This window comes from Neolamprologus brichardi, chromosome 22 (genome assembly GCF_056152115.1).
Source record: "Neolamprologus brichardi isolate AB-2024 chromosome 22, ASM5615211v1, whole genome shotgun sequence".
NCBI classification, from domain to species: Eukaryota; Metazoa; Chordata; class Actinopteri; order Cichliformes; family Cichlidae; genus Neolamprologus; species Neolamprologus brichardi.
In genome coordinates this window covers 9,652,096-9,778,910 of record NC_142124.1, presented here as the reverse complement: position 1 = coordinate 9,778,910, position 126,815 = coordinate 9,652,096, and the positions used below count along the sequence as shown (strand labels likewise).

The window sequence follows — 126,815 nt, the reverse complement described above, 5'->3', positions numbered from 1 at the left end:
AGGAAACCTACGCCTTCTTTGGGTAAACTGATGGGCAGCAGGGGGCGACTCTGCTGGGTGTGGAAGAGTCAGCAGGGAAAGCAGCCCTCTGGTTCAGTGACCTCATTGAAACTCTTTCCTGTGGGCTCAGTCAATAATTTCAGGTCATACTGAATAAAAAATTATGTTAATTTTGTAAATTATTGGTCACTGAGTGAGAAAAGAGGCTCATTAAGTGAGCAGTCCTCCATCAGGCCTTCACCAGCTAGTGAGTTACACTATGGTGGCTGCGTCTGTCTTTTATACTGTGTGTGGTTAGAAATTAAGTGGAAGGTTTTTAAAGTGTAGATTCAGCAGAAAGAAAAAATTAGTCTTTTGGATACTTTTGATGGAGATGAACAGTCAGGTCCAGAAGTATTTGAGTGGTGGCACTTTTTTTTTCCTTTTGAGCACCACCTCAGTGGATTTGAAATCAAGACTTTCAGCTTTAATTCAAGGGGTTTAACAAAAGTGAACCGTAGAAGAATTACAGTCATTTTTGTTCACAGTCTGACGTTTTCAGAAGTTCAAAAGTAACGGACAACAGGCAGTTTTGTGCCCAGGTGAGGCTGCCCATGAAACTAACCAGATAAAAGCTTTGGAGTTGATTCCAAGTGTTGTTCTAAGTGCATTCAGTATGAGGTCCAAGAGCGGGAGGCCATCATTCAGCTGAGAAGCCAAAATAAGCATATCAGCATATAAAGACCATATTATTGTCCAAATACTTAATGGACCTGACTTTATAGTCTTTTTAAAGGCTGTAAAATTTAGTGTTTAAGATCAGTAACAATGGTGACTGTCCCTTTTAATCTACCTAAAAGTGATAAAAGTTGTAGTTTTCTTTAACAGTTTTATTGGCTTTACTTAATTTAAATTGAAATTTGAGCAATATTTCCCCTTTTTACATATACGAGGATCAAAAATGACTCTTTAAATCTGACCAGCTCCCTGTTTTTATTCTTGGATTACTTCCATATGAGCAGCATGGACTAATAATCCTCATTTGTCTCAGAACTGGCCCTTGGTGCAGCCTCTCAGTTCATCCTTCGTCTGAAACAAACTGTTTCAGTTCAATTCAATTCAATTCAATTTTATTTATATAGCGCCAAATCACAACAAATGTCGCCTCAAGGCGTTTATTATTCGTTGTTGCCTTCGTTGTTGCCTTCTTTGTTACAGCAAAGCATTTCAGCTCCTTTTGAAGTTCAAAGTAATCTTTATTAAGGGTATCTGCTCTCGCTGACACCATGAAGAGCCAAGATCAGAAAAACTGTGTCAAGCTTTGCTCTTATAGGGATTATAGGGAGGAAAAATAAGCCAAACACAGCATTTTTCTAGTTTTGTTAACCACTAAAAGCACTTAACATATTAATGTGGTGCACTTTACTGAACAGTTATCGCACATGCTTGCACTGCAGCTTTGAGCCTCTGTTATGTATTTAAACTCTCATTATTTTTTACATTGTGTGACTTATGTGTTGTTGTGATTGTTGGCAGTAGGCCTGCCACATGTTTGCTGATTGCTCATATTCTGTGAAATCTGTCTTCTATGTTTACATGCAGGTAGATTTAGTTGGGCTAATTATTAGCTGTAAACGTAAAGATGTCTTCCTGTGCAATCACTGTTTTTTCTTTGTGAACGCCAATGTGTCTTTTGCCCGTCGCCTCCGCCCAGTGCTCGTCTCCCGGCGTTCCCTGGCTCTGCTGTACGTGCCCTCCCGCAGCAACCATTTTTAGAGAAGGTAAAGTCATGTTTTGTCTCCGCGCGGACTCGAGGAAGTTGGCTGTTTTCATTTGCTGGTATGATACCCAAAAAAAGCCTCCGGTACATGATGCCTCCTCATTGTAACGGTGGGGGCATCGCCTCCTGAAACATTTTGATTGTGGCTGTGACTCCAACACACAATTGCTCATTCTCATATCTGATTTGACATTTGGTTGCTGTTCCAGCCGTGTGATCTGCTTTCCTCTTTGGCTTGAACAAGGTTTTCTTTCCCTTTTTTGGGTTGCACATCCAGCCCACTGCGCACACACGTTGCTGCTGAGTGTAATGTATTTTTAATTCTGCAGGGGAGAGGAGGAGAGGAGGAGGAGGAGGAGGAGGAGGAGGGCTGTGAATAACTGTGATGGAATTTAGTCAGCATTCTTGTGGGCTCAAAGGGACAAAGGTCTCGAGTTGTTATCACCTTGTTTTTTGTTATTTTATTCTTTAATGGCTGAGAACAGAGCCTGTGACTGCGGCTTTGGTTTCCACTCATCAGCCGCAACGACCAATCGGAGAGAGAGGCTGAGGTGAGCTGATAAGAAGTCAGCGGCCGCTACGGAGGCAGGAAGTGTTTCATAAGAGGCCAGGGAATGTAGCTGTGGTATTTATGAGTGTTTGATGGATGTTTGGTAAACTCGGGAGCAGAAACAATGATGTTTATGCTTTTAACTGACCTTAAATCCACTGAAATTGATGGATCGATGTATTATTACAGGGCGTCACCCGGTACAGCACATAAATACAAGCTTTTAATAAATCGTTGCAAAAATATGTGACAGATTGGGATTTCTTTGGAAACTGTACAAAGATCATCCACCAGCAACGTATGGAAAATACCTCTGGCCTGTCAGTGCTTGGAATTTGCAAGACTTCTGTCCTCTCGTATCTGAGAGCAAGACATTAGCAACCGATCCTTTGAGTCCTGTTTGCTGTGACGAGTAAACCATGTGCAAGGATGTTCAGGTAGGTGACATCCACATGTATGGCAGGACCGAGAGTTTTCTTATATCTGTGCCTCTGTGTCTCCTCCTGCCAGCACAATCTCAATCACTCTCAGTGCATGTATTGAAGGATGTCTCAGTTCCTGCAGAGGACAGGGGAGGCTATGAATAAGGATGCACAGGTGAGACACAGCACACAGCTTGTCCTTTTTATCTTTAAGTTGTTTCATATCTTTAATGTCAGAAACTGAATGAACAAATCATCCTGCCTTTGACGTTTGTCCTTAACAGGGTTGTGGGAGGGGGGGAGAGGGGGGAGCTGGAGCCTATCCCATCTACCTTAGAGCGAGAGGAAGGGAACACGTGGACAGGTCATCAATCTGACAGCCTGAACAGAGAAGCCCAAACCTCCCTCTCCCCAGCCACTTCCTCCAACTTATCCAGGGGAACACCGAGGTTGAACAGCTCCTCCAAGAGAGACACCCAGGAAACATCCTAGTCAGGTGTCAAAACCACCCGAACTGTCCTCCTTTACTGTGGAGGAGTAGCATCAATACTCTGATCTGGGCTCGTCACCCTGCCTCTAAGACAGAGGTAGGATGAAGGCCAGAAGGTTAGCTCAGGCAGTTCACATGCACACTGTGGTTTGGGTTTCAGTGTGTTGCCCAACATGCAAGCACAGGGAGCCAGGGATTGAACCACCAACCTTCTGATATGTAGACAGCCTGCTTAAACTCCTGAGCCACAGTCGCTCGGGATGAGGTTACCTAGGCAACCAGAGCCTGGAACACACTATTGACTAACCATCAGCTACAAAGTGATGCTCAACGCCATTTGATCACTGATATAAATAAATTAATGACAGGATTCATTATTTTTTTTATATCGATTCCACAGGTCACACAATTTGAATGAACTGAACAAAGTCTGTAGCTCAAAGTGCCGAGCTCACAGCTTTCTTTTTGCATCAGCATTTCTTTATAGTGTCAACAAAAACTGAGTGATAATATTTTTCTTGAGGCAGTTCAGGCTGATTGATTCATAAATCAATAGTTCATTAAATGTGAATGCTTTCAGCAGCGTGTACTCAATTGATATATTCTAAAAGAAAAAGAGGTTTGGAGGTGCTGTTTTTAAAGGTTATTGGACAGTAGATTTACTGGTCCAGCCCTCATGAGACCAAACTGAGCTGTATGTAGCCTGAACCAAAAAAACAAAAAACCTTTGACACCCTGGTCTTAGATAAAAGCAACACTGACACAAAACACAACACAAAATAACGCTGTGGAGCCCAGTGGTGGGCCACGGTTCCAGCGACAGTCTGTGATGATCAGCCTGCTTTAGACTTTATAGACTTTTAAATCACTCCACACCATTGTCTGGAGTTACATACTAAACGAAACTAACAGCCTAAACACACAGCTTCTCTAATAATCCTATAAAATCTAATGTTTAAAAGTAGAATGGGAGACAGAGGCTTTAGATTTCAGATTCAGGAGACAGACACCATCTCTACTTTTAAGATTAGGCTGAAATTTTTAAGGCTGGAACATGTGACCCTGAATCCTTCATTAGTTGTGCTGCAATAGGCCTAGACTGCTGGGGACTTCCCATGATGCACTGTTTTTTCTTGACTCATTATGTTTATGCATGACTCTGCATTCAATAAACAGTTATTATTTTTCTCTAACTTTCTTCCACAGTGGGTTTTTTTTTTCTCTTCCTCACCCACTGGTCACAGCAGATGCTGCCCCTCCCTGAGCCTGGTTCTTCCTTCCTGTTAAAACGAAGTTTTTCTTCCCCACTGTTGCCAAATCAAAGCCAAAATGGGTTTGTTTGATTGCTGGGGTTTTCCCTGTATTACTGTAGTGTCTTAACCTTACAGTATAAAGTGCCTTGATGTGACTGTTGTTATTATTTGGCCCTATATAAATAAAACTGAATTGAAAAAAAGGGTTAATCTTTGTTAACATTAAAGCAATACTTTATAAATAACAACTGTTAAATAACATTTCCCTCCACTTGGCCTACAACATATAATTTCAAATGAAAACTTGTACGGTTATTCAATTTCTCCTTCAATGACTTGCAGCTGGAACCTTTAAAAATAACTCAGGAAGCCTGGGGACTGTTTTGGCCCAAACACCCTTGGGAGAAAACAGGAAGGTAAGAAACAATCTTGTAGTCAATATAGTCACTCATTAAGGAATAAATTGGTTTTGCTACCCCTTAGGATAAAAAATCAGGTAAAAATAAATAATATATTAATATGTTCAATTAACCGCAATTGCTATACTGTTTCACCAGTTCACCAGTACTGTTGAGACGCTGCCAGTAAGAAAACATCCAATAAAATTAAAGAAAATTAAATAAAAAAAGCATGTCAAACCTCTTTGTGTGAGCACATTTTATACAAATAGTGCTAGAAGTACCCATGTGTAAACATATACTGGATAAACTAGATGATACGGGGTGTACAGAGGCACACAGACTGTACGTAAAGATGGCTGCATGTTGTTTACACTTTGTCCAAACAAACCTTCTTTGCATCATCAAATTATTTCACAATGAAGCCAGATTCCTGAGAAATGCCCCCTTCGCGCTGACCACCGAGCCACTTGCTGCTATTGTCTTATTGTTTCCTCCACGGGAAATACTCAAGACTTGAGCGTGAGTGCAGACGAGGGGATTGCATGCTTGCTTTGAAAGAAACACCCTTCCAACAATGGCTGGCAGCGGGCCTAGTCTTTTGACCCTGCGGATCACTTCACATTATTGACCTTGCCTTTGTGCTGCCTGACTTGACTCCAGCTGCTCATAATGTACAGTATATAAAGCGCAGACACATACAAACAGTTTATGAGGCCAGTCTCCATCGGAGGCCCGGCCCGCTGTCAGAGCAGCGCCGGCCGTCTGGATGAAGCTGTGATCTCTGTCTGGGTTTACTTTAAGATAGATCCTCATGGACTCTAATATCCTAAACATGGAAGAAATTCTCCAGCAGGGACCACACAATGAAATCCGAGTCGGGATGTTTACAGTCTAAAAAAATGGCAGAAATCTATGTCACGCCTTTATAGTTTGGTTTTTGTGCTGTGATTTCAAAGAGGCCATTCGCCGTTTTCAGCTGTATAATGATCCTTTTGATGGATTTATCAAAGCAGAGCAGCGGCTGGTCGCAGCAGGTGATGGAGATAAACATATTCTCGTTTCTAAATTAATAACTGAACTATAAAAAGGAACAAATACTGACACAGCCGAGGATCACTGAAGTGGCAAACACTTACAATACAAACACTGAAGTTTAAACAGCGGTTTAAAAGGGGGGAAAATGGCAGGTTGAAATGCCACTTATGGTGGAAGTGCAGGCTGTAATTGAAAGAGGAGTGGAAGTTCAGAAAATGAAAGGTGAAGTGCTGAAAAGAAATCAGAGGCAGTTTATTTATTCACTAAATGAACAAAAGCATTGGCCCACACCTCTTAATCAAATTTGGGTAATTTCAGTCCCTTTGCCACAGGTGTCTATAAAAGAAAGCACCTGGCTATGCAATCTGATTTAAAAGCATCTCTGAAAGGTCGTTCTCAAGAGCTCACTGAACTTACACTCAAATAAGGTGTAATAAAATGCAGTCATTTTGAGAAAAGTCCTAGACAGTCCATTTGCAAAGTGGAAACGGTCACCGGTGTTCTGCTGCATAATAACTGCAGAGCTCCAAACCTCCTCTGACATTAACATCAGCACAAAAACTGTGTGCTGGGAGCTTCATTGTCAAGCAGCTCCTGTAGGTGTCATCTTCAGCATATTGTTCTCACGTTACTTAGAGTTGAATTCTATGTAGATAAAACATAATAATGCTTGGAATAACCCAAACCCAACCCAGAATTAATGACCAAAGGCCAAGGCAGTCAGTCCAAAAAGAGAGGGAGAGAGAGAAAAAGGAAAACGTGCAAGGTCGAGGTTGAACCCGAACACAGAGAACATCTGCAGCACAGCAGCAAGTATTAACAAACAGTGTGACGGGGACCCACTGGGCTGATGTGGGAATGACCAGCAGGGGGTTAACAAGACACAGTCACCAGCAATCAGGCAACTACGGGAAGACAGACAGGAAGCAAAAAAAGTTACTTCAAAGTAAGAGCCATAAATATGGACACCAAACAAGATGTACACGACAAATGGAACAAAAGGGATGGAAACACAAACACAGTGTGAGACAGAGAAAGGCATAGATGACACACTGTGGAGGCCACTCATACTAAATGACTGTAAACATAGAAACGAACCAAAAAGACAAGAAAACAAAACCTGATGACTACAGAAAACAGAAAATGAAACTGCAAGAGAAAACCAGAACAAAAGAAGACAAAAGAGGAATCCAGAAAATATAATAAACACAAAACCTTATATACGGGAACACCAGGAGAACCCAAACGGGAAGCAAAACTTTAGTTTGCTGATATTTCAAAACAGACAACAAGGACGGTGTTTTACCTCAGCGAACTTTTTTTAGTGTTTAATGGGACAGCAGCTTCTACTTTAAATCAAATTATTAGCATGTCAATTGTGATTTTAGGTGGTTGCCAGGCAACATGATAACATCGTATCATGCACAATTCCCATTTTATATACATAAATTGCAGGTTATTGTTGTTCAATTAAAATATGTGACATGATGCTTTTATGCTGCGTTACAGGTGCCAGATAGGTGATTTTAGCCTGTTGGTAGGTGGTTGCTAGGCAACAAGAGGATGTTAGAATATATGATCTAGATGTTTTGCGAGATCCCGAGTTAGTTTTGCGAGATCTCGCAAAAGTCTGTCTTAATCTTTTTTTCTCCCATGTCCCCTGCGGGGCTCCGTAGTTTATTGACTAAACCATAAAACCTAAAAAATATTAAAAGAATAGATTTGACTGCAGTTTTTAAAATAGTTTTATTATTTTGTTCTTTTTACTTTGGCCAAACACGCAGTGTTTATAAGATTTTAATGGATGAATTTGATTCGATTTGACCTGCTGAAAGTAAAACCGTATAAACAGTGGACGGTTTAAGAGTGAAGGTGGATGAAGGCTTCCTGGAATTTTTAACTGGGAGTGAGAAAGCTCGATGCGTCAGCAGTTAAAGGACAGAAAGCGTCAATTTTAGTGACAATAAGCAACAAATGTGGGGGAAGTTGTCAATTAAAAAAGGAGTAAAAGATGAAAGCAGATAAAGTGCAAACTGAAATAGAAATAATCAAAAGATGAAGCAGTAAAGACAGCTAAAATAAAAGCAGTGAAAGTGATCATTAGTCATCACTTTCTGACTTTCTGTTTGTTTATGTGGAAGAAGCAGCAGCCTGTGGGTTTCTAATTATAGGTAACACTTGAGCATTGTTTCTTATCATCATGCTTTGCAGACCGGGTAACCTTTAAAGCAGCTAAAAGTAATCAGCTACAGGAACGTTTAAAAGAAACCACCTCTTCCTGTCTTCGGGACAGTTTTTCACCCCCTGACTTTTTTATTTTATTTTAAATGATGATGACAATGTGGAAGAAAAGGTCTTTTTCTTCACCCCTATTGTTCCTCGGAGCGTCGGCTCGTCACTCCCATTGTTTCTCCTCTTTGAACAATGAGGAACAACCTCCCCCTGCCACGTCTCCCAACCGCCGGGTTTCTCTTTAGCGATGATTAGTTTCTGATGTGAGACCATTGTCCTGACCAACAGTGGTCGCGTGTGAGGGACAGTGTGACAAATATACAATAACACCCCTCGCTCTCTGGCTCTGTCTCCAGCAGCAGACAGGAAGGACTGCGAGCTTTCATGATTGACCAGAATCCAGGAAACTCTGAAAATCACAAATATGGGGATGTGTTATTTAGGAAAAATAGGACAGGAACTTTGTGTACCCAAATTTTTCAGTACACCTCTGATCTCTCACAACTAGCACATTCACATTTTCTAAAAACATCCCTGTTGCATCATCAAATATCCCAAACAAAGTAGTTGATAACATTCAGCCTGCCATTCCACCAACTATAATCTGAAAATAAACACAAACACTGGTCTTATTCTTTATTATTATCTCAAACAAACAGTGCATTAGTCCACCTGTCAGTGTTTTGGAGCTGTAAGCAGCAATTTGTAAGGATCAAGGGCCAAATAAGGAGCAAACTGAATCATTAAAGACCACAGGTCCTGATTCTGGAGGATAAAGGTGATTTAGTCAAAACAGACCTGAAAAAAATACTTAAGAATCTACAGAATGATCACTTTTAAATTAACTAGAAACTACTACTTATTTACAATGTAATTAAACATTACTTAATCTCAAATTAAGAGATTGATCTGCTTGAAAACTACAAAACTGAGAATTCAGAAGTGATTTTTTTCAGTAAACATTTTTTAAGTCTTGCACCACTGCAGACAACCAGAAATGGCTTTGGGTAGTCATGGTGGCAGTTATTTTAAAGCACTATCTTAATTATCTTTGACTTTGGAATTCCTTACCCCCTGACCTCAGAAATATTAGTTCATTCCCTCTTTTTAAGTCCACCCTCAAAACTCATCTGTTTAAAATTGCTTATGTTTAAACCTCTGTATGCTCTTAACTTTTATCTGTTATTCTTATTATTGTGTATATTTCCAGTTTTTGTGTTTTTATCTGTTGTACAGTGTCCTTGGGTGCTTTGAAAGGCGCTATTTTTAAATAAAATGTATTATTATTATTATCTTTAATTTCAGTGATCACCAGGCACATTTGGTAAAATAAAGATTAAAAAGTTTGCTAACATTATCTCAATATGTTAGCAAACTTCTCTCTGGAAGTTACAAAAATCCAACAGATTTCCATTGCAGGATTATGAAAAAACAGTTGTAGGAACCTTTAGAGTCCAAATGCAGAATTCATTTGTCGTTCTCCCTAAAATCCACAAGAGGGCAGCATAGCATGTCTTACAGAGCTGTGGTCTGCAGTCCAGCTCTGACTTTTCTCACCCGCTGGGACCCTCACAGTGACTCATCCTCTGTGCAGCTGGGACTGGCAGCTGAGTCACACAGCTCATCGCTCATTTAGCCAGTCAATATCGGATCCAGGCGGCGATGATCTCCTGTAAATCGAGGCATTATCCTTATAGTCACCTGTGGCACTGTGCTAACTGGAGTATAAACAGAGGGGGTGGGGCTGATGCAGTGGTTCTATGGTTTATTATTATGCTTCTTTTTTTATGCCACAAAGGTATATTTCCACTAAAGCCTAATGCTCATATTAACTAGATACCATCACCACATAGCACATTTGACTGACTGGGACTGAGGTGCCCGTCCTGTCATAATAAATGCTAACGAAAAAAAAAAGAAGAAAAAAAAAAGCCCCCCCAAAACCATTTGATTGACAGGTAATTATCCATACTGGCTTGTCCTGTGAGGCCTCCTGAGGGGCTGCAGTCTATTCCACCTGACAGGTGGCGTACCTGTCATCTGTCAAACAGAGAGAGGGAGCTGTTATTGTCTTAGAGTAGCTGCTTCATCTGTGCTGAAATCCACACAGAAGGGAGGGAAACATGCAAACTCCACAAAGAGATGCCAAAACCCATATTCAATATACATTTTCTTCCTGAATTTATTTGTTAAAGCTTCTTTTAGAGTTAAAGTGGGCCTGTTCTGCTTTTCCTTACTTTCTGTTATATGTATATGTTGTTATAATTGTCCACTCTCAGATTAAACATAAGTAAAGTTTCGATAAAGACGGCAAAGTGCATCTAATCCACTCGAGTTAGAGGTGGATGTATCAATCCAAATATCGATAATATTCACAGTCTGATCCTTATCACCTCCAAATTTAAAGAGCTGATTGGTGATTTTGGAGGGGAGGCAGGTCAGTGTCTTCACTTCTCATCCATAGCTAGGTTCTTTAGAGGATTTAGAATAGAATCGCCCCTTATTGTCATTTTACCTGTATAACAAAATTATAAGTGCTCTACGCCAACTTTGCAGGATTAAAATATAAATAGTATGACAGCAGGAATAAATAGCAAACAGGAGAGATATATACAGTCTAGAGGAATATATGCAAAACAAGAGAAAGGCACACATTGGACAGCAAAGTGTTTGGAAACAGTACAAAAAGACTTGGTCTGAGTATTGAGTCTGTATGTGAGTGGCCTGAGTGATGTGGGTTACTCAGACCATGGCTCATTGGTGAGGTGGGTGGTCAGGTGTGGGGTGTGTGGAGGGGGGTAGTGTTTGTTAACAGTCCGAATGACCCAGGGGAAGAAGCTGTTTTTGAGTCTGGAGGTGTGGGACTGGATTGACCTGAGGCACTGACCAGAGGGCAGCGGGTCAAACATGTGGTAGGCGGGGTGCAAGGGGTCACCTGTGATGGCCCTGGTTTTCCTAAGACAGGAGGATCTGATGATGGCCTCCACGAGTGACAGAGGGCAGCCAGTGATTTTTTGGGGGAGGTGTTCCTGTTCCTGTGCAACCTTCCTCTTCTCGGTTGTGGCCCGAGTACCAAACACCCAGGCAGGGGCGGTAGAAGGCCAGCAGCAGATTCTGGTAAAGGTTATTTTTCCTCAAGATGTGGAGGAAGTGCAACCGCTGCTGGGCCTTCTTTACCAGGGCGATGGTCTTGTTGGTCCAGGTGAGATCAGTGGAGATGTGGGTGCTAGAAGGAAGTATTTGGGCCAGAAACCGGTCTCTGTCATGGGTCTTGAACACTAGTCAACATCCTCTAGCAGCTAAGAAAATACGGGGCAACCTGTAGATCTGAGCTAGCTCTCTGTTCTGTGATGATGAGCTATAGCAGCCTATCTGAGCTGTAGCCGCCTCTTGTCCAACCACTGCTGCTGGCCAGTGTGACCAACCTGCTGCTCAGAGGGGCAGCCAATCAGAGTAAGTGCGCTTAAAAGAAGGGTGGTCTTCAAAGGACAAAATAAATAAGAATACAAACAATATGCTACAACAGCACATAAACGACCCAAAAGAGTCAGTTACAATCATAAAAAATAAATAAAATCACATCACATGAAGGAAACCCCTTAATTTTCCCACTTCAGACTTGCCCACCTCACCTGGATGACTATTACAGGGTAAATAAATTGAAGTAATTTTGCGGTAAAATCAAAACCCATACTGCTCAATGCCAAATTTTCCCACTTGATGACTTCAAGATGTATGCCGAAGTGGAAACTGACATTTGAACGTCTACTATTTAGCAACAGGTTTGTTCCCAAAGCCTCAAACTTGCAATCTGTGAGATTTAAATTCTGCACAGCATGAGACACCAATAGATACTTAGATCCTTCTTCCAGAGTGGACAAGCATTTGCTTCTTATCAGACTCAGACTCCCAGCTATTTTGGCCTTTCCCTTCTGATCATATCGTAAGGACAACACAGCAATTCTGTACTTAAACTCCACTGCACATCTTTTTAAGCCCATCAGCTTATGTAAGTTTTGGGAATTGAACCAGCCACCATGTTGTCTTACTCTGATATATTTCAACAAATCTCCGGAAATAGCTCCTATCTTTCCACCCATTTATTTTCATTGCTTTCTCAGACTGGCAGAAGCGATGTGGAGTTGTGATAAGAATCTCCATCAGATGCGGCGTGTGTCTTTGAAGATGACACGGTTATAAACACTGAGATGGTAAGACAGGGCATGTCTCAGCTGATAGCATCACGCTGCTCACTGAGCGACTGTGTCAGATGCTTCTCAGATACAACACCAAAGGATTTCCTCCTCCTTCCTCCTTGCTGCTCTGTTATGTAATGCGGAGCGCCTCGAGCCAAATCAATGTGCTCTAAACAAGCTTCATCCTCATCAATAATGGATTCACGCCGTAAAAGTGTCAGACGTCCCTGCTCTTCAGGACCACTCAGCCTAACGCGACGTCCCACAAGAACAGTTATGCAAGAGCAGAAAACCTTCTACGAGCTTTAAATGTTTGAGTGTGGACGCAGAGCTGCTGTGCGTCTGCAGCTGTGGACACATGACAACACAAAGCCTTCCACCTCTTCATCCGGACTCTCTGCGTCATTTTTGCCTTCTTGTATTTCCTTTTCTCGCTGTTCTGTTTACCTAAGCATGCCGGCACGATAGCGTGTTAGTAGACTGTAGGTGTGAAGCAAAGCTTTGCCGAGATGCGTACTCGCCACCAGAGGGCAGTGTTATAAACATGTGAAACGACCAGAGATGTGGACTGCACTTATTTCCGTATAAGCAGTTTTGCATCGTTTAGCTTATTATTCTGCAGTCTTTGTAAACACTGCATGGTATTTGCATTTGCTTCTGTTTGTTTGAGACGCATTTGGCCCTCTTTGTGCTCCTTTTATATCTCTTTACCTTCATTTTTTATCTTTTTGTGCCATTTAGTTTCTTATCGTAGTCAATTTGTCTATCTGTGGGATGGTTTTAATCTCTTTTTGGTCGTTTTGTGTTTCTTTCTGACACTTTTGTGTCTCTTTGTAGTCATTTTTCATCTTTTGTGGTCATTTTGTGTTCTGCTGTGGTCATTTTTCATTTCTCTGCATTCAATTTGTTTCTCTTTGTGTTCATTTTTTGTCTTTTTGTGTTATTTTGTTTTTCATTGTGGTCATTTTTCATTTCTCTGTAGTCAGTTTGTATCTCTTTGTGTTCATTTTTGTCTTTTTGTGTCATTTAATATTTCTTTGTGGTCATTGTGCGTCTCTTTGTCATCATTTTGTGTCTCTTTGTGGTCATTTTTCATCATTTTGTTTTCATTTTGTGTGCTCAGGCATGTCCCTTTGGCTCGACCTCTGTGTGGATAATTCAGTAAAATGCCACAGATGAACCAGTCTTGTCTCCAGAATAGTTTGCACAATGGTGGACCCCTATCAGCCCTCTGCAGACCTGCCTACTCGGACCCTCAGTCTTCCTGCCAGGCCCGGGCCCTGACATTTTGATTGAGCACACAAGGTCGATGGCGGTAACAAGCCACAGCTGAGATGTCGCTGCTGATTTGGGCTTCGTCTGGCACCCTGTGACTTTCAGCTGGGGCATTTGTATCCCCATCATTACTCTCAATCCGTTGGCTGGGACGCTTTCCTTTCAGGCAATGCTGTGCTGGAAGTAAATGCCGATTAGCTCTGTTGTAACGAGCAGGAATGTGACAGCGATGTTCTGGCAGGTGTAAGCTGAGCCTGCAGGTTGCTAAGCACAATGAGAGAGTTTCGGGCAGGTGTAGCATTATGTAATAAAACCTAATGCTGGATTCTTGCTGACTGCAGTCTCTTAAAATAGTGACTCTGCACCAAATCTGATCGGTTCTTGTCAGAGACAAAGAAGGGAGGGAGCGAAGTACACTTTACTGTGTGTTTGAACCACAATGAACACACTAAACAGGAAATAATCTGCAATGGTGGAGGAGATGGTACTCAGTTTGTCATTTTTAATGTATACACATATTTGTGCAAATTTAGATGATTTTAAACATCAAGACAGACTCGGTCATGCAGAAAATACGCCAGCATCACACCTCGACATGTGACACCGGAGCTGCCTGCTTTCAAGGGCTTTTTACAGTCCATTTTTATCTCAGTTTGGCCTTAAAACACATTTTTAATCTGTTCTAAACTGGTGGTTTAGACCAGCGGTCCCCAACCTTTTTTGCGCCACGGACCGGTTTATGCCCGACAATATTTTCACCGACCAGCCTTTAAAGTGTCACGGATAAATACAACAAAATAAAACTAGTACCGGTACCGAAAAACAGAATATTTATTCATAACACACTTGAAAAGACCCAGGAAAACCAAGTTAACAATAACAAAAAAACGCTAAAAACCCTGAAAACCATACATTTCACACCCGAGCCTCAACTCTCGTGGCCCGGAACCAAACGACTCCCGGGGGTTGGGGACCGCTGGTTTAGACCACCCACTGCTCTATAATCTAGATAAAAATCTGCAGATGTTTGTGATTGTGCAGATGTTGGCACTGGACAAGAGTTTTGGGTCAGGAAGCTCTCTGGGTTACATGTTTGAGCGGGCTTTGTTAGCTTATAGCTAGTGTGGAGAGCATGAAGAAATACACCCAACAAGCAACTGATAACATCTTAGTCCATTATTAGCTTGTTCTCAGTGTTTGTAAACAGAGGAATAAGATACGATACCTTAAACCAGACATCCATCATTCATTAACCAACAATCCTGGCTATCAGCCCTAATAATATGTCCTTTGTCCTTAGAGTGTATGTGTGTTTGTTGTTCTTTTTTTAGGGGGGGGGGAACTTAAAGTTTTGTTCAGAAAGTCAACTGACCACTTTGTTAGGTACTTATTAGGTAAGAAGAAGTATGCTTGTTGGTCTGAGTATTTTAGACACTGTTGGGATTTTCCCACACAGCCGTATTCATGGTTTACAAAGGATGCTGCGAAAAACAAAAGAAACTCGTTACATCCGAGGTGCAGAAGAGCATCTCTGAACGAACAGCATCTGAAACCTTGAATAAGAATAGCTACAGCGCGAGTATTTTGGCTGAGCAAGTCTGTTCCTTTACAATGATGCCAAAAAGCTCAAATAATCTCAAACTGGTGTCTTGAGCATGAAAATGATAACCTTTGGGATGCGATGGAAAGCAGCAAGGTGCATCTAATAAAGTGGCCTGTCATTTGGATCTCAGCTTCCAGAAAGACATTTAGATACAGATTTATAGTTTATAGAGAGGAATGAGTATTTTCATATGTTATAATTTACACCACAGTGTCATTTCTGTGACAGTCTGACTGATGAGATTACTCTGGAATGAAGAAGTCTCTGCTCTCACTCTGATGAGGCTGCAGTGATATTTTAACATCACTGAACAGATGGGAAATTCTGAGCTAATATACTTTTTTTTTTTTTTTTTTACAGCTCCCTCTTCTTCTAAGAAATAGGTGGTGGGTGGGTGGGCAGAATGTGGGGTAAAAATAAAGAGCAATGAGAATGAGTCATAGCTCCTTCAATCCCAGGCTGGATATAAATACATCCACATAGACACGCGTACGTGCATACGCTTCTCCACGCGTGGCTGACATTACATAAGCTGCAGCGTGGGAGGTGTGATGCGAGGCATGTACAATTCATCAATGTGGGACTGAATTCGGGGGTATCTCGTACATCCAAGTGAGCCCCCCGAACGCATCACCGTAGTTTTGGTTTGATGCACGCTCCTGCGCGGACGAACCTCGGTGTAAAATCAGCGAGTTTAAAGTGACGGCCGACCCCAAGGCTCCACGCCGCGGCACAGAGCTGTTATCAAACGTGACTGAAAAGTGAGGAGAGGGATCGGACTGTGACAGAAGTGGAAATGGAAGGATGCGCTGGAAAAATCCTGGAATGGGGGGCTTATTTCAGTCTGAGTCGATATAGTTTATATTCATATATGAACCACATTCACAGGTTTTTGTTTGGGGTTCTTTTTGTGTTCAATATTAACTTTGTATTAGCTCTAGTCTGGGTCTCCACCTGCTCCTTGTCTACTTTCCATATGTAACAGTCACTTAGATTCATTCAGAATCTGGATAGCTGATATTGCCAGAGCTGAACAATTGATCAAAGAGTCAAAAATTGTTTTTACATCAACTGCTTGAAATTAAGGCATCTGGACTTCTGTTTGGTTCATGAAGATGTACTTTGGTAGAGGTGGTCCTGAGACTAATCATGTGACTTTCATGATTAGTCCAGTTGCCTGCATTTAAGCACTTGAGACTACCATGACTTCGACTACTGAGAACCTACACAGACAAACTGCAATGAAAGCCTTTTGGTAGATGGCTGCGTATCGCTGAGCCTGGTTGAGCCAGAGGTTTCTTCCTGTTAAAAGGGAGTTTTTCCTTCCCACTGTTGCCAAGTTTGCTCAAGTTGGGGTTTTCTCTGTATTACTGTAGTTTTTACCTTACAATATGAAGCACCTTGGGGTTGAATTGAATTGGATAGACTGAACTGAAACAGGATACAAACTGTGGTCTCTGAGTTCACAGCCACCACCAGCTATGCTAATGTCTTTTTCACCCAACCTGCATTTTCACAACTTTGGACTCACCCACTCCTGGGACTGGTGACTTCATTAGCTCACGCCTTTTTGATCTTCTAATTGGACTCAAACTAGTTAACCCAAAGTATAAGCAGTTGCAGGAATGGATGCTTTTCGTTGAGGTCGAGCATAAACAACAGCAGGCGCAGCATTGCACATTATCTGCATAGATAAGTTTTAAGTTAACTTGTCTTGGGCAGCATGTCTTCCCAGCTCTAATGTGTAATGCTGGAAGGTTTGATTATGAACACATTAAACACAGCACATTTTATCTACACACATATATTTGGTACTTTTACAGTAATACACATTCCTGGAATCCTCTCACATGAACAATAAAAGGTGTTGTTATTATTATTTCAGTTCAGAATAACAAGTTTAAAATAAAAACCACAAAAAGGTTAGCGGGTTTGGCAGAGTTTCTCCCAAGATGGAGAACATATTGATATCTGAAGCAACTCAATAAAGCAGGTCTTCTTTAAACTCTAAGACTTCTTCAGTTTTTGTTGACCTGGACTATATTACATTATCTTGAAAGAATTATCAGGTTTCTGTATGTGTAAACTCTGTAATAGTGGATTTTTTGGCAGTGCTGCTGCCCATGTGTTTCTAATAAGGCACTCAGTCCATGTGCATATATACACTTTCACTCAGAGCGGAAAATAACAGACAATACTTTTGATGCCTTGAGAAAGTTGTGGAGCATATCATCGTCTTGTTTTGATTGTGTAACATGCATTTTATGGACCAGATTGAGCCTTTAACACACTATGATTATCGGTTTCGTCTAACCTTTAACAAATCTGTCCGTCATTCTTCTTAACCGCTCGTCCAGGGTCACCGTGTGGCTGGAGCGAGAAACATGGTACAAGTATAATACAAGACCTGAAATTCCACTGATTGATCGTGTTGGTATTACAAGGCTGGTTGGAAGCATGTTTTCCATCCAAAAGCTGCAGCAGAAATCAAGATTCGCCCAAACAAAGCCTTTCTGTGTTTAATTGTTCCAGTTTGTGTGAATTGTAGCCTCAGTTTCCTGTTCTTAGTCTGCAGGAGTGGCACTCAGTCTGGTCTTCTTCTGCAATAGTCCATCTCCTTCAGGGTTTGACGTGCTGTTCAATCAGAGATGCTCTTCTGCATACCTCGGTTATAATGAGTAAAGTTGCTGTTGTCTTCCTATCAGCTCAAAGCAGTCTCCTCTGACCTCTGGCACTGGATATTTCTTATTTTCAAACCAGCCCATCTGACGCTAACAACATCCACATTCGCTTTTCTTTCTCACTCTGATGCTTAATCAGAAATTCAGCAGGTCACCCTGATCTTGTCCACATGGCCAAATACACTCAGGTGTTGTCACATGACTGACTGATTAGAAATTTGTGTTAAAGAGCAGCTGAACAAGTGTACCTAATAATGTGTGATTTGGATGTTGTTATTTTACCCGTTGACATCGACACCGTCAGCTGTTTCCAGGGTGATCACTGAGTCAACGCATCCCACATCTTGAAGAGCTCCCGTTTTCCAAAATCAACAATGTAATACGGACACTTTCCTAAACCTTGGCTTTTATTGAATGCCTGTGAAGACATCACGGCCTCCTGCAGGTTAACATGGCACGCTCCGAGGTGGAAAATCACAAGTCAGTACAAAGTCCCCTGGGACTAGGATGAAAACTACCACAAAGAAAAGGAATTTCGGCTACAATAAAGACTGGAAAATATTTAATAACTGGGGAAAACTGGTGAAAGGAGATTCTTAAAGAGGCTTTATGCTTTTTATCGGTTATTTTTGAGCCTAACAAAAAAGCTGTGGCTCAAAAAAAGACACCAGTTGATGAAGTCATGCCCACTGAAAGCTGAATGATTGCTCGATGGAACAGTAACTGAGATAACACTGAGCAGTTTCAAAGGTTAACAGGTTAAAAATCTCCCACACAAGCATACTCTTTGGCCCACATTTAGTTTGTTGTGATCTGGTCACTCCGACTGCTTGGCTGCTCTTATAATTTTAATTAAATCTCCAAAGGGTTATCTACATAAGACATGAGCATTTACCATATTAAACCATATTTAAATCAGTCCACTATTATATAAAAAATGTGGGTAATTGTTAGAGCAGTTAGTTACAGTGTGTAAGTGTTTTTTGTCCACAGGGGGCATGAGAGCGCTTCAAACCCAGTAACCACTGTATGAATCTGCACTGTAGCTTACTCCTCAGCAGTAAACCCACAAAGCCCACAAATTGTAGAGTTTACATGATCCGGGATGTCTGCGGCACTCTCCTGAAACAGTTTAATTTTTCAATAATAAGACTGAAAAATAATATGTGGTTAAAACGTATCTTCCAGGAGGAAAAAAGCAGAAAAACTTACTTGAAAAGCAGAGTTGCAGCCAGCAGTCGTATCGAGAGAGCAGTAAAGACTGCACTGGGAAAAGCCTGTATTTGATTTTGATTGCAGCTAATTTAGTTAAACTGCATAATGTCCCATGTTTCCAATCCCCAGCCTCAGATTGGAGTGATTTATTACCAGTGAAGATGAAGAAGTGAAATAAGTGTTGCTACATTCAGGAATTACTGACTGAGGAAACCCAGCGCAGAGCTTTAAATCAAACAGTAAACTATTCTGTTTAATGCGTTTAAGGTTTAATGAGAAGACAAACATGACTAAAGAATATAATTAGTGCATATGGCTGGATTACAGTTTGGGAACACCTTTAAAGCCCCTGTTTGACCCTGACAGTTAGAAATGACCCACTTTTAAACATCCTGTTTTTTGTGGGGGGTAAATACTTCATCTCATATGTCAGCAACAGTAACCGAGACGGTTTCATTTCCTCATTAACTTCAGATGACAGTGCGGTGAAAGAATGGAGCAAGAAAACAAAACAAACTAGTTAATCCCAAATTAAATGATACAAATATGTGAAATATGAAGCCGCAGCCAGTGGCTGTTTGTCTTAGCTCGACATGCGGACAGCAACGGGTAGACAGCTCGACTAGTCCGAACAAAATCTGCCAGCAAGGACCTCTAAAACAAACACGTTTGATTAATCTGCACAAGGAAACAAAGTCTGTGCTGGTTTTATGTCGACCTCATTCTGACAGGACCGAGGAAAATTTCTGTATCGGGCTGAGAAGGTCGTTAAAAAGTTGCATATTTTTTTTATTTTTTTGGTCTTTGAATGCATCCTTTTTTATTTTTTAGATACTGATGTTCACAAAAATTAAAAAAAAACAAACAAACAAACAGCTGAGGTCTGAAAAATACAAGCAAGATGATCTATTGCAATGATGTCTTAGTCAAGGTTATTATAGATACACTTTTCTTCTAACGTAAATTAGATTTCAAAATCCTTTAGATTTAAATGAAATACAATTCTAAGCTGGTCATAAAACCATCAGATTGAACAGTTAAACTAAATTATGAATTAGTTTGAGTCTTTTTAGCTTATAGGGCTGAAGGACCGGTGAGCTCGTGCCATGGCGAGGTGTCAGTTCACAGTTCAAAAGAATCGCTGCTCCCCCATTGGTCAGTTATCACCTAACAGGTCTTCATTCAAATTCTGCTGTCAGTCAAAGAAGTGTATTGAGGTAGTACATCACTGATGTTCTGGTTGAATTTAGTCTGAGAAGGCTTTGGCTCACTGAGGGTTTTTTTTAATGCTCTGAACTTCTTATATCCTGACAGAAAGTAGCTATATTATAATAAAGATAAACTAAGCCTTTCTATGTGTCTTTTGTACACATGTAAATCGAGTTTGCGGTCAATGTGGCAAAGAAAAATACAGATTTTGTCTCAAAAGTCAAAGCTGTGTATCTTTATTTCCTTTCCTTGTCAGAATGTGCGATGTGTTATAGCTTCTGGTGCTGCTTTAGCATGCTGTTGAAAAATGCTGGACATCATTTTGTTGTGTGTTTTTCATGTAACCACAAAGAGATTTCTCAAAGTAAAAGTAGGGACTCTCTCTTTACCGTGTTTGTGTGGATGAAGCCCAAAAGACTCAAATAAACTCAACTTAAAGCTTAACATTTTCAACCAACAAAACACCAGTACTTGCTAGCTTGTTACTTGTTAGCATACAGGACGGTAGCGAGGCTTTATGCCATAATGCTATGCTAGCTAAACAGCTGCAGATTGATTGAGGGTACAAATATCATTGGTAGTTGATTTGACCTTTTTATAGGACATGAGCATTGATAAGAAGCCAAAATGCAGGACTTTGAAGTCAGACGTGATTGGATGATAGAGGTTGGTGTGACATGTTTTTGTTTGCTTGTTTACTTTGTACTCTGATCCCCAGTAGAAAAGATAGCTGAGCTCACAAAAACAAGATCCGAGTTGTAATGAGCAGGATTTATCTCGTAATTTGACACAAATGTCAGACGTTCGGTGCCCCTGCGTGGGTTTGTGGAGAAATGTGAACCCCACAAAGGTCCGGCCTCAGATTCAAGATTTTCCCAAGATTTTATGACTCCATAAATTGTGCTGTGGAGGTTTCCCACTGACCTCCAGGGCTCCCAGCTTCATGCACTGTGCTGCCTTGATGCTCCCCAGGGCCCACACTCACAGGGACAGTGGAGGGTCATTAAAAGCTGTGTGTAACCCATAAATCAGCTCATAGATGAAGTACCAAGGGAGCTGCATCCGGCTCCTCCTCACCGCCTCAGCTAGTGCAGCATTTTCCAAGCAGAACCGCTGGGTTTGCTTCCTGCCCTCTTTTTTTTTTCCAGAGGAGGATCTAAAAGTAGCAACGGCGCAGATGACTTGATCTTTTTTTGTTTTGTTTTTTCAATTATGCTTTTTTCCAGGAAATGTTTTCCAAGCATTCAGAGTTCAAACAAATGGCACTGGGAAGACTTTAATGACTTGATGTCACATGGAAAATGGACTTTTAGAAACCCACGCAAGCTCACTGTACAGCTTTCAGAACTCCCGACTACATAAACACACATTAATTTCAGAAAAGCCTGGGAAAAATATTTGCAGTCGTTTGAAAATTTGGCAAGAGAAGAAGTTTCACTTCAGTGTTTCTATATCTTCTTTTCTTTTTAAGAAAGCAGTCCAGTACTTGCTGTCAGAGGCATGTTTACATCAGCAAATGTGGACGCCGCAGTCAGTGGAGGCTTATTTATACACTACAGTGACAGGTAAAAGTCAAAAAAACACCTTAATAAGGTGTTTGTCCACCAAGCGCCACCAGAACAGCTTCGGTGCATCTGATTCTGATTCGCGTCTATGAGGTTACACACGAGGTCACACATGATGTCACGGTGCCTTTAAAGACGTTGCCTAGCAGCAGCGGACAGGAGACCTGTAAAAATGAGACCGCCACTCATCTAAAAGACCTCAAACTCTGGTGCCCACAGTTGCCAAGATTTATGAGAAACAGAGAGAACAATACTGACAATGACTCAGTGCTCATTATACGTAGGCCGGGCTTAAATGTCCCTGCAGGGATCAATAAAGACATCTTCATCCAACTTCTCCTCATTTCCAAAATGTCAGATAAGGACACTTCACCAGGTTTACCAGGTGTCCTTATTTGTTCATTTCAATTTCATTTTATTCACAAATCAATAAAAATGCAGTTACGATTATAATTTTGCATAAAAACAGGCATTTGTTAACCAGGACTCCACAAAAATCGGTCTAAGAGTTGTTAATAAGGGCCCGGACATCAAATAACACGCATAAAACACAAATGTCTAAAGGTCTCTAAAACGAATCCTAAAATTACTGATGTACAGAACCTGCTGTAAATCTTCAAGGTGTTTTAAACATTACATTACATCACCAAAACCAGCCTGAACCGTTGAACCGCAGCAAAAATAGAGAATCATCAGATCAGGCGCCGTGTGAATTGCAGCCTCAGTTTCCTGTTCTAACTCTGCGGGAGTGGCAGCCAGTGTGATCTTCTGTTACTGTAGCCTGCTTTAAAGTTTGATGTGTGTGTTCAGAGGTGCTTTTCTGCATATCTTTGTGGTAACAAGTTGTTATTTGAGCTGCGGTTGCGGTTTCTAGCGGCCTATCTAAGTGCAGGCTGGCTATTCTCCTCTGGCCTCTTACATCAATAAAGCATTTTCACCCAGAGAATCTCTGTTCATTGCATATTTTCTCTTTCTTGGACCATTCTCTGTAAGCCATAGAGATGTTTGTGTTTGAAAATCCCAGCACCATGGGTTCACCATACCTAAATGCATCTGACTGGTTGTGTTAACGAGTAGTCGAACACCCTCAGTCGCACAGCGTGTTACTGAAGCTGTTGTCTTAAGATCCTTTTGACAAGCGTCTTTTCAAGCTCATCCCAAACCTGTGGACCTAAACTAGAGAAGCTTGTTGCATATCTGGCTTTTAAAGTATGTTTTTGTTGTGAAAATGTGTATTTTTTACCCCAATACCAAACATCTATCAACATAATTTACTGCCTAAGCTTAAAGGAAAACCAAACAGCTACAGAAATGGCAGAATCGACAAAGAAATCGACAGTTTACATTTTCAAACGTAAAATAAAGCTGGAGAAAAGATTAAACGTGGTCAGTGATAATAAACTATTCTTGGAAGGTTCTAGGTTTGAATCCGTCGCCTTCTGCGTGGACTTTGTTGACCCTGTGCTGGTGTGGTTTCTCTCTGGGTGCTCGGGCTTCCTCCCACAGTGCAAATACATGCTGATTAGGTTAACTGGTGATTCTGAACTTGCTAAATGGTCTGGTAATCATTTGTGTTCCCGTGGGGATGCATACCTGAACTCTTTGAGCCAAAGAGATTCACTCAGGTACTAGAAATTTTCCAGTCTTTATCTTACCCGTGTTTCCTTTTATTTGTGGTAGTTTCCAGTATAGTAAAAAAAAAAAAAATCTGTACATCTTCTGAGTTTGTGGTTACTTGATGCAAGTGTCCGTCTTACGGTGTTGACTTTTTATAAAACTCAAAATGTGGGACATTGTCTCAGCATGTGTGGACAGAATTGCTGTGCAGTCCTAAATGAGGCACACCACCTGTTCAGTGTAGCTGCAGACAGTCCTCATCCTCCTCCATCTGTACAACTTCCTCCAGATGCTAACATCTCTGAAGTTTCTGGAGGGTTTTCGCTGCCGTTCCTGAGATTGCCCAGACTTGTTCACAGCACCAGTGTTTACACCTGCCTCCACATGACCGTGTCTCCCTGCACACTTCCTAATGCGAACCTTTGTAGGCTTTTTTTTTTGTTCTCCGTCACTGTGGAAATCAGTGCTAAACCGTTCATCCGGTGAGTCAAAAAGTGAAACTAACGGGGGAACACCATGCACGAAATATAAACAAGAAGGGAAGTGGGAAGGCCTCACAATGAGATCGTGACTCAGAGGAAATCAGCCTTTCAGAATGATCAACAAAGAAACTTTTTCCCCCTCGTTTGAGGTTGTTTCATACAGTTTATGGTGCGCTTTGTTTTTTAAATTTGGTTCGGTTTGGTGGTCAGAAACAGAGCTACTGTAACGTAATGCCGCAAACTAACAGAGATGCACTGAAAAAATACAAAGTGCATGTCATTAGCTTGATAATATGGCCCATTTGAAAGCAAAGGTGAATATTAGACGTGGCAAACCTAACATCAATCGTATAGCTAAACAATTATATTTCAAATTAGATTAAAGAAGATAAGATACTGTCTGATAAGCTGCTTAGTCTAGCATTATCATAATTAACTGCCAGGTGTAAGCATTTCATGCACATCAAGAAGCAGCTGCGAGTCTTCAAATGTTATCCTCAGAGACAAGCTCGTGGGATTAATGGATTAGATGCAAATAAACAACCTGAAGAGATAAAAAGATGATAATTAACCATTAAAAACCCTGATTGGACATGCTATATGCTAAAATGCTATAAACGGCTAATGGACTTTATGAAACAGCCCGTGTGCTTTGGTCCAAACATGCATGTGTAAGTTCTACTTTTACCCAGCCTGATGTGATAGTGCTACAGGTACTATAAAATAATGCTACTTCTGAGAAGTATATTTGCAGTGTGTATGCATATATAAAATATATATGTTCCATTGTTTTGTGACATGATCTAGCCGTTAAGCACAAGTAGTGTACTGTGAATGAAGCAGGATTTACGTTGATATATTCAGGGAAACTCAGGTGTTTACAAGGTTACAAAGACGGCTCACTTCTGTCATGGTAACCTGTGTTGCTCAGGAACAGGTTATGTTTGAGAAAAGAGATCCAACCACTGCGTCACAAATCTGGTAGAATCCCTCGGACCATGACACACGGGCTCTCTGAAGGTAGGTGTTCTCTTTCCCTGATGAGCATCAATAAAAATATTGATGGAACAGTTTTAATCATTAATGTTTCCTTTTCTGTTGGCTGCAAGAACTTATTTTAACCTCTTTTTTTATTGAAAGCAGAGATAAACAGGAAAGGGTCCAGGAAAGACTTTGCAACCTCCCAGGGTCATCCAGGTGAGCTACAGCAGCACTGAGGTTTGCTGCTCTCTAGATATGATCGTAAAACAGAGCACTAATGCCTTTTCTTTAAATTATCCAAAAAGGCTAAACCTTGTTATTGATTTAAATTCATCTTTGATATTGCTCTTTGTTTAACACCACTGGGGCTGCAGCTGGAAGAGTAAGGTAAAAAAAAAATGCCTTATGAACATCTAAGCAGCATGTTAATTTAACTGAGGATCCTGTTGTGTCTGTGATACTGACACGTCTGTTACAAACACAACACAGTTGCCATCTTTTGTTGGCTTCAATTTTTGGCTTCAAATCGGCTAAACTTTGTTAATACTAAGAAAAGCACTTGAAGGACACACACATTCATACACTTTTCCTCTCGCCCTCACACAGCGCTGATTTGTCTGCAGCTGCTGTGTTGCTTGAGCCTGTAGCGAGTGCGTAACCTCTTCATATTTTCCTTGTCTAATAGCTTTATCCATCCATTTTCTTCTGCTTATCCAATCCAGGTCAACGAATGTATTGTAGCTGTCATAAGGCAAAAGGTGGGGTATGTCTTGAGTGGACCACCGATCTACATCTTTGGGAGGGAGCTGGGATGCCTGTTGAGAATCTGTAACCGCCACACAGAAAAGCCCCAGACAGGATTCAACACAGGATCTTCTTGCTGTGAGGTGACAGTACAAACCACTGCACGTCAACCCTAACAACAAAATCAGCTGCTCTGCCATCGACAGACCTGCCTATGTTTCTGATTGGTCAGATGCTGCCAGTGCTACACCTTTATCATGAACCTGAAACCCCGGGTTGACTTCTGTTGTCTAATTTCTGACGTTAGGCCAAGTGAAGCCCCAGTCTTTGGTTTAGTGGTAGCTATGGCTCTGTTTACAAACACTGCTGTCAGAATATATATTTATTTTTTGGCTTCGAGTCCTCTAATGAAGTACAGCCCTCTTTAATATGTCTTTCTGTTTATGTTTGGATGGAATATCTGAGTGTCTTCTCCTGCTTTCCTCTCAAAATACTTTATATATACTGTCATCTGACACTCAAAGCATTTTCCCTCATTAGTACTGCCTGGCCTTCTTGGCTGCTGGGATTTTTCCCTCTGTGGCAACGTCACTGGAAATGTTGACACAACACAAGACTTCTGCTGAAAACACTCTTCAACTTAAGGATCCAGGATTCCGGTCTGGCCTCCCTCACCCCACATCCTACTCGGCGAAGCCGCTGAGATGTCGTCACGGCCCCGGCTCGGTGTCGTGCGCCAGTTTGCAGGTTTGTTTCTGCAGCTGAATGGAAAGTCTGCCAGCGATTCACTGGCAGGGACTCAATAAAGGGCAACAACATCCGAGAGAAGAAGAAGAAAGATGTTGGCCGCACTTTAAAGACTGGCTTAAAAAACATTTGATGTTTTTTTCCTCTGGACTCATATGTGTCCAAGGGAACAGTGAAAAAGGCGAATTTATTTTTCCTAAGGGCTCTTTTTGCAGTTCTGTGGAGCCTGAAGAGGCCACAAATACAGCGCTTACCTCAGCTATATATTTTCCAAGGAGGGCTGTGTTTAACGCTGGCTAAGGTGATTTCTTTGTCACCATGGATTAGAGCAGAGTGAACAATCTCTGTGACATCTTTCCACCGTCAACTCCTCATGCTGTACAATGCTTAAAGTCAGCGTAAAAGGTGGCTTTTACATGAGGTATTTCCAGCTTTAACCAAGATGGTTTGCACAAACATTTAAATAGGTAGAGACGTCAGTTTCTGACCACAGTGCTCGATTACTCTGAGCTGTCTAGCTTTGAGACGCCTATCATGCAATCACTGCGCAGCTCAGCACACCATGATGGATGACATAGGTATACTGAGAAAAGTTCAACTAACATAAACGTAATTTTTAATGGTGAATATTTCTCCACAGAAGTCCAAAAAAACACATGTAGACTGCTTGGGCAAATTACCGTCGGCCTTCAGATATTCTCAAGAGGATAAAGAAACCACATTGTTGTTCCTGCATCCGAGATTCAACTAATCAACCAAGGTTCAACACCCTTAGAGTTAGGGTAAAGCGCTCAGTCATTCAAAGGCTACACTTCCACACTGAAGGAGAGCCAGTTGTGGTGGCTCGGCTATTTGATGCATCCTGGGCGAGATGTTGTGGCGATGTTCTACTGGAACGAGTCCCCGGGATAGACTCAGGACACACTGGAGAGATTATATCTCTTGGCAGGGAACGCCTGGGTGTTTCCTCGGATAAACTGGAGGAAGTGGCTGGGGAGAGAGAGAGGTTTTGGCTTCTCTGTTTTTCATGCTGCCCCCGCAACATGGCCCCGGATAAGCAGAAGAAAATGGATGGATGATAAATATTTTTGGATCTGTGGATGAGACTTTTGGGAGAGTTCAATTAGAAATTGCCAAGAGATGTCTGCAAAAAGCAAGACAATCCCAAGGTTAATTTCTGTTTCTGTGAGACAAATTACCTATTCCACACAGGACCAATCAGAATATTAGCCAAGGAGAACTAATTCTAACTTGATTTAATTATAAAAGATGAACACAGCCACCACGCCATCCACCTCTGGTTCCTGTTATGAGCTGAGCGGTTTTTCCAATTTGGCATTTTGAAAACCAGACGAGTGAGGGATGGATACTCATGTCCACCTTTTATATACAGGCTACATATTGTGTTATTGTCCCTTGTAAGAAACCTAAAGTAGCTCGGTAACACTTCATATTGCAGCCTGTGACTTATTGTGTAAATTCCCAGCATTTGTAATTCTTCTGCATTTGTGGTGCCACTTTCATTACAAAAAAATCCTGATGATGCTAAAGATGTAGGTTAGTGAGTGGAAAAAAGGAATAACAACTGGTGGTTTGAAAGGAAAGCAGAAACAAATCATGCTCCAAGTATCTGTTTGAGTAATGAGTACCTTTTGGGTTGTTGTTTTTTTTTTTTTTAAAGGGGCGGAGGGGGTTTGCTAATTATATCATAAGAAAGAAAGTGATGGGTAGTTTTGGAACATTTTAAAAGGAAGGACACATGCCATCTTTTTAGTGTTGGGACTTGAGTAAAGGAGAAAAATGTACCTTATTTTTATGATGTGTCCTCCAGCTGTTGGCAGCTGTGTGCCAAAGCCTACGATTTCGCAGATTTGGTCCTCTGAAAGTCTTTGGTATTACTATCGAACAGTCTACAGGCTCTAAACTTAAAGTTAATGAGTGTTACTGATTTTTATCCTCACGTACTCTCAGTATCAAAGTTGCTGAACAGATTGCTTCATGTCAGGTCTGAGGTGAATTATGCCTCATATAGTGCTGTGAGTAACAGGAAAAAATACAAATCATGGCATGTAATAACAAAATAAAACTTCCTTCGTGAGCCCGGTTCTGCCAAAGGTTTTTTCCTATTAAAAGGGAGTTTTTCCTTCCCACTGTCGCCAAAGTCATTGATCACACAGGGTCATCTGATTGTGGGGGTCTCTCTGTATTATTGTTGGTCTTCAACTTCAACTTTAATATGAGGCGCCTTGAGGCAACTGTTGTTGTGATTTAGTGCTACATAAATACAGTTAAATTCTTCTAAACACCAAAAGGCAGCACAAGCTGTGGATGTAAAATAATCCATATTGATTAGATAATAGATCAGTTTGCTTACAGATATCATTTTCTTATCCTTACATGTCTTACTCCCTTTATTCTATTGCACAATACTTTGTCACTTTCTAGAATCGCCTGCACTGATAGTTAAGTTATTTATTCACCAGGATATAGTTATGTACATTACTTCGTTAGAGTTATCCAATACTATGTCTTGCACTATCCTACTGTATATTACTGTACACTACTATTCTTATTGTATATATTGTATATCGTATATCTTATTCATCTGTTCCTCTGTCTCTCCTGCTGCTTTGAGCATGTACATGACAAAATAATTTCCCTCGGGATAAATAAAGTTGTTCTTATTCTTATTCTTACATTTAGTAAGTCGTTTCCACAATTTTATTTTGCTTGCCTGATTTATAAATAGCTCTTTAGATTGCATTACATTTATTATTTTTCGTATACTTTTATGGTATTTTATTTAGATTTTTAGTTATTAAGAAGCTTTCTTTAATATAATTTTTATTACTGAGAATTTATTTTTTGTATTATTATTTGTATTTTTTGTTATAAGTTGTGTTTAATCTGTTTGGCCGCTGTGTCACAGGAATTTCCTCACTTTTCAGATAAAATAGATCTTATCTTTGCTGTGTCGGGCAACATCCTGGACAGGTCATTAGATTATCGCACAGCTAAAACAGGGAGGAGGGAGAACCGGTTATGCTCACATCCACGCTTACGGCCATTTAACCAAACAGAACATCTGAAATGAGTATATCAGAGGGACCGAGAGGGACAGTCGATATAATGGACAAAAAACACACAAAGGACATGGAAGGAGTATGTGCAGAGGGTCGGTGTGATCGAGGAGGAAGATGATCTGCTGAAGATGATCCAAAAGGAGCAGCTGAAAGCAGAAGAAGAGGAAGACCATGATAGTGATCCTCAAACTGTGTGTGCTGGTGTGCAGACAGAGGACAACCTCCAGAGTTTACAAGTGAAGCCAACACTGAAGTGACAAAAACTGCAAAACTGAAAAAAAAGATTGAATTTCCATAGAGTCTAATGTTAAAAGTGCAACATCATAGCATTAAAAAGCATGTTTACAGCCTAATAAAAACACTTCCGCCTCAATGGAAAGTTTTCCCTTTCAAAACAACTCAGAGTTGCTAATCGACTTATGGGTGTGCCTTGCTGTTTGACAGGTCTCCTGACTCACTGGCAAGTGAGCTGATCGGCCTCATTCACTGGATTGCTGCTGGAGCCTTTTGGAGCGTGTTAACGGATTATCTCACTGGTATTACGGCTCACTATGGGGAGCAGACCATCCGGGAGATTGTACTTTACTTTTGGTGAGAGAAGTTCTGGGATTTTTTTTTTTTTGTACAGTCTAAAACTTGGCAACTTATTAACAGATATGTGTGTGTCTGTGGGTTACACCTGTACAGTTTATGAATGGAGCTGGAAAATCTTAGCTGATATTTAAGAGTTCCACACTTTATTCCATATAAGGTCAAATCTACCTCCAAAAAAACAACATGCCGATGCTGAAGCTTCAAAATGCGAGTTCAAAACTGGTGGTTAATGTCACCATGGCTGTTTTTGAATACCCTCTCTTAAGGTTTTGAAGCAGTGGTTCTTAACCTTGTTGGAGGTACCGAACCCCACCAGCTTCATATGCGCATTCACTGAACCCCTCTTTAGTGAAAAATAAAATGTGGGGTTTTTTTCAAATTCAAGACATAGATATGTTTTTTATTGGTGCACAAAATGAGCCGTGCATGTCACGGTGGAGGCTCTGCCGAACCCCTGAGACCGACTCACCGAACCCCTAGGGTTCGATCGAACCCAGGTTAAGAACCACTGTTTTGAAGTCATATGATGGCTAATCACATGACCACTAACCATGTCATTGTTTAGACCCTCTGAAACCTTGTTTCTTCCACTGAAAAGAAAAATTCATCCACATCTCAACATTTTCAATTTATACATTTTCAATTTTAAGACAGTAATTCAAAGTTTCGAGTTACCTCTGCCAATCAGGAAGCTCTATGAAGATACATCATTTCCTTGTTACCTGGAAGAAGTATGCTGAAAGCCTCAACTGTCCAACAGTTCGACATGAAGACATTGATCCACACGTTTATGCTGTTATGATTTGTTAGAAGGTATTCAAAGCTGAGGAACCTAGCACCAAGTTGTTCATGTTTGCTATGCATTGGTAGCTCGCCAAGGATGATTCTTCTATAACTCTGCCTTCAAAGTAAAAGTTGCACATTTTGAAGAACACTGGTTACTGCACTGAGACACAACTTTTAGTTCAGAGTTGAACACGCTCCGTTTGGCTGGTATTTGTCAAGTGTTTACAGAAAGGTCGACGTCTTCCATGCAAACTACAGGCAAACGCAGCAATCCGCTTGCAACCACCAGAAACTATTTTCCAATAACCACTTCTCCCTTGCAACTGGTTATTATGCATAACAATTAATCGTTATCACATTTCAGCTCCCAATGAAATCTTCACTGCATAATCTACTGTAAGTTTTAAGCTCTCATTGTTTGTATTGTCACTGCTGCAGTCCAACATCATCTCTTATTTAAATAAGCAGGAAGGCGATAAAATTACCAAGCCAAATCTCTCTAGACAGACTTATTACAAACAATTTTTAAAATATGTCAGATGTGATCAAAACTTTGAGAAGCCCGACTCCGTGGGGAGCGGGACCATTGTAACCTGGAACAGAAGCCTTCTTGCTGAACTGTCAGACGTGAATGGCGCTTTGAGACAGTGCTGAGAGCTGAGAGAGTACTCAGTGCTGTACCTTTCAACACAAAGAGACAGCTCTTATGTGGGGAAGTCTGTTATTGTATGGCTCAGGAAGCCAGGAGTGCCTCCCTGACCTTGAATTCATCTGGCTGAGCTGATTGCTTACACACAGTAATGAAAGCTGACACACACGGTTGCCATTCACCCACTGACAACACGCGCATTGTACGGGTCGAGAGCTTACATCACTTTTTCTTTTCTTTTCTTTTTGTTCTGTTGGCTGTGCTCCGGTTAAAAGCCATAAATAACAGGACTGTTCCTGCACAGGTAGTAAAATGTGGTGAATGTTTAATTTGTTTATCAAACAACACCGCGGTGAGCCATCATAGCAGAAAGACGTTTCTCCTCCGGGTGACTGTTAAATATCTCTTAGGAAGGAGGATTTCCAGCCACCAGAGAGAGGCCGTCTTGTTAGTAGCGTGGAACGCCATGGATGTTAAGTCGTGCGGTCCTGTTAGTCCAAAAAAGTGTGTGTACGTGTGCATGTACACATGTGTGTGTCCAAAGTCTGGTTGGGTAGGGAAGGGGTGGAGTCCTGGTGTTGCCGTAGCAACAGCCTCAGTTATGTAATATCATATGATGTGTTGTAAACAAAGCTTCCAGCAATGTGCACACCCCACCTTTTAGTAGTGCTGTGGAGGATACAAACCAGTGAGTTACATTTAAAACCACTCGGCTGTGCCCAAGGATCCTGCATGGACACAAATTAGTCTGAGAACAGGTGACATTACAGCCTCAAAATTTGCCTTTTACAACTATGCATGCCAACTCTAATTGAAAAATCCTGAAATGTAGATGGAATCGTTTGCACTCTGCTTCCTGACTCTGTAATGGTGCTCAAGTGGAAAACCTGTCCGGGGTGATATGTGTGTGACGCACAGCTTGTCTCCACAGGACAGCCAGGGAGCCAAAACCATTGTACTGTAGTTGTATAGGGTGTTTATGTGGAAATGGGAAGTGTACTGAGAAATGAAGGGGGGGGATGAAAGGACAGCAACCTATAAATACTTCAGCGACATAAATCTTTATCCAAATGCCTCTGTGTGCCAAGAGAAATAGGACACTCAGGCATTCCCTTATGAATACGCTCTTTCTTTGGAAGGTCGCATTCAGTAAATATCTATTTTTGATACGAAGAGAAACAAAGAAAAACATCTCAAGAAACCCCATGAACATGGGTTACAGAAGGACGCACACAGCAGTGCCTTCCCTTTACATAAGAGCCTATTGTTCAGGAGGACAGTTGTGGGCAGCTGTGCTTTTATTTATTTTTTTTCTAGCCACTCCAGGATATTAATAGCCCTGCCGCCATTCACTAACACTGATACAGGAGCAATTGAAGCAGTCTTATTCTTTTAATATAAAGTGTAATCATCCTGCTAGCCTGTCAGAGGTTGATATGACTTGGCAGAGTTTGGGAATGTCAGGGAACTCAAGCTACTTTGGGCTGCTGCCTCATTCACAAGGGGTCAGCACAGCAGTTGGCTCAGCATGTTTCATTTGGCAGGATTTTATGCTGCCAAATGAAACCCCACAGCGAATACGGGCAAAAATAAATAAATTAATTAAATAAAACCTGTATTTGATAATTACATTCAGAGAGATGGAAATGAGACAGAAAGGGAGCCTGCTTGAGTCTTAGATCCTTCCTGAGTTGATTTGCATTATCTTTAAGGTATGTAGGGTCAAGTTTTCAAACTCTGTTTCCTTCTGACCTTCGATTTGGATAAGGAAGCACTATCTAGCCGGTAGTACTGAAGGGCAAGGAACTGACATTCAGAGTGAGTTTCTTGTTTACACCATGATTCAAAGATTTCTACAGCCAAATAGGGTTGTTAAAAAAATCAATACTCAGTAACTTTTAGTATTGATTAGTGTCTATCAGATACTCATTTACAGCATTATCGACACCAACACTGCTGGCTATGCTTCCTCCAGCAGAAGCACAACTTCCCTGGCCACACTACTCGCTAGCAGCTGAAAGTAACATTCACAACACTAAACAACACTTTATGAGAAATTTTGTAAAGTTCCTCTTTCAGCATCACTGAAGTATTTGTTTTCATAAAGGTGAGGCTGGCTGGCACACATGTTACTGTTAGCCATTTAACTGTTAGCAGATATCCAATAACCACATTAGCCATTTGTTAAGTTGTCAGTAAGGTGGCAGCTAGTGATGTAGGAGTAAAACAGCCGGTAACAGCCCTGCCTTTTTGTACCATTATTAAATTAGGAAAGCATGTTTCTGCTAATTAAACATTTTTTGGCAACCCAAGAATCAAAATGTCAGTTTGGTATTTAAACATGTCAATTTAAAAATTATTTCCAAATTCCAAGTTGTGTATCTTAAGAATTAGACTAAAAGCCATTACACACTGAGTGTGTCGTCGAAAAGCAACACAAAATCCAGAAATTTCCAGATCAGATCTTTCTGTCGAATGTAAACACAAACCAAATGCAACTCAAAAAAAAAAAAAAAACCCACTGTGATAAAAATGAAGTCAACATCAGACCACGATGAGCTCATCTGATTTTTTTAAACAGGAAAAGCAAGAAACTGAGAATCTGGGTCCAATTCACAGGAGAAGGCCATTACTCATAAGTAGGCGCAAATTTGGAGTTACTTAGTAAAGAAGTTAAAATATTGAGATGATTTAGTTAAACCCGTTTTGCTTTTTTTAAACTGCGTATACAAGCTTCCATAATAGGCATAATAGGTGTTATTTTACCACGATAACACAATTATTACCCTATTTGACTTGCAATGACAGTTACACAGCATTACCTGTTTATTTTCTTAAAACCGTAAAATATCTTAACATATTTGTCACATATAATTTACACAATCCTGTATTTTGTTCACCATATAAGGCAACATATGAAAACTGCTGTCATTGTTTGTGTTATTCTAGATTTTATAGAAGACTAGAACAATGCAGACAATGTGTGCCATCACACATGGTATTGAGTATTTTCTTGGGTTATGCTATCAAGTTTGAAATGCTACTATAATGACAACCCTAGAGCCAAATATAATGTCACACAGCCCCCAGGCGTCTTTTGGACATCTCTGTAGTTTAACTAACCCATGTGTGATCGGGTTAGATGGATAATTGATGCAGTTTTCACCTAAAGGAAGCATGTTTAACATGAAAAGAATCGGTCCCAACACAGCACCCTGTGGATGCCCATGATTAACTTTTGTTTAATTGTATATAAATTGGAATTTATCAGCTAAACAAAAAGAATAGGAAACAAACAAAGCTGCCCATGTCATCATTTGCACATGCCTCACTTTCTATCTAAGCTCAAACACAAATCTTGGCGTTTTCAAACATAAACAGGGTCAGCGGCGCTCACAAGCTTGCTTACAGTCCTGTAAAAACCCTTTTCCTCATGAGTGTAGGGCCTTTTTAAAGTGAATGAACCAAACAAGTCAATTCACACCTAATCGGATAGAACCTACGCTACAAGTAGATTTGCATGATGAATTTTAAGCTTTCGTGACAATACCTTGTAATTGTGAAACTGTGCCCCCTCAGAAAAACTGACTAAGAAACCCAAGGGGGGGGGGGGGACTTAGAAGCAGTTTTTCACTATAGCCAGTGCAAACCTCTGTCGGCACGATCAACTGTCTTTACAAGCAGATTACATACAGTTCAATATACTTAATCCAGCAGTGACAATTCATTCAGGTTTTTATTTGTTTGATAGGTCTGCAACAGCGATTTCTGCCTTCACCCGTTGTAATACTATAAATCTAAACAACCTTCCAGGCTAATAACACATTTCTGCTGATCTTTAGAGACACACGTGGATCGGCTCTAGCTACAACCACAAAATTATTTTTTTTTTTATTGGATCCCTGCTTGCATTGACTTTGGCTAACACGGAGGCATCTGAGGGCTCAGTTCATAAACAGTTGTTCTACTCTTGGCTTTGGGTTAGCTCAAACCAAACAAGCTATCTTCTCAGGAAAAATGTGGTTATGTAAACTCACACACGATACCCTCCTCGCTATATTCATCTTGAGCTGAAAACCCCAAAACATTTCAGTTTTAATGAGAGTGTACAGACAGCAGTCTCATAGAGAAGAATGAGAATCCTTTGCAACAGCAGCCGCTGCCATTTTAGCTGATGTTAATTGACAAAAAGCCTTGTTGTATTCGAGAGAGAGGAACCGAATCACCTTCACGACAGCCCTCGTTCATTCACAGAAGATGAACCGCACAGAATCACTGCAGCAATTTTCAGATCCGACTGTGAAAAGACAACAATTTGTTCCTCTCCTTGCAGAAAAAAAAAAGTTCCACTATTCAAATGTGCCATTTTAAGTTGTTACAGTTGAAACAGGTGAGTCATAAAGCTGAACTGAGCCAGGAGTCCTACTCTGCAGACTGCAGGAAGCCTGTGATATGGTGGTGGGCGGCTGTCACAAAATAACTTATTAATGGGTAGATTTGCCTCACTGCAGCAAAGTTTCTTCGAGTGGTGGTGTGTTTCTCAGAGACTTTTTGCAGCATATGCAGCTACTGACATATCGAACAATGAGTTCAAGATGCATTTTATCTCATTGTCATCTTCTTTTTTTTAAATACACTGTCGCAATAGGATGGAAATTATACCAGGAGGCTACTGGTTACCGGGTGAAATCATTCATTTTATTTATGCATTTATCTGAGAGCTATTTTGGTGCATGGGGTAAAAAAAATAAAAATAGCATGACCTTTTGCATTCAGTGATGTATCATTGCTGGGCTGGACCAACTCACACTCACCGTGACTGTGGAGCCAGGAATACAGACATGGGATAAAAATAACAACACCAGTGCACCCAGGCAACTGCTGCAGAGCGTTCTGCTGCGGATCACGTTAAAACACCCACAGCCTAAATAAATAATAATAAAATATATCATTAGAGTCGTTTTAACGGTTTGTGTTGTTCCACAGACCTCTGTGTGTGTCTGAGTGGGCTGTGAGAACATGTAGCATTATTGTTTCATGCTTATTAAAGGAAACTGAGCAAGAAGTAAAATTTCCCTCCATGCTTGCAGGTTTCTCGTCACCTAAATGGCTCGCAGAGATGAAGCTGCAGTGGAAAATGTGAGTTAAAAGCTGTGTGTAAAAGAGAGTGTGGAATCACAAAGGTCATGTAAGACATAGCACATTTGACACTGTAGAGAGAGATTTGTACGTTTTGTATTATTTCTGTTAAACAAACACAAAGACAGTAGTTTAACTTACAGTTCCTGTCAGGTTCGGTCTCATTAGGTCACATTAGCTGGTATTGTTCATTAACTGCATTTAGTGAGGAATTTAACTCAAAAATCAACAAAAAATATTTATGGTAAGAATATTTTTTTCATCTTCTTTTTAATAATACAGTTTATTGCCAATGTATATGAATTTGTTTAAAAAAAGAGAGATATTTCTTAACTCTCTTGGTTGCCTTCATTAGCTGGTGGACTGATTTCTATGCGACGGACATGGGTTGAATTTTATGCAAGGAATGTGACGCCTAGTGAACAATTCCAAGTGAGGTCCAACGAGCTCATGTTGAGGACGAGAAAATAAAAAACAATATGTATTTGGATAGTTCTTCCCCCGTGATAAGTTTAGCATGCTAGGGTTAAACAAGAGTTCAGCTTTAGAAGGAAATGGGTGGCCAAAAACACAGGATGTTGATGTGGTGATGGGGTGTGCGCATTGACAACAGGCTGGCAGAAGTGGAAGATACAAACAGCCTTTATACAACAGGTGGGTGAGCAGGCGCTATCTCCTGAGGAAGATGTTTAAAAAATATGCAACAAAATGCTGAAGATTTTCTGTCAGGCAGGTGTGGAAAAGTTTTGAAATATTTTAATTTGTTATAGTTTTTTAAATTTTAATGTACGCTTCCAGTACCGTGCAAAAGTCTGATTTCTTTGTGTTATGTTAGGCAGTAGCTTCATTTTACAGCACGACAGTGAGCCCAAACACAGTGCCAGTAGAGTAAAAGCATACCTGGATAGAAAAACATACAACGAAACACTATCAGTCGTGGATTGGCCAGCCCGCACCTCACCAGTACTGAAGCACTGTGGAGTCATTTTGACAGAAAACAGAACAAAAGTCAGACAAGATTCAGAGAAGAGCTTTGAATTAGCTTCAAGAAGCCTGGAGCACTGTTCCTGAAGACTACTTAAAGAAATGACAAGGAAGCTTAACTAAGAGCGTTCAGGCTGTGCTGGAGAGTGAAGGAGGTCATACCAAATATGGACTATCAAGCTCATTAGGATTATACAAACTCTGTTTTTGCCTTTTATAGTGCATTTCCATTGATGTTTGTACATTAAATTAAATAGCTAAACCTAGTTCTCATTTTCCTGGTGAAAATACAGTACTGTACATATACTGCTTAAGCCCTGTTCACATATACATCGATAATTTGGTAAATATTATTTGGTGACCAAAAATTATTCTTCTTAAAACTCCTTCCAGGGTGAAGATTGTTAGAAACTTGATTTTTTTCAACAGGCATGAGGAAAAATGAAAGTGTGCACCTTTTTTGATTCATTATTATTTTGTTGTAACGTGTGTCAGTATTATTTGTGGGCTTCTGATTGACCAACACTTCTATACAGTGTTGCTTTGGCATGTTCTTTACTGTGCTCAACATCATTTTTGAGTGTTTAATGTAATTAGCAATTAAACAAAAAAGGCAGAAAATCTGTTTGAAAAAACACATGTATGCATTATTTAAGCTATATGGTGTAATGGTTAACACATTCGGCTAACTTGCAAAAATTCCCAGTTTAAGACTGAGAGATATAAACTCTCCTGGTTTACTCCTAATGCTTGTTTTAAAGCCTGGACAAATGGGAGGACTGTGTCAGGAGGGGCTTCCTGTGTAAAATCAGATATGTGACTCCATCAGCTATGGTGACCCCTTGCTAATAAAGTACCTTTGCTTTGTAAAATTGAATTTTTAACTCATGTAACAAAGGAATTTCGGACTTTGATATAGCTAAGCCATCCAGCCTAAATATTATCTACTCAATTAGTGGTGAAACGCCTTCACGAAATGTAAAGAAGTCCAGTGCTTTCCAAGCTTCATATTAGAGAGCACTACAGTCTACATCAGCGAGGGTTTAATGGAGGGAGCGTTTAGTTTTCAGGATCAAATCCAACCTTGTTTTTCTTTAAGCTAATGTTAGCTAATGCTAGCCCACCTGTTAGCTTTCCTGTTGACGAACTGCCGGCTAGCTCAAATAGCTAAATACAGTTTTGAGAGGATAATGTTGGGTAATTAATCCAAAAGAATTACTTTATGAACTATAATCTGAAACTTTAGTGTCTGAACTGAATATATATCGTGTCTGTAGTACGCATGTTATCGAGACTTTCTAGAGGGAACGCATCAATCCAAAAAAGAAAAGCGGTGTCACAAATTGTGATACGTAGACATTGCCGCATTAATTGGTTTGTTACCTCGAAAACCCACAAGCGATCACATAAAAACAACAAACAATCAATTAAACTCTGAATATTGAACAGATGAAAACCTCCCAGCAGAGATGAATTGTTTATCAAACTTTTCCCTGTCGGCACAGGAGAACTGGTGGGTGCTTTTTTAGGTTACTGTGGAGGAAATCATAAGTCACATATAACAAGGGCCAGTAAAACTCTTACTGGCCCCTTCGATGCTACAGCTACAGACTTAGAGTACATATCTGGAGAGACATGTTCATATTTCAAACAGACATATGAACACTAACTGAAGGAAGGACACACCTGTAACCACTGATTCAAATCACATTTAACATTTTACTCACTCAAGTGCAGCAGCAGCACGCTTCCTGTTTTTACACAATGTTGTTTTAATTTTTGTACAGCAATGTCATTGTGTTTGTGCTGCAGAAAAGGGACCTTTAATGAAACCCTTTAATAGTTTTATAATAACATCATCAGTCCTAAAAACAGATTTCTGCCCTGGAGTATTAGTATAGGACTATTTTCTTTATTATTTGTATTCGTCAGGAGATCAAGCATTAAAACTAACACTGAATACAAAATACAGATACATAAATATGTAAATATATAATATTTTTTAGATGTTTTACATTATCGACACAAATAATTGAGACCCATCCGCAAAACAAATAAGAAAGACGCATACTAAAATAAATAAATAAATAAATAAATTTAAATTTAAAGTATCTGTAACTGATAAAAAAATTGTACAGAGCATGCAATAACAAATAAAGCTTGCAGAAAACGAGTCACTATATATTTTAATTAGATGTAGGAAAAGATTTTCCAGATTTTCCATCTTTTTGAGGCTTGTGGCTGAACAGGCTGAAACCCGATCTCCCACAGTTTCAAATCTGATTTAGGTTTCAGATGGAGATTCCCAGCCTGGGAATTAAACCCATATGAGGTAACAAAATCACTTGGTTTGTAACTGGGAATAAAGGCACCTGAATATCCACACTTTCACTGGTGTTTGTGGCTTTATATGTTAGTGGAGGAAGAAATCCTATAAAATAGGCCTTCTCGGTGAGTCATTTTGAACTGTATGCATTTCAGAGGCTGTTCGGCACCCGTGCAAGCCACGGTTTATCCCTCTCCTTTGTTTACCGCCACGGACAGCGGTCCTGGTGCACGAAGTCCTCCTCCTCCCCCCCCAACCCCCGTTCACGTCCGTGCAGCTGGATTCGTGCACGGGGAAGCCCGGCCGGTAGTGGCGGAGGGGCACAACGTGACCTGACAACAAGGAACCTCCGGGAAAACCGTCAGTCCTGAGCTATGTGCAGAGGAGAGGCTGAGTGGGGGTCCGGCAGGGGGGGTTGCAACAAGCGACGCGGAATGCGGCGCCTCACCTGCAGACGTGGAGGGAGCGAGCACATGAAGGAAGAGGAGGAGGTGCGGCTCACTGAAGGGGCATCGACGAGGAGGCGTCGGGGCCTGCGCTAACGTGGCGGCCGTCGGGAGCCCCCCGCTGGCCTGGGAGGACACCCCTCGTGGCTGGGAGGCGGAGACGGGACCCCCGCTGACGTCAGTAGGCCTGTCTGTTTCCTGCAATAGAAAGTGAGAGAGAAGGTGAAGGGAGAAAAAACAGCGGATCCCCTTCTTACTCTAAAAGGTGTGCTGCGGCCCTGACACGAGCCAAACCCGCACCTGTGAGTATCACCGCGTCCCGCGCGCTCTCTTTGCTCCCCCGCGCGCGTTTGCGGCTGCTAAAGGTCGAGCGCGGCTGCTGCAGCCGGAGACAGTCCGACATGCTTTTATAGCTGTGTGTGTGTGTGTTGCCCGGTTTTAGCCCGTCGCTAACTTTAAGTGGGGGGAGAAGGAGGTGGAGGAGGAGGAAGGGGGGTCTGTTACTGAGAGAGGAGAGGTGTGAGTCTGTTTGTGCATTTATTTTATTATTTGTTTTTTGCGCAGTGTTGTTTTTGGACCCTGCAGCACAGAAAAAAAGAAAAAAAAAAACTTGCGCTTGCCGGGGTCGCCTCTCTGCGCAGTGCCCGCTGTTGCACTTGGAGGTAAGCCAAGCAGCTACACCTGCTGCTCCTCAGTGTGTTTGTGTGTCCGCTGTTGCCGTGACAAACGTGTGTATTTGTGTGTGTGGCTGAACTGGAATCTGACTGCATTTTGTTGGATAAAGGGAAGCGTCCCATTCGAGCGCTGTTGCAGCGACAAGCGAGGGGTTTTCCCTGGCTCCTCCCTCCCTCACAGGGCGTTCACGTGTTGCAACAGGCGCAAAATACGCTATTCCCACGCATTGTTTTTGCTGACTTCATTGCACACAGTTAAATGCCAGTAATGCCCTTTTTTTTCTTTTTAGCTCTGGTGAATCCAATGACTGCACTGCATGAACCCGGAGCACACATGCTCCTGCAGCCCGCTCTGCATCTAATGCTTAATATTTCTCAGTCTTGTGATTAACGCACTCAGAGCCAGTGGGGGCTGCTTTTGCATTTCGCCCCTCAGGTGTGAAATCATCACTCTTTGGTCACCTGAACGGGAAGCAGCATTGTATGTTGTTCTCCCTCGCTCTCGTTCTCTCTCTCTCTCGTGTTAGTATCGGGGTGTTTCCTCGCATATCTGTGCGCGCACAAACACACAGGCAAGCAGTCAGGCTGGCTGGCAGACGGACTGACAGACAGACGAAACGTCTCTCTCCTCCTGCTCCTCTAGCTCGTCCGCGCCGTCGACCCCTGCGCTCAAACACCACCCGGCGAGGAGCCCCTCTTCATGCGTCTGCTGAAGCCGAGCTTGCATGTGTTTTTGTGCGACCTGCTGCAGCGAGTGTGAGTACCGTGAGATGATGTCATTGCTCTAGCGCCACATGTACCAACTGTATGGAGACAAAATATCACCATCATCATCATCATCCAGTTGTAGTAAGTGTTATGTAACATTGGTGAGGAAGAGAGGAGGGGGGGAGAAACAAAAGACTTGATTCCTGAAGCACTGCTGCTCACTGCAACGTGCACGTCTCCTGCAGGGGTAAGGGGGGTGTTTTGGGGACACGGTGGTGGAGATGATGCAAGGGCAAAGGAAGGCTAATGGTGCCATTAAATGAGAGGTTTTATTCATGATTTTTAGTGATTTCCTGTCTGCGCAGAGGGGGAGCGTTTGCTCTGCGGTTGCTTGTGCATGTCAGGTAGCTCCGTGGGTTTGACATGTAGGTAACATTTAACTTGAACACCCACCTTTTTCTGTCAGCCGGAATTTGCATTGCAGCCATAATAAGCTTCTAATCTTCCATATAGGGAAAGGTCATCGATTGATATCAGTGCGAAAACAATCGATGGAGGGTGCAGACCTGCAAGACTGAACTTTGACAGAAAGATCTCTGGCACTTCTTTGCCTGATGCTCAGGGGGGGGGGGTTGTATAGTTTGCATGATTTGAGATCCACGCTGACGTTCGTTAAAGTGATGAGCAGTAACTCTATCATTTCTGTGTCAGCCTCGAGATCAGAGCGGCAGATAGCAGCCGCTGCAGGGTTATGTTGATATCGACAGAATGTCTTCACACCTCCTCCCCTCTGACGGCAGAGAGCAGGCCGAGCCTCGCCGCGCAGCACTGCACGTAGTTTCAAGGCGGCCCTGAAATGGGGGAAAAACTCCGACCCGGGCACCTGTTTGAGGAGCACGCTCAATCAGCCGCTCTGTCCTGGACTCCCAGACAGCTGCCAAGTGGGAGCAGGAGAGGCTGCACAGTGCCTCATTGATCTGTGGAGCTCATGTTTGGCCTCTGCAGACTTGATGTATTCACAGTATATGTGTGTGTTTGTTTATTCCCCTCTAGATGTGCCAAGACTGCTCAGGAGTCGACTCACCTCAAGGTTAACAGCCACTCCCCCCCCCACCCCTCAAGATGCACCTGTGAACTGAGGCGGAAAGATGCCGCGCACCAAGCAGAACAACCCCAAGAATTTAAAAGGTGAGCTAGCAACCATCCTGCTTCGAGGTTTTCTGAGATACTTTCGGCTATAAGACGCGTTGGTTTGGATGGAATTTTTTAAGGGGAAGTGCTCTGTTGACTCGCCATCTGGTTGTATTTCTTCCTTCAAGATGTGTGATTCGATTGAAAATAGCATCTTTATTTCCTGAAATGTCAGGCGTAGAAGAAGAAGATGAAGAGAGGAGCAAGGCATGAGCTGAATAAGAGGAACTACAGCCTTGCTGGTTGTTGCTGTGATAACATTATTTATGCTTATCTGAGAACTGAGTGTAGTGTTGGAATAGCTCTCCAGTGTTTGGGTTAAGTTGTGCTGTTTCTCCTTGAACTCCTCCAGGAATTTTTTTTTTCATGAGATGGTGAATTAGTTTTGGTTCCTCCATTTGCTGTTATCGTCTTCATGCTGCGTACAGACGTCAGTGCGCTTAGTTGCTGTTTTTCGGGCTAATGCGGTCGCCTTGTGAGAGTTTAATTTACAGTCTTTGTGCTCATTTGCAGCCTAAAATTTGAGATTTTCTGCAAAGTTGGCCTGCTGACAGCTCGTGTACCGGAAAAGTAACCCTGATGCTGGTTTTGTGCTCTGTGTTTCTAGACAAACAAAATAACCTGTGTAGTTTACCAGTGCACACGTGGCACATATACCTGCACTCACAGCGTGCACAGGCCAGCAGTTTGCCTTTACACCGATCTCCTGATTTTCTTAGTAATGTTGCTCTGCAGCCATCAGTGCAGCTGAACAATTGTGTTGCTTTGATCTCAACTTTGCAACTTGGCAATGGACGCGAGGGGACGTTAAACCCTTTAGAGCACTTCTGAAGACGAGGCTTTGGTGGATAAAAGGCTCAAAAGCAGAACTTCCTCCTGCGTGAGACTGGGCATTGTGTCCCGTGTGAAACCGAAAGCAAATATTAAAATTATTATTTTCAGATGTTACGCAATTTTTTTTTTTTTTGAGTTTTCAGTCACACTCTGGTTTAGCTGAGGCCACAAAACTACTTGGTTAGGTTGAGGAAACTTGGTAGTAAAAATAAACACACAGGTTTGATTCGTTCATGGAAACCGCCACAAAGCTAATCTCGTAGGCTCCGCCCTGTGGTGGTTGGAGATCTCAGAGTATTAGTTCTTATTACTCAAAGATGAAAATTCTGCAGTAGGATATAGACTTAAATAATAAATAATGCCGTCAGTAAAATTCATCTTTAATTTTAATTTTGTGTATTTTTGTAAATTACATTAAAAGTAAAAAAAGAAAAGGGACTAATCTAATAATAAATATAATAGAATTTTAAAATATTGTATGGTTATCTTTATGTTCCAGTGATATGATGATTGTGTTTCTGACTATCCCGGTTACCCTCATCAGGCCTTTTTCTTTCCTCTCTCCTCCACCTTGCTTTACTTCATATTAACAGTTTAAAGTAGATGATACACGACTTTTCAGTAGTGGCTGCTTTATTGGAGTGCCCTCCCTCTGGTCACTGCAGCGAGACAAACAGAGAGGCTTACTTTATCGCCGGTCGGTTATCGGTTCACCTGAGACACCCCGGTGCTCCCTGCCACCAAACGCTTCATGTAAAACTTGTATCCCCATTTTCATTTTTTTATTTTAAATTGTGATGTGATACATTTTTGCGAGTTCATTAATGTAAACAGAGAATTGTGGCTTTTGTTTGCCTTTCAAAGCGCAGTATTAACATAAAGCGAGCCAGTGTTTTGCTTTTAATCTCCCTCAGTGGCTCTCATGTCCTCCAGGGCCTGTCACCTCTTACACAACGGTGCGTTACAGGCGGTTTTTGGCGCTTGTGAATGTGCAGATATTTACTTGAATACATACATTTAACAAAGTTGAAGATTAAAGGCCTGATGGAGGCATGCTTAAGTCAAAGCATCCTCCCGCGGAGCACCAATTGGCTTGAAGGATTCCTTGTTATGTCGAGAATTGACAGATTTGTGTGTCAACAGACGTTTGCAGTTCACAGATCGACAAATGTGCAGCGTTACATGCTGGGTGTGAAAATGTGCATCACTGCCATTCCCCAGCAGTCAATCCTCACAGATTTGTCCACAAGCAGCCAGCCAGAGTCCCTCTGTTTATCTTATAAACACTTCCTCTGTGTGTGTGTTTTGTTTTTTTGCTCCTCGTGAAGCCTCTTTGGACAAACCACATAAATAATTGAGCTTTACAACAGTTCATTACTTTGCCCGACAGAGGACGATAGAAATGGCGGTCGAACGATGCTCGAGTCTGTTTAAATGGTGTTGGTGCAGACGGCGGTGCTGCAGCTGCTGCAGTGTTTGTGGAATTTGAATTTCAGAGTTTCAGAGGATGATTAGCAGAAATTTGATGAGCGCAGCTGATCTTTATTTCAAGGGTGTGCTTAGAAGATCTTGAACGGCCAGAATTGTTTTTATTTTTTATTTTAAGGAGTAAAATGTGTCTTCATAGTTGTGTTTTGGCTTCTTGAAGTTGTCCTTGAAGCAGAAGGTGAACTGAACCTGATTTTTTTTGCACACGTATGACGCAGATCTGTTCTATCATGACTATTTGAACACCACAAACCACACCGAATCTGATATTTTTCACTTCTTATTAGGGTCGCTTTCATATGTGCTTCTTATATTAGTTGTATACAGAACACGTGACCTTTCCATCGCTCACCTGAGTGTTTTGCCACGAGTCTTGTGACCTTTCACTTCATGAAATTTTGGTTTCAGTAAAGCCATTTGTGTCACAGTGAAACCGCTCCCGGCTCCAGCTCCTCATCCACACGCAGCTCTATATGGGAGAAGCTCGTAAGTTTAAGTTGACTCTGTTTATCCTCTTTAATCTGAATCAGCTTACAAATGAAACCGTGAACGCTGGTTTTGCCTGTGATGCTCTATTATTGTGTCAGCTCAGGAATGTTTTTAAAAACAAAGGAGAGAAAATCAGATCGGAGCAGCAGTGTGAGGGTAGCCTGCACATTTATTCTGTTTGTCTGGGTGATGTCTCCCTCAAGCCATTTTCTGTGTTTGAACTTTTTTTTTCTTGCCTTGTTAAAGTTGATTTGTGGTTCTTTGTGTGAAAGATGAACTGATTGTGGAAATCTGAGCCGATACAGGTGCTTTTAAAGAAGCTGGCTCACAGCTGATGCTGATATTGATGTTTTTAATTGATTTGTGTCTGTGTGTTTTATCAGCTCTTCATTTTTCAGCATTTATCCAGTACAAATGCTGATGTTCGTTTTGTCATTACTGTCCAGCTTTGTGAGCATATTTTTTATATTTTCTTTTAGGTTCTCTGATCATTTTGACTGTTTGTAGGTTTGTTTGATGTATTCAGCCCACTTTAGTTGATTCCCAAAGTTCAATTTGCTTTTTTTTTTTTGTAAGCAAATGTATGAAATGTGAAGTTGTGGCTGTGATATTACAGAGATAACATTTGGCAGTGGTGCAGCTTTTCATTGTTTGCTAGTAAACTAGGAGGAGTTTCCACAGATTTGAATTGTCCTTATAGCAGATAGTTGTTGGTGTTTTGTGCATGTGTTGTAAGAAACATAAGTTTTCCTCTGCAAATATTTCAGTCTGAGCCCCAACTGCACAGTCTTGGGCTGCAGGTGGAGACAGGAGTCCCTGTTCTGCTCTGTCAGCTTTGGTTAGCTCGGCGTAGCAGCGCTCTGAACCAGCCTCTCCACCTGCTGTAGGTGGTGGTCAGAGAGGCCTTAAAGCTCATAAATTAATCACATACGGTGCTGGTCTGAGCCTGCCTACGTGAAGTCTATGTGTAATTTCTGAATGAAAACTATAGCCCGAGACGTTGTTTTATGTCAGTCTGCTCTAATAAACTGTACATTAGAAAAGGCTAAAAGGTTTTTACTTAAATGGAAATGTTAGTTGTTCGGTGGGTTTCTGTGGCTGCTCGGCGTATTGTTGTTCAGTAGGAGGAGAATTAACTGTTTTGACATTTTAATGTGGACGCGAGTGTAGAAACAACTGCACTGTGGGAGGATTTTTACATAAAAGTGTGTTGAAAATTTACGATTTGGCTCTTTATTTTTGGTCAGATGTTCTGTTGTGGTGGTAAAATCAAACCTTACAGTTTAAATGCAACTCTTTACTCAGTTTAAAGTAAAAGTCTCTCTGTGTTTCTCATCTTTTAAATGCAGTACAGTGTCAGCTAAGTGCTGACTTATTTCCATCCTCCGTTCTGGTGACATTTCTGAACATCTTGTGGGGAGTACCCACTTCACTTCCTCATCACTTGATGACTTGTTGGCGTCTCCTCGTGCCTTTTGACCCAGTTCATCACCTCTCCTCAGGGCTCTGCTCTCAAGGGGTTTTCTTTATCAGACAGGAAGTGCTAATTGCATGGCGTGCAATCACATGCTTAAACACTGCTGTGGAGAATTTCTTTTCTGGAAGCCTCTTCAGACTGCCCTGAAGCTGTCACATGATGATGCTCAATGCCCAAGTTTTAAAAAAACACCCTGCTGCCTTTAACACAGAATTTCCTTTGCATATTAACACTGCAGTAATTCATCAAGCAAGGAGGTGCTGTTTAATTCTTTTCTCAGGTCCTCTCTGCCTTACAGGCTTGGCAGCATCTGCCTGGGATATAAAAAGAAGCACAGTAAAAAATTTTCCCTCCAGTCAACTAAAATCTGACTTGACAAACATTATACTGTTAGGAAACGAGGAACGAATGTTTTCAGAGTCTTGGTTACATTATTTCTGTTTTCTTAAAGTTAGTTTTTATTGTTTTAAGCCATATTTTACAGAAGTGTGAGCCCCGTGGTGAAGCTTTTAGTGGAAAAAGAAAAGCGAAGATGAGTTTTAAGCTTCATTAATTTATATACTTCAGACAGGAGGTGTTTTTAGTTTTTTTTTTAATTTTTTTTAAGGCTAAGGCTCAAGTGGTACTACGTGCTTGCGACTAACCTCAGTTTAATGGTGGTTTTGTCCCCGCCTCTTCCACATGTCAAAACGTCCTTGTGCAAAAACCCAAACTGACTCCCAGGTCTGCTCTCTGTGTGTGAGAATAACTGAGAAATGTAAACTACTTTAAGCACCACGGAGGTAGAAGTGATCTAAAAGTGGAAACCATTAATCATATCTGTTGCATTCCTTTGCGTGTTATCTTAAGGTTAAAATCTAAAAAGACCAAAGCATGAGGATTTATTTGAAAAAGAAACAAGCACACCTGAGAACAGCATTCCTCCTCCAAGGCTGAAAATGTGCCCCCAGCTGTGCATGAATCCAGATTAGTTTGTGCCAATTTGTTGAAGTTATGAAGTGGTGTTATGATGGCAAATGTCCAATATAGCCTTTTCTCACAGTGGAGATGAGTCCACATCAAGATCCTGGTAGACTGGCCCAACTTAAAAGTAATTAACTTCAATCTCTGGTTAAATCCATCCATAACTTTTTGAGTAATCCAGCCAAGCAAGCAACCCACCCGCACACACAACCTTCTTGGCGGAGGTAGTTATAGCCATGTATCAGTGATGTTTTTCTGTGAGTGAGAATTACCCACCAGTCGAAAAAAGATGATGTTTTTTCATTTTAAATTGTCTGTCAACTCATCTTTTCAACCCACAAATGTCCAAATCTTCAAAGTCGCAGTTTCTCTAGTGGCCACTTGAGGCTTGCTACAAAAATGAGCTTTTTCCCACTGACTTCTGTTTTAAAATGTCAAATTTGTTTACAGCAAACGTACAAAAAACAACCGGGTATTAACACGTAATGCCCTCTTAGAGTTTTTCTTGCCCTCACCCTTGCTTATTGGAGTCACAGAGCTGGACTTTTTGACTGTGTTTGTGCCTTTTGTAGTGCTTTCAGTGAAAATATCTGACTAATAATACGGCTCGCTGTGTGGTACAGACATCCAAGAAGTCCGTGCTTTAGCGTTTTGCGACTGAAAGTTAAATATTTTATTGGTTTGTTACTTGGCGTGAATCAGCAGGTATCTATGTCTGTGCCATGCCCATGCATAGATGTTCAAGCTAGCGAGCAATAACTCAGAGACAGTATGGTTGCAACTACCATGATGTCCCCCGCTGGTTTCTGAATTTCTGTTATGACCCCTTTGAGTTGAAGGTTTCTGCTGTGGCCATCTTGATTGTACGAAACGGGACGTGAAAATGAGGGGTGGGTCTGGGTTGGAAACTGCTTGCTTTTTGGCTGACAACCTGTGACTGACAAGTCGTCAGCCAATGAGCGAGTGGAAAATTTAACGGCTAATGCTCCTTAAAAAAATAAAACTGAATACTGAATAAAATGGGTTATTCAGTATGACCCCAAATCAGTGACTAAGCCTGCAAACTCAGCAGCAAAGTGTTTCCAGAGTTCAAGAAAGAGACATTTTATTTTTTTCAGAGGCCTTTTATAGGACCTGAAGTCTTTTTGCAACCACAGCTATTGCCATCTGGTGCCTTTCAGACAGAATGCAGATTTAAGGGATTTCCACATTGGCTTAATTTTTCCGAGCAGGAAGCAACAACCATCTAACTTAGTGGTCTACCCTCTTGTGTGACATGACCACATGACCGCTCAAAAAAACCCCAGCATGCTAACTTTCAGTCCAGACACCAATGAGTGATGCCACAGTGGCTACATCCTACTTTTATATGCAGTCTCTGGCTACCACAATCTATTTTAAACTTTAAACGACATAAAATGTCAGTTAATCATGATTTCTATTGGCCCATTGTTACTAGGATTTTTTTTTTGTTGTTGCTGTTGCCGGGAGTTCAACGCTGGTGTCAGACTGGACTTTCAGCATTAAACTGGATAAAAATAACAACCAACTGATGTTTAATTTCTATAAATTACTATTATTATTATTTTTTTGTAGAAAGAGAAAAATCTATAAGAACAGGGTGTTCAGTTTAAGATGAATAAATACTTCCAGAAGCACTTGGAGGACCTGGAGTGACTGATGGTGTTTAACTGTGGGACTGAATAAGAAACACGCAGATCCAAACAAACGGCCGAGAGGAAGGAACTGTGAGTTTGTTTTGTTTCTGTTGAATCTGTGGGCTGCTCTGGGAGAGCGTTCGCCGGCTGTATTTTTGTCTCAGTCATAACAAACCATCGCACACAGAGCATTTTTCCTCCTGTGAGACACAAAGAAGGAAAACCCTGGTCCCAGGTGAGCAGTGAATCATTTACCCTCATGGGAAGGCTTTAAGATTGATTAAAGAAGCTGAACTTTCAAACTAAATATTAACTTTTTAATTTTCTTTACTGCCAGGGTTGCATCAGGCTCCCTTCAGTATATAGATCATGTGTTTGTGTGCGCAGTCAGGAATGATCTCGTGACGCAGGTTGTGGGTAACAGTGCAGGAAGTTAGGAACTCCTGTCCTCCCTCCTCTGAGTCTTTGTTTACTTTTGTCAAACAGCTGCTCTCTTAGCTCTGCTGCAGTGGTTTCCCCTTCAGAGGAACACACACACACACACAGAAACGCAAGCAGCAATACAAATAACAGTTGGTGTGCTTAGTTTTGTTAACGTAAACAGTACAAGTGCATCAACCTCAATTTATCCGCTGTGAATTTATCCTCAGCGATTAAAAGCGACTTGCATACTGGATTCATGCCCACAAGCTAACAAACTAAATGGAAGTAATGCCCGTGCACTTCTGCTGGGAGCTTTACTCACTTTTTTGTATCATGTGCACAATTTTCACATTCAAATTGGTCTGTGGTTCGCAGCTCAAATAGATGTTTTCAAACTGTGATACTTTCTGTTGCATATCAGCTGTCACAGTGGGAATACTCATATTAAACATGGCCAAAATTTCAGCTAATCAAGTCGTGTATAAGTAATCACTGTTAGTCCTTAGCTCAGGCTTTAAACGACGCTAAAGACTCAAGTTTTCTTCTCTCTGGACTCTGTGTGATGTAGGTGAAAGCAGATGTCCCCAGTATGGTCACCTTGGGCAGCTCTGGGTGTGAGCACAGAAGCCCCATGTTTAGGCTTTCTTTTTTCTGTGGGGCAGCTAATCAGGAGACAGATTTAAAGAGAGAGTAGATAAAGCAGCTTGTTTCAGACAAATATTACCTCAGAGGCTCCAGCAAGGCCTGATGTAAGACAAATAAGGATTACTTTGAACTTTGAGTCATGCAAAGCTAGTCCAAACGAGAAATGAGCATGTATCATCTTTAAGCTTGTGTTTAGAGTTGAGCGATGGCTGGTGAGGAGAAATATTAAAATTCAGAATATCATTTGAGCCAAAAGAGTTCATACATCTATAATAAAGTGCATGTAATACTAAAATGTTTAACATCAACCTACACTGACTGGCCTATCAGAGCTTATAGGATTGAATAGGACAAGCTTGGTAGCATCCAGTGTGAGGTTTCTGGTGCTTCAGATAAAAACAAAAACAAATAAAAACAACAAAAATGTCGTAACTGTAAGATACAGCCCGTCTCGCACTACGTTGAGGCGTCGGCCACTTCACCCTTGGTGGTCTGTTTTGTTTTGTTTTTTTTCCAGACCTGGTGAAGAAGCACAGCCACAAATGTCCTTTTGATCCTCTACATTAGCAAGGAGGGAGGTCGACAACCTCAACAGCGTCACAGCGATGAGGAAAATCCTGCACCATCTTCATGATATTTTTGCACTCATGTAAACAGTCGGGGGCAGCGAGGCTTAAACGAGCAGAGCTACGAGTCCAACCTCAGACCTTCAGTTAAATCTGGACACTTTAGTTTAATTGTGCACCTATGAGCCTTCACTTTAATAATATTCAGATTTAAAAGCACAATAAAATTCTTAGTTGGTCATTAAGTTATTGCATTCGACATTCCATCGTATGTTTCAAGACAACTGCCTTTTATTTTTAAAAGTTTTAACTTTTAAGTTTGTTGCTTTAAAAAAAAAAACAGCACAAACAACTTTATCAGTTAGATTCAGGTCATAAAATGATCAATGACATTTAAGATATTAATTAATTAAATGTGACAGAGGTTTTGTTTTATAAATTTATACAACACAGTTGCCTTCAAACCCTTTATGTTGTTTCACACTGTGTACAGAGTGGGAACCAGGAAATGTGAATAGACAGAAATAGTTTGTGAATTTTAGCAGTTCAATTACAAAGTTAGGTCTCTGACTAAAGTGTGATCTATACATAGCATCCCTTTCTCTAAAAGATATATGCTATATGAAAGTGTAGCACAAAAAAACAAGTGTATAGAAATAACAAAAAACATAATACAAAAATGTTCGTTTGCTTTGGCGTTTGTTGCACAGTGTACCTGAACTTGATATTTAAAGTTCAAGGAGGTGGGTGAGATATCCTGTGCTCTATACTGGGAAATAGGTTGACCGTCTACATGTGAAAGTACTGTTTTAAATGGTGGTAAAATAAACACCTTCACCTGAGCGACAGCTGTGAATGTCAGCTGTGTTGTGCGTCTAAAATAGGATGTTTGACCTAGTTGCACTGGAAAGTGTGGCCTTGAATTCAACTTGCTGATTGAGAATTATTTTTTTTTTTAAAAAAATCTTTCTGACATTGTGCACCGAGCTGTGTTCACTGTCTGTCTTTAGAGTATTTATGGGCAATTTTTAAAAAGTTTGAAATTCACAGTTACTAACAGAAACACCTCAGATTTTCTTTCATTGCATTTGGAGTTATAAATGTTCTTAGTCACGTCACAACGCTGAAGGTCTTGCCCGGGTTGATTTTAGGCTCAGTGGGCTGATGCGCTTTCAGTTCACTGGTGGAAACCCTGAAGATGAGTTCAGCGACACATGGCTCAATAAAAATAATACTCTTTGTATTTAATTTGCACTGTGTGTTCAATTTTAATTTTTTACTGAAATTCTCATGTTTCACTTTTTTTGCATTCCATTGCTGGTTTCAGTTCAAGTGGTTATAAATGTTTATGAAGTGCAGTATAGGAAGGATTTGCTCTTTTCCCGATTTCTGAAGTGCAAATAGCAGAAAGAGATGATAAATTATAGGAAGTGTGCATGAAGAAAAACCAGAGTGCGTGTGGTGATGTGATGTGTGGGAGAGTCCAGTCCTACACCTGGTTCAGGGCCCGAATAGCCTGGGGGAAGAAGCTCCTCCTCATTCTCTCTGTTTTGGCCTTAAGGGAGCAGAAGCGCTTCCCAGACCTCAACAGTGAGAAGAGTCCATTGTTGGGATGGGAGAGGTCCATTGTTGGGATGGGAGGGGTCCATCATAATCTTCCTAGCTTTGGACTTGCACCGCTTGGTGTAGATGGACAGCAGGTCAGGGAGCTCTGATTGAATGATGCGTTCGGCCGAGTGCACCACTCTTTGCAGATCTCGTCTGTCCGGCTTGGTGCTGTTCCCAAACCAGGTGCAGATGTTTCCCATCAGGATGCTCTCGACTTAAATCACATTGAGATTATGAGGTTTATTTTTGTCTAATATAATTTTTTTCAAACTTGGAAACAGTCGAGTGGGAGAAATTTGCAAAGAAAAAAAAAAGAAAAAAGAAAGAAATCAAGAAGGGGCAAAAATGTGGGGTACCTAACCGTAAAAGTCAAAGGAGCTTGCATCCGAGAAGCTTCTCGGATGAGAGGTGAAACGTCTTCAAGCAACTTAAAGAAGTCCAGATGCTTTTCTTTGCAAGCTCCTTTGACTACAATGACCTGGATGACTGAGAACCTTCACAGACATCTAACCGTAAAAGGAAGCTGAAGTTTTCATTCTGCGATAGTCTTCTTACTCTTGTGCATTCTTCTTTTTGTAATCTTTAAAGCTGCTGTTTTGTCTGATGATCATTTGTGTTTCCGTGGGGATGCCCTCATAATCGTCTTTGTTGGACACAGGTTTCTGTCGCATTCAAATAAATGAAAGAAACAGGAAAAACCTTCTGAGAGTAACTTTCCATCGGTTTCACCCAGTCACCAGAAGTTTCCCAGTCTGTATTTGTAGCTGTACATCCTTTTTGTTTGTGGTATTTTTCAGCGTAGTCCACAAACATCTGTGTGGTGGTTTGTGGTGTCTTCTAATTTCCCCTCTCGGGGGAAGCACATGTAGAACTAGACAGTGAGGTGTTGACCTGCAGGAGACCCTTTCTTTTGCAACCATTTAATAAAAGCCAGACTTTAGAAGTGTGCTCATGTTACAGTGTTGGTGTTTGAAAACTAGAGCCAATCAAAACGTGTCTCAATATGAGGGAGAGGGGATTAAAAATGCTGTGTAGTCCCAAATAAAGAAGCACACCTGGTACCTGTAAGACCATCTTCCAGATGCTACCTTCCATGTGGTGTTTATCATCCGTCTGTGTGGTTTCTTGGGTTTTCACTCCCGTTCCTGGACAAGTCTGACTTGTTAGCAGCTTCAGTGTTTATTGAACTGACTCTGCATTCCTCATCTTATACAAAAAAAAAGATCCTTACACCGAAGCCCTACAGGCCTGGTTTTAGCTTTAGCGGGCATCACACTGTGTGATTAATGGTAAACAACCGCAGTGAATGCAGGTACATTTAACAAGGTGGAAAATATTTACCCTGTGAAGCTGATGCAGGGAAAGGGAGACGGTGTTTCCCATCCCTCAGTGTGCTGACACAGATATAAATAAAGCTTCTGCATCTTATTACTTTAACCTGTTGGCTGATTAATGTGTAATGTGTGAGGATGGGGACTTTATTACTCTTTAAGCAGATGCAAAATTATCTTTACAAGCCAAATTCTGGATTTGATTTGTCTTGTGTTGTTTTTTTGTTTTTTCTCTTTTCACTGCTGCAGTAATTTGCAACAAACTGCCATCAGTTTCCCGTTAATGATCAACCGCTTCTCTGACCTCAGCACTGACTGTGGTTAAACATCCACGTCCAGAATCGGCTACGACAGCTACTTCCCTTAATCACAGTGGGCACGCTAACCGACCCAAGGCCGACAGGAACAGAGTTGTTTGCTGCTTGAAAGCTGAAACAAAAGTCGAGCTTCTCTGGTCTCGCCGCCTTTGTTTTTTAGCAGAACTGACCTTCTTCTAACCCTCGGGAGTGTTTTGCGATGCCTCTTTGTCAGCTTTCTGCACTGGCCTTGTGCTTTGGCTTTGACCTGCTATGCATTTCCTTCCCAATCTCCCTTAATCATAGAGTCACACCAAGGTCAGGGTTTCTTGAAGATTTTCAACTGAATGTAAATCATTAGGCTTATCTAGTAGTTTCATTTTGCATTTAGACTCAAATTAAAAATAAATCTGATGGAAAATCTTAAAAAATGGTGTCTTGTATACCAATAGGAGGAAAAATAAGTTGGTATTAAATTATATTTTAATGTGAAATTGTGATAAAGAGCTTCATTTGCAGCTCAGATCATTATAGTAAGCTTTCTCTCACACCTTCATAGATTTGCTTCATTTTAAAGGTTTAAAGAAACACCCCTACAGACCACCTGCTCAGCACCACACAGCCTTAAGACACAATGAGCTGTTGAACAGAGTGAAGCTGGAGGCAATCTCTGCCAACCATTCCACTTCTTGCTAATCAGAAATACAGAAATTTGGTTGCACAACAGGGAGCGCTCCTAAAATCGTATTCCTTAAATACGAGAGAATGGAGGAGTTGCTAAAATAGTTATATAAACCTGCTTCTAGACAAACAAGATGTTATTTCAGCAATTGTCAGTATGTCCAAGAAATTCAGATTAATTTTTTTTCAACTACATTTTAACCATAAAATATTATTCTCATAATACATATGGCAGCACAAAAGTACTGAACCAGCTACACAATACAGCTGCAGGAGCTGCTTGTCCAAGCCATGAAGCTCCTGGCGCACAGTTTTCTGTCCTGATGTTAATAACAGAGGAGGTCTGGAGTTGCTGTGGTTCCAAACACTTTGCAATAACACCAGTAATAGTTGATGGTGGAATTATTGCTCTTAACTCGTTCTGTGAAGCACTTTGGGATACCTGTGGTTTTTTAAATGTGCTATATAAATAAAATTGTATTTTATTGTACTTGTTTGTAACAGAAAGCTCTTCTGTGAAAGAATGAGGTTCTAATTTTTGTAAAGGCAGTCTGCACGGCTGGTTGTTTGTCTGTGGCACTTGTTTGTAGACAATAACTAGACTTTAGAAGCGTAGTTAAACTACAACAGAAACTTTGATTTCATGCCTGAAATCAAATTTGCTGATCCCGTAGAGTAGCCTACGGTGCTGTGGTGGCCTTTCTACTCAAAATTAAAATGTGAATTATCCAATGTTGTAACAGCTTTTATCAAAAATATTTTCAAAAATGAGGTTGACTTCACTCTGCATGAATACCTCCCTATGAAACTGGAAGTCCAAAGAGTGGAAAACTCTAAACTTAGAAGTTCTTTAGTGGAGTGTTTAGATACTAAAAGGTCACACATTTGACTCAGTGGGCAGAAACCCCAAACAGAGTTAAGAGAAGAACAAACACAACTGCAGAAGAATGACGATATTGGTGTGTTTGCTGGATGTGTATAATAATAATAAGGGGAGTTGTTGAATTTCGAGTGTTGGCCCTTCTTTATCTCGACTGATCGATGTTGGGCCTTAAAGCAAACTGTGATTACTCTGGCGTTGAATCCTGGGCTCTGAATATCACTGCAGCGATATCAGGAGAAAGATGCATGAAGGGTAGGTTAAATGTTTGGCATGTAGGGTTTTTTTGTCACTACGCTTGTCTACTGAGTGTAGGGGATTTGTGAGCATGCACTTGGTTACTTCAGACTGCAGGAGAGGATACTGGGACAGCCATGATTTAGGGCAAATACAGCAATGAGTGTGCAGGTGACTCAATGTGAACACAGACTGATGTCTAGTGGGAACGTCTGAAGTTGCTAGCCCGACTAGCTTCTGTTTTCTTTGTAGAAAAGAGAATCTGGCTTCATCTTTGCAACCAATCAGGGCATTTATTGAGAAGCTCCTATCTAGAAAGCAAAACACAAACACTTAAAGTTTAAAAAGCATGTTTTTTCTTACTTCTACTACAAATGTGCTCACAATGAGCTTATCATAGCATAGATCATTCTCTTTTCTGACACATAATGACCAAAAATTTAAAAAATGAAGATGATATTTTATTCGGTAGGACTTGAAATGAGGGCTTGAACCCTAAAACTCATCAGAGAAGTGTTTACAGAGGTTAAGTGTGAGGGTTGTTTTTCCTTAGACTTCCTAGTGCCAGAAGTCGTTGTGCAACCACTGGTATCCCCTCCCCTCCCATTAAGAGTGTAGATTTTAAGCACTTCCGCATTGGCTTCACTTTTTAGACATGGAAGCTATGTCCATCTGTTATACTGTCTATGGTAGATATGCCTGGCATCACATGTCTGAAATGGTCGTCAGCGTCAGAGCAAAACAAAAATTAAAAGTGTCCTATTTAGACTCTTGGCTGGCTGGGGTGGCAGGGGGTGAGTCAAGCGCCATCTTTGCTGTTATGAAACTCTCACGTTTTCATTCAGGGTTCGTGTCTTTCTTATGTCTTTAAATGGCACAGTGGCCTCTTCCAGCTGTGTGTCTCGGTGACACCTTAAGTTTCAGTTAGTGTTCATACTAAGTGGTATTGTGGTGGTGGTGGTGGGAAACACTCTGATTGCACATTTGAGGGAAATACCAGAGATATTAGAGGTTTTCTTTTCACTTCGCCTTATTTTCAGTTACTTAATAGAGCGGGTTTGCTCATTTCAGTTTAGTTTTATTAGTGTCAGGGTTATAGTTTTTTGTAAAAATACAATGTGGGCAGAAGTTAAAAGTAGATGCTGCCAGATAAACATCACCGTGTGGTAAAGGGCATGACCTCCTGCCGCGTAAGGGTCGTGAACCTGGTGCAGTGCTGCAGGGAAAGAGTTAACATCCCGGCCTGAGAAAATGGATTTTTACATGTTGTGTCACGCTTAGGCAGCCAAACCAGTGTTTCCGTACAGTCCCTTCAAATTACAGTGTGCGAGTGCAGCGAGCTTCACACAAAGGGAACTTCTCTCCCAGAGGCAGGAATAAACCGTGGTTTTAGCAACAGTAACTACAACAGACAGGCTGCGACTAGTTCAGGGATGCCTGTTTAACTCTGTGGCAACCTTGGAGAAGGTTTCACTTTGACACTGGCAGAGCTGGGCCGGGGAGGAACCCGCCGGGGAGGAATTTTTATGGCCATATATTGTGTGAAATTGAATATGGTGAAAAGAGGAAGGCAGCTGCTCCCTTTGCCATCCCGAAATGTGGGTTAATGTCTATTCCTTGTTTTTAACAAAGGAATAAAGGCTTATATTTTAGCCTCTCCTCACAGTGAGCGGGCTTTAATGGCAGACACACAGGCTCAGAGTTCAGACGCTGTGCAAAATGAATTTTTGATGATGGAAAGTGATGACTATTGGAGACCAGAGACTTTTGCCCTTTCTTCATTTGCTATGAACTCTTAATGTGAGATGAATCTCGCAGATGGCACGGTGGTTTTAATCACCAGGGGCTAAGTGGAGGGCGGTTTCTCCCTCGGGGTAATTACTCTGTGGCAAACCTCCTCAACACCTGGTAACATCTGTTTTTTGAGGAAGCCAATTTGTCAGTTAAGTTGTTAGGACTTGTTTATGTAATTTGTTGTTTTATAATTAGTTTTGCATGTTTTTCAGGGGTTTATGTCAACACAGTAATTCAGAAGAAAAACTAATTTAGAAGACATATTTTATTTAATAGATAGACTCAAATCACTATCTTCTAACCTGTTACGCATTGTTTAATGTTTAACACCCAAAAGGCTAATGTGATTTGGCATAAAAGCCTTTGCTGGGAAATTTAAGGATGCCCTCTTATGGTCTGCCTTATTTTCTGTCATAAATATGCTGCTGCAATGGTGTAAGCTCATATTTAACATGGCCAGAGTTTCAGATGAGGTCATCTAATGGAGAAATAATCCATGAGAGGCAAAAGCTCAGCTTTAGACAGTTGTTTCTACTTTAGCCTGTATGATTTCAGCAAGGGGGATATGGCCAATGGGGTCATTGCAGGCACAGAAGCCCTATTCACCTTTAAACCCTGTCTATGAGGGGCAACCAATGAGAAGTATTTTGCCTTAAAGGAGGAGGAGCTTAAACAGAGGGGCTGTTTAAGCTCCAAGGCCCCAAATAGACAAATAAGGATCATTTTGCACTGTGAATCCTGAAAAGCTGCTCTTGTAAAGAAAATATGGAGCTTAATAGAACCACAATCATGAATTTATCGTCATTTATTTAAGTATTTTCATCATTGTTTTACTGGAAATTACTGACATTTGCACATTGTATTTTGTGTGGATTAAATGCTATAAATGAGAGCTGTGATTAATTGTCACTTTTGATCTAACAGTTTCATGCCTGACTTCATATTAGATTAAATGTCTTTGTTTTTCAGACCGTGAAATATGGAGTTTTAATAAAATTTGTGCCCATAGTTTGATCTTTTGTGGATCAGCTATTAGTCATCTGTTATTTGAGGAAATAATCAGGATTTATCAGCTACCACGTAATTATTTTTCAATTTTTTCTGACATGTCACAGTGCCCAAAAACACTTTTATGCCTTGTAGATCTCTTGTTATGAGCTGATATTCACCTCCTTGATAGAACAGCAGACATAATATGGAAGAAATCTGTGAATCGTAATAGAGCTGTTTAATTATTAAACTTGCAATCACAGCTAGTTAAGCCCAGTCAATCCTATTTTCAATATCGATTTGCCTGCTGAATTTTTTTTTCTATAAAATGTATGTAAAATGCCACAGGTGATGCGGTCTAAACTCAAAATTGTTCAGTTTTCAATCATATAAGTGTAAAGAAATGTGCAAATTTGATAAGAAGAGCTGGATGGTGGTGTAACTCCTCATTGTGAGCTTTAACTTGCAGGTCTATTTCTGAAGGGTGCTGTTACAGTTTCGTGGTTGTGCTTCGGTATGCTAATTTTATTTTTTTCTGCTTCTCAGTCCTACTTCAGCTTTTCTTCCTCCCACCTCAGCTAAACCCATTCGCCGTCTGCACACTCTCAGTTTGAATGTCTGTCAAACTCCTGCCTGTTTACCAAACGTTGGTGACTAATACTGTAGCTAACACTGCCCGCCTCCCTGTGCAGAAAAGGTCTTGCATGTGTGTTTCTTCATTTGTTAAGTCGTGCACCTTTTCATCTGCGCTGCGAGTGTTACTCTGCGGAGGCACACGTGTATTCTCCCACGAGACAAAATGATCAAAGCGTCATTTATTAGCTGCCTGTCAAAGTCTTTTCTTTTACCTGTTGCAGCTAAGATCCTCAGATCTGCCACCACCCACTTTGGCATTTACGTAGGGGCCCCCTGAGGACGGCTGACCTGTGTGTGTGTGTGTGTGTGTGTGTGTGTGTGTGTGTGTGTGTAATGGGCTCCATTTTGGGTGTGTATCAGGAACTTCTGTCCAATCACTCAAATTATTTGGCTTAAACTTTTCAAAGTGAAGCATTAGTGAAGGGCTCAGTTAAATTGGAGCTAACGAATGCTGACCTTCTCGGACTTTCTTGGTGCATGAGTGCACCCCCCCTCCCCCCCCTACATGCACCCTCCCACCTCCACAGGTGAGCTCTTGCAGCCTGCTGAGCGACTTCCTGGAAACTTGGTTGAGCAGCATTGATGTTGGCAACCCAGAAAGGTGAGCGTTGGCGTCGGAGCGGGAATGATGAGGGGAAAAAACAGGGTGGGAGCCGGCAGGATTTGCCTCTGCTCACGTCAGCACAGGGGCCCAGAATAGTGGAAGAAATTCTCCTTGCGCTGGCGAAAAAGGACCGGTGCCGGGGCTGCGTGTCACATTATTTTGGAGATATGCTCATGACACAGAGAGGAGGCGGAGAGCTCCTATAGACTCTGAGGATGTATGTCATCTGCAGAGAAATGCCCCAACAAAACCTGCCTCTGTTAGACGGGGGCTGCTGCCTCCCAGGGGGTCCGTTTTTATGATGTGTGGGGAAAATGTGACGCAGGTCAGGCTGCTGGAGTTGAAGTAAAAAGAAAAAAAAAATAAAAGCTTTGGAAAAACTGCTCAAATTAAAAAAAGAAGTCTGCCAGCCGGAAAACCCTTAAAAGGGTGGCTGTGTGGGGGCGCTCTTCAGTGTGTGTGTGCGTGTGTGTGCAGCTGTGTGTGTGTATGCAGAGCTGGCATTGCTTAATGGTTTGCACAAGCAAAGCCCAATGTAGGGGTTGCCAGGGAAACAGAGCAGCATGAGTCTCGCTCTGCAGGTGCTGTTCTTGTGTCCGACTGCTGGAACCTCCTACGAATGAGGAGGGGAGGGGAAGGGGGTCAGGGAAAACTGCTAAAAAACACGTCAAATGGTAAAAAACAGGGTAAGTAAACAATATTAGGACTGTAACGTGTGACGAGATCAGGATAAAACGAGAGTCTGAAGCGAAAATAACACCTCCTTATAGCTGTTTTCACACATAAACTTCAGACAGTTCTGGGAGAAACATTTTCCAAAGTTGTCCTTACTCAGATTTAGCACAGCAGGAAATAGTCAGATTCAGACATGTTTGCACTGGGAATGCAACATTTATGGTAAATTGAGTGGAAGGGAAGAAATTGGAGAGAATGATAAAAAAAAAAGTAAAAATGCAACACAATGTTTGAGGTTTAATATCATCGTTGTGTTTTCTTTTTTTTTTTTTTTTTTCTTTTTTTTTTTTTTAGAGCTTTTAAATGCATTTTTCTATCATCAGAGCTGGTTTAATGTGGCACTTTGCAGCACGTATAACACTGCGCGCACACAATGTTGGATTATTTTGGAGACTGACTCACATTACAACTGCCTTTTTTATTTTTTTATTTTAACATAGACTGTAAATAAAGATGCACATTACCACTGTGACATCACCCACTGGTTTGTGAAGGCTCGCTACGAACATCCTCATTCCCAGAAATGTGATTGAAAAGCCAATGCCCTGTCTATTCCAACACATTAATAACTATGATCTGAAACCAGGTGACTGAGCCTCTAAAGTCATCACGAAAGTGTTTGCTGCGCGTGTAAACATTAATTTGCTAAATACTAATAATACTAGACTATTCATCTTAGTTTGTAGCTTGCTGGTTTTATAAAGAGGAGTGCTGCCCTGCGCCAACGCTGCAGTCCTAGCTAGAGGGAAATGACTCCATAACTTCTTGGAAAATATGGGTTCAGCAGACTAGTATTTCTGGTCTTAACCAGCAAAATTTGAATATTTATTTGGTTATTAAAAAAAAATAATAACAAAAATAATAACTAGCAATTGCTTACCTCACTTGCAACTGGCTCCAGGATAGCTTGTTAGCTCAGAAATTTAGACATTTAAATAGAAACTTCCATCCCCGAGCTTTTTTTTAATTTTATGCTACTTAACATCTAAGGGACGACATTAACTAGTCAGACATAATGAGGATCTCATGTGTACAAGTCTCAATCTTAGCTCAGCTCAGCAAAAAAGGAGGTGGAGGAAAGATTCACCAGGAAGGAGGTATCCTTTGCAAGTTAATTTATCCCATCCCTCCTGTGTTTGAACCGTTATGGTTACATAAATCCAGCCTGTTGAAGGGCGTTACTCTGAGGACTGTGGCCATTTTGCAGAAACCAAAGTCAGCCATGTGTCGTCGAGGGAGGTTGGTGGGGAAAAGAAGAAACGGCTCTTGTAGGAAAGAGTTTCCTGCCTGAGAGTGAAGTGGTGAGATTCTGCAGAGAAACGGGTAGAGTTTGTTTGGATGCACAACAATGGCTAATTCTGTGGGGAAAAGGCGCCGTTTCCCCTTCTGCCCTGACGGTGACAGGCACGCAGGTCCATTCAGACTCGTAGCTTAAAATCAAGCTCCTCACCTTGTCATCATTTTTCCAGGCAGGCTGCTATCAGATCATGCATTGATTCATGAGGCTGCTTGGAGAGCTGCTGACTCTCATTTGCCTTTTATATGTTTATGAACACTGCTAGACTGCTATTAGTATTAATGGAAGCAGTTTGCTGCAGCACTATAATACCTCACCGCGTAATTAATTCAATTCCAGTGTCTTTACATTCATCTGGGACATTCATTTTCCTCCCTGATTACACACATGCAGAATTTGAGCTCCATCGTTGTATTTAAGTTTGTCCTTGACTAGAAATGACAGGCCCTCTGCTGCTGTGCGAAGCAGATGTTGTGGTGGAGGAAGCGACAGGTGGGCAGATGGGTGAGAAGGCAGAGGTTGAGTGTGCGGTTTCCTTAAGGTCAGGCCGTGGGCTGTATTTATCAACACTGACACTTGCTGTTTCTCTGCTGCGTGGGTCGTCTGCCATCATCAGCATCGCTGCGGCACATCAGCCAATCAGAGCGCAGCTGTGGGCTTCTGCTTCTCGGGAGTCACATGCATCGGGCAGGGGAATGACTAACAAACGGGCCTCGTGGGAGCAGAAGCCGTTGCTTTGCTCGCAGGCGACAAACTCTGAAGTGACACCCCCCCCCCCCCCCCCCCCCCCCTCGCTCTACACAGCACGTTAAAACTTGTCACCTGACATGTCCGTACGCTTTCTGAAAAACCTCCACGCGGCATGTCTCTGCTCTATTACAGATTATCCACCCCCTCGCCTCACTCGGCCTGCTTTCTGTCATCCCAGCCTGAACACTTTTGATCTGTGGAGAGTGAAGACGCCCATAAGAAGGCTGCATCACAACAAGCAATTCGAAATGATTAGAGAAAATTGCAGCAAGCTCTTTGTGGTGTGCAGTGAAGGATTTTTCCACTGTTTGTTTGTTTGTTGATGCAGCACTGCAGAGACAATAGCGGCTTAATGGAACGGAAACTGGGTCTGCTTTTACTTAAAACCAATACATTTTGAGTAAATGGTCACAAAACAAAGAAACAAAACCAAACATGATAATTTTACAAAATTAGAAACTTAAAAATGAGAAAATCATCATATTCAAGAAGCACTTGAATATGATGTGCTGACCAGTTTTTCTGGAAAATTCTTTTCTGTTGGTTAACTGCTTGATTTGTTACCTGTTGTATGGAAATATATCTATTTGAGCGCTCATTTTTGATTGTGTGACTTTTTGCCCAATGATGTCACCTTAGTTTGCTGCACATGGCTAATGTTATCAGCCTGCTTTCCTTGCAGGTCAACGTTCAGCTGTGCAGGGTGAGATTTGCTGTTGGGGATGCACGGGATCCCCCCCCAACCCCCTCTGGTCTATATGTCCCTGCCTCTGCTAAATACATTTTCTTGCACGGTTGCGATAAAACTTTATTCCACACTCAGATTTTTATTGCTGCATCTTGAAATAATCTACAGCACAAATGTCAGCTTTGACTTTCGGCGCTCTTGATGCCATTACGGTGGAGATGACTGTGCGTAATGATCTGGATCGGTTCCGCTCCAACGTTTCAATAAGCCAGAAAGCATCAGTGTCTCAAAGTGAAGACTACGCAGACAAAATAAGAGCATGAAACGGATTCAGAGTGTCCGGAAACTCAAAACAAATTCTAGAAATACTGTGTGTCAATCACTTGCCTGAACCTGACATCAGAATTCCCTAAAAAGGCAAGTTGCAGCTTTTTTTTTTTCTTCTTCAACTTGTTGAACTGTGTACCGTGCACCGTACCGTACCACATAATGGAACACTTTGTCCAATAGTCGGAGGTGGAAGCATACACTGGATATCTTTTTGAGGACATTCATTGACAATTCTATGTCCTGAACCTTAACTTGGACAAAAGTCTAACTCTAAGCCTAAAACAAGTTAATGCTCACACTGGTCTTTGAAGCAGGGTAGAAAAGGCTGACTAAAATGTCTTAACTTTTACAAAATGTCATCACTTTAAACAGCCAAATACACCCTTCACTGTTGCTCCCCCCCCGAACCACTCCACATGCTAAACATGGCGTGACACATACTTAAATCACCATTTCAGCGGGTCGTGCATCTCTCAATAGTAGTGCACGATCGTGTTGGATTTTAATTCCAACAATATCACTGCAGAAGCTCAAAGATTTCCAGATTACACAGATGCCTGAAAAGATGCAACTTTCTGGAGACATTTCTCTTCTTCCAGTTTTGACTTCTGCTCTTATTCCAGCGCCGATGTGTAGGATTTTAAGTAGTGACACCTATTGTTCAGGCAAATACTGCACTGAGTACCCATTCCCCTCAGTGAATGGTGACGTCATTGTTTGCATGCAATGAGACAACTATAATGGGACCTTTCACTGAGGATGTGGTATATGTTCAGTGTCCTGTTCAAGGTAGTTGTAGTGGAAAGAGCAGAACAGGACTTTATATCTTTTACTTGTACCTGAAGAGCATCAATAGACCTGTAGATCTGTTATGGAGGTCAAATGTCAGATAAGCTACCTACAAGTTAAGCAACTGTTTAAGAACTGTTTAACCAGATGTGTCAGCTTGGATGGAAAATTGTTTCCAAAAAGGGTGTGGTCTCCATACAAAATTAAACAAATGTTATATAATTCAGTTAATTATTAGCGATGGCATTCCACATCTGCTGCCACCCTTCATCAGATATTTGCATGTTGGTGTTGTTCATAAGGGTCAAAATAGCAACTGAACCTTTCTTCTGTAACAAATTTCAGGAGTTTTCTTTATTAATATACATGATATATTAAATATATTATGAAGTTAGGTTTCCTGTTAGCCAAATTTAGGTTACTCATGTTGGTTCACATTAGCTAACTTTTACCAGAAGATCTACTGCAGTGATGTGATTGGTCCGTTGCTATGTTGATCTTGGGCTGTGCAGTGCAGTATCGTGCAGGCAGTCAGTGTGGGGAATGTCAAAGCGCAGGGTGTGCTGCGTTCACTGCAAACAAACTCAAACTGATCTTTAGAAAGCTAGCTGGACATGTTGCATTTCATTTAGTTTGCCTTTGGTTTCCTGTGACAAGTGACATCACTCACTCACTCACTGTTTTGAGCCATTTTCAAGAAAGTGCTCCATAATGTGCTCACTTTGCATGCTTTCAGCAGGAATAATCACACTCACACACACATTCAGTGAGTGTGACCCTGTAGCTGCGCTTTTTTCAAAACAGTGACTTAATGATTGCCCACCTTTGACATGTTTACCTGTTTTATGCTCTCCCAGAACAACCTCGGCACTAGTTTATCAAAATAGTCGCCATTGCTCGACACGAGCAGGCATAGAAAAACTCTGAATGAATAAAAAAAATGGCAAAATGTTGAATTTAATCAAAAGGTTTGTAGTCAGACAAACTTGAAGTTTTTGGCTTCTTGGCAGTTTTGAATGCTTGCTATAAATGATCCCTAACCCTGCTCCGGTTCACCACTGAGCCACACTGCAGGTCTAAAAGTTACTCATGAATCCTTGTGACTGTTTGCTCTTACTTTAGAAACGCGCACAGGCCTCAGCAGACAGTCAGCAGAAAGCAGGATGCTGAATAATGGAGCTGAAAGCTGTACAACTCCAGACTGTGGGCGTTTTATACGAATCGCTGGACCCTTCGCATGTCAGCAAACAAGTTCCCTCCGTAGGGCCTCTTAAAAAAAAAAAACAGGAGCCCTGCCTCGTATCACGGAGCGCTGCTTGTTCATTCATAAACTCTGCTCTTTGTTTTGATTGTTTCCGTGCTGCTTGTGCAGGCCACTTGCCATCAGCAGGAAATATGTTGTTTCATCTGTGTGGTTTGTGTTTGTTCGACATCGACGGAGCCAGGAGGCGGAGGAGGCGTGGGAGGAAGTGAGTGCTGTGTGCCCTAAAGGGTCTGTCAGTATCAGGGGAGCAGGATAAGTGAAGGAGGAGGTCTGTCCTTGGGTGTCCGGACCCAGTGGACTGCAGCGGGTCGATGGTGAAAGATTGAAACCCCCTAAACAGTCACAAGGGTCAGCAAGGTCAGGTCGATATTTTAACGACATGCGTGCAGATATTTGACCGTTACTGTGTACGCATACGCGCTTTCAGAGAGGGGGCGGAGCTTACCATGCATGATTGGTACAAGAGAAAAGGTGTGAGAACTTATCTGTAGGTATTTACACACACTGAGCAACTTTGAAAGGCCCCAACTTCAAACAGCTTCTAAAACTGTTTTTGTTTTCATCATTTTTTTGTAGTTTGTTCTTCTTTCTTTTAGATTCATACATAGAATTGCTCTTAACAACACAGATGAACTAGCTGGCTTTTTAAAAGTAGCCCAGATTCAGAGCTACGCGGATTATGGCTTTGACTTTTTAGCTTGATACCAAGATCGTCAGTAAACTGCTGTTTATGTACACATGCAGCCGTTATCGAGCAGTTCTAAAATATATTTGGACTCTGTTCCTCACCAACCTTTTGCTTTGTTTTTGTTGTGTGCCAACTCCTGAGTGAAATATTCGGCTGAATACTCAACATTTTAGTTGTTTAATGCTCCATTGTGGTTACCAGGTAGTTGTGTCATTTTTCGTAGTACTTCTCCATGTAGTGCACGAAATGCTAGTTTGTGCTTGCTGTCTGCTTTCTCAAATCGAAAACAGAAAGCCAGGAACTTACAGGAAATTACAATATCATGTTTGTCTATTACTGTCACACACTACCAGTGAAGAGGTTGGCAGTTAACAATACATAGTCAAAATTTGCTGTGGAAAAATGAAAGTAAAATAAACAGTAAAAACTAATTAGATTTATTATAGTTTTGTATTTTCTGAGTGGTTGGTAGCTGCACATGCGGGCTGAGCTGGGCCCAGTTGGACCTGCTGAGCTACCTGATGAGCCCCTCTCCTGGGCCTGGCTCATGGGTGGAGCCCTGGTAACCCTTTGCCGGACAATGTCACAGGGTCCAAATATATTACAGCATTTAATGCCTTGAAATCATCAGTGCTGATAACACATGCTCTTCCTATTGTTTGAAAATTGTTTTGTGGACCTTTCTTTTTGCACGTAGACAGCAACATTTGAGGAAGAGAGTAGAGAGCTTGCACACCTTTGGGCAGCTGTGTGTAATGCACTCCATTTTTTAAAGAGAAATTTAGTTTGCAGACATATCTTGTTAAAATCATCATTATTATTTTACTGCAGAAAATCATTTTAGGCCTAGTTCATTTCTGATGTTACTCATATGCTTTTAATATCATGCATGCTCAAATCACGATGCAGACGTACACCACAAAGATTAAATATAAAAAGTTTAGATTTTAACATCATATTTTATTTACTTTGTTTCAACAAAAGAAAAGAAAAATATTATTTAAACCCTTGATGAAGAGCATAAAAAGTTACTTTTTAAATGGTGGTTTACTGGTAAAATATCTGTCTATGTGGGAACAATAACTTTAGAGAAACAGTTCTGGCAAAAAAGGATCTGCTAGGAAAATAGTTATTTAATATAACTCTAGTTCTATGAGTGTGTAACTGTCCAATGGAATTTACTACTTCCTCCACCCCCGCATCACATAAGTACACTTTTGAATTTGTGACAATAATCAAGTGGAACGATGAACCATAACGGCAAGGTTTTAAGCAGTGAAAAGTGTGCCGTAAAGCTGTGAACAACCACGCTTCTGTGGTTGCAGTTTGGAGAAGGCCTCAGGGAAGACTGGTGACAGATCACCAAAGAAGACATCCTCCAGAAGCAGCAGCGACTGAGCATGTAGAATATCTTGAAGATTGTTGTGGTTATGCAACTGATAGGCTTGTAGTGACCAGTGGCCCATGAGCTTAACTGAGTGTACTGGGATCCCTTTGTATGAAGCGGAACTAGCTGCTCAGATATGGAAGAATGGCTGGAGAAAAGATCAGGAGAAATTCTGGACAATGAGAGAACTTGGTGATTCTGGTACCGACACGGCCGGACTCTGTGATGACAGAGAGTCTGAAGGTGAAGTGTGCTGGGCTCAAGGTAATGGGCTAATGGCTTGTAAGGGCTCAGGGGTGAGTACATCTTAAAACAGAACATGGATTGGGGGGCATCCTGTAGTGTGAGAAGGCATAGTCAGATATGTAGTCATAATTGGTAGAGGAGTACTGGGGTGTGATCTACCTTCTAAGATAAATGATCTCCAATTAATGCATTATTATAACAATGTTAAAGTCTTAAACTAATTGCTGGCTGTAACTACTGCCAACTACTTTCTAACTCTGGGTGTCAATTGTAGCAAAAACTTCACACCATCTTCTATTTTCGGCCTCTGGTGTGCTTTTGGTTTCAGGGATTATTGGTGTACATAGCGAGGCACTGAAAAAGTGTTATGCAATAACAGATCAGTCTTGTCTCTGCTTGTTTTCCATGCCATTGTTATATTCTAGTCAGTGTGACACACAAACATGTATTAAAGTTAATTGTGTGTGGGTTTTAAAAAAAGTCTTTAGCCTATCGTGGTGAACCCTGCAGAAACTTGGGTCAAGCGGTCACGCTGAGCCTCTGAGCAATTGTGTCGTACGAGCTATCAGGTCATTTGACTGTAGCACCAGCTTATTTTTTTTTAAATCGAAAGCCGCTCAGGCGTGGAGCACCAGCAGCGGCGTTTCTGCAGCTTTGGATGAAGATGAATGCCACCCACAGGGGAGTGAAAGGGAGAAAGAAAAGGGGGCAAAGCAGTGGTTGATAATAGGGAAGGGAACGGCGTGGATGGCAGCGTGCCAGAGTTCAGCGTGTGAAAGTGCGAAGGAGAAAGATGTCTGGTTAGGAGAGCAATGGGGATAAATGTAAAGACGGTTAATAAGGAGGCTGTGAAAATATGTGTAGGAGGGTAAGGAGGAGGAGGAGGAGGAAGGGGTTCTGCCTACTGGCAAAGCTTCTTCCTCTTGCGTAACACGGGCCATCTCTTCCTTTAGCTGCTGTTGCCATGGGGAGAGATGTTGGCAGTGGAGGGGAGATTTCGGAGCTCCCGATGCCTCTCGGGTTCAAGAGTCTCTCGGGAATTCTAAACCACGATGATCCCCGACTTCCCTCCTCCTCGTTAGGGCGCTCACTGAGGAAAAGCTGGAGGAAAAGCCTGATTGGTTGTATTTTTAGACCTTGCTTTCAGGATGATTTAAGCAAATCTGCTCCCACCCCCAAACCCCTTTTTAGCTGGTGCCATATGAAACTCTGTGAGAGGGATGAGAAGTTGTGTGCGGTGCTGGAGGGCCTCGATATGTGACTCAGGCTTTAGTTCAGGTGTGCCTCGTGAAATGAAATGCAGGCATTGTTTATTACTGTACCAAGACTTTATTTTCCATGTGCACAGAATGACTAACTATGAGTCTCAGGCAGCGAGTACAGGTGTTCAGTGGAGAGAAGCTTATTCCCGGGGGTGAGTGATGAAAGAAAGCTTCTGTGGTGCTGAAATGATTAGTTAAAAAAATCCTTCCAAAACATTAACCCTCAATTTGGTTCATAGCTACTTCTAATCTAACTTTTTGTGGAATTTGCAGTACCATTGACTTCAATCAGTGCATTTTCTACTGCTCATCTAGATATCCTATGTGGGGGTTTTGTTAAACTTGACTGAAACGAGACATGAGACTTAATTTGTCCAGCGTGTTCTGGGTCTACCCCGGGATCTCTTTTTGGTTGGACATCCCAACAACGCCTCACCGAGGCTACTTAGTCAGATACCAAAAATATTCCATGGCTTGTTTCTACTGTTAGCCCCATCTAACGTGGTTTGGTACGCTAAGCTAACATATCAACTGCCACATGAACTACAAAGCACCTGCCCCTTATCTAATCTGTTCTAATGATAGAGAGTGGAAATCTCGAGCAGACTTTGTATGTAGAGACATGACAAGTGGGGTTAACTGCTAGCTAGTCTCTTTTAAAGTTTATAAAAAGATTTATATCCTTGTAATTGTAGAACACGAAACTTTGTGGAGTCTCCATGTGAATGGTCCTCTCTCTGTTATCCCTGCAATAAACTGGTGGCTCCAGTTTGGGTGGGTACCCCGCCTCTCGCCCTGTGAGAGCTGGAGGCTCCAGTCCCTCCAGCGACCCTGGAGGAGGTAGGATGGATGGATGACCAAAAAAGTAACACTCAGAAAACACATTTTAATGGCAGAGGTTAAACTCCGTCTATAGGAGTATTGCATATATGTTTTTAGTATTTGAAACTGACTACTTTGCATTTTTAGATGCCTTTGAAATGTGTGAAAAGTGTTCTGTGGTTTCTGGCCATTGGCATCGGATCGGTCAGGTCTGGAGACTCAGTGGCTCGCTCCCGATCATGTTGGGACGTATTGGTTTTGGTGGCCAGTTTAATGACTCGGGCTCTTTAGAGTATTCCTCAAGCTTTTTTTTTTTAGAGGGGTTTGCGCATTTTTCTTCCTTTGGGGACCGTTGCCAAGTCCACAGAGTGTGTGCTCTGTCTGAAACGATGTTTACATGGGCATGCGTGTTTCAACGTAACAACCACAGAGATGCCAGGCATTGTAATGAAAGCTCAGTGTTGTTCACATGTCTGCAATTTTGATGTTGTAGCTGATCGATGCATTTCACAAAATTCTATCCTCCTGAAAAGACATCTCGCAATGTTTACATGGTGGCAGAGCTGCGTACGGTTCAGACTGAAAATGTTCATCACACATCCCACAGATATTTGTGTTTCAGCGTCTTCATTAGTCCCTACAGTCGTCTGCACAGACCAGATCAATGCACAGAGCAGATAGATGGGTATTTATAGCCTCTACGGGGGTGTGGGAGGTTGAATGCCCAATGTAGGTTAGCGGATAATCTGATGTGGACTGTGTGTTTATATACGTGAGCCTGGGGGAATTAGGGACCTGTGGTGTTTATAGAGCTCCCATCCTGCTTTGTTTTTTTGTTTGTTTTGGGGGGGTTTTTTCTTGCAGGAAGAGAGCACTGATACACAGCTCGGGGAAGTCAGTTCTCAGGCAGTGAGGGCTTTCCCAGATTTAGAGTAGGGATTAGAAAAAAAAAAGAAAGGAAGGAGAGCGAAGAGGGAGGAGAAGATAGGGGGGAGGAACACGAAGCCAGGCAGGGAGGAGAAAGAAGCGTGGTTGCTACACTGACAGTAGAGAAACCAGGCAGAAGTGAGAAGTGAAAGCACAGAGACACAGCTGTGCGTTAGTGTGTGAGGACAGACGGCAGCCAGACGCTCGGCTTTCTGCTCTGCAGTGCCGATTCAGTCTTGTGCTTTTCTTTTCTCTTCTTCTCTCTGGGAGACGGAGAGAGCACAGAGGAATGTCAGCGGGTTTTGGTTGGGAAAGTGTCTGCCGTCTGGGTCGGAAATGTCAGGTGTTTCCCCGTAAGCGTGTCTGACTCCAGGAGGGAAAACCAAGCGGGAGCAGCCAGCTGCTCTCTGAGAAAGTCTCGACTTTCTTTGGTACTCTTCTTCCCTCCTATCAGGTATTGTGCAGCCGCTGCGAGAGCTCGTCTTTGTGCTGATCAGTTGTATTTTATTCCTCGCTGCAGGCTTTTGTTTCAGTGTGGGCTGCTTCATTGTCTGCTTGTTTCTGTCTGTACCTTCCTACTCATTTGCTCATCTAACTACAGGTTTTTGTAGAAGTTTGTAATTATTCCTTAGTTTGTCTCCCTTTTTTTCTAGCATTGTTTCATCCTGATGTGTTGGGAAAACGAGTTTAACATTTATTAAGATTCACCTGTTTTCTTGTGTTTTCAAAAATTCTGCCAGTAGCTCATAATCTGCTCATTATTTTCTTGACACAATGCCAGAAAATAGCAGAAGATATTCTCCATAACCTCCCTAGAGCTCATGATTAGCTGTTGCCTTCACAAGTGCAACAAGTGCTGCATGGAAATGATGCATAAAAATGTTGAATTAAATCAGAAAGTCATCACATTTGAGGAGCTCAAACTTTCAAATGCTCTGAAGCGGCAAATCATTTCAGCTCTCTCTCTCTGTGCCTTTTTTTCCTTCGATGGTTAAATTAAAAGAAACTGAGTGTCTGAGAGTTTCAAAACTTTATCAGCATTTCATGACTGAAATATGATCCCAGTCACGACGACGTCGGTTAAGGGGTTTAACTCACCTAAAAAATCCCCACCAGCAACCCAGCTCAGACACTCCAGCGCTCGTCTGGGGCAACGAGTTCGGCCTCGGTGGCCGGACAGCAGCAGCTGACGCACAACACGAGCTAGAGGAGAGCGTAAGCTTGTGAGCTACAGTCGGGGATGAGCTGGAGGCGTTACGCAACAGCTCGTCCAGAGATAGAGTGAAGCTGAACTTAGACACTTTTGGCTTCTTCTTCTTCCACACAGTATGAAATCATCACAGAGCTCCTCTCCCTCCCCCACTGAGTAGCTTCATGCAAGAATAGAAATACCTGTTGTGCTACCAGAGTGTTTAAGAGTTACCTGGAGATCTGTTTATTTGCAAGGTTTCCCCCCTTTTGCCTTTTTTCTGCAGTAATTTTATTACGTGCATCATCTCGTTAGCTCTCCCTGAAGCACACGACTTGGCAGGGGTCAATACTCCGGTGCCGGACGCTTTCCTGTTTACCACGCTCGCTCACTATGTGTGTCCGCCAATATGGAAATAATCAAAATAAATGATGATTTACTTGACGCTGTGTCTTAAAGGTCCACTTAGTACATTAGGTTTGTTTCACCTGTGGTGTTTTGAAGTTACCATCTTGTTGCGTGATCTTTTTCTTCAGTAGTTTGATGGCAAAGACTGTTTTACAGCAGTGGATTTAAACTGGCATAAACTTTTCTTGTGCATTTGATTTGATTTTTTTGCTTCACGCTCAATGGATGCTTGGAGAAAAACAATGCTGATAGTTGGCTCACCTTTTGAAATTAACTGAATATTATCATCAATGTTGTCAATAAAACCTAATTATTGGCTGTATACCACACATATATGCAAAGAAATCATTCTTATTTAGCTACTATTATACCACAATATCATAAATAAACAGAAAGTAACCTAGGTCATGTAGACAACCTGGAAATACCAGGTAGGTCTTATGACCGAGATGTTATGACCTTTAATTTGAGTCCACGCTCAAACCTCAAATCAAAACTACTGATCATTCTTTCGCTTGAGTCAAATGACTTCCTATTCATGTATAAAGTGAAAAGCAAAAAATACAAATAAAGAAATGAAAAATGAACAAAAAGGAAGTGGATACACATCGGGGACTCCAAGCCCAAAACGTGAAAAAAAGCACTACTCTTTCTAGAAATAAAGAAAGAGTAGTGCCACTACAGGAGCTGCAGGATCAAACATAAACTCGTGCTCCCTGGTTGGACACAAAACGGGAGAAAAAAGCTTAGAAATGTATGGCAGATAATTCCTGCTGAGCTCCCACTGCCTTTTTCTGTGGGGATTTAAACAACACAAGAGAACAGGAGCTAAGTTTACACATTTGCAACAAGTTACTTTCACAAACACACATTCTGAGTTCAGCCACATAAACCTAAACCCAATAACCACCAAGGAGGACGCAGTGTTGGGAAGGTTACTTTTAAAATGTATTCCATTACAGAATACAGAATACATGCCCCAAAATGTATTCTGTAACGTATTCCGTTACGTTACTCAATGAGAGTAACGTATTCTGAATACTTTGGATTACTCAATATATTATCATGCTGTTTACAACTACATGAATGTACTATTGCTGTGATTTATTACTATTACTGAAGGACCGCGGCTCCGAAACGTAGTAAAGGGACCTCTGGCGAATACGTTGGGTTCTGTGTCGGCTCGTAGCCGAAAACTAGCTTTACTTTGTTGTCTGGGTCAACTTCGCTCTCTAGACAGAGAGAGGCGTTGAAAAGCTGCTCCAACAGAACTTATTGTTTCAGAGGAAAACACGAACACGGTGTACAGTCGAGTCTTAATAGCTTACTTACAACTGAGCTCGTCAGGCACTCTTCTTGGCTGCAGTGGTTATTATTATATTTACATGCTTCCAGCTCCCGTTTTTGCTCGACGACAGCTCGTACTTTTCCTTTTTCTCCCTCCCTCGCTCACAGACACATAACGTGTATGGCAGTCCATTCTCCCTGCAGCACGGACTACACTGCCTATGATGCTACATTCTTTAGAGCTATACCTGTAGCATTCTGCCTATTAGCTTAGCACAACAACAACAGGCGCTCTCTCACCCAGGAAACACGCAGAGAGAGAGCGTAACCCTGTAACCATGGCAACCGTAACGCTGCCACCTGGAACAACAGAACGTAGCTGTCAAACAAAACCCAAACAGTCCTGACCCGCCACAATATGAAACAGGGAAGTACCGCAGTGTAATCCATTTATTTCAACAAAGTAACTGTATTCTAAATACCACCTTTTTAAACGGTAACTGTAACGGAATACAGTTACTCATATTTTGTATTTTAAATACGTAACGGCGGTACATGTATTCCGTTACTCCCCAACACTGGGAGGACGTAATGCAGCTTTTCTAGTGAACAGATGCTGCAGAGCTGTGGCATATGGGCAAATGTGGAAGACTGAGAGTAGGGGCAGCGCTCTTCTAGCAAGAGGCCAAAAGGTCAGTGTGTGAAGTCTGTTGGCTGAAATTTACTGGATTCAGGCTACTAGCTGCTGGAGTCTACTTACTGGGGATGTCTATGTGAGTATGGGAGTGATGACCACCGATAAAAGGCTGTTAAATGTCCATTAATGCTGGAAATAAGAGGTTTACTGATATTATTGGTCGCAATAACTCTGAACTTTTCTGAAGATTAGCTGTTGGAGGTGTGTGTGTGTGATTGTCAGCTGTATGGCAGCTAACAGTCTGGTGAAATTAACCTTCTCGAGCAGCACCACCGCGTACACCAAACAGAGTTGGTTTAGGCTGAAGCAAATTGCATCCTAACTCATTTTTTACGGCACTATCTGGACTTTTTTTTTTTTTTGAAGACTTCTTTAGTGAGAAACTCGCTTGCTGCCAATCGTATTTTGACTCAATCTCAATAAAGAAACTCTCCAGAAGCTTCTTTACTTTATGAATTAAACTTCTATTTCGAACCGAAATTGAGGTATAGCTGACTGGATTGGTTCATTAATCAATTAGACGACTGAACTGTGATTTCGAGCTGTTCTGGTAATTGCTGATGGTTCCTAAATGTGAGAATTTGCTGCTTTTTCTTACTTGCCTTACATCGGAGTAAAGTGGATGTGTTATAGGTTGGAATTTTAGGTTCAGGAGTTTTTCTGCAGCTTTCTCACAAATATCATTCGATTTACTTGGATTGATTGTGAAAGAATTATTATATTTGAAGCCGATGGCAACAAAAGACAGAGGAGTGGGCAAGAAGCGGAGAAGATGATGCCGGTGGTGGTAGTGATACAAACAGGGAGGAGGATTGGGAGGACAAGGTGGTAAAATTGAGGACTGAGAATGAGACGAGGAGGAGGAAGATAAAAAGACAGTGAGGGAACGCCATGTCTCTTTCGCTTGGATTATGTAACATTACCTCCTGCCTACTGCCGATGGCAGAGGAAACGCTCAGAAAACAGTGACAGGGGCGGAGGTGGAGGTGGGCAGCGATATCAACATCAGAGAGGGAGAAGCAGCAGTGGTGTCAGTCAGACAACCACAGCTTACCTAAAATAATGCGATCATTCAGTTAGCTGATTAACAGACGTGAATGTGACGGTGTCTTAAATGGAGGTTGTTCTAGCTTAACGTGCCTTAATGTGGCATTTTATCTCTGAAAATCTTTCAGACTTGTTTGACAAATCATTGAAAATATCTTATGGAGCCCTGTTTTTGCTTGTTTGTTTGTTTTTAAAACATATATATCAACATGTTGAGCAAAAACTACCAACTGATTGAAGATTCGATGATATCATCTCACACAGACGTTTTTGGGCCTTTCAGACCTTCATTTAGTTTCTGTGAAAAAATCGCCAGCCACATTATTAGGTACACTTGCTCAAATGCTTGTTAAAGCAAACATCTAATCGCATGGACGCGGCCCAACGCATTTATGCACGTAGATGTGGTTGAGACAACCTGCTGAAGTTGAAACCAAGCATTATGTATGCAGGAGATATGTATTGTATTGTACATATACAATATATTGTATATGTACAATATATTGTGGGGGAATATTTTCTTGGCACACCTTGGGACCTCTGTCGCAGTAATTTTGTTGACCATGTCACACCCCTTGTCATGAAGCTCAAACTGGTTTCTTGAACATGACAATGAGCTCATTGTACTCAAATGTCCTCCAGTCACCAGATCTTAATCCAGTACAGCACCTTTGGAGTGTGGTGCAATCTGCCGCATCTGTGCGATGCTATTGTGTCAATATGGCCTCAAATCTCTGAGCATTGTTTCCAGCACCTTGCTGAATCGGTGCCGTGAGGAATTACGACAGTTCTGAAAGTACAGTGAACTCATTGTCATGTTCAAGAAAACTGGTTTGAGCCGACTCGATAAAGTGTCCGGCGAGTCTTTGTTTTTTTAGATTTTTAAATGGAAGTTTTGATTTGATTTGTTTCGCTGGTTGACATACACAGGGCTGTTTGTTGTGGCCTCTGTTGAGACATGTCCCTCTGTGTTTACATTCAGCACCAACCCCGTATATGCAAGAACGTGTATGTGCTAAATGAGCTATAAAAGCAGATGGTTGTCTGGCGGCATCTGGAGATAGAGAAGCCAGAGAGAGCCGCAGAGCAGCTGCAGGAAAGCCCTGTGGGAGTCTACAGCGCCGGCCACCGGTCTCTCCGGGCGAGCCGATGGCACTCTGTAAAAAAACAAGCACACTTCTCGGTATGTAAAAAGACTGCAGCTGTGGTGTCGTCACTGAATATGTTTTCAAAAAGCTTTGGCTCGAGAAAGCCTTCGTAGTCTTTATCTAGTGGCTTCTTGTTAAATGGTTTTGTGCTGCTTTCTCTAGAAGTCGCGAGTCAGTCAAAGATCACAGAAACTTGCTGTGACATGTTGGTTTCATGTACGATTATGAAACATGTGCCATAAACTGAGAGTAAGGCGTTTGAAATGGGTTAGGGGAAATGTGGGCTCAGCTTCTTCAGCCTCTGGTTTTTCAAAATTATTTTCTTGCAGTGGATTTATTTTGAATAATGAAAATATCTCAAACCACCATGTTTATGTCTTCTAAACAATAATCAAAAATCTGGATGAACATTTTTATGTATAAATGTTTGCTTCACATGGCTTTCCTGCATTTCTTTAAAATTCAAAACTATCAAAATATTAGAAAAAAGTCCTGAAAGGACATCAGAAGAATTGATTTATTTTAAATATGCAGATATTTACATATCATATATGCAGCATTTTAGACTTGAAGATTTGTTGGTTTAGGAAGGATTAAGCAAAATAATCCACCAAATAATTTGTGTACACAGCAGCAAATATAAAAAATTAGTTGGGCTGCAACTAATATTTAACCTGACAGTTGTTATCACTTCATAAAATGTCAAAATAATAATAATAACAAAGTGAAAGTTCCCACAGCTCTACTCGATGTCTGTAAATCTCCAAACGCCAATAATGTAAAAGAGAAAACGACAAGCAAAGTAAATGTCTGGCATTTCCACTCAGCCTAAACAATCACAGATCGACTAATTGATTAAACCTTTCAGCCGCACACTGGGTTCAAACTGAAACAACAGCGGCCTTCATCCTACAGTCAAGAGGAGATTTGTTTAAATTAAATCATAATGGATTTTCATGCTATTAACATGCCCCGTGTTTCCACATCACAACAGCCCTCATTAACATCTCAGCTCCTCCCCTGAGGGCAGCAGTGGGAGGCAACGGGTGGAGGAGGGTGTGATGGTTGAGAGACGAGGCTTGTTTTTCAGTATGCGCAGCAGAAAGGAGGGGGGGAGACAAAAAGAGGCAAATAGGTGAGAAGAAGCCTGGATTCAGAAGCCGAGCCTGAGCAGGATCCTGCTGCTGTTCTGTAACATGATCAATGACCTTGCATACTGTCAGATCCCGGTTTCCTCGCGCTCACTGGCTTTTGTTGCTCTCTCTGCCTCTCACTGTACTCAGCCTCATAAGCTCCAGATCTAATTAAGACTTGTCTCTTTTCCTAGAAGGCTTGGCGGCTGTAATAGTCTCTCCTCCTGTAGCGAAGATGGCACTGTGATTAGATTCAGAGATACGAGAGCAACAGCTGCCAGCAGGATGAAACTTATTGGCCTGAATCGCGTTAGATTCCTCTGATTGGGACCGCGATTGCGTCAAAGCCTCTGAGTTATAAATGTGTGTTCAGAAGTTTTTCTACATTTCCTCAAAGATCAGCCTCAGCAGAGGGGTGGAAGATGTACTCAATCAGTCGAATCATGTTTTTGTAGTATTTTCAGCAAATATACTTAAAGTTTCAAAGCAGTCAAATTACTCGTTGCAAAGCCAAGAGGATCTATTATGGGCATTTCCACCCTCTGCATTTATAGTCTTGGACGCTACTAGAGCAGCTTTGCATGATGTGCAGTTCAAGATAATCCATGTTTTTCCTCATGCAGTCCCTTACTTTATCTACTGTATGAAAAATAACTATTTGTAAAACAGAAGGTTTGAATAGCAAGTGGGCGGGGCCAAAAGCCTCATTATTTTGGCTATCTGAACGTCCACCACAGTCCTTGATCAGTCAGTTTCAGGATTGTTTTCAAATCTTTTACGAGGTTTGTTAGCACGTGTCTGTGTTGCTCATTTCTGTAACTTCCTGAAACCACTTAGGTCTCTAGTTTTAAATTTATTCCTTGACGTTTTTGGCATTTTTCCGAACACATTGTAACACAGCTTCATACACTATACACTAATAGGGTCATCTCAGGCACACAGGACTGACTGTGAGCACAGAGGCCACACCCACCTGCAGTTCAAACCCCCTTGTTTTCGAGGGGCAGCCAATCATGAGAAAGTAGACTTGTTTCAGACAGTGGGTGAACTGAGCAGTAGGTGTAATGGAGGTCACTGTTTTGGATTTTACATTTTACTGTTTACTCTGAAATATCTGAAAATATGAATCATGAAAAAGAAAAGACAAATATCCGTTTAGTGGAAATAAAAACCACTAATCTGACATCTCAACCAAGATAAGTTCACTGGTATTGGTAGTATAATCTTAATGTTATCTATGTTTTTCTTTGAGAGTAAAACGCAATATTTGCCTGCATAGTGTGCTGTGGTGAAATGAAAGTAGCATAAAATATAAGTATATACAGCGGATTTTGACCCTTTTGCCAAAAATCTGCTCGTTTCCGATGAGAGTGTGCGAACGTGGTTTTTGTGCTCGGCTGAAAAGAATTCTGATCGCGACGGTATGCATTTAAAATTCGAAGACGAAGCCAAGAGAAGAAATTTTCAACGTGAACTCCCCAAACAAAAAGCCAGAGAGAAGAAAAGCCTCTCAGCTCTGTGACTGCCCTGCTCACGTGGTTTTTGATTGGTTTCAGTTTGGTATTTGGAGTATGAAGGGTCAGCGTGGGCGACTGCTTGTACGCAGCACGGATAGGAGACTTTTTGGCAGTTGAATTCGTGGCTGTATTGAGCTGAATGACTGTGGTAACCCTGATTGTGCGAGTGTTTGTAGACATCTTAAAGCTAATGGACAGCCAGCACACACACACACACGGGGACAGTATTAGAGGTTAGTAGCTGGATTACTTCATTCAGGCTGTGCTGCATTATCACCAGCTCAGCTGTCATTAACTCAGATGTTCCCACAGAGATGAGGTGCAGTGTCCTCCACTGCTCCACTCACACACAAAAACACAGTGATCCCTCTTTAGGTCAGTTTTAAAGACAGAGGAGTTCGGGCGCTTGGCCGTCAAAAGTGAGTCACTGCTTATTTTTGCTTTTAACATGCCAACACCAACTTTTTATGCTGCAGCTTTGGCCGGCCTAATTACAGTGTGCCGTGTTGATCCTGGAGTTTTTGCCTGTGAACTATTTATCTTCTTTACCCCGGCAATGACACTGCAAAAAGTGCTTGGTCACGCTGCATGTTGTCCCTGGCCTGGATAAATATTTATCTGATTTTCTGAACCTCTTTTGCGGCCAAACTGTAAAACCCTGAGAATTCCCCATAATGACTAATACAAAAATAAAGCAGAGGGAGCTTCCTCTTTTTTCCCAACCAGACCACAGTACAGTGAGGTTAAATGTGCAGGCTGGCGTCACTTAGGGAGACACTTTTGTCATTTAACTGCCCGGCTCATCGCGTTTATGTAACGCAGGAGGCCGAGCACTTGTTGGAAGTCTGCCTGCTGTGAGCGGGGTGAATCCCCTCCTTTAACTATTGACTCTGGTCACTTTGAAAGCTCGGAGTGAGCCCTCCCACAGCGACCTGCAGGCTGTTTCTCACTGCGACCTTGCAGCTTTATCTCACCCCCTCAGTGTCAGTCAAGTCAGCTTTGCTCCGCCTTCGGGGAGCTTCAACTGAGCAGCACAATTTGTTGTTGACTTAAAAAATCCTCACAAGATTCTGCAGTTTTCACGGCCATTTCCAGAATCTTGTTTTTTGTTTTTCGCCCACACTCAGCCTTGAATGTCTCTTTTTTAAATTTTGGAGTTGAAAAGAAAAACAAAATTGCCGCTGGGTGCCGCTGGGTGTCTCTGAGAGTGGCAGCGGTTTGCTGTTGTTTAAGGCAAAGTAGAGGAGGCTGTATTTATAGCTGGGACACTTCAGGCAAATGAAAGCAAATCACATTTGACTCTGCTTTCCAAAGAGGGAAACTGACCATCAATCATTTCAAAATAACATTAGGAAAAAAAAGAGTCTAACCCTTATCCATTTAAAAACCATCACTTGACTTCAATAACTTATGATGGCAGAAGAAGGAAAGTTTCTCTGTGCTCATACGTGAACATACCAGCATGAATTTCAGAGGCCAGTCGACTATTTGAGCTGATTAGTTTAGATTTAGTTTCGTATTTACAAAATTGGTGTATCTGTCATAACATTTGAGAAGCTGAAACCAGAAGTTGCTTAAAAATGCACACATTGTTGATTCATTTCCTTTTAATTCGATTGTTTACTTTGACTTATCCTGGAAACCTCGAAACAATATAAAGTCCTGTATCCAAAACACAAAAATATTGGCATATGTAATGTTAAAAACACACATTAGACAGCTTGTTTTTTTTATGTCTGAAGAGAATAATGTATTAGGATCTTTGTTAAATATCATCAAATGCATACACACTAAGTATTTCCTGAATAACGTGTGCGTAAAAGCAGAAGCAGTCTCTGCACAAAAAATTAAAACCATGGTGTCCTCAGATAGGGGGGAAAAAAGCTCAATTTAAGACTCATGTAATACTGCTTCAAATGAAATTTGGGATTAAACACTTCAAAAGTTTCCCTCAGCGTGTTGGTGTCGGTATGAAAACGAACAGCGGTGTATGAATGATATGCTTTTTAATGTGAAAGGGGAAAAAAAACACCTCAGACTAACGTGCAGCCTCATTGTCAAAAAGGAACTGAAAGACGAAGGCTTAAGATCAGCAGTGATGTTTAAAAAAACAAAAAAAAGGGGGGGAATAAAAGCAAAGTCCTCTGGTAAACACCTCAGTCTTCTTTAGCCGGTGAGTGAGCTGTTAGGCAACCAGCAGTTGGCAGGACGCTTTAAATTCCTCCGACACAAACAGAGAGAGGGAGGGAGGCCGAGAGAAGGATCCCCTGGAGGGTGCCAAAGCCGGTTTTAGTGACGTCAGCCGGCCTGCACTGTTGCTCTGTTTGGCCGGGCCCTCCCTTCCTCCTCCCCCCCTCTCCCTGGGCCTTACAGGAATTCCCCTCCTCGTCACATTATTCTGAGGAAACCGCAGGCAACGCCCCTTGCTGCTGCGCAGCCACAGCTGATAGGGCGGAAACGCAGGCTTGTGACTGCTTGTGTTGACACAGACTTAAGTATGCACTTGTTGTTCTCTGCAGAGTCTCCTTTTGTCTCCTGAACAAAAGGAGTTCACATCAGCAGCGTCCAGCAAAGAAGTGAGTTTTTGTCCCGTGAAAGAACCCACTCATCACGCTCTCGGGGATTCTCTGCAGCGTTTCCTGTTTACCCTCTGAGGTCAGAGGTGTGAAGTTTAGCTTTTGTAGGGGGAGGGGGGGGGTCGGCGAAGGCTTGTGGGACACCTTTCCTCGAGTCTGAGTCGTCAAAGCGAACGGCATAGACAGGAAGCAGTCAGTGAGCTGTCACTCATTCACGGCGCCTCAGTAATCAGCCAAAGTTGGGCATCGGGGCAGTCGAGCCTGAGGGATCCAGAGTGTGTTTGAAAGTTGTTTTTATCTTTGGATGTTGCTGTGACGGGAAGCAGCGCTGCCATCGGGTTTGATGTGCCACACACTGTGCAGGATTGCAGGCAACACAGCAACGGATTGATGTGTAAGTCTGTGATGAAGTTTCACTTTTTCTTAACTTTGAAATATAAATATGTCATTTCTAATCTGCGCTTAACTGTTTTGCATTTGTGCCGAATGAAACCAAGTATTTATCTGACATGTTTGCTATTATTTTGGCTGTTCTCCCCTCCTCATCATTGTTTTGCCTTTAGTCAAAAGATAGTGAAAACCCTGTACAACAGATTCTGCAAACTGGAGGTGACGTCTCTTTAAAGTGGTTAAAAAATATTCTGTGGATTTCTTGTCATAAGTAAATGTTGACCGCACACTGTGATGGCTGTAACGTGCTTGCACCTTTGTGCATTTAGTTTGGTTATTCATAAGCCTCATTTAGCTTCCTGTTGCCACTTGGAGGTATAGTTGGTGAATATGCTTATTTACTTTATTTCTGACAGGTGCGCGTGCGTAGTAAGCATATACACCTCGAACCGGCAGATGCTCAGCTTAGCATAAAGAGTGAAAACAGAAGGAAACGAAGTGAATCCGCATTATCACACCACATTATCACACATTATCCACCGTAAAAACAAGCCATCGCAAAACAAAGAAAAACAGACTGCTGCTCATTCTTCCTCTGCAGGACCGTCCTAGAGCCTCTGCTGGCTGCAAATACAATATAGCTTTAGTGAGGATAAGAGGTGGTTCCCAGAAGGTTGGTGGTTCAACCCCAGTACACTGAACCCAAGTTTTCCTCATTGCATTCATCACAGTAATGTTTGTGTTTGTAAGAATGGGTGAATTGTAGTTAAAAAGTGCTCAGTGAGAGTAGAAAAGCGCTGTATAAGTACCAGTCCATTTATTATTTACTGCTGACTGTACCAGCATGATTTGGAGAGGACGATACTGGTCCTGTGTGGAACTAACAATTATTTCCAGCTTGTTTTTCCCACTATAATTAGAATTAACCTCATACTAAGATAACTACCTGCTCACTTCAGCTTCAGATTTACTGTCCAGATGTGTGAGAGGTATTCATTTTCTTACTGTCACAACATCATCAAAATATTCTTTCATTTTATTCCTCCTGTTGATGAAATGCTCCCCTGCTCTGAACATTTGCCTGCTAATATTTTGTCCAAAAGTAAATAAATATATAATGCTCGGCATTAGTTATACTAAGTGAGTGTTTATGTCAAATATAAGTCCATAAACAGATGGAAAATCTGCAGTGATAATGACAAAGTAGCTCAAGAACAGCTGCTAAACTAACTAATATTCAGTTTTAATTCATTTCAAGACAAATTTAAGGAAGGATCATATTTGAAAAGCTTAAATTTGAGGTAGCGTGGTCTGCTCTGAGCAAAACAAGTCATAATGAGAATTGAATTAGGTGGGTTGATTGCATTAATCTGAATATTAAAGGCCTTAAAGGTCTTTCAAAACCTCAAATTCTTATGCCCCCCCCGCCTCCTACCTCCTCTCCTCCTCCTTGTTGCTTGTGTGACGCACAGAGCTCACCGTACGTGTGCAAAATTTATTTTCACGCTGAAGTGACTGAAATGTGCTTCCTGTCCCACACGGCCCATCGAGGCGTCGCTTGACGCCACATCGGCCGTCAGTCGCCAAGCGCAGTAAAGCGGAACCGCCGCAGCGTTGCTTCTTCTGTGTCACAGCCCCTCAGCAGCCAGGGGGAACTCGAGACGCTGACTGGATGCAGTTTGACATGCAGCTTGTTTTTACTTCCAGTTTCTTCTTTTTTTAGACTCCTCAAAGAAAGAAGTGGGTGTTTGTGTACAGTTGAGAGCTCGCTGCTAAATTTCAGTGACTGTTTCACGTCTTATGTGAAACTGTCGGGCTCAAACGGTGACATCAAATCCAAACTGAAAAGTTGCTCACAGTTCAGTTAAGGGTTTTTTAGGGTTTTTTTCCTCACAGAACAGGAAATGCGTGCTAGAGATGAAACAATCAGGAATTGATTGATAACAGTTTGATTTGATTTTAGTGGTTTGAATGATTGAATAAGCATTTTAATATCTTTTCAAATGAATAGTTCAAATTTTACTTCCATATTTAAGAGTTTACATGGTGTTGAACATGAGAAGAGCTGTGTTGTTAGTTGGGGTTTGAGTGCTCTTATTGTGGTGGATCACCGTAGCTGCAGGGGGAAGCTGTTCCAGCTGAGAGAGCTCGGTTGGCGGCGAGAGCCAGACGGGAACTGGGAATACTAAAAGCTGCTGGTCGATGGATCTATGGATAAATAACCCGGGGCGAGCCCGTGCATGTGTTTTTGTGTGACGAATAATATTTTAATACTAATTTAATGCTGATTAACCAAATCACTGATGGTCCTAACGCTTTCTACGGCTGATTAAATATTTCTTGATTTCAGCTTCTCAAATGTTAAATGTTTCCCTCGGTGTATTAAATCACTGTAAGCACAGTGTGAAGTATTAAGCTCTGGATGGCTCTAATGGACATTTCTCACTAGTTTCCGATGCTTTCAACCCAACAATTAAGTGACGGATTTAAAACCCAAATGAATCTTTAATAGAAACAAAATGAATAATTAGTCGCAGTCGTGTGTAAAGTAGTTGTTTCATTGAAATTAAATAGTGGTGTTATATTGAGAGTATGTAATATATAAACAGATTCAGCATATGAACAACAAAGTGGAATTTGAAGGCAGGAAGATGTGATTTTTGGTACTGGAAGTCTTCTGAATAGGACCGACCAATCAGCTTTGACTGAATGCAGGTGAATAATTTCTACAAACAGACGTTGGCTGAAATAATGTCTTTAATCATTGGGCTTATTCTGATGTTGATTTGTCTTTTTTATCTGCTTTCATGGTTGGACTGTAAACGATGACAGGAAGTCTTGGCGTGTGCATCAGGCATCCATTAACCAGATATGTGCTGGCTTCAGCACCAAAACTTCAGCTGTTACCCCCAAACCTGATTCCACTTTTACTTTAGTGCTGGTACTTCTATTCAAGAACCCTAAGTCTTTGTGTACGGCTCTGCTGGTTTTTTTTTTTGTTTGTTTTAAAACTCTGTAAGTTGAATATATTTTGTTTTTTGGTCTGGTTTTGTTTTAGTTCTGACACCTGGTTAAATTTGTGTTTCGATGCAATTTTCAGGAACAACTTTTCAAGCTTTGACCAACAGGGAAACAAATCTGCAGAGATCCAGAGAAATCACAACTCTGCACGACTCAAATAATTTTTTTTAAGAATATTTTTGAGCTTTTTATCTTATTTGACTGTTTGGCAGCAAAGAAGGGTGCGAGTGCATGGTAAGAAATGCAGCAAAGGGCTGCAGGCCGGACTCGACCCCTGGCTGCTGCACCACAGCCATAAGTCATACAGGTATCTGCTCAACCAGTGAGCTAAACTGGTGCCTGTATCTGTCAATTCTTTATTTTCGTTTTAAGGAAAGCAATACCCCGTAGAAACTACCTTGATTTTTTTTTTCTAAAGTAAAGATTAGAGGAAATTATTGGAATAAATTAAAAACAAATGATAAATCTGGGATATTAACTGCAGCAGTATCTTAATTTTCTTGGGTAGCTTGTTAATAATTTTCCTACAAAACGAGCTTGACGCCTTCCGTGATTTGCAGCTGCGGGAAGGAACGCATCATTTAGCGTGTCTTGGCTTTGCGTTTGGAAGTCTGGTTCTCTCTCGTCTATTTTGGTGCATACAGTTTTTTGGGGGAGAAGGTTTTTAATGCGTGCGTGGACTGAAAAAGATGGAAGAGGATAATATTCACGTTCACGTTCATCTCCGCCCACACCATTAAAAACCCCTACACATGAACACAAACACGCACTCTTCTACCCACCCGGTAGGTTTCTCGTTATATCAATTTTTCACAAGGGTGCCCACGCGGTCCCAATAATCAGTGGCCTCCAGTCTGCTGCTTCTTCCACCTACAGTTTCCTGCGGAGGCAGCAGTACTGTACCGATAGCGCACCAAACCTCTGTCTTTGTCTGTGTGCAGGAGAGGGGGTGATCTATTTTTCATTTGTTGACTGGGTGTTTGCAGCTTCATCACTGTGAGGATGGAGCAATAGCTTTAGCTCTTATTAGCATTATTATCATTATTTTTAGAGGTAACTCAGACAAGTGCACCTCTGTCACTGCATTGTTCAGCTTGTGTGTGTGTTTGTTGCCCTGTGTATAAGATCCTCATCTCTCCTCTCTTGATGGTGATACATTATTAAAAGCTGCCCGCCTGAAGCTCCAGTTGATGCCGGGGTTTTTAAAAGATTTTTTTAACTCTTACCTGCCCTGCTGCTGTCACTTCCACTCAACACGCTGCTCATAAACAACATGGTAAACAGCTCGACTCCTGCCTCCCTTCATCCACATCCCTTCCACCTTGTCGCCCCCGCTTCGTGGGATGTTTAGCAGACAGCAGCTGATCTCCAGGCTGCAGGGTGGGGAGGGGGGGGGCAGGATGAGGATCAACAACCCTGAGCCACTTTTCCAAAAAACCGATGGCGCACTGCGTAAAATGTAAACACGAAGAGAAAATAATGATTTTAAAATATTTATTTTTATGTAAAAAAAACCAAACGTATTTGTTCACATATAAATGGGGTTTGCAGAAGTAAAAAATGGGAAGGAGTCTCTGCTTTGACTCTGAGAGCAAACAGTCCCAGCAATTAAAACATAGCATTTCTCCAAGTAATATGCAAATAACAACCACGTATCTGTGGTACGCAATATAACTGAAGGAGTCAGAAAATCAGAAGCAATCTCTGTAAGGGACAAGTCTGTGCAAGCACTTGGACGGCTTTACGTTTGTAACTTGATTCTGCGGCTCACTCAAAAACCAGTAACACAGTCTGTTTCTGGATCTTTTCCTTGTTATTCGTTTTATTTGCATAGTAAACTTTTACTTTGCACGTGTGGATGCAGCAGCACAGTTGACCTCCCTGTGCCCCGGTGCAGGCACCGTTAATGCTAAAGGGTTCGCTGCTATTCAGATGAGGTTTGGTTTGGTTTTTTTCCATAAAATGACTTACTTATTACAGCAAGACATTTCACACACATCACAGCATCTGTATTAAGAGTTTATGTCCAGCCCGCAGCCCAGACCCACTGAAAACATTTATTAGAAAAAAATAGAGCAAAGGAGGCAGTGAGATATTAAATAGTCAACATTTTGCATTTAGATGACTAAAAGCATTTACCTTTATGAATTACATTCATCTCGTCAACTTCTAAATGCGTACAGAGACTGCTTTTAAAGAAAACAATCGAGTCCAGTCTTTAAAATTTTGTAAAATTTGTTTGTTATGAAATATTTCTACTTTATCATAAAATAGGCTTATTTTTAAGTTAGTGTTCACCTGAGGAAGATCATTTTTACAATGTATATACAAAAAAAATTATATACATTTATATAATATATATGTATATTTATAATACATTTATAACACATGCATTCAGTACATTACTTTCTTTTAAATTTCCTAATTTTAAAAAAAGATATATATCTCGTAGCCTTGCACTCAACGATCCTAGTGGTCTATCACACTTGGGGCTTGCTACCCAATCTCAGGTGGGAGTGATGATATCTCCCCCCTGACCTGTCGTCCTGGCTCCCCCTTGCCATAGCATGTGTGTGCAGTAGGCTCACATGGGGGGGGGGGTCTAGCCTTAGGACCCTTACTAGATACAGATGCCCCAGGCGGGAACCAATTTTGCCACGCTCTAGAGGCGTGTAGTCTTACCACTATGCTATCCAGCTGCTATCTATCTATATAGTCCAATGATTAAAGACTGAAATTTGCTTAAATTTTTGGAAACCTCAGATATTTAACTGGTATGTCAATATTAACGTGCCAATAACCATAATTAAAATAATCAGTCCTAAAAAGAATGAAACGTGTTGCACACGCAGTATCACGCTATGCAGTTGAAAGGTTTATTTTCAAAGACCTGACTTAACGCCAACAGAGGAAACTGAACCTTCTTCAAGTATAAACTAAGAATCCGTCCAGAAATTTGATCTCAGAAATCAAGCAGAAAAACACTTTAAAGAAATTTTAACCCGCATTAGATTTTAGATTCGATTTTTGTCCTGAGCCTTTATGCTCGCTCCCTCTTCATCGGTGTTAGGTGTTCCCATCATTCTCTGTGTGTCTGTGCTTTTGTGTTGATTAGATTTGATAAAGTGAGAGGGAGCTAATGCGAGGAAGGGGGAGCGGGAGTGGCAGTCGCCTCGCGCTGAGCTGACTGATGATGATGATTGACTGCAGGGTAATGGGACACTCTCAGTGCGATTGGGGATTCCTCTGCTCTTCCTCATCTTTTGTTCGGTCACTCAGGAAGCACAAGCTGTACTTCCTTCGAGTCGTTTCAGTCTCAGTTCTGCATTCAGATTGGTTCACCCTGCTCGAGACCGCCGGCAGGCTGTTTTCACGGGTGTGTCCGCGATGATAAAGAATGTGTCACGCACTGATGACAACCCTTATGGACACTTATTGCACCGGTCAGCTGCTGAGGACAGCAAAAACTCAGCTTCTCCTCTGGAGGAGACAAAGATAAGATCGACAGACTGCCTTTAAAGGTGACGGCGAGTTCTGCACAGCTCATGCATCTGCCAGCTGTTGTTATGAGTATTGTACGAGGGGATGCCCACGTTTAATAATAGCGTCATTGTCAAATGAAGCCATTCAGGGAGCGATCAGGATTCTGTAGAAGAGAAAATATTGTTGCCTGTACGTCTGTCATTTAAACTATAATTACATAAAAGAACAAACTGGGCGTTTATCAGAGTTGAAATGGTTCCCTATTTGGCTGCAGACGGCTTTATTTCCTACAGCTGGTGCAACTGGCATGATTTCAGCCTTTCTGTCTATTAATCCTGCTCTAATCAGAGGGAACCAAATTAAAAGACTGTAAAGAGAAGCTACGTACAGCACAGCTGAAATACTAATTTCATTAATCTGCTAAGTACTTTGTTGATTAATCTTTTTTGCAAGTAAAGTAATAGTAATTAAAAAAAGATGTTTATGTTGCCAATTTTTCCTTAAAAACAGTTCAGGAACCCATATTGTTGGAATTGGTATCAAATGAGACACAACTGAGAGCAGATTTCTAAATATTTTATGAGGAAATAAAAAGTAAATTGTGGATTTTGTCCGTTATCTAATCAATTAAAGGACAGAGAAGCTTTGATTTCTACCGTATATGCCTGTTTTATCTCCCACTTACTGCTGACAATCCTTTCTTAATAATTTTTACCAATAAATTGATTTCTTGGCCCCCTGAGCTACATGTGAAACTGCCAGATTTCTTTTAAAAGCTGCACAAGACAAACAAAAGCAGGAACATTATCTAAACAGCAAATGTCTTACCCACAGTTACCTGAATAGGTTCAATGCTTTAGTGCTGTTTCGAAGCAGGACTGCAATAAATTGTTTTTATTAATAAATAATAATAATACATTTTATTTGAGGGCGCCTTTCAGAAACCCAAGGTCACCTTACAAAAAACACAATTAATAAAAGGAACAGTAGTCATAAAATACATAAAATAAGTTAAAATTACAAAACAGAGCGTGACAACAGATAAAATCAGCATTAAAGCGAATAAGCCAGTTTAAACAGATGTGTTTTGAGCTTTGTCTTAAATACGGAGAGGGAGTCAATATTTCTTAGTGCAGGAGGAAGAGAGTTCCAGAGCCGAGGAGCAGAGCAACTGAAAGCTCTGTTCCCCATCTCAGTCAATCTACTGTTTCTTTTAAATTTTTATTAATTTATGAATTCATTTACCTTTTTTTATATTATTTAGTTAATGATCTGTAAACAAAGCAGAGAAAACCAGCTGGAGGAAGGGAATGTGGAGTACCATATATTCCATAATAAACAACTTAATTATGCATAAATGATCAGTGTGCTTTATTTGCTAATTAGCGTATGGTTGCTCAACTAATTATCACCATCGATTGCCCATTTTTACAGAGTTGGAAAATGTCTTTGTCTGTGAGTGAGCGCATGCATCAGCTAGTGTGAGGGTGTCTTTGATGGGTGTTTGATGGTAGCGTGTGAGTGAGTGTTTGCACAGTGGGTACGGCAGGCTGGTGGAGGTGCTCGAGTTACATAATCCCAAACTCCCTCCCGCGCAGTGACAGCGAAGAGGGGGGCAGCTGCCGAATCCCATCTTGTCATCTCCGCTCTCCTTCTCCTCTTCCTCTCCTCTTTCCCGTTTGATCCAGCAATAAGCGCCCGCTGTCCTCCTGCTTCCTGCTATCATCCACACATTCAGTCCACCTATCTGGATCGAACTATCACGGACACGACACCAACCTTTTCCACAGAATTTGTTCTAATTTAGTACCTCAGACGTGATTAAAAAGATGACTCAAACTATGCTCCAGCAGCAGTTTTCGGGCTTCTCGTTGGTGTGCTGGTGTAGTGTCGCGCATACTGATGACACCTCAAACTCCTCGCAGATGCTGTTTTTGTGAAAAACAATTATCCCCCTCCCCACACGCACACATCTTTGATGCTATAACAGGGGAAGCTGATGCCAAACTGTTGGGGCATCTGAAACACGTGAATTCTGTGCATATGGCTGCCATGAAACGCTGCCACAGTGCTGTCGATGGCCGCCATTTGGCTCAGCGAGGCCCAGCAGGGAAGGCTGTTGAGTAAAATATGAATTTTTACAAGCTGGCAGTGACGGGAGGAGGGTATATGAGCCTGGTGGTTATTTGTTGGCCAACAGGCAGAGGGACTCTCAGCGGGGATCCAGTGCCAGGGAGATGCAGTTGTGATGCTGCTCGATGTAGGGTGAAATGTAATATTATTATTATCCATTAGGAGGGTGGGGATCTAGTTTGACATAGGTTGTTTTTTTTAGAAGTTTAGATCATGTTTAGATCTGCTGCTCATCTGTTTGGATGGGCTTCCCCTCCTACCCAACACTCCTCGCCCCCACCATAAGTGTAAGGTTGTAAACTCACATCAGGTGGGCGCTGGTATCGAAAGGTGTGAACGTTTTCTTTGCCGTTACGTCATCTTCGCCCTGGGGGTAACGGTAATCATATTTCCTAGTCATCGTAGACAGCACAGAGAGAGGAGTGGGCTGGAAGATGTCGAGCGGGGGGGCATTAAAGATTCGTGGTTGTCATGACAGCAACCAGAGAGGAGACTGACTCCCTCGCCCACTAACCTCAGCCTAATTGACATGCACCCGCCCACTCAGGCCTCTCCCAGCCTGATCATATCCTGAGATATCACGTTTTATAGATCAAAGATCAGGAGTCGGCACCCTCGAGACTGAGGGTGAACTTCCATCTGCGTTTCGCTGCAGTCCTGTTGTTTTATTTGTAGGAGAACAGAACAACCTGTACATCTCTTTACAGTCATCAGCTGCACATCAGGCTCCTTTGTGATTTAAGTAAGACAAAGTATTACCACTGCATGTTTAAGTTGCATATCGATCCCTGGTCCACTAAATTATTAAAGCCTCTTGCTTACAGTACAGTCTACTTAAGCTCACCAAACTTCTAGGGCAGCAGCCCAATGTTCTTTGCAAGGGCGATGATAATCTTTTTTGTGTTTAATGGTTAGAAGGAGACAAAAGAATTGGAGTATGTACAGCACAGTGTTTTTAAAAAGCAGTTCAAGGATCCTACAAATAGTTTTTCTTCCCTTCTATGCTCTGTTTAAAACCACACTTGTAAGCAGTTGCGCTATAAGTGGCTCTGTCTGACTTTAATGTCCTCAAACTGTGTTGTTTTTTTTGTTTTTCTCGCTTCCTTCAAATTTTGTGGTCATGTTACACAATGCAGCGCTCTGCTTTTCATCACCACTAACATTTTGTATGGATTCCTTTGTGCTGTTTTTCCTGCGGTTATGGTACAATTACACCAATTTTTTCTTTTAGATGGCACTGGGATGGTCGCAAAGCTCCGAGGTGAAACATGTAGCCCTCACCCACACTACCTCAGCAACCCCAGCAGCCATAATGAGGCAAATATGAGCAACCCCATAATAATTCCCTGCTTGTTTAATAATTCGGGCGCTCTGAGTAGAATATTTTTCTCGTCCTTTTTGAGGGTAGTGCTGCCTCGCCCCTTTCCACTCACCCACGCTGGGGTTTCCTGATCTTTTCCATGCTCCAGAGCTCGACTTCATGGGTGTCATTCAGCGCGAGGGGGTCGTGTTTGCGGCTTGTTATGTAAGAAGAAGAATATGCTCTATGATAGCTTACACTCCGCTCTCCTAACATACACAACCACTAATAAGATTTTCGGTGGGCAGTAATCACTTACGCCCTTGTTTGCCAGCGCGCTCTAATACGAGACATATGTATATCACGCTGTGTAGACTATGAAGCATATGCTCTCTGAAGTCTACCTCGGAACCTCCCGACCACTAAAATAGGCATTTATTATCTCAAATTGGTTTGCAGCAGCACAGATATTTACACGAGGAAGCCGTGAGGGTGAGCCGTGGTAGCCATGACTCTGAGGGAAGCTTCGGGATCCTCTCTGTTTGGAGAAATACCGTGCCGCCTTCGTTGCCAGGAAGACACAGCAGTTCCTTTGCCTTTGGATGCCAAGGGCGTTCACGTGGTCATTTATATGTAAACAAATGCGTACCTCTGTCTTTGCTCTCTCTCTATCTACCATTTTGTTAAAGATGTGCAGATAAACAAACGCTCTACCCTCTCCTCGTGTGCCTCGGTTGCTGTGTTTCTGCTGGCAGGGTGCCTTTGTTTTGCTCTACAGCAGCGCAGGGGTGGGGACGCATTATGTAATTCGCGGCGTGTGCCTGGGATATAGAGAGGGAGAGAGACTGAGAAGGGTGTGACTATAGTAACACAAACACACAGAGATGATGACATAATCCCTGACCTCCTCTGTGGCCTGCTTGTGTCCTCCCCTCTGAGTATTCCCGGCATTGGACTGTAAATTTGGGAACCACAGAGGAACATCCTCTTTCACTCTCCATTAACATTTGTGCAAAATTACTCCCACCGGTCCTCAAGGACTCCGCTTGCACTCTAATGTCAGAAGCAGGGCATAGAAGTCTTTGTGGGTTTGTTTTTCCATCCAGTTTCCATGGATGGTCTGGGAAGGCACGGACATGCTACAGTAGTGGCCAGGCTCTGGTATAGTGTGTTGCATGCAGAATTTTACATTTTGCTTATAGAAGCCTGCAAAAAAAAGTCAAATTACTGCAGTATCCAGGAAACAAAGCTGTCAAAACAGCTCAGAAAATGTTTTGCATAATAGAAAGTGAGGAAAAGAATAAAGAGCTGCTAATGGTCCATCAGATTTCCTGAAAGTAATGAGTTTGCACTTTCATTTTTCATATGCATTTTTTTGTTGTTATGGTTTTAATGAATAAATATGTCTGCCTGTTGCTTAAACTTGGAGAAGAAGTCAGAGTTTTGAACATAAATTAGAAATAATGAGTGCTGGACACGTACTTTCATATTCTGTATCCTTCCTCACTCCCACAGCCAGTGGCAGTGACCTGCAGGAGCAGGAAACCAGAGGATTTAACTCATCTCTTTGCCTCTATTCCACTGTGTATAACCCACTCATGCCACAACGAGCCAGTCTATATAATTAATATTGATTACAGTACCGCGTCACCTCCCACACATCCATATGGGTCATACAAAAACAGGTTCTTAACCTGCTGGATGTGGGTGATATGCTGTGACATATAGAAGAGCTGAATTGAATACTCTTGTGCCCCCCGAGGGGCGTAAACTGCAGTTAAATATGCAAATTGATCTGTGGGTTAGAGCGCACACTGTGATAATGACAACGAACCCACCTTATAGACTTGTTTGCAAACTTAATCTGTGTATCAAACACCCTCGTACTGCTCTTTTTTTCTGTAAGTGGGTGTGCCTGCGTGATTGTGTTTTTGTGTGCGCCCCCCTTCATATGATTACAGTAGTTTCCATAATGGAATAGTGCACTCTCTCTGCTATGGAAGAATGTCTGTTTTTCATTTGAAAGACCTTCAGCCGTGTGGGAAGCATCCCCAGAATCATTAGTTCATTCTGCACTGCCTCGACTGTCGAGCGCGCTGCTCTGTGCTGAAAATGGTTTCTGTTCTTGTGTTGCAGATAAAATCGAGGAGGCACAGAAAGAGCTTAAAGACCCCAAAGGCTCACAGAAAGGTAAGAGATCTCTTATCAAAACTTGCAATTTCCAGAGAACTGCGAGGAAAGCTTTCTCTTTCATTTTTAATGTAGAATATCTTCTCTTTCACCACCTCAGGGTTTAAAGTGAATTAAATAAGTAATTTAACCTAAAATAAAGCACAAGCAAAAAGCGCAAAATAAATGCAAAATCACTGATGTGGAAAGGAAAGATTATTATATCGGTCACATCAGTGAGGCACGGCAAGCACATTTCACCCAGAGGAAACCCAAAGTGCTTCAGGGTACACGGGCAAAAACACTAAAAAAAATTATAATAAAAAAGTAAAAACAACAGTGATTTACTGTTATTAATATGAATAAATCCTGCATTTAAACAGGCAGACTCATTAAGGTTTTTATGGTAATAAAGTGCTTGAACTCGTGTTTATTGTAAGAGGTACAGCTAATGTTAGAAAGGCTTGCAAACCTGATATTATAAGTACTGTATTTAAAGGTAAAAAGAGAGCAGAGTTAACTGCCCTTATAAACATCATGTGTGGGGTTTTTATTTTTATTTTAGTGAAGACTGTTGATGCATTTATCATGTCTTCTGAGCATGAAAGCAGATATTAGTGGCAGATGTTTATGTGGTTGCACAAAAATGTCCCTTTTAAATTTTAAGGTTTTCTTTAAAAGCAATTAGATATTTAACTACCAAGTACTGTAGAGCTGTTGATGCTTCCAGGTTGGTGTGAACTTGTTATTTCTACCTGGTCTCCAGTGAAATGTGTGATTTATACTTCTGCAGTGAATCTATGTAGAGCCTACGACGTAGCCTTTCACAGGTGTGTGACGCTGTTGCCAAATTCAGCCCCTAAACCACGATGGGCTGCCAGTGATCTGATGGATGGAGTTTATTTATTTTTTTGTTCACGATCCATTCATAATCATGTGATAATGCTGCAGTTAAATTGAAATTAAAATATATATATATTATTATCCGTCTCCTCTAAAGATGAACCCGGCAATTAAATTGGAGAATTGCGTCATTTACTAATCAGAAGATCAGGGTTTGATCCACAGCTCCTCTAGCACTCAGTGTTGATTTTCTTTGGGCAAGCTGGTGTTAGAGTGTATACGTAAAGGGTAAAAAGGGCTCAACGGCAAAGAAGAGTGTGCTGTGTGTGCCTAAGAGGACTTTAAGTGCTCAGTAAGAGTAGAAAAGCACTATATAAGGACCAGTGCATTTACCATTTAAATGGCCTGGCCATTTAATGTTTCCTTTGTTTTGATCTGTGTGCATAAATTCTCAGTAATCTTTCCATAACGCCCCGAATGAACACATGAACAGTTTCTTTGATAAGTGGACTGTTGTGTAACTACATTGAAATATAAAAGCCAGTTTGACTAAGCTGTGCCTGAGAATCAGCCTGCTGTGCATTTTCCTTTTAATGACACTCAACCTTTGATTGAATCATCCACTGTAAATGGGATTGGGTGGTGATTCTAAACAGGGTATAAATATCTCAGTCCACCTCTTAAAGTACAGCAGGTAGTTTTATCACTGCCAGCAAGTCAAAGGGTAATCCCTTTGGCAACCTGCCGTATGAAGAAGTATGTCAATTGCCCTCGGTCTAGATAACTAAAGGATCGCCTTTATTTTACATTAAATATATTATTTTAATGCAGTTACAGGAACATAAGAGTGTTTAGAAATGAGGAGAAGGTTAACAAAAAGGGCTTCTTTTATCTCAGTGACTGTTAATGATGGGAAAACTTGTGGTGAAGTCATGTCCCTTTTTTGAGAACTGGTTTGTGTAGTTTGGATGAATAAATATCGCCTTTTAGCTACAGTTTGTACAAAGATTGTTTTTAAGCATCAATTAGAAAAGGTTATTTTAAAAAACAGGGTTTGTTCAGAAGACCTTGTTATATTGATTGCATGGCAGTTTTAAAGCCTCTGTAGTTGCATGGTTGCGTGGAGAATGGATTTACTTATGTAAAGGGAAGCCCTTGAAAGAACCCTGAAGTCATCTTGGGAAATACCTACACAGGCCAGGAAACTGTGACAGGCTGTGACACTGCTCCTCTTGTGCAACATGCCCATGAAAACACTTGCCTCAGTCATTATTATGGGACACCATTGCATGGGTGTGCCCTTTTTAAAACAGTGCACCTATTATTATAAGAATGCAGCTCAGTAAGCATGCAGATGTACTTTGTTATACGCTAGTTATTTGCACCATTTTCTGATCAGCCGAGCCTTCATAGGTCAACATTTCTTATCAACAAGGGCAAGAAATGACTGTTACTTGCATAATAAAGCGTGGGTCTCTGTGGTATTAGTCACACAGCTAACGAGTGCGAGGGCGAAGTATCTTCACTGTAGTATACGTCTATCATTATCTAAATAAAACAAATTATCGATAAGCTGATGGAAAACAAAGTAGGCTGCAGAGAAAGCTTCACAACTGGAATGTTGAAGCTCTCAAAAAAGCTGTTTAATACATATTTTTATATATAACAACCACAAATGTTATGTATTCGTTTTACAGTTGGATTAAAATGATAATACATGTACCTGTAAATGATTATCTTGCTATGTAACTGTGCAGTATGATCCAGAATAGTGTCACTATTTGTCACTGGAGAAAACACAGCTTATATAGTACAGAATTAATAGTAAAAGTAGTTAATTTATTTAAATAGTGGGAAATAAAGCAAAAACAGAACAGTCAGTAATTTTAATAGACTGCAGTCTACTTGTTTTATTGTTTTCAGTTGGAAGATGGTGCTGGTATTTATATTATTGTCATATTGAGATTAAAGTGTGTTTCAAACATTCTTCATGTGCAATACAGGGGTAAAACAGAAGCACTGTAGTGTGTGAGCTGTTCATCTTTTTCTTTTCCTGTGTGCATTTTTGTTTTAGTTTCATGTAACAAGAAGAGAACAAGTTAGTTATACGGAAAATATGATTTTCAAAATGGCATTAGAGTTATTTCCTGTGTCCAATGGAGATTACATTTAAACTCATTTTATAAGCCAAGGTTGTCAGCAGTAGAAGTTAATTTTTTCAATAATGTCGTTTGTGCTAACTCTTTGTGGTAGCGCTGGAAGAGAGGAGATGAAGGAAATGGTTATTATACCACTTTAATTATTGTTGTCTCTGTCTCCACAGGGCTATCTGACAGCAGTCGAAGAAATGCGGACAGCATAAAGGGTCTTAAGAGGAAGAAGGTTGTTGCAGAGAATCAGCTAAAGAAAATTCCAAAATCTCCAGTGAAGAAGCCCCTGCAGTCAAAAACATCTGCTGAATCTGCTCTCCGAGGATCTTCGTCCAAGGAAACTCCGCATTCTTGCTCCTCCTCCTCCAACAGTCCTTCCCACAATCTTTCAACATCGCCCAGTGGAGAAAGTGACCAAAAGTATGCTCAACCAGTTGCAGCGTCCCCTGACAAGGGGTCATTTTCTGCTGAGGCTGAAAGGCTGAAGCAGAAAAAATCATCTTCTAGGCCACCATCGCTTGAGCTCACGGCTGGTGAGGAGGACACTCTGATTACTGCTAAAGGAACTCTAAAGCCTAAAGAAAACAAAAGCCAAGACTCCAGCTTTGACGGAGATCCTTACGCCAACAGCGCTCCACTTGATGTTCTACTTAAGGCCATGGAGCCTGATTTTAGCACACTGGCTGAGAGGAAAGCCTCGATGCAGGTCACAGCCATCGGTAAAGCCAGTGGTGAAATCACAGCAATGTCAGGTGTCAATGTTGGTCTCCAGACCCAACCTTCCCATATGCAGACCTATTATATTGACAAACAGGGCAATGTCATTGGCATTGCAGCGCCAATACAGGGAAATCTACAAACAGCTCCACAGGGTACCGCTCCCCTTGCTACACCGCATTTTATGCCCGTTGCTTCCAATCCAGAAAATCCTAGCTTGCACATAAACTTTAATACAGGACCATCTACTATAACTCATGCTCCTGTTCCCTCTGGCTCAAGTGCTTTGCCACAAAGCCAACCACCAGTTGTGCACACATGCCAATCCCTCTCAGCCAGTGTTCCCAGCAGTATTCAGGTCCCAGTTACACCAGGCAGCAACCAAGTTCAGATGACCACTGTTATGACCTTTGGTGCTGAACAGGTTTCCAAGGACCAAAAGCCTAAAAAACCAGGAAAGTATGTTTGTGAATACTGCAACCGGGCATGTGCAAAACCCAGTGTGCTGCTCAAACACATCAGGTCTCACACAGGAGAAAGGCCATATCCCTGTGTTACTTGTGGCTTCTCATTCAAAACCAAGAGCAACTTGTACAAGCACAAGAAATCACATGCTCATGCCATAAAACTGGGTCTCATTGCACGCTCCGAATCAGGAGGTGGATCGCTATCTCAAGAGTCTGACAAAACCACAGGAACACATTCAGAGGCAGAGGAGAGTGGAGACAGCGATGAGGAAGGTAGCACTGCCGACTTAGACCCCGACTCGTCACAGAGCAGCGTGGCTGCTTTGTCTGAAAACAGTTTACAGAGTGCAGGTGGAACACAAGCCAACCATGGGGAAGTGGACTTATCCAGTGTTTCTGACTCAGTCAAATCATCCCCAGCTCAGAGAGCTCACGAGCCTAAAGTAACAGCTGCACTCCCAAAAGTTGTTGTGTACCCAGTTAATGTCTCCCCTCTGAGGGCGGATAGTCCAAGAGTTACAGGAGCAGCACCTGAGCAAGCTGCTGCACAACGACAACGAGACTTCCAGACTGCCAGTCTGAGATCGAATATCACAGTCTTGTCATCTCTGAAAGGGGTGGATGGTGCAAATCCCTTACTAGAAACCGTCAGTGAAGATGAAGACCAACACTGCAAGTCTCCACTGTTAAGTGGGCATGCTCAGCTTCAGCGGCAACAAGCAACAGACTTTTCTCAGCAGCAACAGCCTAAGTGTCTACTTAGTCCACGTAGTTTGGGAAGCACTGATTCAGGTTACTTCTCACGTTCTGAAAGTGCTGATCAGGCCATGAGTCCACCCAGTCCATTTGTAAAGATAACTCCACCAGTAGATGTTGATATTGCCAAGAACACTCTTCCTAATGTCCCTCCTGTGGTTGCCTCAGTCATGCATGTAGCACATGAGCAGAGACCGAGGGCGATAGACGGACAAATGCGTCCACGATTAGAAGCCAGTGCACGCTCTTTAGAAGAACGAATTACAAAGTTGATATCTGATAATGAGATAGTAGTTGACAACAAGCAGCTGGACAGTGTAAAGCCAAGGAGGACCTCTCTTTCAAGGAGAGGTAGCATAGACTCCCCGAAGTCATACATATTTAAAGACTCTTTTCAGTTTGATCTTAAACCAATGGGAAGAAGGTCAAGTTCCAGCTCAGACATCCCCAAATCTCCATTCACTCCCACAGATAAATCAAAGCCAGTATTTCTTCTTTCTGTACCCCCCCAATACCCACCGATGGATTGTTTGCCAATAACAAGGAGCAACTCTATGCCTACTACACCAGGACACACTGCTCTTCCCCTTAATGTTGCTGCTGTCCCCCATCCTTTGCGCAGCAGCCAGTCATGTGATGACAAAATTAGTGCACTAAATGACGATGTATTTTCATCAGCTCCATCAACCCCAAATCCTGCAATGCATTCTCGTACCTTGGTCAGACAAACAGCAGTAGAGGACTTTTCCCACAATGAGAGACATGGCCTCCCCTCTGTTCGCTCCATGGATGAGGGCTATATTGGACAAAGCAATTCTGCAGAGCACATGCAAAGAAGCAGGTCTTTTGAACACAGTCAGGAAAGAAACAGAAAACCTCAACAGACTAAAGGCACGATGTATGAGTGTGAAACGTGTCGTAACCGGTACAGAAAGTTAGAGAACTTTGAAACTCACAAGAAATTCTACTGCTCTGAACTTCATGGTCCAAAAAACAAACCAATGGCTGCCAAAGAAACTGACCAAGATGTTTTTCATGTTAATTTACAGCAGCCCATAGCAGGAGCAACCACAACTGGGCCAGGGGTACTTGATCAACAGACATCATTCAGGAAGAGGAGGAAAATGAAAAGTGTTGGTGATGAGGATGATCAGTCTCCAACTGATACTAGTGCACCTTGCTCTGTTAGTTTTGAGCTACCAGCAGTTCTGGCAAACAGGAATTTTCCTCACCATGCTGTAATAGTAGATATACAACCCAAAATCAACCAGCCAAAGCTACCTCAGATACAGCTTGTAGCAAGAGGCATTAATTCTCCAGATTCCAGACTTTCGCCAATACGAGAGACCCAGATCAGTACCCCTGCTAAAGGAGACTTGCAAAGGCAAGGCAGCGGCACTTCAGTCATCAGACACACCAACTCTCTCAGCAGACCCAATTCCTTTGAGACAGAGTCTATTGACAGGATCTCTCCTGTTGATAGCATGGAGAAGGATCCCCTGAACAAACCCAAATCAGATGTGACATCTGGTGTCTTAGCTGATGGTTACCATGAAACCATATCAAAACCTAAGAGCACGGATTATGGAAAACAAAGAAAGGAGCAGTGCACTGATAGGACAGTGGCACCAGTTGGTGAACACTCTACTCCTATCCATCAGTCTCGCCTTGTTCGTCAAAATAACATTCAAGTTCCTGAGATTTTAGTCACAGTGGAACCAGACAGAGAACATGAAACACAGACTGCTGAACCAGCAGATAAACCTGCAGATCAGTTCAGCTGGCCTCAGAGAAGTGAGAGTTTGTCAAAGCTGCCAGCAGAGAAACTTCCCCCTAAGAAGAAGAGAATTCGTCTGGCTCAAATGGATCATTCATCGGGTGAATCCAGTTTTGAATCGAGCCTCTCACGAAGCCTCAGCAGGGACAGCAGTCTTTCTCGCGGCTCCAGCATCTCAGCCTCTTTTGACAGAGATGAGCCATCTAGATCGGAGAGTCCTTCTCGAGGAGAGTGCGTTGGTAAAATGCCCGAGACTCAGTGTTTGCCAACAGCTTTCAACACCCTTGGTGTGCCTGGAATGATGAGGCGTGCCGCATCTGAACAGATCACATGTACTCAACCCTCTGTGGAGATTTCATGTGACTACCGCAGCAAATCCTTTGACTCTGGCAATGTATCTCCAAGTAGATCTCTGTCACCTGCTGGACAGCCAAAAAGTGGACAACTCTCCCAACTTTCCCAGGTGCCACTAATTGAAAGGAGACGGGGGCCATTAGTTCGGCAGATGTCTTTAAAAATTGGACCTGAAAGTCAGCAACCTGTTAGGAAAGCTGCCGCACCTTTAGATAAACCTCTCATTGGAAATGTTAGCTCTTTCACTCAGAACAGACCCCAGCAGATTCACATTACTAGCAGGCGCACAGTGCCTCAGCCCTTTGTCCTGCACACAGAAGAACCACCACTGCAAAAGAATGAGCAAATGGTGCAGAGCATTAATTTGGGTAGCCCAACTCAGCAGCCTCAAGTCCATGGCCTTCCACATCCTTGGCACCAAACATCAAGGGTTCAAATTTGCCAAAAGATACAACAACCACTAAACCAGATCTTGGTTTGTCGAGAGAACATCCAAAACAAACCAGCTGACACAGAAGAAAAAAAACATTTTGTGCCCAAATACCAACTACAGTGTCCAGCTCTGAGAACAGGCCAAACCTTTTCCTTCTCTGGCACACAGGGAGCTCAGATAGCCCTGCCAGTTTTAACAATACCAATTGCCAATCCGATTTTGAGCATTTCAAAATCATCTGATGTAATCCAAAATTTGTATGTAGCTCAACCCAGTCAACAGGCTGCAGACAGTAAAACACAGACGGTTGTTTTGTCGGGTGAACAGCGAAGAGAATCATTTGATCAAACCCAAGGAAGTGCTATACCACTGCCACAGATCTTGATAACTCACGAGCAGATCCACCCTGCTCACTCTGTGCCCAATAAAAATAGCCTGTCGTCGACTCCCAGTGTGGAAAGTGATTTTCGTGTTGTAACAACTGCAAAGAAAGATAGGACTCAAGCTCAGACAGGAGGCCCTCATAACCGCACTGTAGAACAAACTCCTCTTGGGTCGTTACATTGCACGCAGAAATTGGCATCAGTAACACTATGCCCGCAGCAGGAACCCACTGCATCAAGCAAACGAATGTTGTCACCTGCAAACAGCTTGGACATCTACATGGAAAAGCACCAAAAACGAGCTAAAGATGAGCATGGTGTGGCCTGCCTCACCGATGGACGATCAGTGAATTATCTTAATTCCAAGATGTCGGAGGTGACCCGACAACGGAAGCTGACACTCGTTAGGCAGGTGTGCACAACTGAACCAGTGGACAGTCCCATTGAGACGGAGGCCCCACCTCTGCCCCAGGTTAAGTCAGATGGGGAGAAGGACTCAGAGGCTACTGATGATGTTAAACCTATGTCACCTGATGGTACTGGGATAGAAAAAGATACAATAACTGTTATTCATGAAGAGACAGGCCCTATCCTGAATACTACACTTGGTAGCCAGGGAACCTCCATGCCAGCCAACAACAATCTGAAGCCTCAAGAAAAAGCTGAGGACCAGAGGTGGACTCCAGCCAAATCCCCAATTAGGCCCTCCAGTTTCCACGGTGGTCAAGTGAAATTGACCACATCTGTGTCTGTGGTTAACACAAAAGACAGCCACCGCCTGTCTTTCCCCAGCCTGAAGACCACCACAACTTTCACATGGTGTTTTTTGATGAAAAGGAAACCTCTCCATGTTCAACAGACCGACCTGAAGACTTCAGCATACGCTACCTGGACAGCCAAACCCAACAACCCTAACCCACTGGGGTTGCCTACCAAGGTGGTCATGTCTTTGTTTGACTCCAAGCAGAGCTCCAAGAAAATACACTACACATCAGCCATAAAAACAAGTGGGAAATCGGACATATTGTCTTACTCAGGCAAGCTGAAGGATGTCATGCCCAGGGTAAGACTAACTTTCCGCAAAGTCTGAAATTTCATAATGTTGTAATGATGACTTGTTTCTTGAGTCAAATCCAAAAATATCATATTTTTCCTGCAGTTGCCAGTAACCCAAAAGTCTGTATCAGTTGAAACCAAAAGTAAAGTGCAGCCAGAGACTCAAGCCAGCAACGATTCAGACAAGGACTTGGTCACTACAACAGAACCGAGGCGAATCAAAATATTTGATGGCGGGTATGAAACGGAACAATCTGATTATATTCCAAATGTTAGAAACATTATGTTAGATTTTGTGCCTCATGGTTACATTTCAAACCCACAGGTACAAATCTAACGAGGAGTATGTTTATGTACGTGGCCGTGGGCGAGGTAAATACATCTGTGAGGAATGTGGGATTCGCTGCAAGAAGCCGAGCATGCTGCGCAAACACATCCGTACTCACTCTGATGTCCGGCCATACCATTGTGTCCACTGCAATTTCTCCTTTAAGACGAAAGGTGAGTGTTAAAGCCATGTGATTATAATTCGTACAATGCAGTTGAATAAGTCCATTTTAAATGCAGTACATGCATGTATGCTTTTTCATTTGCCTCGTCTTTTGATAATTAGTGCAGCCTTGTATAAACAGCAACAAATGTAGTTCTGTTAATGTCCTTAAAAGTTATAGCTCTTTCTCACGCCTGATTTTGCAATATCAAACTCTGTATCTGTCACACACTGGAACTGAAAGAATTTACTCCTTCCTTTTACAAGCTGTGAAATTAAAAATGTTATTCCACCATCTCTTAAACCAAGACAGTATGATTCACCATTCTTTATCGAACTTGCCTTCCCACGCGACACTGCAGAACAGTACTTGGTGTCAGCAACCCACGTTCATTTAAAAATGTCTTTATCAGTTACTCACCCTTTACATAGAGCTTTCCCAAAGACCGCATACTCTTACATAAACTCCTTCTGTGCTATTGTTCAAGCTCTACCCACCCGTAAGACCTCATTGCCTCCTTTTTTGTTACAGGCAATCTGACCAAGCACATGAAATCCAAGGCCCACAGTAAGAAGTGCATGGAGATGGGGGTGCCTGACGGTCTAATTGACGATCAGGATGCTGAGGACTCTGGTACGGTGCTTTGCTGCTCGGGATTTTCCTTGAGGGAATTGCACAAAAGCCATAACTTCTATAAGATGAACAGTTTGTCTGTAAAATATGAGTGTTGTATTACTACATACAGTTGCATATATAATATTGACTTAATTCAGATTTACTTATACAGTCAGCTTTGATTTCTAACAGCAGGATTGCCCTTTTAATAGTTTAATGGCATGAAATATAAAACATGGAGTGTCCCTACTTGTGCTCTGTTGCTTTGTCGATCAATGGCTTTGCCACGGTCTAATTAGAAATTCTAAATGCAGCTTCTTCCTCTTAACTCAAAGCGCATGTGGGCGACATGCACAGCGTTTAGAAAGAGGAAATTGCTGCATCTAATTTTAGAAAAAAAGAGAGGGAGAGAGAGGCTGCCTGAAAACATTCTGTGGTCCAAGTCTCTAACAGCTTATTTGTTTTCCCTCCTCTGCCTGTGATGGAGCTCAGGGGCGTATGGTGGTGTAGGGTGTGAAACACTGCAGCAGCAGTACAAAACATCCATGAGTAGCGGGATTTTCAGTGCTGTTTTTTCTCACTTTAAGAAAGAAATCTTGGATGATAATCAAAGTTATTTAGTGAATGAGTTTTTTTTCTAGCTGTGATGACGTGTATGTACAGCAGAATTCAGAGATAAGAATTCAATTTTTCTTCTCACGTATTTCCTCGGCAGGAGACCGCAGTCATGTGAGCAGTGCTGACCGCCAAGATTCAGATGGAGATGACTCCGATGGTCCTGATGATGAGGAGAATGATGACAACGAGGAGGAAGAGGAGGACAGCCAGGCAGAGTCGGGACTCTCTACCAATCCTTCTGTGTCTGCAAGCCCACAGCACATCTCTTCCAAAGAGGCTGACGTCCCTCCTAGCGCACTCCTAGCCCAGATGTCGATCAGCTCCATCTCACTCCCTCTGTCCCAGCCTCCAGTTCCCGAATCCCACACAACATACTCCGAATCTGTCCCCATGATGAGCCCCGTGTTCCTGAGCAAGCATTCGGGGTCCTGCTGCAGTCCAATGGCTTTCCTTCACTCTCCTCCACCTGTTGCCACCACATCAGAGTCCTACACCTCAGACACAGAGTCGGTGCACATGATGAGCCCAGTGTCACCCTGCAGGCAGATGTCCATCGACTACCCAGACTTTGATGTGCCCCCTAGTCCCCCAGTGCAAGGCAAGGGCTCCAAAATAGGCCAGGTGAGACCCTTATTTCCTCACTGTGTCCCCCTCCACCCCTCCCTGTCTGCTTCCCTTCTTTCCTATCCATACCCTTACTTTGACTCCTGCATGCAAGACACTTCCACAAAACTCCTCTGAATTCTCTGAGCAAAGGTGAATAATCCTATAGGTCTACCGGACTCATCCAGATATCTTCTAAACTTGGGTTTTGCCAAAATAATGTCAAGAAGTGACGATATTTTTTTCCTTTCACAGGACACCTCTGCGTCTCCTGCTGTGGCAACCAGTGAGTCAAGTATACCAGTGGACCGGGGCACACAGACTTCCTCCTTTGGTTCTCAAGTTCCTTCACACTTCCCCCTACAGGGTGTATCTCAAACACCGGGAGCAGAGACCCAGACACACCTGTTTAGTCACTTGCCCCTGCACTCTCAGCAGCCGTCTCGCTCCTCTTACAGTATGGTTCCAGTTGGGGGGATCCAGCTGGTCCCTGCTGGCCTGGCAGCTTATTCTACCTTTGTGCCAATCCAGGCGGGCCCCGTCCAGCTCACCATCCCAGCTTTGAGCGTCATTCATCGAAACACGAGCCCGTTGCCAGCTCCCAACACTCCACCCCAAACGGAGAGCTTGCCAACTCAGCCACTTGTGGTCCAGGAACCAATCAGCAGTGTCGTACCCTGCTTCCCTCTAGGGCAGGTTACTGGCCTGCAGGCTCAAACAATCCAGCCAATGGGTCTGGAAACACTTAACCTCATGGGACTGACCAATACAGGCCTGGCATCCACACAGCTGCTGCCCCAGCAAGGCCTCACCCTCAATGCTGCCCTCGGAGTGCAGGTTTTAGCTGCCAACCCCACCTCCCAAAGCAGCACTGGGCCGCAGACACACGTCCCAGGCCTGCAAATAGTAAATATTGCCCTGCCTGCCATCATTCCTTCGCTCAGCCCTCTGTCCACCCTCAGTCCCCTCCCCGGGTCCTCTGAGAGGCAGGGAAGCCCTGAAGCTCTGGGAACACAGCCACCTCATGGTGAACACAGGCTTGGTTCACCAACCGTCCCTTTTAAGGTCAGCTCCTGTCCAGAACTGACCTCAGGCAGCAGGGCTAGCCCCGGAGGTAACAGTGGAGCAGAGCTCACACAGACTGTGGCGAGGGATGAACGAGAAAAATCCCTCCAGCAGAATCGATCACCAGCTCCTGAGAGTCAAGCAAGCAGCCCCAAACAGCCTGCAGCTGAAGGAGCTGGTGATGCTGCACCTCTACGACCGCCACCAGTGACCAGCTGGCAGAAGGTAGTTGAAGACTATAACGAGGCCTCCAGTGACGATGAAGACCGACTGGTCATTGCCACCTGAAACCCTCAAGTGGAAACACTTCTTCTTCTCCTTTTGTAATTCTTGTCACTTTGTAAGACTGAAAACACTTTTCAGGGGTTTGTTTCTCAGCAAATCACCTTTCAAAGCACAGATGCTGACATTCATATTGTACGTGCAATCATATGACAGTTATGATGATGATGACCAATCATTTAATTTTTTTTTTTTCCAAATTGTCAGCTCCAGACAGTTTTTTTTCTTTTTTTTTTGTACATGTTGTATAGACAATTGTGCCTTTATGGAGTTTCTTGTTTAGGAATCTGTACATAATTCCTTATAAATTCAGTCAATGCTTGTGTTTAATTCAAAAAAATAAAAAAGAACCATAATACTGGATGATATCAATTTTATTCTGGAGGATTCGTCATTCGTAAATTTATGGAATTATAAATGTTGTACTTGTATATGTACATTTCTATGGATTATCGGGCAATGTTTCTGTGTACAGATGTTGTGTTCAACTATTTATTATAATCCATCTAGTGCCCATTATGACCCATAAGTCCATAGGTATGTGCATTATGGTAGCTTTACATTGCTGTATCAATATTCTTAACTGTATCAGTAAAAAAAATTGTTTATAAACCTTTAAACTGTCTTATACTTGATTGATTAAACACTTACTGCATTAAAAAAGAGGCTATTTGTCCCTCTGAACACCTGCAAACCTCACTCATTTCCAACAGTAAACATCAGTTTACAGGCTGTGCTTTTATATACTGGAAATCGACAGAATTGAGCCAAGAAAACACACTCCTGTCATTAAATGTAGACTTTAGTTTGCTTCTTCTCTAATAAAAGCTACTTTCATCACAGCAGGTAGCTGCACATGTTTGATTTGGCAGATTTATTTATTTATTTAACACCTGATCCCACCCCAGAGGAATTTGGAGCTTTCACGTGTTAGGCAAATGTGTAAACCACTACACTATGGATGTATAGTTAATGATGCAACATCAGAAATGCTCCAGTTAGTGATCTTAACATACACTTACACTTCATGTTACTCTCATCTTACTGGTTCATCAGTTACATGAATTATTATTGGTCTTCTCAGACTTGTAGCCATTACTAGAGCAAGATTGTCATTAGACAATTTTTGTGTCAGACTTGTGAATCGGTTACAGGTGACAGGTGGAGTGTTTCAGTCTAACAATAAATAAATCAATTACATTTCCTGGAAATACTTTAAAGCTTATGTTTTAAAACAGAACTGGATTTGCGATGATAAGCTTGGTTTTTAGAGTTTTTCGACTTTATTTTAAAACTCGGAAGTTTTACAGACCAAACAGGAAAAGATCTGAAAGATGAATTAATGAGCAAATTGTTTGTTACAACTGCAAATAAAATAACACACTTGCCCAAAGGGATTTCATTACAAAATGAACACATTAATTGCGTGTCATTAATATCTGGTTCCCCAAAGCAATTACATCAAACTGCCATGTGAAGCACACATATTAATCTTAATAGTTTAAACCATGAAAATATGCTCTGCAGAGCCAAAAATGGAGCTTCTTAAATTCCAAGTAGGTGGTTATGTTTGTTTTCAGTGTTCAGACTTGAGTTTCTTACCTCTCACAAAGATGATGTTGCACACGTTTGCTTCAGCACTGATGTTCTGTGTTCTAACCTTTGCATAGACCTGAGCAGAATGAAAATCAGCATGCTCACTGGGCTGTGTTAAATGATGAAAAAATACTGCAACAATCTTGAACCATAGTTCAATCTTTTTTTTCTTTCCTTTGTTTTTAAATGTATCACTTACTACCACTGTTTAATGATAAACATTCCCTAAATATTGCAATTTGTTGATTTCAACGAGTAGAATTCGATCTAAACTTCGAATTGATTTTATTTTATACAAATAAAAAAAAGTGACGATATGGAGAGCTCAAACATGGCAAATTGGCCTCAGCGAGGGAAACTTCCCTGTCGTCTTAAGAGGTTTTCAGTGATAACCTCCTTGTTCTTCATCATTCAGAAAGGTGACTCATCCATCCACACTGAAGACTAATCCTCCCACCCCTCCTCCCTCAGGGCTGGCTGCTGTGGGTGAAGCTATAGCAAAGCAAACAGAGACCCCTAGAGGTCAAGATCTGCTACACTGATGAAGCGAAGAGCCAAAACAGAAGAAAACCTGGGCTGTTTCTAGAGGCTTAAGCACACCATGCATGATTTAAACTTGAGTGCCAGAATTTTGAATCCAAGCCTTACAAATCTGCTCGTGGTGCAGCTCCCCTGCTTTGCTTCTTTCCTGGACAAACTTGTTTTCCCAGCCAGTGGAAACTCTCGAGGCCAGTTTCTATGTAGGGGCATCAGAGCACGACAGGATACTTTACCTAAGACTTTTCCACTATGGGCATGCACACACATGCAAACAAGACCAATTTTCCACTGCTGCCCACAGCAAAGTGTGTCTGAAAATGAAGTACCCCTCTGTTTCCACGGTTTATTACAACTGGTGATGGAGGGAAACCATCAGATTAAGGAGCTGCTAGGGAGTCTGCTCCAACTTGTGATCGCAAGGTGACGCAAGACAACAGACAATCACAAAATACCCTACATGTTACAAACATTAATGTCATATGTGGAATTCAACTACAATTAATCTGTAAATAGGACACTCCATTTGGCCCATACTTATCAGCTGAGATGTTTAATCTCCGGCAAAAATCATGACCAAAGGGACCCCAGAAAAAGCTGTTTGCTTCGGTTATGTAATGTATTGTTTCAGGCAAACAATGCTGTGAAGAACAGAGAGAATGACTCACATTAAACTCACTTCTTTTTTCCAGCTCATGAACAAGCAGACAAACATTTTGATCCGCAGCAGTGCAGATTATACAAAGAGTGGACGACACGAGTCCCACTACGAACACATGCTGGCTTCTTAAGAAAATGCTGGAATATCTTATTAGAGGCTGTGATTAAGTGGATGCAGCAGACAATACTTTGTACTGTTTCACAGTCTTAGATATTGATATGTGTATTGAAGTAGCAAATGAAGGAAGAAACAAATTGCATTGTGCTGTAGAGGTCTAATCAGGTGCATACTCCATTTAAGCTTTCTTTGAGTTTATTTTCCCGTCATGAAACAATATGTGAGAAAGTTTTTCCACTAAAAATGATCATGCTGCTCTCTGTTTTTCACAGGTTTAGTCAGTGAGTGGGTGTATTCATGGTTAGAGGTTTACAATGAGTGTATATATTCATTAAAAAAGGTATACTTACATTTTTAGACTAATCTTTACACTAATAAAAATAAAGTTGAATTTTTTGGGTCTTTTCTTGCGCTTTAATTTGGGGGTTTTTCCCCCCAATGTGTAGATCACAGGTCAGATTTAAGACACTACAATTCTAAAGAAAAGTTGAGATCATTATCTAAGTTAAGGGGGGGTGCAGTAAAAAGAGTGCTGGAGACTGAACCAACACTCACTGCTTTAAAGCCTTTGTGCCAGTATGGATGGCACTGCCATCTGGGCACTACTGCTTTTTTCTTTTGTGTCTTTAAGCTGTTATGCTGCTGTAGTTTGAAAGAATTATTTCACTTGCACCGACACAATACGGTGCATTCGTTATCAATAGAATGTAAAATTATTATGCCTGTTATACTTTTACTTGACAGCGTTTTTGTTATTTATAAAGCTCCAAAACCATATAGTTTCTCTCCATCACTGAATCTCTGATCCTGCTGAAGGCACATACCTTACATACCTACACATACCTTTCATGGTGGTTTCTAATTAGTCTCTACCTCCCTTTGGGTCATGGGTAATCTGCAGGTACCTGTTGTCTGCTTCACACAAGAAAATGAACCACTCCTTTTCCCCTTCACAAAGTTTGCCTCCTTGTCACCATCAGTTGCGACCGTTGTTGCCTACAAATAAGATAAAGCTAAAAATATTAATTCATCCTCTCATTAAAAAAGGACATGAGGCACTTTTAAATTCCACTCATCACTTTTTGTGCAGATAATGCACAAAATGGTATATTTAGTACTAAATACCAAGTCACGTGTACGGGAACCAAGGCCTTACTTATTGTTGTTTATCAAAACTTCCATTATGTATTTAATTGTTGAGTATATTAAGCCTGGCTGTTAACATGTTTTTATTATAATCCTGGGGACATTTTTTAATTTTTCAGAAAAGGTTAAGGCATCTTTATTGAGGTTTATTTTTTTATGCAGGAAACACTGAGTAATTTTCAGAAAGAACTCATGCTGATACACTTTAAGTGAAGCATCAACATTTATTGTAGTTCTGTGTGCTTCAGCTATATTTCTGCTAAATAGCCCCAAGTCCCCTCTGACGCTGATGTATTAAACGTCTACAGTGAATATTTGCAAAAGCAGAAATGCTGTCACTAGACTGCCACCTGCTGTCTAATCAGAGCACCACTAGATGAGTAAGGCTCAGGTCGCATTTACTCGCCTGGAGTCTCCCCCCACACTCTCCACACCCCTAAACTTGGAACCAAAGCATCTCAAACTCCTCAACTTGGCCTGCACGGCCCCTTATCAGGGACCAACTGCTAACAAACATTATTGTCTGGGTACAAGCCAAAGGACAAAACTGTACAGCGCTGCAGGGGGGGGAGGGGAGGTGGGAAGCACTTGTACTATAAAGTCAAAGGGCTGCACATGTGGGCCCATACTGACAACAGAGACTGTAGACCGACGCTTCTGCGCTCCTGCGCGAATCTCCGAGGACTCTCGCTGAAACGCTCTGAGGGATACACGCTCGTTTTCTCACCTCTGAAGGATTATTCATTTTCTTCAGCACTACTTTACTGCAAATTATGGATATATACGTTTGGATTTCCGTGTTATCAGTGATGTCCTCCTGGATTTCCTCCACAGGTAACTTTTGCGAGATTTTTCCAACCACTTATAAACTTAATTTTACGTAAATTCCAAAAACACCGAGCAAACCACTCACCATGCTGAGTGAAAGCAAATCAAATCAAAAACATCCCCAGCCTGCAGTTATGCAGATTAGTCTCAACTTCTCTTTAGTTTAATAGCTTGTAGATTGTGTTTTGATAACGACGCTGTAATTACAGTCCTGTCGGCCCCCGCCGGAGACGCGCTCACCGCCTCCACCGTCAAAGAGGGGCGCCATGTGCGGACCAAACGCTGTTCCTGCGCATCGTTCGAGGACAAGGAGTGCGTCTATTTCTGCCACCTGGACATCATATGGGTCAACACACCTGAGTAAGTATTTTTAAGTGTGGTTAGTGGTCTCCAGCAGCGTGTAAACATGTGTAAAGAGAAAGTAAATCGCTTAGATTGATGTTTGACGAAGTTTTGCGACGGTTTGGGAGTAAATTATGCGTTTTTACTCTCTTTAAGCAATCTCCGATTATTTGTATTTTTGCAAGTGAAAGCGAAACAACAAAATTGAATCGCATTCAACAGTCTTCTGATATGTTTTTAAGCATGTTTAGTTTTCAGTTTTTGACTCTTTCTTTTAGTTTTATGATTCTAACTGTGTCTCTGTCGCATCCAGGCGCGTGGTCTCGTACGGACTGGGCAACGCTCCGCGGAGGCGGCGCGCGCTCGCGGACTCCAGCGCACCCAGGAGCGTACCTCGCTGCCAGTGTGTCCGGGAAAACGACAACACCTGCCTGAACTTCTGCTGGCCTGAAAACCGCCTAAGGTGCGCTTCACACAGCCAAATCATATTTACTGACAGTGACACCAAAAGACGCTCCCAGTCCGTCGTTCTTGCATTGTCTCCATCACATGTGGCGACAGGTTTTGTGTAGAAAATGAATAACTGAAATGTGATCCTGTTCTCATCGCGTGTTTCTGCTCCCGCTCTCAGGTATGAGACAACGGCCGACGTGGTGATTCGCTTCCCCGGGGGCGACGACGGTGCTGGGGCGCAGCGCAAACACAAGCTGGCAGCAGACACGGACAGGATTAAGAGGTAAAACAACACGCTTGCACTAAAGAGGGATAAACACCGCAGTATTTGCAAAATAAAGAAGGCAATTACAACCAGGGACATTAAAAGGATTTTTTTTTAAAATAGGGAGGGACTGGAAGGACAAAGAACAAGGCAAAAGAAATCAAAATATTTGATTTGAAATCTATAGAGGGCATTGTTCTCATGCTCCCATGTGGCCCTGTGCCATAACACAGGACAAAGTGGCACAGTGGAAACAAGCATTTGATCTCTTTACTTAAAAGTCACAATCTTACTTAACATTCTCAAGGTTTTAGCATCAAAATACACTCAAAGTAAAGTACTTCCTACACAGAATCATATACATGATACTGTGGGTAATAATTCTTGTTTGTTACTTTCATCCTGCAGCCGGTGAGGATTTTAAAATCATTTAAATACTTCTGGGTAGTTTAATTTATAATAACAGCAACATTTCTTAGTTGATTCATATTTAAAAATCACCATTAGTTAAATTAAAGCTTTGAAAAAAATGACTAAATAGAGTAAATAGTACTATATTTGTATTAAAAATGTAGTGGAGTAGAAGTAAAAAGCTGTAGATACATAATTAAAAGTGCTTTAACACTTTTGTCCAATTCTAGTCCAATAGCACTTTTGATGCTGGTGGCCGTGCAGGGGGCCGTGCACCACCCCATGGCCACCCTCTGTACTCGCCCCTGTACAACCTCACAGCAACGCGGAGGTCCCTTTGTAGCGTGAAATATGTCAGCTCTTGTGAGCGTAAAACCCCGTGAGCCTGCAGGATAAAAACAGCCAGCACGTGTTTCAGAGGCAGAAATTTAGAGATTAACCCCCAAGCGAGGAATTCCTTGAAACTTATGACTGAGCTGCGTTATAAATTCCATGAAACTCCTAGGATCGTGTGGAATTCACCTCGAGTAAGCTCTGCCACTTTACGTCGCTTAACTGTGGGAGCCGTGTGGGTAAAGGAGCCGCGTTCATGTGCTGTCATGTCTCAAAGTTTGCGGCGCCACATGTCTGTACTTTCTCACTTATTAATAATTGGAATCATAAAACTCCAAACATCCATCTTCTCGAACCACTCAGGAGTAACAACTTTGTTTTGAATGTGTTTGACTGACTGCTCCAATTCACACGCCTGCTTTTTACATAATCTGCAAAGTCACTGGTTTGCATGTCTAATGGCTTTATGCCTTTATCTACAGGTTGAAGAACAACAGTGATAAACGGGCACCGCCTCCAGCGCTCAGGGCTGCGCTGAAAACCCGCCTGCTCCTGGAGAAGTGGAGGGTGAGACAGCACCACAGGGCGAGAGCATGGGAGGGCGAGAGCGTGGCCTCCTAAAGAAGACTGCTTTCCTCTGCACTTTGTCATACAGAGGCAGGAAGGGGCTTTAAACCTTCTCTAAAGCCAGCGGGGACTTCTGTGCAGCAGCGCCCCTCAGGAAGGAAGTGGGTAGCCCGCATAAGGCCGGCTATAACCGACTCCATGTCGGTTTCACGAGTGCAGCAGAGCAGAGAGCACAGACAGCTCGACCGGGCTGCACTTCTTCAGACGCCAGAATGATGTTAGAGACATTACAAGGAGTTCAGGTGAAAGGAGACAAGCTGAAAAAGAGAACTTGGCCACAATCTGCAAAAATCAAGGACACTCATTGATCTTTTCAGATGTCATGGTCAGAGACTCACGCTTATGGACTTTACAAACAAACAAACAAACAAAAAAAGCAAAAAAACAGACACCAAATAACATTTCATAAAGCTGATATTACAGAGAGGAATGTACTCAAATCTTTCTAACAGAATAAAAAAAAAAATCTCTGCTGTATATTCTGAAAATGCCATAGTTTCTTTTTCCTAGCACACAACTGCAATAACAGATCATCTGTCAGTAAAAGGGATTATGTGCCTTGTATCACGGCTTTGCTCGAGACATGTTTTCACTGACTGAAACTGTATTTACCTAACAGGGTGTCTCCTGTGTGTCAGCTGCTGGGAGCCTTTTTTTGTATTCCAGATGTTATCACCGATTTCTTGCCATTCACTCATCATAATTTATGTTTTCAGTAACTTTGTTGCTTACATGTGCTGCTCTCTATTTATTTATCATTTTTTACACATTGTAATTTGACGGCCATATTGGTCGATCCTTTGTTTGTTTGGTTTGTCATTTCTGCGAAATGATTGGTGGCCAACGTGCCAAATTCTGGCCAAACTTTAATAAATTTGATACGTTTATTTAAAAGCGACGGGTCGGCTCCTTCGTTCTTTTTGTCACGTCAAAGGTTCATTTTCCGCTGAAGAAAGAATGAATGTGGGATTAAAGTTTCTGAACTGGGACGAAAGCTGCATGTGTTCAGTATGCGGGGCTTTAAGTTGGTAAATAAAAAAAAAAGGGAAAGTCAGAAAGCAAAGTGTGAGTAACAAGATAAAGACAGACGAACTGAGAGGTAACAAGAAAGTGCAGATGTGGAATACAACAAGGCAAAGAGCAGTCAAACGCAGCTAAACATGCCCTTTCATCTCAGCAACAAACCTGTGTTTACACTGCAATTTCTAAACGAGCTGAAAGTGGACGTCGGGTTTCTTCCAGCAGCTCGCGGTTTATGTTCAACCCTGTGAGATGTGTCTTTTCTGTATCCACCTCAAAGTTTCAACATTTTATCGCCAAGTGACTCAGCAAAGTACAGCGCGTGTCACTCTTATGTAGTTCTCATTCCAACCTGCCACGGCCTCCCGGCTCACCTTAATGATCATTACACATACAGGTCATTACGTACGCTTGCTGTCTCCTCGTCGACCTTTACCACTCCTCCTCCTCCAGGGGCAACTGTTCTCCTCTCAGGAGCTTCCGTGCATATCTTTTAATTTAATCTTGGCTCGCGAGTCAACTTCGTTTTATTTCAGTAAATCATTCATCCAGCTATTATCACTGCTGCAAAAAGAAACCCTAGAGCCATGGAAATGTCAGCTTTGAAGGAATTAAGAGAAATTAGTGTATGGACTTCTGGGCTAGTGCTGATACTGACATGAGACCAATATCTGACATTTTAAAGTTTCAGAGTTCTTCAGCTCTTCGTTACAGTATTTTTAAACATTTAGCATGACCAAAATTGACTTGACACAAATAATAAGTATCTGCCACAGAGAGTGGGGATGCAGATATTCAGCAATGTGCTGGTGCATCGTTTAAAATTAAAATCGGTCTCAAATGCTTAGAAGACAGATGTGGACTGTGGACTGTAACCTTCATCCTCAGCTGGGATTCTCCCGCAGACAAGCAGGTTGGAAGAGCACAAGCCAACTGCAGCTGCATGGTTCAACTAAGTGTTTAAATAGAGGTCATAAAGAAAGCTGTCTGAAAACCAAAGTGTTGAAAATATGTTACTCTAGGATCCATCCATTTTATTAAGTGCTTATCCAATTTAGCATTGGATGGGCACTGGGCTCTCTCCCAGCTGTCATAGGGCAAAAAGAAGGGTACACCCCTGTGCAGGTTGCTAGTCTATTGCAGGGCTAACACAGGAATGAACCCAACATCCATGTCTTCAGACTGTGGCAGGAAAAATTCAACTAAAAAAGACCTGTTGCCACAGATTTTTAAGCCCAGCTCCTGTATAATTTGGAATACTTTAGCTGTTTATCCCCATTTCCTTTCATCAAAAATGGGTTCATGACAGCCACCTTTACCCCTCAGTGAACATCTGAAGGGCCGGACACATCGCTCAGGTCCTCTGCCTGGTCTTTTCAGGATTTGCATGATTTGATCTTTATTTGATGTAAATAGTTTTTAGGTCTGTCCTCTTTTCCATCTCTACTAATCCAGTTTCCTCAAATTTTTTACAGACACACTGCACACCATGCAGATATATGCATATAAGTGTTTGAAATCACGTTTTTGGTCCAAACAGCAGGTTGCTAGTAAACAAAGCACTTAAAGATACAGTTTAAAATTGGTTCTTTCTTTGTTGCCTGTTACGTTTAGACACAACGCTGTTTCACCCCTTGACTTAGGTCTGCAGACTCCTTGGAAGGAAAGTATAAAGAAATGATGGGGAGCACAAGACTTTTGAACAGCATTGTATAAAGTCATTCGGGCTAAAAACATCCAGGAAAAATAATGCTAATTGACAAAAAGCAACATTTCAGCCCATCTTTACTCACTTTCAAGACATGTCAAAGTGACATGATGATAAAATGTAGCTTCATTAATATCCTAAACTTATAGTTAAAAAAAAATGTACCTGATTTTTTCCCACATTTTGTCGATTACCTCTGGAATGACCCTGTAACCTGACGCCATATATGCATATGCATGCATTAAACTCAGTAACGAAGCAAAACTTTGCTTCGTGTCTAGCAACCACATAAGCTTCACATTAATACTGGACAGGACTCACAAAAACAGCTAAACCTACAGTTATATCATACATTAAAGATCTCCAAGCACTTATTCTTGCAAAGCAGAGATTAAAACGGCGTGAATCTGCTGGATTAATCTGTCAAACACGTCCCTGCTCTTTAATGAACGTGATACAAGTTGGTTCGGCTCAAACACTGGCATGCCCAGATTGTTCCGCCATCACTCATCAGTGAGCTGCTTGAACTAGCAGCTAAAAAACAATCCAATGCAAATTGGGTGAAAAGTCTTATCTATCCAGCCCATTTAGCAAACAAATCCGCGGTGGTTTCTGTGCCTCGGGCGTGCTGTAAGAAACACTGCTGTGTCCTCCCGCGCTCTGAGTCCAATCATAACAATGCTGAAGTCACATTTTCCACACAGACCTACTGTTTGTTTGCAAAACAATTTGGAGGCATGTCTGCTGCAGGAGACAGTCAGGACCAAAGATTCAGACAATAATGAGAAAGTTTAGATGACACGCAAAAAAGCTGGACGTAATCCCAGGTGCAGTGGTCAGCGCAGCCAAACAAAAATCCTGTTAATGGAAGCAGAAGCATGGATATGTCTCTGTGAAATAGAAGTACTAATGTGCAGACAAAATAGGCTTACATCTCTGACTCTACAGGCCCTGGTTAGCAGGAAGCAACAATATATGCAAAAAAAAACAACAAATGAAAGAGCACAGCAGCACAGCTTAGGTTTAAAAAGCTCAATTTGAACAAACCACAGACGAGACAAAAGCCGAGATCTTTGGCCATAACGCACTGCAGCATCACAGTTGGAGAAAACCAAACACAGCAAATCAGCAAGCACAACATAAATTAAGCACGGTGGTGGAGGTGTGATGATTTGGGCTCATTTTGCAGCCACGAAGAACTCGTCTGTATACCGAAGCACTCTCAAGTCCCAGCGACAAATCTACAACAAAATGTTTGAAAAAGAAGGTGTTGCAATCGCCCTGCCAAAGTCCAGACATCGCCTCGACTGAAATACTGTGGGAGGACCTGACGAGAGCTGTGGATATGTGATTACCTGAAACAAAGATAACAATGTGAAGAAGACTGGGTCAAAATTCCTCCACAATAATGTGACACACTGATAAAGTCATAAAGAAAACAATTTGTTCAAGTCATTGCTGCTAAATATGGTTCCACTAGCTACTGAATCCTTAGTTTTTCACACACTGCATTCTTGCTTAGCTTTGGGTAAATAAATACTGACACACTGTCATATTTCCTGTATTGTTGTTCATCTGAAGCAGTATTTACCTAATCTTAAGACCTGCTAAGGACTAGATCATTTTTACCTACCTTTGAGCTAAAAATTTATTTTGAAAGAGAGACGTGGCCAAACCAGCAGCTGTACAAACTCTCAGCATATTAAAAATGGAACAAATACAATGAAACTCAACATATATGCAGACAGCTACGACAAAAAACACACGCTGTAACAACCGCAGGCCTCTTTTACCACAGTCTTTAAATTCAACAATAAGCGTGTTTAACTTTAGATTAAGTTAAGATCTCATGCGGTGAGGTGAGCAATATCTGAATGCTTCTTCCACGGGTGAAAATGAACAATAACAGCAATCCATTAAGGCATTCTTCTACATGCTCAGTCAGGTTAACGAATGTAATCCATGACATATAGGTGATGCACAACATCAGTGTTGGGTGGTGGCAGAAGGATTTGGATTTTGTAGTTGTGTAAAAGTGGCTACATCACAGCTCAGAAGGAAAACAACTGGAATTAAAATGTATTTAATCGTCTTTAAGTATTGGTATGTATGTGGCCGTCGCTAAAACATAAACTTAAATTCTTATTACATTAATGCTGCGGTTGGTAAAAATGGAGTAAGGTAAAGTAGTAAAGTAGTCAAAAAAAAATCAAGTGCTAAAGTACTGACAATATAAATATTAACAGACTTCTGCTGAAAAATGTTATATCACTGTGGCTCTTTTACAACAGTGACTGTGCAGTTTGTTGTCAGATTACTTTTATCAGCGTGATTGTTGCATGTTTACTTTTATGACTCTGTTCTTATCTCCTCAGTCTTTAAATGACCTCGATTTTACACCATGAGTCAGCTGTGGCTTTATTAGGTTTTCAGGCCTGCAGGATAATTGCTAAAAGGAGATGCCTCACTGTACCTGCACACTGATCAGGTTAACAGCATGCCAACGGACAGGGGGGTCTGAACACAATGGCACTGAGTCTGTGCTACGCAGCTCTGTGCAGAGAACTCCCCTGAGACATTAGCTTTTGGCATAACTCATTATTCTATTCAATAGAGCGAGCACAACATAATAGCCCATTACACATGAAGGAATCTCCTCGACTCGACAGGAATTCTCGAGCGCGGGAGCCGAACAATAGGAGCCTGTGCGAGGAACGTCTGGGCAGGGCATGGTGGCCTCTGCTTCTGACGTGTGCCCAACGATTGCTCTCCCTCCACACGCCCTGTTTTTCCAACCAACACTCCCAGGTGTGCGAAAGCATCACGAAACTCGGCTGCGGCCCCACCAGAGCGGATTAATTACCCTGGCTGCCTGAGCCAAACTCAGTGTTTGGCTGAGAAGGTTATCAGGAGTGGGCCGCTGGATGATGGAGCAAATGAAACCAGTGTGGGAGGTTGAGGCTGAGGATTCAGGGTTGGGTTTGTAGTGGAAGATGTTGGCCTGCGAGGGTGAGACTGGAAACTGGCACGCTGAAGTGAGTCTCGATTTGTCATCACATCTTGGCGAGGAGGCCTGACACACTTGGGCTGATTATTGGTATCTCTCAGCACTCCTGTAATCCCACTCTTAGTCCTGCCTGACCCTCCCTGCCTCCCTGCCTGGCAGGAGCACGACAAACACTGAGGAGCATTACAGGAATATCCCTGAGATATTCTGAAAATGCTCTGCTGCTGACAAGTATGTTTGTGGGGTTGAGATGAGTCTGCACACCTCTGCTCTTCCATCACGGCTTTATTTAACCGTGCTGCGCCTGTCTCACAGTGTCGCACACATTTGAGGAGGAATGCTCAGAACGCAAAGAATTATACACAAACTTTCAGAAAGCAGCCTCGGTGTGAACTCCAGTGTATAAAATTAAATCAGTCAAAGTCAGTCGGCGATGAAAAACAGATTCGCCATCAAAGTCTAAATATATACAGATGACATAACATGTACGCTCATCCGCCACAACATCAAAACCAGTCACAGCTGTTGGGGTAAAGCAGGAGGGCTGAGACAGCGATGAAGAGCAGACAAGCCAGGTGAATATTTTTGTGATAAAACGACGAAGCAAACTAAAAACATTGCTGATCACAGGTGCGCCTTTACTGTCTCGTACTGAACGATCTGCGTGCCATACCACTGTATAACTATAAAAGAAAATGACACTCTTAAAACAAAGAGATTACACATATTAAACTTTATGAACAATAACATCTGCTAATGGCAAAAATAATTAACTTTACATGTTTCATTGCAGTGAGTCGTTGGTGTCACATGTGTATTTCTGTTATGAATAAATACTGAGCTTCACTTCTATTGTAAATTCCTCGGTTAGTTTATGTTGTGATGCTCTGTTATTTTCCCTTCAGTGCAATGCATGATGGTGTGCAAAGCTTGGGTAGTGACCATTGGTTATATACCACTTTTCATGAGGAGTTGTGGGAATCTTACCTATAGTAATACTGCACATACTACACATAGACTACAAACTGACTATACAGTGAGCAGTGATTGATTTCAGACACAGAGTCCAGGTATAATCGGACACCAAACCCTCTCCCAACCCACTTTCACTGTGTTTGTCTCACTTGTTGTGGACCGAGTACGACACATCTAATATTTAATCTGTGCCAATGGGAGCTTTTGATGTCTCGGCCACGGGAAGCACCAGCACGACGCTGGAGATGCACTGTTTGCTTGTCAACACACAAGGCTTTATTGCATTATTGTACACAGTTTGACTGATCACTGTTGTACTGGACAGCTCCAGCACTCATTGTGACTGTTGGGGTTTCGTTTCTTTACTAGAAAAGGCTTTAAAGTGACTGTTGCTATATTAAAAATAATGTAATTCAACTGAATTAATAACAAAACCATTAAAGAGTGACTTCACACATGAGCTACACTCATGTGAAGAGGGAGGGTGTAACAGCTGGACTGAATCAAGGCCAAATGTAATAAACCCAGTTAGTTATTAAAAATCATTATAATCATTAAATAATTATCTAGTCATTAAAATATTTTCTATTGGCGCAACCAAACCTGTAAAACTGATCGGTGCCAACGGGAAAAATATGATTGATCAATAAAATAGTTCTTTCACCCATACAGGAAGTCTCCCTGTGAGTAATGACAACGACCTTGAATCCATTAGATAAAGTGAATAATATTAATCATCTTCTTATAATTCAGTGTTCTGCTAAATGGCTTTGAGCCTGAAGCCAAACTTGACAGTTTTTTTCTTTTAAATAGATGTTTTCATTTGAATGTGCTTTTAAATGTTTGTTTTTTTAGTTCATTTTTGCCTGTTTCGGTTTAGTTTTTATTGTTTAAAAAGGTTTAGTTTCAGTATTAAGCTTTATCGTTATGGATTATAGATGGATGTGTTTGTCAGAAAGGTGAATTTTTAGATCTCGGTTGGGTTTTTTGCCATTTTTATAAAATACTGTTTAAGTTTGTCTTCACTTTTCTACTCTGTCCACTACAGTTTCAGTTAACCAAAATGTTTTTCATAAGCAGTTTCAGTTTCAGGGAAACACAACACAAAACCTGCTCAGGAACGGCTCGAGCAAAACAAAGAAAACTCAGTGCCCAATCTGAGCCCCACCCGTTGACCAACGGGCCCAAACGATACGGCGCAAAACACTACAAAACATCCTCAGCAGAGCAGTTTCCACGCAGAGGTGCTTCTAATGCTGCATCTGATTGTATGCATGAAGCAACCAAACTTAAAACATCATGAAATTTCATGCATACAAAGTTAAAAACATAATAAAATATTTTTTTATGTGGGAGTTGAAGTAACTGTTTGCATTTTTCTGTTTGCGTGGCTAACAGCTGTTAGTCTGAGAGCATTCCTGATCCAGTAATTCACCCACCCAACATTCATCATCCTGGCTGACAAGACTCCGCCTGAGGGCGAGCTACTGTAGAAGAATGGCTTAACGTCAATTAAAGCTTAAATACAGAAACATTTCCAGTTATTTTTAGTTTAGCAGCACCATCGCTTTAGGCATGGCAGTGTCAGTCGCTAAGACCACCACTTTCATGACTCAGGTATGTCGACAACAACAAGACAGATTGGCATGAATGTTTTTACTACACTACCCATTAGGACAAATTCCAGTGACTGCTGTGTTCCTCTCGTGTTTTCCGAGTCAAGATTTTTACCAGTAAAATTAAGAATTTTACCATCTTCTCAATGAAGTGTTGGTGCATTCATGGTATCCAGAAGATACATCCCACCGACCCTTGGGATCTCTTGAGTTTACATCAGCACCACCAGATAACAGACTCTGTTTAGAACTCTTAAAGATGTCGAAGAAGCTCCTTTAAGCAAGTACTTTGGTGTTCCTCCACCTCCAAAGAAATGTCAGAAGGAGTCCAAACCGCAAAAGAAGCGCGTATTCTTGGAAAAGTGGTTGCAGGAGGTGAGCTGGCATTTGTTTGAAGCCAGCGTTAAGAGTTCTAAACAAATGTCTGTCCTCCTCCAGGAAATCTTATGTACGCAAACGCACATTGCAACTTTTTATCTGGTCCGCGTCTTTTATTTTGACAGCGCATGCGCACCTGCGGACCACTTATGTGCACTTCTGGCTATGATAACACGAAAACATGGGAAGTCTATAGGAAGCTTTTAAAACCTTTATTTTGGGGAAAAGTCATTACACTGTTATTATCATACTTGAGTGGTGAGTCGAAAACAAGCACTTTTATGTCCGTGTGACATCTGAAATTAAAGTTAATCTGGATAATGCTTCAAAATAAGTGCCCAAACAAGTTTCTGAAGGTGTTTTCAAGAGCCTTTGCTACTAGAAGGGCTTGGATTGAATATCGAGTTTATCACTGGACTAATGACACTCTCCCCAGCCTTACTTGCAGTTTACTTTCTGCCAAATGTTAGCATGCTATACTAATAGACAGTGTTAAGGATGGACTGATGTCGGATTCCTTCAGTCATCATCAGTGAGGTGTGCTTAAAAACACAGCATGTAACATGTTCGCCAACAGAGGCTGGTCAGTGCTCTACGTATGGCTTGATTGGCTACTCATAAATACATAACAGTGGCATCGCAATAGTTTTACAGTGTTACTAATGTTTATGTGTACTGCCGTGATCAGAGATAGTTATGTGGGGGGTTTATGGCTCTTCCAACCTTCAAAGTCTGAAGTCAGGCTTAATGGAGAGTTGCAGTTGAAAATTCTCACTGGGAACTCAGTAATTTCAGCTCCACCACACCATAATATTATCCACTGGCTAGTGAGGTCCTGTTAAAAAGCTTCAGGATGAGCATGTTTGTCATTGGGATCTGGGTGTTTTGAATCTAGATGTGAAGAGGGAGTAATACTGCATGCTCATTGGCTAACTCGCTAATTGACAAGTCGATAGCCACTGAGCACGCCCTAGCAAATCTTCCTTTTTTGACTCGAATAAAGATAATTTATAAGATTAATTTCATTTCTTTTTCAGTACTGCTGAATAAGTAGTGTTGGAGTCCATTTTGCCCCAACTGGTTTAAAACTATGCAAATTTCTGCACTGCTTTCACTTGTCACACAGCTGGAGCATCTATTGCAATATCAATGTTATGATTTTGCAGTCTTTTTCCTGCAAAACATCAGCAGCTCTTAGTCAAACAAGCTGATGTAAAAATATCCTTTGCATACTACAAAAAAAGTGCCGCTGACTGACTCGAGAATTTTAACCCACATTTCTCTCACTGCTATAAATGCCAGCAGCAAAGTGCTGACACACTGGCCCCTGGATAAACCTCACGTTATCAGCGAAAAACACTCCCCTGAGCTGACTCTGCAAACAGACAGATTAAGATTTGATTTCAGCTACGATGGATAACCTGAAAGAGAAACGCACGAAGAAACGAGGACATTCACTTACAGTATCAGTCCTGGTAACATGTTATTAATAGCAACTGCTGTTTGTTTTGCTCTCTTTTGTCGGCGTGTTTGCTTACATTGCTAGGCAGGTGGAGATGAAACTCTTATTGTGCCTCGTGAAGGACGCACAAGGTAAACGTTGATAGATGGGAACGGTGTGTGCAAAGCAGCGAAGACGATGCTTTTGTGTGTAAACCCCTTTGAGAGAGACATTTCATCAACAATTAATGCCATTACCTCTGTTTTCATTTGTTAATACATTTAAAGTATCAAAGCCTTCAACATACTTCGGAATAAAAGCCTTTAAAACACAAACAGCCTTTTTTCATGTAAAAAGATTTTCATTTGGATTTACTGCATGAACACTTTTCTAACACATTATGACAGCAATCAAACATTACCTTAAATTTTGCAAAGCACCGTGCAGAAAACACCTGCAGAATAAAACACATTCGGGGCTAAAACTTGAGCAGAAATGCAATCGAAACAAGTAGCTTCTAGTTGTGAGTATGTGCTATAAATAGCTTTTTTTCAGCCATTATTAATGCCCTGGGACTGGTGTTTGAACTTGGCTTTGGCTATATACATTTAAAGTCTACAGCGAGCGTGGCCTCTGCATAAAACCTTTCCAAAATGTCAGTAACTTGGTTCGATGTTTAAATGCCTTAAAAGCACAACAGCAGGTGAAAGCAAAACTGAAAGGACAACTTTAGAAACACTTTAGAAGCTGCACATCATGTTTTGTTATTTGGACTATTCTCTGCACAATAATACAGGTTATATCAGGAACATTAAGGAGTGTAGGGGGGGCTGGGGGTTGAGGTGCTGCATGAGCAATATGTATGAATGTAATGGTCGAGTGATCAAATTGTTAACTGCATAATAAGGACACAAAATGAGGTCAGTGTGTGAAGAATTCCTTTGAACCTAAAGCTCAGGATTCAGACTGCTATTAAAGTTGCTTCAGGTAGTGTTTTTCTGACTCTTTGCCCTGAGTGAGGATATCCCACAGTGAGTAAACACAGAAGCTCCACCCACCCGCTGATCAAACCCTCTGTTTGTGAGAAGCAGCCAGTCAGAAAACAGCTGGTTTTAAACAAGTGTTAAAGGTAGAAGAATTAATACTGCTTGTTTCAGAAGGTGGAGCTATTAAGGGTTTGCACCAGGGGGCAGTTTAAGGATGTGCATCATGCAAAGCTACTCTAGTAGGGTCCAGCAATATATATGGAGCTGGAAATAAGGATGGTCCCATTTAAAAGCATTGCAAAGCTAAAGCTTGGCGACAATGAACTGAGGGTGGCATCTTGAAACCACAACTTTTTGTTCTCACACTCTGAATGCAACAGATCAGACACAATGTGTTAATTAGTGAGCTTCAGAGATGCTGGTAGGCAAGTGCTGTTA

General features: G+C 41.8%; 2 protein-coding genes across 5 annotated transcripts; both read left to right on the top strand.

Annotated features, from left to right (window-relative positions):
- The first annotated feature begins 40,665 nt into the window (after positions 1-40,665).
- Positions 40,666-108,593, top strand: hivep1 (HIVEP zinc finger 1). 4 transcript variants are annotated; one of them, XM_006794374.3, is made up of 9 exons: positions 40,666-40,766; positions 42,900-43,034; positions 95,288-95,341; positions 98,487-104,263; positions 104,360-104,493; positions 104,582-104,757; positions 105,279-105,380; positions 106,078-106,601; positions 106,839-108,593. In XM_006794374.3, exons 2-9 carry the CDS (start codon positions 42,995-42,997, stop codon positions 107,934-107,936), a joined length of 7,905 nt encoding a protein of 2,634 aa, XP_006794437.2. In that variant the 5' UTR covers positions 40,666-40,766; positions 42,900-42,994; the 3' UTR covers positions 107,937-108,593. The 4 variants fall into 4 exon arrangements, with proteins under 4 accessions (XP_006794437.2, XP_035765217.2, XP_006794436.2 ...); XM_035909324.2 differs by lacking the exon at positions 40,666-40,766 and adding an exon at positions 41,077-41,126; XM_006794373.3 differs by lacking the exon at positions 40,666-40,766 and adding an exon at positions 41,631-41,894.
- A 4,028-nt stretch (positions 108,594-112,621) lies between these two features.
- On the top strand, positions 112,622-116,144 carry edn1 (endothelin 1). The gene is made up of 5 exons (XM_006794375.2): positions 112,622-112,821; positions 113,025-113,175; positions 113,471-113,620; positions 113,789-113,893; positions 115,102-116,144. The coding sequence occupies exons 1-5, from the start codon at positions 112,761-112,763 to the stop codon at positions 115,238-115,240; spliced, it is 606 nt and encodes a 201-aa protein (XP_006794438.2). The 5' UTR covers positions 112,622-112,760; the 3' UTR covers positions 115,241-116,144.
- The last annotated feature ends 10,671 nt before the right edge of the window (positions 116,145-126,815 follow it).

Excerpts from the sequence above, each read along its gene's own strand:
- hivep1 (XM_006794374.3), top strand. The coding sequence starts at position 42,995 with ATGCCGCGCACCAAGCAGAACAACCCCAAGAATTTAAAAG. Across the intron at positions 43,035-95,287 it reads CAACCCCAAGAATTTAAAAG|ATAAAATCGAGGAGGCACAG; the intron begins GTGAGCTAGCAA and ends CTTGTGTTGCAG. Across the intron at positions 106,602-106,838 it reads AGGGCTCCAAAATAGGCCAG|GACACCTCTGCGTCTCCTGC; the intron begins GTGAGACCCTTA and ends TTCCTTTCACAG.
- edn1 (XM_006794375.2), top strand. The coding sequence starts at position 112,761 with ATGGATATATACGTTTGGATTTCCGTGTTATCAGTGATGTCCTCCTGG. Across the intron at positions 113,176-113,470 it reads ATATGGGTCAACACACCTGA|GCGCGTGGTCTCGTACGGAC; the intron begins GTAAGTATTTTT and ends TGTCGCATCCAG. Across the intron at positions 113,894-115,101 it reads GACACGGACAGGATTAAGAG|GTTGAAGAACAACAGTGATA; the intron begins GTAAAACAACAC and ends CTTTATCTACAG.